Below are 141006 nucleotides of genomic sequence, written 5' to 3' on the forward strand. Positions count from 1 at the left end.
CAGGCTAAAATAAGATGGAACGGAAGGATTATTCGGATATTAGTAACATATCATTTACATCTTCCCCAAAATTTTCATGTGTAATGCATATTCTATAACATGGGAGAAGATGGAATTATATGGGACAGTGTTGGCATGGAGGCATGGGGTCAGTCATATCTCCTAATATTGTCTTCTGAATCTGCATTCCACAATGAACCAGGATCAATGTAAAATCGCTCCTCTAAATCACATCTTGGTCAGGCAGTCCAGAAGGAAGCCATGACTAACTCTGAAAGCTCCCAAGATGAGAGTGAGCCAAGCCTCATTTTTGTAGCCTGTAATGAAACGCCATGGTATATAACAATAATAATAAAGATGGTCACTCTTAAGATGTTAATACAGATGGCTGGAGTTTTAAAATATATGGTCAATAAGAACTTTTTAAAAATATGTTTGAGTTGGCTAACTTGGCTAGCAAAAGATTTTTGAAGACGTAGAGTGTACATTTAGGATCATGAGTTACTGTGACAATACCAGTAAAGGTAAAGGTTCCCCTCACACATACGTGCTAGCCATTCCCAACTCTAGAGGGCGGTGCTCATCTCCATTTCAAAGCCGAAGAGCCAGCGCTGTCCGAAGATGTCTCTGTGGTCATGTGGCCGGCATGACTAAACGCCAAAGGGGCACAGAATGCTGTTACCTTCCCACCAAAGATGGTTCCTACTTTTCTACTTGCATTTTTACATGCTTTCTAACTGCTAGGTTGGCAGAAGCTAGGACAAGTAACAGGAGCTCAATCTGTTATGCAGCGCTAGGGATTTGAACCACTGAACTGCCAACCTTTCTGATCAACAAGCTCAGTGTCTTAGCCACTGAGCCACTGCTTCCCTCGACCATACCAGTACAACCTTCCAATTTCTTCTTGCTGTGATAATTTTTGCAGTTGTAAACAAACAGAGAAACACCACAAATGCTTAGCTTTCTTCCTGTTCTTGAGAATAAACCCTTGCATTTTTTTTTGTTCAAATAAAAGTGAAGGCAAGAGGCAATAAAGGCAAGAGAGACATACACAGAGAGAAGGAAATGTAGTTATTACTTAAAGTGGTTATACATTGCTGAAGTACCTCTTTGCTTAAAAATAGAACAACATAAACAGGTGGCAAATATTTATTCTTTAAGAAAGAGGCATAATGAAAATTATGGGTTTGTTGATGTGAACATCTGGGAAGGTGAGCGATCCAACCCTATCTGGCATATTGCATCAAGAGAGCAGAGAGGATGAGTTGTTTTTCTCTATTTCAGAAGTCAGACAATGAAATATTCATTAATTTAAATTACACCTCTCTATCGCAGACTTTTGGCTCTGAAATGATTTTCTGCAACTGGATGCCCTCCAATTTGAAGAATTAGAAGCCAGCAAGGCAATTTCTGTCTGAGAGGTGTGGGCTCTGAAATCCAATAGATTTGGAAGCCACAGATTGGAAAAGGTTGCTTTAGATGAGTGTTTCTCAAACTTGGCAACTTTCAGATGGGGTGACTTCAATTCCCAGAATTCCTCAGCCAGCTAAGAGTCTTGTGTTTTAGGAAACCTCCTCTGTCACATGTCTAGGGTCTAGTTTTGCTTTCTTTGCCTTCCACCACTCAAGGATTTTTCCTACACTTTGCTATCAATTTGTATATTTAAAATGGCTACTGCCACTAGCGCAGGTTAAGATTTAGGACCAAGCTGGGTTAATGCTTTGTCACCTCTCTTGATTCATGTGTGCTTCAAGGTCATTTAATAATAGTTTTGACCCTTAACCATTGCGGGTTTTAACTTTTAATGCTCTACCTGGCTTGGGTCCAAATGATCAATATTTGTACATTAAAAAGATCTTTCTTACAAGCTGTATTTTAGTTCTTGATCTGAATGTGGTAGAGTGAATGCCTACCTGTTACCATATTTATTGACTGTCTGGAATCAGCTAAACACTTTTTCAATGACTCCGATCTTTTAAGTAATACTACTGAAGTTTAGCGTTTTGGATTTCATTTGTGTTTTGCTGTAGTCTTGTTTTCATTGTCTTGTCCTACATTTCAAAGCTGCATTTGAGAATGGCACAATTCTGATAATAGGCCACCAGTATCAATAGGTGTGTAAAATAAGAAAACAGGTGCTGACAACTTGATCTTGATCTCCTTAAAGCTAACTTACCTGAATTGTGAAGATCCAGATGGCCACTGGATGGCAGCAAAGAAATATGGAAATTAATGGTTCACTGACAAAACCGCAAAGCCCTTTTCTGCCCCGACATAACCGCGGAGGGCAAATCCACGCCGTCCAAAGCGCTAAGGAAAACGGCGACCCTAGCGTGCCGACATAACTGCAGAGGGCAAACCCACGCCCTCCGAAGCGCTCAGCAAAATGCTTTTACTAGCATTCAAAACCTAACCCTAACCCTAACCCTAGCCCTAATCCTAACCCTAACCCTAACCTAACCCTAACCCTAACCCTAACCCTAACCCTAACCCTAACCCTAACCCTAACCCTAACCCTAACCCTTACCTTAAATCAGCTTTCTGTCGCCGCGCTGTTGTAAAGCGCCCTTCTGTTGCCGTGCTGTTGTTGCAGCGGTGATGATGTCGCGGTGATGATGTCACGGTTTTAGCGATGCGGTTTTGTTGGCGCGCTTTTGTCGGGTCCCGGAAATTAATACCCATTGCTATCTATCCAGAACTTTTGCAGGCTACTTATTTCTTTACTTTCTTTGTAGCATCACAGTTTCAACAGATTCCAAGCCCTTGATGACTTATAATCCTTACAGTAGAAGGCATAGTAAACAGTAGAACATCTGTCTTTCTATAAAGAGACCATATGGAAACCCTTATGCTACTGATCTAGAAGGAAGAACTTAATACAACATAGCTGAATATTGTGCAGCTAGAGCAAGGAATGCGTAGGACTGGGAACTACAATATAGAAAAACTCAGAGCATTTCTTTTGTTTGCTTTGAACTAAGAGGAACTTCGGATCACCATTACAAGTACTGGATCTGGATAAAATTAAGCATGTTAAAGGCAACTGGTTCATATTTATGACAATTGCAGTGTCCCAAATTCACATGATCACTTCCTAGCAAGTAAAATCAACGGGGAAGCCAAATTCACCTAAAAACCATCTTACTAACTTAACCGTTGCAGTGATTCACTTAACAACTGTGGCAAGAAAGGTCATGAAATGGGGCAAAAATCACAACAATTATTTCATTTAGCAACAGAAACGTTGGGGTCAGTTGTGGTCACACATCGAGGATCACCTGTGCTTTGGTTTTCTTTTTCTGCTGGGCAGAAATTCTACTTTTGTTTTTTGTTGATGATTGCTGTAATTGTTTTGTGTATTATGATGCATCTGTTTCTTTTGATTGTGATAATATGGATGCTTTAATGCAGTGTTTCTCAACCTTGGCTACTTGAAGATGTCTGGACTCCAACTCCCAGCATTCGCTGGCTGGGGAATTCTGGGAGTTGAAGTCCAGACATCTTTAAGTTGCCAAGGTTGAGAAACACTGCTTTAAAGCATCCATATGATCACAATCAAAATGCTTTAATGCATACTATGTGCATTTTATAAGCTACTGAATACCTCAACTGTGATGGGTAGAAATCGAATAAATGAATATACCAATTGGTTGTTTTATAATAGAACAAGATTGGGATTGGGGAAAGTTTACCTCCTCTTCTTCTTATCTCTCTACCCCGGGGGAAGATAAAAAAAAAAAAAAGACAGTGCTGAATTTCAAAATCCTAGCTAAAATAACCAAATGTCTTTAACTGCAAGGCTGGAGAGATCAGTACATGCAGAGATACAAGGAAACAGAATGGAGTGTGATGAGTTGCAATTTGTTTTGGTTTCCCCCCGCCCCTTCCCTGGTAGTTCTATCACACACTGTTGCGCAAGTACTGGAATAACAGTGACAAATGGCTTCTTTCAGGTACTTTCTCACAACAGATTGATCTCTGTGGGGAGCTTTAAATGACTCACAGGCCACCATCAGACAGATCCAAGAAATCTCATTAACCTTACCGCAGCTGATATTAAATGCATATTTGTCTACCTATAAGCCCAGTTGGCAGGCTGCGCTTCTGTCTTCCCATCTGTGAATGAATTCAGGGAATACAACTTTCTTTTCTTTTTTTAACATGAAGGAAATTGGATCTGGGCGATTGCTGCTACCAATTCAAGGCTTTGATGTGAGTTAGCTTTGGCGTTTTCCCCTCATGTTTGTAGCAAGTAAGCACAGGGTGAGGCAAAGGGCAGATCCTGCCAATTATCTGACCGCAGTGAAACATAATTTTATGTTGCTTTTGTGCTAATCTCCTATTTTTGACACCAGTGCATGAAAAACTGACATACAACATTAGGAAAAACAGATTATGTAGGAAGCAGAATGTGGCATTTTTCCCCCTGTCACTCCTGGGTCAATTGCAGAAGTAATATCTATAATGTGCTGATAAGCTTAGTATTCTCTCTGCTTTGGGTGTAAGAAACAGACTGTTAGGCCTGCAGCCATATTCCTTTTGGATCTTTGGCCTGCCACACTTTCTATTATTCTATTATGCCTTTTCTATTGTGGGAAAATGGGAGGGGGGATGGTGTGGAGTTAGATGCTATGTAGCCCAAACAAAATTACTTTCTAGAAAGCCAAGGTCATCCTTTGTCTCTGCACTTCTGCACCTGACCGGAATTGTAGGGGTGAAACTGCCAGCATGGCAGTAGAAGATTGGTGGGTGTGGGGGCAAGATCTTGAACTTTCAACTGGTGGGGAAAACCAGGAAGCTTTCAGATTTGGGTTTTCTCAGATGTGCCAACATGGCTCTCTTAATAAATTGGATTGAGCAACACTTTGCCTTGGACTCAGATTTAATGTGAGATGCTATTTGGAACCCCAACATAGACCCTAGTGGGGTAAGGTATCTTTATTTCATGGAGGACTCTTAATGGACAAAGTATGTTCTGACTGGTGGTAGGCTGAAGTTTTCTTTCTATTCTGTCGATTTCTAGTCTATTTCTCTTTCTGTCTACGATAGATGCGATTCACTAGTGCCAAATGTTTATATCTGGAAAGTAAGCTAATGTTAAGAGATGGATGGTAATTCAGGTTTTTAATTAAGGTTATTTGCATTTCTGCAAACTTTTTTTTAAAATTAACCTAACCGTCAGGATAACCATTGGTGTAGGGCAGGGGTCGACAACCTTTTGGACCTCAGGGACCACTACATTCATAATTTTAAATCCCACGGACCACCAATTTGAATTTTTAAAAAAGATAAATAGTATTTGGTGCAATATAAAAAAATGCAAATAATTTTTCTGTGGACCACCAAAATTTTCTCGCGGACCACCAGTGGTTCACAGGCCACCAGTTGGTGACCGCTGGTATAGGGTATAGAAAATTCCTGTACTTCTGCTAACTGAGGTCTATAATAGTGAGTTGCCTCATCGTGCTGGAGAGGAAGCAGACTCTCGTTCTCCTTTTTGGCAGCTCCATCTATCTTGAAGGGATTCGTCATAAGAGGTGATCCACCCTTGTGATCAGTTTTGCAGATGCTGTACATCATTCACTTAATGCCTGCTGAGCATTAGAGAAGAATCATATCTACATGATTCCAGATGTTGACTTGATTGTTGCCTTCACTTAGGAAGACCTGGAAAGGTTTTGAAACTGTGATGCCACAGCCTTAAATCAAAAGGGGAAACAGAAATGTGTATAAGCCAGTAAATGCTTGCAGTTTGAAAACCAAATTTATTAAGTTCAGCATTTCCTGATATAGGATTGTTTCAAGAGATGCAGACTTCAATTCTTGGAATTCTGGAAAATTCCAGAGAATTTTGGAAGCTGGAATCTGAAACCTGGATTATGGGGCTAGGTGTTCCAATACATGAATGGAATTAATTTAACAGAATCTGCTAAATTAAATACTGTGGGACAGATTCTGTTTTAAATTAAATTTAATGGCCTGGGATTTAGCTGACTAGAGTAGGTTATCCCATTTTGGTGCTCCAACAATGAACTAGGTGCTCCCCCTTTTACTGACCCTGAAATCAAACCTTTTAAAAAGTATAGAAAAGACCTGGTGGATATTAAATAGATGGTGATGTTTTTGGATCACTTCTACGTTTTTATGGGCAGCTGTGCAGTAAGAGATTTGTGTGGTGGAAGAAAAGAAACAAGAAAGAGGCTGTGCAATGTGTTGACTTTTCTAACACATACAGTAGATGGGAAAGTATCAGCTTGGAGACGGTGCAGTCCATGTAGCTGCTTCGTCTACCCACAACATCCCCGTTTTGCAGCTAGGCTTTTGAAATCTTCTATTGGTCTGAAGGGGTTTTTTTTTCTTCCAAAAAGCCTACTTGTAGCACATGGTTTGCAGGTGAAGTTTGGAGCCATTGTTATAGTTTTCCAGCCAGGTTTGTCTCAGCATAAGTCAAAATGAACTGCATGAAATTTGTTGTATGAATGGTGTTTTGAAAGCACCCTGCTCTTTTTCCTAAACATTCAAGGGCAGTGAGCCAGGATTGCAGATGTGCATATACAGTAGCCTGATTATCTGCAGGACAGAGACCTTGTCTGTTGGTTTTTACAGACCATCCCAAACTGTCAACCCTTTGAGGTAGGGCAAACAAGAAACCATGAATACTACCTTTATTGTAAGGTTAAGTAAAAGAATCTTGCAAGTCTGAAAGCATTTCTCTCTCTCCCCACCCCAGCCTCCTGTCTTAACTTTCCAAGGAACTAAAGAGAGTCCCTTCTAAGATGCTTTCCATGATCCAATTCCTTCCGTGGGCTGGGATGCCTCTCACTTAACTGTTGCAACTGTTGTTCTTCCTCCTCCTGTGTCACAAGAATGTTCCCAGAGCCAGACCTCACAAATTTGGAGATGTTCTTTTATGAAATGTTGCACTTTTATTTGTGTTTTTAAAGTGGAGATCTGTAAAACGTATTTCCCTCCAATCATTTACAAGGGGTAGTTAGCAAATTGCTGGAAATCAAGATCAAGGGGTCATCTTATGCCTATCATTCAAAAACTGATGTTTGGCTTCAGATTGGTTTAGCAGTTTTCTGAGGCTTGTCTCCCCATCAGTTCTTTTCAGCTAGTGTTTCTTACACTTGGCAACTTCAATGTGGCTGGCTGGGCAATTCTGGGAGTTGAAGTCCACACTTGTTAAAGTTGCCAAGTTTGAGAAATACTGAGCTAGAGCAATCTGTTTCATTTGGAAACAGTTGGGAGACAGTTCTCTTCCCTCCCCCCCCCAAACATTTTCTAAATTCTGTTGGCAGCAGTGGGAACACACATTAAATCCTTTTACTACCGCAGATGACAGCACCTATTTAACCATACCTGATCTTAAATATGGGAACGTGGGCGTTTTAAGGGATGGAATAAGTGCCCAGAATCCTGACAACTCCTGCACATTCTAATGAAAATGCAGAATTAAAGAAAACACCCAATTCCATCCTTTTAGGCTTCCCTTGTTTGGGCTTGAGACCACAAAGAGCTGTTGGTTAGTTGTGTGTGGCCTCCAGGCTACAGTCTTCACACCCTTATTAATGGATATTGTTCCATCTTTAAGTCTTTAGTTCCCCGGCTCATATTATGGAATTATCTCCTTCAAGAATTTCATTCCCACCCACCTTTAATAGAAGGGAATTGAGACTTGCTGGTTTGTGTAGCATGAACGGTGTTCCTTGCTCCATCTTGTTCTTTTTAAAAGGAGCTTTTAAGATAAATGCATGGCCCAAAAGCTTTCTTGAAATAGCATTCTATCCTCTCATATGTCCCTTGTCCATTTTGCAAGCTTATTAGTTCTACCTCTCACTTCTGGAAAAGGCATTGCCTCAACACTGTTATGTTGAAGGTCATCCCAGGTGGCTCCTGAGAGATAGGAGGAGGCTGTTCTCCCACAAGAGATAGAATGGACACCGGGATGCAGGAAAAACCACCCCTTTGCTTAATTTTATGAATGTGACTAATGCCAAGGATGTCGACGCTTTGTGCAAAATGAATAAATGTCACAGGACTCCACTGTGATTGTTTTGCATAATTTATTCTTCCCTTTTGCTTGTCATGGTAACAGTTCAACCTGCTGGATAGTGTCGGTGCACAAACACAGTGACTGCAAAAATGATTCAAGGGCATCTTCTTCAGCCACATGCATTACAAATTCATTGTAAGCACTTTGCAAAAGTTCTAATAATTTTGTTTCTTTTGAATCTGCCATACCAACTAGCAGCTGTTGGCATCAAATGCCAATGTTTAATTCCAATGAGCTGAATCTGTAACATTTCTCCTGGAATTCTAGTCATAATTTTAGGTTCTACACCGACTGCAAATATGCATCCTGATGTTAGAAGCCCATGTCTTCTGTACTCCCCCTCCTCCTGCTCTCCAAGTCATTCGCTTGGGTGAACTGAGGCCTGTGGGCAAACATTTCATGTTTGCTCCATCCAATCATTTTTTTTTTATAAAGATGAAGGATTTTGTGAAATATGTTGATGTGTTGCTAAGTTATATTCCAAAACTGTGGATTTTCTCTATGAAGGAACTTGAACTTACTATGTTGGTTGGACTATTACCAACAAGATCATTATGTGTTCCTAGAGAGACACCTGTGTCCCAGATAGCTGAGCCTTTGAAATGGCTACTGATCAATGCAAAGGAGAGATAGGATAACGATTCCATAGGGTCGGAGATTAATTCACTGCATAAAACAAGTATTTTTTTTAATCTAAAGCAATCAATGTCATGGTAGTTGTAAAATTGAGTTTTATTGTTTGTTCTCTCTATAGCTTTTTTATTTATCTTTTTCTATTTTCTGCTTTATTTCTGTTTAAGGTACAAGGTTTGCTGTATAAGGCAGCCCAATCTGGACTGAGAAAGACTTAATTCTTTTACAACAGTCTCTGAGCTTCTATTGGAGGCAGCAACCTTGGAATGCTTTTTTAGCAGCCGATTAACTAGGGATTTGTGACATTTTCTAGACAAGAAAAAAGGAAGGAAGGAAAAATAGCACCCTTTGAACACCATAATACTGCAACGTGCTCTACATGGGGCTGCCCTTGAAGAGCATCCGGCGACTTCAGCTAGTCCAGAATGCGGCCGCGCGAGCGATTGTGGGTGCACCTCGGTTCACCCACATAACACCTATCCTCCGCGAGCTGCGCTGGCTACCTGTCGATCTCCGGGTGCGCTTCAAGGTGCTACTAGTCACCCATAAAGCCCTTCATGGTAGTGGATCTGGGTACTTGAGAGACCGCCTCCTGCTAATCACCTCCTCGCGACCAATTAGATCACATAGATTAGGCCTCCTCCGAATTCCATCTGCCAGTCAGTGTCGACTGGCAACTACACGGAGGAGAGCCTTCTCGGTAGTAGCTCCGACCCTTTGGAACGATCTCCCCGTGGAGATCCGTACCCTCACCACCCTCCAGACCTTCCGCACAGCCCTTAAAATCTGGCTATCCCGTCAGGCCTGGGGTTAAGATTGTAATCCGTCCCCACCCGAATGATGAATGTTGTGTTCTATTTTAATTATGTATTGTTCTTGTGCCATTGTTTGTATTCCCTTCCCCATGAATTGTAAGCCGCCCTGAGTCCCCTCAGGGAAAAGGGCGGCCTATAAATAAACTTTCCAATTCCAATTCCAATAACATTGACAAAATCACCATCAATCAATTGCAAAAGTCAGCTTTCCTTGGAACAGCGTACATTCTGTGATACCTTTAACACTGTCAAAGAATGTCTGCCTATCTCAAGTCCCCTAAATGCCAAATCCAACTGTGCAACTAACAACAATGATAATAAGTAATAATAATATAAGCCTCTGCACAGAAATACAGTAGTTTATTATCCAGAAAGGTTTATCATTTTTTTTGTGTGCACCAGAATTTTTGTTAAAGTGTAGCACTTGGGTGTCAAACTCGCGGTGTCACATTGCCATCACATGACATATCACGTTTTCCCCCTTTGTGGAGGTGGGATGAGTGTGGCCTGCATGTGACACATGTGGCCTGCGGGCTACCAGTTTGACACCCCCGGTGTAGCAGAAACTGATACTGGTGGTCCTTGCTTATCAACATCATTTGGACCAGAAACTCCATCGCTAAGCAATGTCAGGTGATCACACCAACAGCAATTGTAGCAGTCCCAGGTGAATCCTGCACTGTCATAAAGTCCCACAGTCATATGATTGCTATTTGCGACCTCCTGTCAGCTTTCCCATTGACTTTGCTTGTCAGAAGCGGCAGTGAAGGTCACAAGTGGCGATCATATGACTGCAGGATGCTGCAAAATCATAAAGGTGAGCTAATTGCCCAATACCTGAACTGCAATCATGTGAGCTCAGGAACACTGCGATGGCCACAAGTATGAGGACCCATCGTATGTCCTTCTAGTTCAACACCATTATAACTTCAAACTGGAGGAAGGGGATTAAGTACCTGTTCAATCCCACGGAAATGCCATACACTAATCCATACACATTCCCTCTTTTACACAGACAAGCTTACACATATAGAAAATTGGGATGGCATATACAGAGCCATGCCATCCATACCACACATGCTTTCTTTAACATCCAAGATGAGCTTTTTGCTTCCCCTTTGGCAGGGATAAACTGACAGCTGTGGAAATGTGTGAAGACTGTAATGTCCAGCATGAATGCAAATGAGATATCTAAAATGCTGCTTTGCGCTCTTGCAAGGAAATGGCTATAAAACTTCCCCCAGCAAAATGTAGCCAGAAAATTTCTGATGGATGTTTGTCCAATGCTGGTATCTGCAACAATTATCTCACAATAATTCATTTCAGCAGACATCACATCCTTTGCAAGCCTGGCTTGTATTTCTTTCTTAGAACAGATGAATGCCTTGCAGCTGCTTGACAGTACTGTTCTAGTACGGTATTACTTGTCAAAGCTCTCTAAAATCATATTAGTCTTTGAAAAAATTCCCTGCATGGTTTCAGTATGAAAATATAGCAGTAGTTCATTTAACAGCCACTGAATTATCAAAGTCACTATCCTAAAGCACCATTTCATTGTTACTCCCTTGCGGCTTTTACTGAGAATTCTCACTTTCTACCATCAAGGACTTTGTTCAAACTGAATATACTGATGTGGAAATTCTTTTTTTTTTTTAAGAATTTTTTAAATTTTTGAATAAACACAAATAGACAAAACGCACACACACACACAAACCACAAAACCATCTTCCATTACAAATTGTAGAAAGTGTGTCGATTGGTTACAAAAACTTCCGTGCATCCCTTCCAGTGTCACCACCTACAATTCATATCAAATCATATATTTTAAATCAAGTGTATTTATACATATTACTATCATCACACCTCAACCTTCATTTGACTATAATTGTTTTTACATCCTTTTATATAAAATATTCCAAATTTAAAGCAAGACCACATAATGGCATTCTATTAGCTCTCCCCAATATCATCCAGTAACATTACATCTTTATAACATGTTCTATATAAAAATTGGTTATATTTAACAAGTGTCTAAACCTCCTTTTGTAGTCACCATTTGCAATTTATATCAAATTTCCACTTATCAAACATATATACATATACATATACATATACATATACATATACATATATATATATATATATATATACACACACACACATATATATACATACATATATACATACATACATACAATCATTATCAATATATACTTTAACTGTATCCATTATCACTTCATTTTATACATGATGCTCTAAATTTAACTAAATTGATTTATTTTTTTAATATAAGCTTTCATTACATCAACCTGTGTCCAGGAATAGTGCAGTCTTATGTCTCTTGCCATTTGTGGCATCAGTATTCTGGTTATTTCCCTAGTAAGTTTTGTATGGACTTCTCTTCGCAACTTATTGCTGATTGCATATCTTGTATAAGCTCAAAACCCTCCATCTGCTTCTTCAATCAGCTTATCTTTGGTTATCACTAGTGTTTGACAAAATTTCTCTCCCTAGTTCCATCAATTCTTCTCTCTTTTCTTCTTCTACACTTTGAGATCTGGGGTAGAGCTCCAGTCCATCTATCTCCCCTTTCCATATTCCACTCTTTCCATTTCCAACCATGTTCTATCAATATCAACAATTTTCTTGTCTCTTTGTTTATTTTTTCCTTCAGCTTTTAGAACTCTGACCTCCACTTTCTTTATTTGATGAACATCCTCAATTTTTCCATCAAAATTTACTGTTCTAAGATCTATGTTCTCCAATCTCTTCTCAATTCTCTCTGTTACTTCTAATAATTTTTGAATTTCAAACATAATCTTTTGCAATGTTAAAGTTTCTTTTTCATGTTGCGTCATTCTTCCATCTTGTAAATACTGCCACTTTGGCATTCAAAACTTTTTATTAAATTTAAAGCAAGTTCACTTATAATCTTTCAAGACAAGGCTTTATTTTCACTCCACTCCAGCTGCCAATGAAGCTCCCGAGGAGCACCTGTATAAACAACCTGTGCTCTTCTCACTATCACTCTCTTTAAACAAGCTGAGGAATCTTGAAATGCAAAATCAAATGATCAAAGAGAAAAAAGAATAGACAATATTTCCAAGCCTCCAGCCTCCAAGTTGCAGTGTTACTTTCTTTCCCTCTGTTATACAGCCCTCTTTGTATTCCTTTTATATCTTCTTTATATTCCAGGCTTAAAGAAAACAAAATTCTTAAATGGAGCAAAAGAAAAAAACCATCCAATCCAGCATTATAAAAATAAGGAAAAAGATTTTAATCCATAGGTATAAAAATATATATATATAAAAAGTAGAAGAAAAACTAATCCGTTCAATTTAAATAATAGGAAACATTTGCAAAAGTTCCATCTGTAAAAGAAATTTTTTAAAAAAAGGATAACACACTATCTAATGTAGCTTAATTTCGCCACTTGTTCTCTTCTGTTTTCAAATTTAATTTAGCTTTAATTTTTTGGGAGGTAGTCTCTTTTATAATAAGATTTCCTCACCAGATGAACACACTTTCTCTTTGTTTTTCTCCCGTTCCGGAGCTGTCCCAACTTCAGCAGCTTCAATGGCTGCGCTTCTGTCTCCAGCAAAAAGAGATTCTCCTGGATCAATTAGGGACTTTGCAGTGTCCCTGAGATCAGCAGAACGTACTCTTCCCTATCACCGTCTCTTCGGGACGGTTTAGGTCCAAAAGGACCGTCCAGTGGCAAAAGTATCGACTGCGATCTTGGAGCTCCAAGATCACACGGTGTCATTGTGACGTCAACTCCTCCTCCCGATGTGGAAATTGCGTGGTTAATTTTCCCGCTGAGTTGTTCTTATGGTCCATTTATTCAACCATGACTTCTGATGCCCACAACTACATTTGCTTGACCATTTTAAAGAAATCTTTTTGGAACACATTGTCTCAAATTTAATTACTTTTTAAATATTTTGGCATGGTAGTCTCAAAGCAGATTAGAAAACTGTAGAGTGAAGAATTTTGGAAATCTGATTCTGGGGCATAGTATAAAATAGATAATACAACATTTCTTTGCAATCTTCTTTCAAGTTAGCGTCAATATTGTGAGGTGGTGGTGGTAATAGTCTCCTTGAAGAACAAATAGGACTCCAGCCTTTTCACACTTAAAAAAAAACCCCATAGATGTGTTTGAAAAGGAAAATCTTCTGTTGGAAATTAGTTCATTCTGCACTAGGCAAATACAAAGCATGAGACACAAAATGGAAGTGTGAAACATGTCCTTTTATGTTCCATTTGATAGGCACCCTGATGGAAAATATTAATGGAAAACATACTGAATAGAAAAAAAACCATTCAGCATTGTCCGTCCCTTAAAAAAAACACAATCCTGTATATTTTCTTTACCTACGAATGTTATTCTGGTTCTGTCAGCCTCTCAAGTAGAAAACACAAGATGAACTACTTTAAGGGTACATTCACAGAATCTTGCATGTCGGAAAGTACATGCTGTCTTATTTTACCAACTGGTAAATTAGGACAGCTCCTTTCTAAAGGTTTTTTCTCTGCTCATTACTGTTGTAGGCTCCTTCCCCTTTATCTGATTCTTCCCTAGGCAGTTTCTCTTCTCCCATCCCCAGGTCATTCTCACATTCTACTACTACAGGCTCGGTCTACACCTGATCAATTTACCCCATCATATGGTCCCTGTTCACTATCATTCATGACCCACCCCGCCAATCTGGACTACTGCAATTGCTCTACATGGGCTTCACTTGAAAAGAATTTGGAAGCGAAATGCAGCAGCATAGGCAGGAAATAATGTCGGTTACTAATGCCACTACCTGAGCTGCACTGGTCACCAGTGTGCTTCTGGGAGCAATTCAAAGTGCCAGTTGTCTCCTTTTAAAGCCCTTCATTGCTTGGAGCCTGGCTATCTGAGGGATTGTTTCGCCTGTTTCTACTCATCCAATCTGGTCAGGCAGGCTGGGCATGTTCCAGGTACTGTTGATCAGGGAATGCTGGCTCATGCCTAAAGAGTCATGATTTTTCTGTATTAGCACTCACTCTATAGAATAGGGGTGTCAAACTCGCAGCCCGTAGGCTGAATGTGTCATGTGTTGGCTCTGCCCCCAGCCAGATTAGCAAGGGGGGGGGGGAAGTCCCGATATATCACATGACACCGCCATGACGACACCCCTGCTCTAGAACATTCTCCCTTCATAGAATACCAAATAACCTGTTAGCCTTTCATAAGGCACTGAAGGGCTGGGGCACTGAGGGTGTTATAGGTCTTGTCTCTTTGTCAACAACCATTAGTTCTGGTATTTTTTTGTATTTAAATGTTTGTATCTCCAAAAAGCATGTTTTTAAGATCATAAACATCATTTGCAATCTATGCTTACTTGCTGAGAAGGGCAGCCATACAAGTCAAAGAAATAAATATTAAATGGCAGAGTTGTAGGGAAACTATTTTCATGGATAAACAAGTATAGTACAAAACTTTTCTGATCCTGTAGATGTGTTCGCTGTCATTAATTTAAAAAACCTCCAAGAACCTTAATACCAGCACCGCAATTCTGCTATTGTCTTATTTTGTTGCCCGGTTTGGGCAGGGAAAAAACCTTAATCATCCTGACACGTTTTTCTTCTGTTTTTTTTTTTTTTAAACAGAAAAAGTTAGCTGCATTCAATAGAATGATGTGATCACTTACTTGTTGGGAACTTGTGAAATACTAGAGGTTGTGAACTTGAGCTTCTAACAGCTTCAGTCAGCGTGGCCAGTGGTGAACTCTGCTGAAATGATGATTTAGCAACGCTTAGGTTAGTCACTATCCTTCCCTTTAAAATATTCTTATCCCCTACTTTTAAAACATCATTTATCACTTATTATGCATATTGATTTGTAGCTTAGTACTTATATTAAAAATGCACATATGTATTATCTAGTGCTGTGCACTCATGCATTGATAGAAATGAGGAAGGAGTGAATGAGACCTGCTCAAAGCAAGATGATTTTCTTATGGAAAATTTCAGCTTGTGGAGCAAGTGGAAAAATACCAGGATAAAAATTTCTAAGATACAAGAAGTGACTCTCAAAACACAAAGCGCTTCTCAGAATAAGATGATTCCTGTATGATATGGTTTGAGATAGCATGCAAATTTAAAAACACCTGGAAGTGTGAGAGAGGTACCAAACTGTAACTAGCCACGCCTAGCTATGAATAAAAATGGACAGGAAATATACTGTTTTTAGAATTTTCCTACAGAACAAGTTTCTTCTGGAACTCTAACTTGGCTCAACAGACTTTGAGTTAGGTACATTATGCATGTGTGCATGAAATGCGAGTAATAAATCTTTTGGCTGAAAAAAAAAGTTACAAGTGCTGCATTTTTCAAGTATCCCTACAGAAATAAAACAAGCAATAGTACAAGAAGTGTCATAAAGATTCTCTTTATGCCAATATGGCAGAGTTACAACTACCCTTCCCTCATTTCCTTGTTGACAAACTGATCGGGCAGGCTCTGAATATAGATGAGGAGGAATCCAACCTACTTACATCTTTGCCTCATTTGATCCTCTCCAGCTATCCTTAGCCTGCAAGTTCCATGACAACTTAGTCGAGCAATTCTGAAAAAGTGACCCATGGTACTTACGCGCAACATACACTTGCAACCCACATCTATTACCATGCTCTTACTCTTCAACTGGGATAATCCCAAACATATTTTGCTTCCACAACCCCCCCTCCCCCCAAAAACCAACCCCAACCTATTGAGGACATGTACTTAGGGATGAAACTCAGAGCCCAATTAAGATAAATTAATTCAACTGTAGTGAAAGCTGGAATTAACTGAACTTTTATTAAAGATGGCACCTGATCATCTACCTAAGCCCGTAAGTTTAGAACAGCATGCTTATATAAATTTCATTTCCAGCTGGTGTAAATTATCTTTGTAGCATAAGCAGACACAAGTTAAGAACAATTTTTATATGTGAGCCAGATTGCAGTAAAAGTTTAATTTTGGCTATTTTCTGCCCTTTTCACTATTAAATATATTTTCCCTTGCATACAAACTTGACTTGTGGACAGAAGAATAATGATACATCAATTATACAAGAAATACAATTATTAACTCCTTGATATAAATATGTAAAAAAACAAGAGCATTCATAGTGTTTTTTGAATACAAAGTGAAATTCGTGAGAAAGCTAATACTATTTCCCAAGCCACTCTATTACCACACCCATCGTTCTGTAGTAGGCCTGATGCTATTTGATGGTATTTGAGAAACTTGTACATAGTTACTTTCAGATAAATGCACATGCAGTGATCAGGATACTTTCATAGTTCATACAACCAGTTTATGCCACTTGCTCTATTTTCTATCCATACTCAACATGAAGCAATGAAAGAATCCTTTCTCTCCAAAACAAATTTGGAGATATGATATTTGGGAAAGTACACACACAGAATATGTGTAGACAAGTTGTGAAGAGTTCATCGTTTAGATAGATGCATTCTGCCTACTGAATGGCAGCACTGCACACAAGTCTAATGTGAAACAACATATACCTGCCATACACTCTACTTTTGATACCAAAGATGTGCACTACCAAAAGTTGTTCTTTCATAAGCTTCCAATACCATAAGTTCAGGTAAAACCGATTCATGCCTCAATTATATCTATACCAAATAAACATTTTAAAATGCACAATGCTTCAGATGGTGTGCCAAGTTAAAATCTGCATTTTTATATAAAGCATTTATTAAAAATAAGTTTGTAAAAAATAAGAATCAAGATATCTGTACAGTAGTTGAGCACAAAAGAAACATGTTTTGTAAAATAAACAAACAAAAATAATAAACATATTAAAAAGCCTATTTACAAGACTGTAATTGGAATACTATCATGAATCTGTCGCTAATGGCTGCCATTGCACTAATTCCACTGACTGACTGGGTTTCTGATAAAATGCCTGGAATAACATTTGGTAAAGTACTTCTTAAACATTTTATATACTTGTACTGTGTTCTTTGAATTTCTGTATTATAAAATTTAAAACCTTGAATGAGAACGATAGTCTGACTTCTTATCAGGATTAAATGATACAAATCAGAACAGAACAGAACAAAACAAAACAGAAAAGAAGTAATGATCAATATAGATAAAATGTCTGACCATGTATTTGAAACTAATGCATCGGCAAACACAACATTTTCTTCTATGGGATTATGAAAAGGGGTTCCTCAGATACAATCAGACAGATGCTCTGCATCTGGGTGGGTTCTGTATCTATGCTGAAAGACTGGGGCTGCAATTTATTTACACCTTTAGATATTTCCATATGACTAACACTTTTTATCTAATCCCCCTGCCAAAATTTGGTAGCAATTGCTATAAAATATACATGGAAACAATATCCTATTGTATTTAGCAACTGTGTTATGATTCCCAACAGGTTAAGAAAAACCTTCCTAATACATTAATATTATGGTAATGTGAAAATATTTCCCTTCGAAATTGTGCATTTGGAAAGCAGAGTGAAGCTTGTGATGCTTCAGATTCACAAAAAAAGTTGTAGGAACATCTCTCCATTTTAATTGTTTTAATAGCTGGAAGGACTAGCATATTTAGTCAATTTGTGCAGTGATTTGCAATATGGCAAAATTTCAAATATCTGATTTTTTCCAATGTGCTCGGTGCACATTCTAATACTGAAGTACTTGAATCAGCCATATCAATGTCCTTATTTCAGACCTTATTTGTTGTAGCATATGGATCCTGAAGTATCATATATTAATTGTCTGATTAGAGAGAAAAACGTCTATAGTTCAGCCTTCAGTCCCACAGTTTAATGAGGCCATCCCATCCACAAGTGATCACTTTGGATGTTTCATGTGGGTGCCATACTGCCCCAATGCAGACTTTGTCATGGGCTTTTAATCTACTGTAGAGTTTTGTTGTCTTCCAGTCCCAGATATTTAACTTTCCATCTGCATCACCTGAGGTCACATAGCTATTTCAAAAAAAAAGAAAGAAAGAAAAAATTATGCATGGACGTAATTTACAAAATAATTTTTAAACATAATCAATTCAGAACAATAGCATACATTTTAATGGAGAACAGATAGACCTTTCCTATAGTTTTATAGTCTGTAGATTTTCTACTACTCTTAGCTGCTTTGATGTCCCAATGTATATTGTTAAAATGGAAAAACACGACAATGCAGCTGCTTCAAAAATGTAGGACACTTAATCAGTCTTCTCAAATAAACAGAAAGGCAGGATAGTCACCTAATCCGTAACATCAGATGATCTATTTTGGCAAAAATGTACACAACAAAGCAATCTATTCAGCTCTGTATGGAGGGTTTAAATTATACTGAAAACCAGGTGTAGTTCTGACTGTGGAATGCAAAATCATACATAATGATTTTGCGATGCCCAATTTTATTTCTAAGCCATAATAAAAATGGGAGGCGTGTATTTTTAACTTTCTGATACCACCTCCGAGTAAATGCATACTGGTGGGATTTTGTCTGATATGGATTTTCAACTACTGCTTGAAAGGCCTTCTTGGAGTGGAATAACACAACAGCTCTGTGCCTCAAGGCTTGACTCTCTTCTGACTCCTATAAAGCCACTGAATGAGGTCATTTGTCATTATGGGTCTATGTAGATCATATGCTGATGATACGCCATTATACATCTCCGCCCCAACTATTCCAAGTGATACCATTTAAAGTCTTTCCTAAGGACTGTATAGGGAAAATCAGGCTTCGACTCAACCTAAATAAGGCTGAGTAGATATGGTTTTAGAGTAGCCTATCCTGAATTTCCATCTTTAATGGGATGGGATAGTATTATGCCCCTAGAAAGAGCTGATACATTCAAGGAACAGTTTGTTGCCATGGTCAGAAGGCCTCTACAGAAATCCATCCTGTGTGCCAAATGTGCCCATTCCTGGATCAAGAGTCTCTGCCCCTCAGTCACTCATGTCATGGTTACTTCCCACTTGGATTACTGCAATGAGGCCTACGTGGGGCTGCCCTTGGAAAGCATCTAGAAATTACAGCTACAATTCTGAATGCTGCAATGCACGCACCGTTGGACACACCGTAGTATACTGACAGGCTGAGTATGCTCCAGATTCTGTCTATCAAGCAATGCCAACTTGTTCAGGCTGGGGGGGGTGGGGGTGTCACACCTTCCCTGTTCTATGGAACAGCTCCATCCTGAGATTTGGATGCCCAATCTTGCTGGCTTTCTGGAGGGCTATGGCTTTTTCCCTCAGTGGCTGTGGCCAGAAAGTTTTACTAGCTGCCTAAAGTTATTTGTTAAGGTGGATGGCTGTATAAATTTAATAAATAAATACCCCCTTCTTTCCCTCTGTATTTCTCATAGTAAATTCAGATGGATATTTTGGTCATCACAGGAATGTCTGAAATTAGCCCATGGGCCAAAAAAGGCTGTCCAAATTCTGCAGGATATCCATATAGTACACAGTTTGATAAGCTGCTGTAGCCCAAAGACCAATTGGAATTGGAATTGGAATTGATTTTATTTGTAGGCCGCCCTTTTCCCTGAGGGGACTCAGGGCGGCTCACAGAAACCAGGGAGAGGGGAATACAATACAATACAGTACTAAGACGACAACACATAATAAAATAATACGCAACATGCATACAACATTCGGGCGGGGTAATGGTCCTTATCCCCAGGCCTGACGGGCGAGCCAGTTCTTCAAGGCTGTGCGGAAGGCCTGGACGGTGGTGAGGGTACGGATCTCTACGGGGAGTTCGTTCCAAAGGGTCGGGGCCGCTACTGAGAAGGCCCTCCTCCTTGTGGTTGCCAGCCGACATTGGCTGGCCGATGGGATGCGGAGGAGGCCCAACCTATGAGATCTTATAGGCCGTAGGGAGGTAATTGGCAGAAGGCGGTCTCTCAAGTATCCAGATCCACTGCCATGTAGGGCTTTATGGGTGGTCAATAGCACCTTGAAGCGCATCCGGAGATCGACAGGTAGCCAGCGCAGCTCGCGGAGGATAGGTGTAATGCGGGTGAATCGGGGTGCACCCGCGATCACTCGCGCGGCTGCGTTCTGTACTAGCTGAAGTCGCCGGATGTTCCTCAAGGGCAGCCCCATGTAGAGCACATTGCAGTATTCCAGCCTAGAGATCACGAGGGCCCGAGTGACTGTTGTGAGAGCCTCCCGGTTCAGGTAGGGTCGCAACTGGCGCACCAGGCGTACCTGGGCGAATGCCCCCCTGGTCACAGCTGCTATATGATGGTCGAATGACAGCTGTGGATCCAGGAGGACTCCCAAGTTGCGAACCCTCTCTGAGGGGTGTAGAATTTGACCCCCCAGCCTGAGTGTTGGATTAATGGCCGAATTTTTGGGAGGAAAACACAACAGCCACTCGGTCTTTTCTGGGTTGAGCACAAGCTTGTTAATCCTCATCCAGTCCATGACGGCTTCGAGTCCCCGGTCCATTACGTCAACCGCTTCATTGATTTGGCACGGGGCGGACAGATACAATTGAGTATCGTCCGCATATTGATGGTATCTAATCCCGTGCCTACGGATGATCTCTCCCAGCGGTTTCATGTAAATGTTAAATAGTAGGGGGGATAAGACCGAACCCTGCGGCACCCCATATTTTAGGGGCCTTGGGGACGATCTCTGCCCTCCCACTAACACCGACTGCGACCTGTCCGAGAGGTAGGAGGAGAACCACCGTAACACGGTGCCTCCCACTCCCACCTCCCGCAGTCTTCGCAGAAGGATACCATGGTCGATGGTATCGAAAGCCGCTGAGAGGTCAAGGAGGACCAGGATGGAGGGATGTCCTTCATCTCTGGCTCTCCAGAGATCATCCATCAATGCGACCAAGGCGGTTTCAGTGCTGTAACCGGGTCTGAAGCCTGACTGGAAGGGGTCTAGATAGTCTGCTTCCTCCAAGGACCGTTGGAGCTGGAAGGCCACCACCTTCTCAACAACCTTCCCCAGAAAGGGGAGGTTGGAGACCGGGCGGTAGTTATTAAGGACAGCTGGATCAAGGGATGACTTCTTCAGGAGGGGTCTCACCACCGCCGCCTTCAGTGCGGCGGGGAAGTTCCCCTCCCGAAGGGAGGCGGTTACTACCGCCTGGATCCAGCCTCGTGTCACCTCACTGCAGTTAGAAACCAGCCATGAGGGACACGGATCCAAAGCACAGGTGGAGGAACTCACAGCTCTCATGGCCTTGTCCACATCCCCGGGGGTAACCTCCTGAAACTCAACCCAGAGCTGTTGAACTTGGTCCCTCTGAGTCTCGGCTGGAACTGCAGGTGTGGAGTCCAAGTCCGTCCGAAACCGAGCAATTTTGTCCGCTAAGAATTGGGCATATTCTTCAGCTCTGCCCTGCAAGGGTTCCCCCGCCTCCCTTTTGTTCAACAGGGAGCGGGTTATCCTAAACAGGGCGGCTGGACGGGACTCAGCGGACGCAACCAGGGAGGCTATATGTGATCTTTTAGCTGCCCTAAGTGCCCTAGTATATTCCCTGGTGCAGGTGGTTACCATTGCTCGGTTCGATGCGGACTTATCGGACCTCCAACGGTGCTCTAGGCATCTCCTCCGGCGCTTCATCTCCCGGAGCTCCTCGGTGAACCAAGGTGGTCTCCGGGATCCGCTGCCTCGGAGGGGCCGCAGTGGCGCAATCCGGTCGAGGGCCTCTGACGCTGCCGAGTGCCACGCAGCAGCCAGAGTCTCCACCGGACTGTGGGTGAGAGTATCAGGAATAACCCCAAGCTCTGTCTGGAACCTTACTGGCTCCATAAGACGCCTGGGGCGGAACCACCTGGTCGGTTCCTCCTCCCTACAGTGGGGGTTTGGCCTCCGGAAGTCGAGCCTCAGTAGGCAATGGTCTGACCACGACAGGGGTACGATGTCACTCCCCCTCAGACCAAGATCACACATCCACTGCTCCGAGAGAAATACAAGGTCAAGCATGTGTCCCGCCGAATGGGTTGGGCCTCGAATTACTTGAGTCAAGCCCATGGCTGTCATGGAAGCCATGAACTCCTGCGCCCCATCAGAGTTTTCACCGAGCGTCGGCAGATTAAAGTCCCCCAGGACCATCAGCCTAGGGAACTCAACTGCCAGCTCGGCTACTGACTCGAGGAGCGAGGGGAGGGCTGCTGCAACGCTGTTGGGAGGCAGGTACGTTAGCAGCAAACCCACTTGACCCTTGAGGTCCAACTTTAACAGCAAAGACTCACACCCGACAATCTCCGGAGCAGGGACCCTACGAGGAACTAACGACTCCCGGATAACAGCGGCCACACCCCCACCCCTTCCCTGGGCTCTCGGCTGATGCAGCACCTGAAATCCTTCTGGGCACAGTTCTACAAGGGGGACTCCTCCCTCTGGGCCCAGCCAGGTCTCAGTAATACATGCCAGGTCTGCCCTCTCGTCTAAAATTAAGTCCCGGACGAGAGGTGCTTTATGTACAACAGACCTGGCATTTAGCGACAACAGCCTGAGACCAGGGTCCTGATTACTTACACCATCTGGTCTTGGAGTGGGACTCCTAGGGCCGGAAGGAGGGATCTCTGTGATGTAGCGAACCCTCCTTCCCCGGTAATGGCCTGCCCTAGAGTCCCCGCCGTATCTGCCCCTCCCTGTCACGACCGCAATACCCCGACCCTCTCCCGTGTCTTTAACCCCCTCAGCCACCCCCATAGCCCCCGCAACTCCCGGCAGGTCCTCCGAATCAAGCACACTCATTTATACACTCAAGCAGTCCCCACGTGATAATTAAAACACATAAAATACAAGAGTCATAGGGTAATAAAAAGTGGGATCATCCAATTCACACATTCAATCCCATGCACTCAGCATACCATTTAAAAGTTTGCGCAGCGTCCGTAGATCTTATAAAAGAGTATATATAGAAGGGGGAGTAGCCTTCGTCCCCTCTTATGTATTTGGGAAGGTCCCAAAAAGTCCAGGCGATTAGAAGAAATTGTTAAAGCTGTTAAAGTCCGATTTATCAATAGTGTCAATAAAGGCAAAGTCTGGGCAGTTAAGATGGTTTCCCTTGGACGATAAAAGATAATATTAACCAGCTGGATGCAGTTAGTTCGTATGTGCAGAGGCCCGGCAGATGTAATTATGGCTATAATTGTAAGTGGAGTGTGTAGGTGGTAATTAAGAAGGCGGTAGAGGTGGAAAAAATGATGAAACCAGCCTAGAACTAGAGGAAGCGCCAGTAATGGCCACTGGAGGGAGCCAGAGGACCACATATGCTGCCTTTCCGGGGTAATGGTGTCCAATACAAGATGGTCTGGTAGACGGTTTTGCCTGACGTGGCACTCCTGAGGCAGCAACAGCAGCAGCTGGTACCCAACACAATAAAAAGTTTGTTGTTGCAGTCCTGGGATCACAATCCAGGAAGGTAGATGGTAAATAAAACGTTGCAAGGCCCAGTGAAAGCAGCAGTAGAACCCAAAGGAGATGTCGTACCAAGGGGAGAAAGAGCAGTCAACAGGGCCGCAATACAAAACAGTAGAATTGTGGTGGGGATAAAGACCAAGTCCTCCAGACCGAGCAGGCACTTCCATGCAGCTCCTTACCCTTTGATCAGGGCACGGATCAAGCTCCCCAGGGTAGCGGGGCAGCCTCTTGGGACAGCGGGGCCAAAGCCACCGCCGCTCATGCAACGCCGCCACCACCGCCACCCAGCTGTTCAAGAGGGAGCCGTCAATAGGGCCGTAATGCCAGGCACCAGGATTACGGTGAGGGTAGAAAAATAAACCTCCAAACCAAACAGGCACTTCAAAGTCCGGATCCAGCCTCCCAAGGCAGCGGGGCAGCCTCCTGAGGCAGCGGGGCCGAAGCCGCCGCCGCTCGCGCAACGCCGCCACCGCCGCCGCCCAGCTGATCGGAAGAAAAGTCACCGAGGGAGGTAACGCCGTCCCGGGGCCACCCGAAGGTAGCCCCCTCCTCAGAAAGTTACCTTCCCTGGAAGCCTGACAGCTGATCGTTTGCGAGGACCCCTCTGTTGTCATATTCGGGGTCCTCGTCGCCTGGAATTTTCCGCTGTTTCTTTTCGGTAGCCGGAGCGTTAGAGCTCGGCGGCCATTCCCGTTCTCGCGCATGCGCAAATATCTTGACCAAATCTCAAGTTCACTAATTAGGGTATATGTAAAGATAAAGATTCCCCTCACACATATGTGCTAGTCGTTCTCAACTCTAGGGGGCGGTGCTCATCTCCATTTCAAAGACGAAGAGCCAGCATTGTCTGAAGACATCTCCGTGATGTGGCCAGCATGATTCAACACCAAAGGCACACAAAACGCTATTACCTTCCCACCAAAGGTGGTTCCTATTTTTCTACTTGCATTTTTTACGTGCTTTTGAACTGCTAAGCTGGGAGAAGTAATGGGAGCTCACTCCGTTATGTGGGGCTAGGGTTTCGAACTGCCAAACTGTCGACCTTTCTGATCGACAAGCTCAGCGTCTTAGCCACTGAGCTGCCGCATCCCTAGGGTATATGTAGTAGCCCAATAATATGTATTATATTCTGATCAACAATTATCTTAAGGACTTCTACATACAGAAAACATTTGACAATTATATGGCAGGTTTATATGAATATATCTCTCTACCTGTGGAGCCAAACTTGAAAATAAAAACAAAATATGTAATCCATATTATGTATATAGAAACAGTAGAATATATACCTCATATCAGGTGAAAAATCTACTTGGCAAGCGTAACCTGCCACCATATGACCTTTGAAGATTTTCTTTTTGTTTAGCCTGAATCTGTTTTGAGCTCCAAAAATCAAAATCTGATTGTCCATTGATTGACAGGCAAGCCATTTTCCTGTTGAGATAAAATATTAACGCACACATGAATCTCCTACTTCTCATGGATTTTAAGAATCAAACGTTCTTATAACATATAAAAATGTAAGCTACAGATACCTAAGAAATTGTTTGCTGAGGGCAAACCCCTGCAATTTTACCAGCTTGATCCCAACATTAGATTTACTAGGATTTCTGACATTGCTGGTTTAACATACAGTGTAATTGTCAAGAATTCAACTTGCAAATTGACATCCAAAGAAGATACGGACCATATAGCAAAGGTGAATAACTTGAAATACAAGGAAAAAGTCAACACTGATACAAGAAAAATAGCTGTCAGAGCAAAAATCAAACAAGGGAAATATGGAAATAAGTCTGATAATGAGTGCAGGATTACCAGCATTTAAAGTAACGAACCAAGAAAGCTAGCTTCTATTTGCCTCGAAATGTATTTTTTTGCTTTTGTCAGATGTTATAGAAGTGTTCAAATACTTGAAGGGCTGTCACAGAGAGGAGGGGGGGCTACCTATTTTCCAAAGCACCTGAAGGCCAGACAAGGATTAATGGATGGAAACTGATCCAAGGAGAGATTCACCCTTGAAATAAGGAGAAATTTTCTGATAGTGAGAACAATCAACCAATGAAACAGCTTGCTTTCAGAAGTTGTGGGAGCTTCATCACTGGAAGCTTTCAAGAAGAGACTGAACTGCCATCTGTCAGAAATGGTGTAGGGTCTCCTCTTTGGGCAGGGGGGTGGATTAGATGACATACAAGGTCCCTTCCAACTCTGTTATTCTGTTGTTATCCCCTGCAACATTTACAGCTCCAAAACCCAGATAATCTATTTCTGAAATCTTGGATGTTAAATAAAAAATGCTAAACATCATTACACCTTTTAAAATTAAAAAAATCCTACATAAGATAGAAATTTAAGCTTACCATTTGGAGATAAAGTCACTGCTGGCATTGAGTGCATACTTGGTTCTGCTATGTACTTAAAATCTACCGGAATGTCCCTACAAAAGTAAAATATATGGATGAAGGCTCCTGCAAATAAAATGTCTTTATATGAAAGGAGAAGTGTAGGTTACAGCATTCTGATATGAACCTATAATTCTGAAGTACACTTTTACTTACACCTGACATCACTATTAGCATTACTGCCTTCTATGCCTGGGTTATAATCTACAAATATTTTTATGTCTAATGTCACAGTTCAATTATTTAGTGCCTATCAGATACAAAATGAACAGGGATCACCTTAAAATAAAACTAAATAAAAGCTGAATGATTTCCCATGAATGTTAAGTGGCTTGTATGAATTAAAATAATGAAATAATACTTGATACTCAGCATTTTCTAGGACTGATGGGATGTAGAAGAGGCTGAGCTCTAAAGGGTTATCTCTCCTCCCTTCCCTCTCCCCCTTCCCTCTCAGTAAATTTGGAACATTTATACAGTTACACAAAATGATTTGGAGAGAAGAAAATATAGTTCCCCTTAACTCTGGATCTGATATTAGTCATGAAAGATGACATTAAGCCCTAAAGCTGTATTTCTACACTGGGTATATGGAGCTCAGGAATTCTTACTATCCTTTTTTTTACCATGATAATGTAAAGATAATGTTTGAATCAGTACGAGTTTCAAAAATGAAGAGTATCTAGATGAGGGGTGTCAAACACACGTCGTCATGGCGGCGTCATGTGATGTATCGGGACCCCCCACCCACTTCGCTAAACCGAGCGTGGGCATCTGGCCTATGAGCCGGGAGTTTGTCAGCTGTGATCTAAATATTTGTTACTTTGGATACAGGTTAAACACCAACAGTTAGGAAGAATTTCCCTTCTCTAATCTTTATATGCTGACTCTATAAACCACCTAGAGAGTGCTATATATAAATCTAAGTGCTATTGCTATTAAGAGGTTACATTCTACATATGGAGATAAGAGCATCTATTAAGAGCATTTAACAGATTCTAGCCAATTAAACAACACACGCACACACAGTGTACAAATGCACACATATAAACCTGTTTAGATACACACACATATACAAACACACTCCGAAACACATTTGTCTGAGCTACCTATGTTCTACATTATCTTGTGGTTATTTTAACAGTCTTAAATGTGGATTAACTTCCCTACAAAGGATGGCTTATAACACTTCTGCCATCAATGTGTATATTAAAGGAATAAGATATTTCTTATTAGACTTTAGTAAATTTCATTTTTTGAATCTTCTTGTAGCATCTAAGGCTGTTTTATTTTCATTAACTAAATATCCTCTGGAAGCTCTTTGGAGAATCTGCTATAGCCAACAGAGATCTCACAATGAAAACTAGCAAATGCAGAAAATATTAAATGCACAGCCATATTAACCTTCATAATATTTTCGTGCAGCACATTAATGATGAATTATTTGGCATGTACATGATCTCAGAAAGATTAATTGCAGTAATTTTGCCACAGAACCATATAAAATAAAAACAAATGCTTTGACCTACAGTACAACCAGAAAAGCACTTGCACTTTTAAAAAGGCAAATAGGATGATATGTAACAGAAAAATCTTTTCCTTTAATTATGCCCAAAAAATAAAATAAAAAAGTTTGATTTGACGGTAGGCTTTTATATACCGCACACCTTTAAACCAATCCAAACCATGTTGGAAACAGCAGATATTATTTTCTTTTACCACCCATATCAGTTGAACCCAGATTATCTGCATTCACTAGACACTTTGTTGAGCACCAAGTATTTTGCTATTCTTTGCTATTCTTTCATTTATATCTGGCCTGTTATTCAGGAGCTTCAGACTATCTAATAAAAACTTACCTGCCACTACAACACATTCATTCTTTATACATTTTGTGTATTACTGAAACAGCTTAACAGGGCTGGGGGGGTGCCTCATTAGTATCATTAAGTGGTACTGAAGAACCAGCAGGTGGTGCTCTTTCATTAAAGTCAATAGCTAATTAAGGACCAAATTTTAAAAAAACCTCCCTCTCTCCCAAAGAAAATCCAGTCACCAAATATTTGCCTTGATTCACATTTTCATTTGAAGTTAAAACTCTTTGCTGACTGAATCACCATTTTAAAATCTCAGATTTAAATGTTACACTAGAAAATACCTTATTTGCAGTCACTTTCCACTACTTTCTTTTGCATTTCTTTTGTATTTGCATTTTTTTTCACTTTTAGTGAACAGCAATCTCACTAGTTTTATTTTAGCACCAATATAGGCATAGCAGATTAAAAAAAAATCAAGAATCAGACTTTGAGACCTGATATGGACTTCATTAATGTCTCTCTCTTCAACTATCTGTCAGAGAAGAAAGACAATCCAAACTTGGAAGCTCACTGGATCACAGCTTGCTTTCTGGAGTTGTGGGGGTGCTCCATCATTGGAGGTTTTCATAGAAAAGACAGGACAACCCCTTGTCCAGGACGGCATAAGGATTCCTGCTTTGGACAGGGGGTTGGACTAGAAGATGCTCAAGGTCCCTTCCAGCCTTACGATTCTATGGTTTTTCTCAGGAAATAAATGAACAACTATGATGCTTTTGACTCATTTGTTTTACTTGAGTACTCTTTCTCTAGTTTCAGGACTTACACGGAGAACAGATACACTATATTGCCAAAAGTATTCGCTCACAACTAAATCTGATTATTTGGATGGGTGAGCGAATACTTTTGGCAATATAGTGTATGTCATGTTTATGAAGAAATATTGACCATTCAAAATGGTTCCCAAACTTTTGAGCAGCAGTGTAAATATAAGAACCTGGGATTGTGAATAGACTAATGGAAACGTATAGCAAAAACAATGCATTTTACTGCTGCAATTATTTTTTGGTGTTGTGCTGTTACTGTCAAATGCAATCATTTCAACTTACCATTCCCAGACTCTTAAACTCTTGTCATCTGACGTACTCACAAATCTTCGGTTCTCATCCACAAAAACAATGGTGTTGACAGCCCCCAAATGTCTATCATATTCCTGAACAATTTCTCCACTTCGACTATCCCACTGCAGGGGAAAACAAGCGTGAATTCTTTTTTTTTTTTCAAAAATTTGAAGGGAATGATAATTTTATGGAAATATTCTAAAATATATAGAAAACATAACTCAACTTTAAAAAAGAACTTTAAAGGGAAATAGTGTATTTGCAACTGCGAGCAAGCCATTCAAATGAAGATGTGCAAGCTGAGTTGAAACTATACTGTTCTAAATAAATTATGAAGATTTTTGGCTTACCTGTACAATTTTCTTATCCGACATTCCTGCTACAAAAAGATTCTGTTTATCTTCATCGGGATTGAATTTGACACAGTAAGGAACTTTCCTGTTGGTGAATCTTGAAATACACTGTCCTAGAGTGAAAACAGGAATCGATGTTCACAACTTTAGCTTTTAAAGTTTGGTTTTAAGACAGCTGACTGGAGGGACCTGCTGGTCTAAGACTTCCTGAAAACCAGGAGAGGGAAAGGGGTTTTTATCAAAGTAAAAAGAGTCAATTTGTGGGGGCAATTACAGTGTTTAGAGAAGAAGGCAAGGCTTCGGGGCACTGTAACTATATATAGAGTAGTAATTTATAAATCATTTGGCAATGTTGGACTAACTTATTCTAAGAACTGACAGAAGTCGACAGATAAATATTCTTGCCCTGAATAGCAAAAGCACTTAGACTTATATGCCACTTCATAGTGCTTTTACAGCCCTCTCTAAGCAGTTTACAGGATCAGCATATTGGCCTCAATAAAAATCTGGGCCTTATTTTACCAACCTTGGAAGGATGGAAGGTGGAGTCAACCTTGAGTCGGTGAGATTTAAACTGCCGAACTGCTGGCAGCAGTCAGTCAGCAGAATAGCCTGCAGTGCTGCATTCTGATCACTGCGCCACCACGGCTTATGTGTTATTAATGAAGGTGAATATTTGAAACTCAGGGTTGAAATGAGGGGTCTTTGGTGCTGTGTGAACCTGGTTGTATTCTTGCAGATGTTTCATTATCCAAACTAGATAACCTCACCAATGCACTCATGCTTATATGTGTTAATAAAAAATTAAGGCAGAGGACAAAAATAAGCCAACCAATCAATAGGAATATAGAGGAAGCAAGCTTATATATTTAGACAAACCATTAGTCAGTCTAGCCTGCAACAATTAACAATGGACTCAGCAGAGTTTGTGACGGAATCTTTCCTAGCCTTTCTTGAACATACTAAACAAGGACCTCACAAAATGGAGTATAAGGACCTCACAAAATGGAGCTCTTTTACTGAGCTGTAAGTTTGCTCTTTCCATCTCAGCACATGCATATATGACTGACATGTTTTTATATTATGGAGCCATCCTTTAATGTATCCTAAAAGTACATTGGGCAATGATATATACTGCTTGAAGTTTATCCTTTGAAAAATGCACATTACATTAGCAATCTTTCCACGCATACAAATACCTGTTTCAGTGTCCCACAGTTTGAGATAGCGGTCATATGCAGCACTGAGGAATTGGGTCCCAGCATTGTTAAAGCATATATCCCTAACAGCTTTACTGTGTCCTACAAGATGGAAATCATGACATTAGAATTGGAAGAGAACCAGAATTTAAACCTCTAAACAGAACATCAGCATGCAACACAGCCTCCAATGAAGTGGCAGAACATGGAGGCTGGATTCAGGCTACGGCTTTATTTATTCCTTCTTTCTCTTATTTGTAGATTAGAGACCTCTGGCTAGCATAGTGTAGAGACTAGCACTACAAAGAACTACAAACTGGTAACTACATATGCCAGTTTGCATAAATACAGTTCTCAGATTAACAGTAAATATGAAGGCAAGCATCCACTTTTCCATGGCCCTCAATAACTTAGGGGATCTATTAGACTTCTTGTCATGAATCTAACTTTTCAAAATATAATTGCAAAGAAATGAAGCAGGAGGTCTATCTCAATTAGCAGTTAACCTGTTCTGTAGGGTCTCTGTGTCCAGACACAGATGGCAGAGGATGAAGTGAGAGGATATATACGGCCTATAGAGTTAACATGGTTTTCATTTCCTTTTGAAGCATTTCCATTTGGAGAACATAGCAAGGAGAACAAAGTAGTTCCCATATTTAAAAATATCTCACAATACTCTCTAAAATTATGTGTAGAAAAATATGAGTGTTCTTTTTAAATAAGTGTTTCCTGAAGAAATCTTTTCATAACTCTTGTTAAGATGAGGACTAGTTATTTGGTGATTAGCTCTAGCCCTAACAATATTCACTGATGTATTTTTTATTCTGTTGCTATTAGCAGGAGTGGTTGATAATAAATAATTTAAACCACTTTTAAAATAACAATATCAGCTTTACAAAACTGAAATACGTATCTTATCTGAATCATCCAAATATCAAGGCTTTCATTGACACCTGTCTTATATTTATTGTTCCTTGGTCAACATGATAAGTTGAAGCAGCAGATGCCAGGTTCAGAAAGAGTAAATTTGTGTTTTTGCGCTCAAATCTTGTTTGACTTTTATTTAAGCTCATGAATATCTCCAACTTCCAAAATTTGGGAAACTTTGGCTTACATAAAGCATACACATCTCAGTCTTGCACATATACAGTAATTTAAAATAGAATAAAAAAGAATAAATAATATTACCAATGAATGTTCTCAAACATCTTCGTTCACCATACACTTCCCAGAGCTTTAGGGTGGAGGAAAATACAAATTTAAATAGAATCACACATAACTGTTATACATGTAAAGACTTCATTTTTAAAACCAACCCATCTTCAAACATAAACTATTATACAGTTTGCCTATTCAAACGTAGGAAAATTAAAAGCATCAAATCCCCTTAGTGAAATCTTTGCAGCTCAGATAAAGAAAAGGAGAAACTGGGCATTATACATAATACATGCTTTGTTAAACACAGAAGGTTTTCTCCCCACTAGTAGTACAGTGTATACTGCATACCACAGATGTATACTTTGTATGTAAAGTAAAGGTAAAGGTTGTCCTCACTCATATGTGCTAGTTGTTCCCGACTCTAGGGGACGGTGCTCATCTCCATTTCAAGGCCGAACAGCCAGTGCTGTCCAAAAAAGTCTCTGTGGTCATGTGGCCAGCATGAAGGCGCATGGAACGCTATTACCTTCCCACCAAAAGTGGTTCCTATTTTTCTAATTGCATTTTTACATGCTTTCGAACTGCTAGGCTGACAGAAGCTGGGATAAGCAATAGGAACTCACACCGTTATGGGCGCTAGGGTTTCAAACTGCCGAATTGCCAACCTTTCTGATTGACAAGCTCAGTGTCTTAGCCACTGAGCCACCGTGTCCATATTTATGTACATACATATAAATACAAAAGTATAGGGGAAGTGATCAAGGCACATCCTAACTTGATTGTGAGGGAGGAGTTTGAGTTAGTCAATCTGAGAATCTTTACTACTATGAGTTCTGCCACCTATGGCCTGCATCCATGTGCTTCCAGATTAGTTAAAGAGTTCCTGGGAGGTGGCATGTGGTGATCCAAGTAGTGACTAATGTCTCTTTGTGGGAAGGAATGATTCCACCAGCCTTGACAGAGGTGGTGCCTCACCCCCCTGAGAGACCATTCTTGGACTCTAGGAATTTGGGCATCTTCTGTCTAGTCTCCTGGGGTGTCGATGAAAGCATTATTGCATAGATTGCTTATGCTGAACAATTAAAAAAATTAGTGAAGAATGTAAGACTGATGACCCACACATTTTTTTTATAAAATTGTAAGCAGAATCAGGGGAAATGGACACAGAAGAAAACGAAGGGAATTAAAGTGAAAATAGAATGAATGCAGGAAAAGTATGTGTCTCACAACAAAATGAATAAAAATGGGCATAAGAAAAGATTATAGGTAGAAGCTGTTAAGAATGGGGTGAAATTATGTTACAAAGAACCATAAAATTGTGCCAAGTTACTGGGAAGCACGAAAAAGAATACTTGGCAGAATGAAGTGAGAGGGGTTCCACAAAAAGTGATGAGAGAAAAATATTATATAATGGGCATAGAGAGAAAAAGATAGCTGCAAAAATATTCAAAAGGAAGTAATGGTTAGTATTTTAAAAATCCAAAATATTTTTCAGAAATACGGGCATTGTGGATTAGTACAGAGGATCAATACAATCGTTTTTATACCGCAAGATCCTGTTATGCCTAATCAACATTCTCATCTTTTAACATTGGCTGTAATGGTTTTGCTTTACCAGTTACAAGATCTGTTCAAAACATTTAATTAGCTATTGAGATGTGGAGAAACCCTGACTCTCCACATATTGAATTTTCAAGAATCCTAAATTAGCATGGCCAACTATGAAGGATATTGGGAATTGCAATTCAGCAAGTCTCCACAACTATGGGTATGTTAACTGTTTTAAATGAATGTGTTTCTTGCTAAATAAGCACTTAACAGCCCTTAAAAGTTATAATCCTGGATGGTCCTGGCAAAAACATGACAATTGCTACTGAGTTTACATTAATGAAAGCATTAAAGAGCAAATGTAGTCACAACAAAATTAAAGCAGAGATAGTATATGCTTTGAATCCATTTACCTTAATTTTACAGTCCATGGAACAAGATAAGAGCAGATGGCCAGAAAGAGGAAACAGCCTGACGGCACTGACTCCCTTAAACAAGAACATAACTATGAATATGTATGCATTTTCCTTTCCAAAATATATATTTCAGTACAATACATCATTTGCTTCTACAGTAGTACTATTAGGTTTTTGTGCCTAAAGCACAGCAACAGTTCTACATCTCCCAAGATGCACCAATGACTAGGCTTTGAGTTGGCTTTATCTTCTAATTTTCAAGGCCAATATATTATGACTGCGGTATATTCTAAAGTTTGGCCAGTTTTGGATAAGCCCCTTTTCTAACATGTGGGGAAACTGTAGTTACTCAAGGTTAACAAAGTAATAGCTCCTATTAAAACACAAAATGTACATGAATTCAAATCACAACAATAGTTTTAATTCTACAAAAAGAAGAGTTAATGCCAGATATGTATATGGGCATATTTCATGGAAAAAGCTTGATGGTCTACTTAGACAATTTAATATCCACAATCTGACTATAGTAGTTTACCACACCACTAACAAACTAATATTAATATGCAGTGAAAGATGCTAATATTTAAGATGAGCATTGAGATACTGTAATTCAAAAGCAGCTATGTCTCCATGAACAGATGTCTTCCCTTCAGCTAGGGAAAGAGGTTTGCTGGTCTATCAAATGGCTGGCCTACCATACTACTACTACTACTTGACCTAGTTATTACATTATTTTGAGACTTCCATACTTCCTATAAACATGGCCATGTAAAAAACGAAGCCGCCCGCCGAGCCTGTAATACGCCAAGACTGCGATAGGAGCCTGCCACCCCTGCGCCCCCAGGAATCGGGCAAGCCCCTTATCCGGCCCAGGGTAGGCCAGGCTCTCCCTACCCTGATGAGACTGAGGACAGTCTCTTTGGCCAGCAATCTGAGTCTTTCTTTTTTTGTATAATAAATTTAGAATATCCAATCAACCGAATTAATAATTATAATCTCAATAAGTACCTCACTGGAGCCACAGCTAGTGCTTGGACCAAAGACTGAGGGAAACTGGGAGCCTAGAGGGAAAGGAGGATACTTACGAAAAATCCCTCAGTCTCTGGACCAATCAGGCTGTGACTAAAACCAGTTGTAGCCCCTCCCGCCGAAACTACAGGAAAAACTGTAATTCAAAAGCAGCTATGTCTCCATGAACAGATGTCTTCCCTTCAGCTAGGGAAAGAGGTTTGCTGGTCTATCAAATGGCTGGCCTACCATACTACTACTACTACCTGACCTAGTTATTACATTATTTTGAGACTTCCATACTTCCTATAAACATGGCCATGTAAAAATGGAAGATTCTTCAAGCAAAAATGGAAGATTTTTGAGCCACAGAAAATACTGGGATAAGTTAGGTTTGGAATGTATATCTTCAAACTTGCTGTGAAATCATCAAAATCCTTCCATAAGCACAGAAAAGACTTTATAGCGCCTGGCATTTTCCCCCAAGTCTTCATCTTATTAACAGGTACCACTGGTTTCCATGAATGAGCTGAAGACTAGATCTCTAAAGCCAATGGTTTTAAAATATAGATGTGAAAAATACTTTGATTCTGAAGTGGTTTGTTTTTGAGTCTCAAACAGCTGCTTTGAGTTAAAAATAGCTTGTTTTGATTATTCTGGAAGTGTTTTGAGATTAAAACATCTGTTTCCAATTCGAAACATAACTGTTTCAAGCTCAAATTACTTCCAGAATGGTTGAAACAACTTATTTTAAATGTAAAATAATATCTGTATTTTAAAAGCAACTTATATGGAAAAGTAGTGATAACTAGCAGAGATAGGCTAAAAATTGGGAATAAAATTGATATACAGTAATAAAACTTGTCTAATAATAAATATCCTGTGCAATTTTTTTCTCAACATTTTGGAATTCTGGTAAATTTGGAATGGGCTTAATTTAATTATAATCATGAAAGGACTGCAAAGACACAAAAGAGGAAAATATAATTTTTTAGGTGTTCCTTACCTTTGTATGACCTGACCATACATGGATTTGTTTCTTAGGAAGGTAACATTTTTCAGGGGGTACTGTTGAACGTAGGTTAACACCAACATCCTGAGGAACATGAAGGTAAGACCTCCCTTGATAGTCATACATTTCTTTGACTGAAAGAAAGAGAAATATGAATGAATGAATAGAAAATTCACACTGTCAGAGAAATAATAGACTAATTCAATGTTGGAGTGGCTGTGATTAAAATGAAGTGCATTGGCCAGGCTGCAGGAACAGGCAGAAAATGGGGCATGCGGAGAGGGTGATAGGAAGCAGCGCCAATGGGCGGTGGCAATCCTTGCAGCCTGGAGCAGCTACTAGGCAGCAGACTACATCAAAAGAAGTTTGCAAATTAAAAACCAAAGAGCTGATATTTGAGAGGAGTATCCAAGCAAATGACTTTACCACAATATTCCCAATAGTTCAATCTGCCCTTGTCTTAAGTTTAACTGCAGGTTCATTTTTTTTACTTTGTTACCACAAACAAAAAACAAAATTAATCTTTCTTATTAATTACACATACACACATAAAAACAAACAACTACCCTGTGCTGACTTCTAGTTATGATGTAATAATTCAATGAAATACAGATATGGGATTATGTTTAATAGCGATAGAGTGGAAAGTTATGACAGAAATGCAGATGAATTGCTAACAGTACCACTTACCATGCAAAACTGTCTTTTCTTCTCCAGGTTTATCATCTTCATGTTTGCCTTTCTTCTGCCTTTTTGCAGTTATTTCATCCAGTTCCCTCTGTTCTTCCTAAATTGCCAAATATTAAGAATTACAATCCTTACTTCTACATCAAAGTATAGAATTATTTATCTTCAATGAGTTCTAATAAAACAAAAAATGATATCTGAAGTAAAGGGCTTTAAGTACAATTCAGGAAATTACATTGTGAACAAGTGGATTTTACATATATACCACACGCACACACACACAGACTGTCTTTATATTTGTGCACGTGTATGTGCACATACTTCAGTACTAGCCATCGATAGGGTCACTTCATACATGGTCCAGATAGAAAATGGACTGATTTTATAAGAGTATTTAATAAAATACACATTCCCCTCCCCTCTGTAATCAGATTCGGATTCCTTGGAAATTCTCTCCCCCATTGGAAGATTTAGCTTAGCCCGCATACCATTTTTGACAAGATCTGTTCTTGATGTCTTACTGATTAATATCTAGACCTCAGAGACTTTAGATATGCTACCTTCTGCTTATTACTTTGAGCCCATTTTCCTTGGTAAATATGCTTGTTTTTACCCCCTTGTATGATGCACAGGAACCATAAAGAAAATGTGGTCAGTTATGCTCACAGGTATGCTCCTTCCCTCCTCACTTTGTGTCTTTGATAGCAGTTGCACAACAGAGCAACTGCTCATAATAAATCTATGTGGAAATTGGAAAGGGTGTTTGTCAAAAATATCAACCTTAAAACATTCTGAAGAACAGCATCAGATACCTTTGTGTGGCTGACTATGTAAGTTGTCTTTCATGTAATGTTACAGCAAGCAACATTTCTGTGTTGCATTTTCAGCAAAAAATTGGAAGATTTAGAAATTTATTTGATTATATATTTTCTATGTTTTGCTACTTGTGTCCTAGCTATATAGCTCAAGATTTCAATTACAATACAGATGCACTATATTGCCAAAAGTATTCGCTCACAACTGAGTCTGATTATGTGGAAGGGTGAGCGAATACTTTTGGCAATATAGTGTATATAGAGACTTTGTATATCAATGTCAAACTAGCAACTATGGTTTAAAGTAATGTTAGTAGTCTGAGTGGAGCTGTCTGCTTTTGTAAGTGACATTTTGATGCTCTGTAATTTAAGAAATTGCTTTTCAAAACCCATCTGCATGATTTATACCATATAAGCTGTTTTTTTTCCTGATTCCAGGATTCCAGAGTAGCATATTTGTAATGAATAAACACTTTTTAAAAATCAGTGATTAGGAAACATAGTACTATTCAAATATTTTAGACTTTAACTTCCATCTGCTGGCCAATGGCAAGCAAATGAACTGCGGGACATGTAATTCAAAACAGTTGCACAGCACCAAGGTGCTATACAGAATTATAGCTACTCTCCCATTCAAAACATAAGAATAGGAGTACAACAGCATATATAAACAAGTGTCATAAACAGAATGTGGGACTTGCTCATCCTATTCTTTATACTTGAAAATAATAAAAAAATGAAGGGTACTCACTTCAGAAGGTTTTGCAACCTCCTTTTCGTCAACATATTTTGCCCAAGGTCCCAAGAAGCCATCTATATTAGATGCATCATTCTCTTTGAATTTTTTCCTTTTCTCTGTTTTCTTTTGTCCTGTTTCAAACACTGTTAAACCTATGGCACAATAGCAAAAGATTATTTCTGGATTTGAACGCAACTCTTACTTTAAGGATGACAGAACTGTCTTCTGCCTCCTGAAATAACAATTGATGCTTTCACACAAAATCAAGCTTGATTTGTGGACAACACGTTCACGATAATCCCTATTTCATTCTCCTACATAGCCAATAAAATTCCAAATAGTTTTGCCAAGGTTTGTGACAATGAAGTTTATAGCATACACTACTGCCAAGCTCTGTTATGATTAGGTTCCATATTAGTTTTCTCCTTGTAGCACATTTGTAACATTAAGAGATAACTGAATAAAGATTCTTAGAAAATAAAAATGGTGATAACTACCTGTAACCCAATATTTACATTAGAAATGTTATCATTTAGAATAGAATAGAATAGTTTTATCTTTGTTTTCTTGCCCAGAAAATAAAGATAAGCTACAGCAATAGGAAGAAGTGCTAGAGGTGACAGTTAATCCCCATCCCAAAATACTTTTTGAGGCCACTCATGATGTTCTTCAAAATTTTTAAACATATCTGAAACACTCAAATAGCAACTCCCTGTCGTCAACATGTTTTCTCATCCATCAAACAGTGATGGTTCATACAATGCTTAATTGTTAGTTTGTGAATGCAAGAGTACAGAACAAAAGATAATAATGAAATCAAGAATGAAAATCATATTTGGTGTTCCTTTACCTTGATTTTTTTCTGCTTCTTCTACAGATCCAATATATTTAGTAGACACTTCATAATTGTCTATGGAAGGATCTAGTGCATATCCTGCAGGATCAAATCATTTTAAAGTTATTCTTTGTAAAGTATTTTTATTGTCACAATTTTAATTTATATTATCAAGCTCACAAAAAATGTTTGTCTTTGGCTCACGTCCGACACACATTTTTAACAAAAATCATTATAAATTATCAACAGATCTTAAGAATTTTCAAAGCTTTTGTTGCTATAATGCTTTAAACAAGGACAATTATAATGACTTTCCATATGGGATGCATAAATGCAGAACCGTATATAACTGTCTTTATTTATATATGAGTAATCTATATATTCAGCCTTTTACATCATATGGCCATTGCAACAGAAAGCTTCAAATCAACCTAGATAATTAAAAAAATCCATAAAACCACTGATTGTATTTGAAAAAAACACCATTTCATCATTTATTGACAATGTATATTTAATTATATACACTTCAATATATGTAATTCTTTTTTTTATTTTTAGTGATTTAACCGCAACTGTAAGCTTTATTTCAAGATTAAATTAGGGTTTGTAACTAACAAAAGCAGACAGAATAACTATGCTTAAAAATGCTATTTATGATAAGTTTTGTAATCTTTTACTGTTAAGACTCTATAATATTCTAGAGACCTTTTTATTTAAGATGATAGATGACAGATAGGTCCCTAGGATTCTGTGATATTTTTTGCACTTCAAATGTTCCAAAAATAAGGATATTTCCATGGTGATTGATTGAAAGAAAAAAATAGAATCAATATCACTGGTATTGCATGATTGTCTTAAAAATGCTTACAAATAACAAAAAAAATTATGGCAGGATTCCAATCACACTCATCTATTCACACTGCAGAGTGTGAATTGTAACATTAATCAAAAGGGATCATGCCACCAGATTGATGTACCTTCCCCCTCCTGTCAGCACACATTTAAACAGAAATACCATTTTCAGTGATTAGGTATTGCTTCAGAGTATGAATCACGGTGAACATGAAATCAAGACTGAATCTTTTGGCATTCCACTTCATACCCCTTATACAGTTGGATGAGCACTCTTTGAATGATTTTCAAGCTAACTATCCATTTAACTGTCATTATATCCATTCTACATTAATTGACTTACTAATCATGAGATACTTGCACGTGGGATAATTGAAAAAAAGATGATTGAAAACTACTTCAATTCGCATCTCCTCAAATGGTCTCCAGTGAAATATGGGCATGTTGGTAAGTTGATTTCAAGATTTTAAGGATAGAAATTAGAATGGTTTGCTTCTTAGTTGTTTCTCATTCTTATATCCTCCTTAATTCACCCACAATTAACAATGGGATAAAATGCAGCCTTGCTTCTTCCTCTGACATCCTTACCTCATTAGTGACTTCAGTAATAAACCTCCTATCAATCAGGCCAAAACTGAAACCTCTGATTCTGGAAAAAATAAAATGGCCTGTTCTTGCTCTATCATCATCTGTCAGCCAAAATCTTATAAACTGAATTTCCTCAACAAATATTACCTTCCTATCTTTGGAATAGCAAATACAAGCTATTTTATTTGCTATCCTGTATCTTCTTTCAGGGGCTTAAAATAATTTCTGTCTGAATACATAATTGTCAAAGCATGCTCTGATGCTCTCTGAGATAAATCAACTTACTCACAAAAAAGCAAAGTGCAAAAAAAGAGGGGGAGACTGAAGCTCAGATCTCTTTTCCTTCTCTGTCTACAATCTACAATATTTATTTTACAATCAATAGTGCTCCACAAAGATAGGCTGGGAAGACAGCCCAGGATTTGGGTGAATCAAATGTATTAGTTCCTGCTGTTTCTTGCGGCCAACATTCTAGTTTATTTTATTAGCTTGATGTAACTGAACAATGATGCCTTTGTCCAATTCTTGCAACATTTAGGTAGGAGCACATTCCTGTGTAGAGAAGCTTGGATTCTTGGAGACAGAGGAGATGCCTTCTCTAACTCCTAGCATTTGGCAAATTCTTTTATTGTCAGTGTACATGGAGACATTCTTTGCTACTGCTGAAAACTGTGAAAACAAATTGCTAGACTATTGCTTAGTTTGTTTCCAGAGTAATATTCAACTGTTTACCTCCAGAAAATATAAATGTTAATGTAAGTAGTATGTAAATATATGAGAAACATTAAAAAATATATAGATAGAATACACACATTCTACACAACCTGCTGTTCTTTTTCTTTCATTTACAAACATCACATTAAAAGGAATACTAAAATATTTCAAGCTTCACAGATAATCAACTTGTGTTGATTTATTTACTTTATTATATAGGATAGTAAAACTAACCCGAAGGAGGAAAAGGAAATTCTCCAAAATGAATTAGGCATCTTTATTTTCCAAAAATATTTGAGCTTCCAATATATTTTCTCAATTGATCTCATAGGTTTCAGAGAATGGGCCTTTCTCCCTACTTCCAGGCAATGCTATGGATTGACCCTGAACCTAGAAGGCGGGCCATGAATTCTACAAGATATTTTCCAAAATAAAGAGGGATTCTTTTCATTTGTGATACAGAATTTTTCATTCCTTATGACACTTTTAAAAAATTGTATTTATTAACTATTTCATAAAAATGATCAGACAGAGACATTAGTCTCATGGAATGGCTATAAATATTGCCGCGCTCCTCCCCAAAAAATAAGGACAATGACTTTTCAGAGCATTATGGAAACATCCGATTTGCAGAGTTTTGTTTTTTAAAAAAAAAACTCCCTCAAAATGCATGGGAGTCAAACTTTCTCTATACCTGATCTGTATTGTACTCCCTGTTGAACTGAGGAAATTAGTCTTCTGAAAGACTGGATTTTCAATAGTATATTTAAACAAAGTTTAAATGCAGATGGTATAAATTATTATGTTGTTTATTGTTATTTTAATATGACAATTATGTATTCAGACAGAAATTATTCTAAGCCACTGCAAGAAGATATTGGGATAGCAAATAAAATTGCTTGTATTTGCTATTTCAAAGACAGGAAGCTGATATTTGTTGAGGAAATTCAGTTAGTAAGATTTCTGTTGACAGACGATAGAACAAGAGCACTCCATCCCCACCCCCCCGAATCAGAGGTTTCGGACTGATTGATAGGAGGTTCATTATTGAAGTCATTATTAAGATAGGGATGTACTAACTATATACATCCCTACTACGGTACTAACTATGATCCTGGTTACTTTCAAGTTATGCTGAAAGTTGGATGGAAACGATGCACTGTAATACAGTTGTTTGTTCAATAAGTGGTACAAAAAATGAACAATTACATCCAACCAGAAATGTTATGTTTATTTCATCATAATATTTTCTACACAATGAAGATTATTACAGATATGTTGCAGAGCTGTATATATTGCCAGCAGTATTTCAATATCGATCAACTACTTTACTCTTTCAGGAATTGTATAACTGATATTAATATAATAAAAACTTTAATAAAAAAGTTGAATAGGAAATTCAATTAACTAAACAATTCAAACCTAGATGTTTTCTGAACATTTTCCAATTAAAAACAAAGTCTTCAGTCACTTACTGCCATACTTGCCAGAAAGACCAATGGCATACAGACACAATTTATTTTGAAAGCTTTGGAGGTTCTGAGAAGTTTGGAGGTATATTAGAGCAAGGCATCACTAAGCATAACAATTTTTAATCGGTTCGAGTACAAAGAAACATACACATATATTACCATAAGTTGCAAATGTTCTTCTCTGTTGTTCAAACATGAAATCATTAATATGTGCTGGTTCCGTATATCCAGAAAGCATGTTCCTGGGAGCGGCCATCTGTTGAGTCCTAAATGGATTGACTGGCCCAAACTGCGTTAAAAATAGTACAATAAAATGTTTAGTAAGATTTGCTCCCTATATGGCATTTTATTTACAAAGATATCCATGTTGAAATATTTATTACATCTTATCTTTCACTCAAAAAACTCAGCTCAGCATAGATGATACAGCTATCATGTATGTACAACATACAACTATCCTCACAACAATTCAATATAGTTAGGTCAGAAGAAAGAATGATTGCCTAAGATCATTACCAAACCTTCACAAATGGGCATTTGAACCTCAGATTGAACAACTGAAATGGAACATACCACCACAATCTGAAATTAGTTTTGTAGACAATGGGTGAGCAGTTTCCAGGCATTACTGAACTCAAATAATTTCTGCCTCCGCACAACCCATTTTTGGCCTCCGTGCGTTGCATTTTCAGCTGGTTCCAGGCGGTGGGGATCACCGTTACCGCCTGGAACCGGCCAAAAATGCAACACACGGAGGCCAAAAATGAGGCGCACGGAGGCAGTGATCGGCAGTGATGTGCTGTGATGATCCCCACAGCCTGGAACGGGTCTAAAACCGGGCATAAGGAGGCCAAAAACATGAAACGTGAAGGCTAAAAACGTGTCATGTGGAGGCGGCGATAGGCTGTGGTGATCACCGCAGCCTGGAACAGCTGATTGGTGGTATTCCGACTGATCGAACCGCCGATCAGCTGCTCATGCTGAATTAGGCTGCGATAACATGCTGACACTGACCAGGTTGTTTGCTGTTTGCTGCAAGGACGCTAGCAAGATGAATACTAATGGATGCTGGTAGGCAGGGGCTGAATCTTTTTTTCTTGTTTTCCTCCCCCAAAACTAAGAGCGTCTTATACTCTGAAAAATAGGGTATTTATATTCATGTGATTGGTATGTTTTATGCAGTAATGATGACTGCTAAATAATCAACTATGAAAATGGAAATGGAGTCAATAATCTCACTTCCAGAATTCTTACAGTACAATATGCAAATTATAGATGACAAAATTATATTAAAAGCCATAGTTCAATAATAAGATTTTCCCCATATTTTGAGGGTTTTTATCCAAAATAGCAGCATCAAGAAAATTAAACTGCAGATAGATGCAAAGTATTCAATTCGCTCAAATAAAGTTACAAGGATTGAAAGCATATAAGACCAGACATTCCCCCTCCAATTTATTTTTAACCACTCTGTAGCATTAGAGTTGTTAAATATTATTCCTAGTACATCCCATATTCTCTAACTATGTTTCAACATCTACAAATTGGAGTACTTTATAGCTGAATATAATTGCTAGAGCCAGGGAGGAATTTGTTGTATGTTTGCTGGGCTATCTCAGAGTTTTATTCTCTATGGGTTTCTTATTTTTGCCTCAATAGGATGGTCTGAATCAAGATGGCTGTGCTGCCTTCTGTACTGTACAATGACTTTTTTTTCCACACTAGCCAAGTTAAAAATTCTCCTGAAAGCTTCAACTGATTTTTTCCCTGTGAACCATGCTGAGACATAACACATTTTACAATGCCTCCAACCCTGTTGGTGATAGATCACTGCAAGAGAGAAGCAGAATCTGCAGAAGTCACCACATTCCCTTCATCTGTGAGTGAGAGAAATTAAGATTTCCACTCTTCACCATTCTAAATCCAATCCCATCAGACTTCAATATGTAATTAATTGCATTGTAATGTTTAGATTGCAAATCATCTTCATGTCAGAGCTAAGATACTATATTCAATGTTACTTCCTGTTTATGCAATAGCAGTCTTCTTCATACTATCCTACCCCTATTGTGTGCATCAATTCTGAAAAGCCCTTTATCCACCAGAGACAGGCATATATGTCTGCAGATAAGAATCTGGTTATAATATATTCCATTGTACTAAAGCTGTGCACTGTTTCGAGGGAGGAATTCGGGGAGAAAAGCCGGCAATAATAGAGTGCAAAAGCACTGATCAGATGAAAGGTATATATTCCTCATAAATTAACTATAGCTGTTATATAAGGCTGTTATTCTACCCGCAGAGATGCCCACTACATGAATCTTAAGCCATCTGACAAAAAAGTCAAAACTGCAATACTTAATGAGATTCATGTATTATTTCCTCATCCTCTGGATCAGGCATGTTTTGCATCTTGAATCATTCCCCAGTTCCCTCATATTTAAATCTAAAATCAAAATAATCAAATAACAGATATTCTTAACCCACAAAAATCATAGCAAATTTGTGTACATTTTACAATTAATATACATTTTTCACACTACTGTTTACTCTTGGGAATACAGATCACCAATATCACAAAAAATGCATTAAGTGTACAAAAAATGACATTTTGAGTTTTGACATATTTTCACAACAATAGCTGTTTACATTGAGACAAATGAAATAGTAAACAGACAGTCTTGACTTACAGCCATAAGGTGACCAGAATTAAGGTTGTGCTGGTGATTAAGTGAATCATCCTATGACTATGTCCAATTTTATGATCTTTTATGTGGCGGTCATTAAGTAAATTCAGTGGTTGTTAAGCAAACCCATTGTCCATAAGTAAGCAATGGTTTCTGGCATAAAATGTCACAAATCACATTCATTTGACTGCAGAACACTGTAAATGGCCATAAAATGCACTCATGCAACTGCACCCCTACCCCAGGTGTCAGCATTTCGAATCCTGTTCATAAGTACGTTTTTAGGGTCCACCATAACTTCAAACTATCACTAAGACACTGGTTATAAATCAAGGATTATCTATACTAAAAGGATTATAGTAGCTGCCTCTTCCTGGAGGAGATATTTTTCTGAAGAATATTCAATTTTATGATTTAAAAAAAAATAATCTGGGTATTTGAGAGCTTTTATAAAGTAGAAATTTGTATTCAAATTTTCTTCCAATACTTTTAATTTAACTAAAAAATTGCCTGTTTTATTTTTTTTCGGATGTAAGAAAAAGAATTGCAAATATAAGGAATACTGCTGCTTTTTGTCAGTAAATATTATTTTTTATTTTTGCCAGAATATTATTATTACAAAAATACGGCATTTATGAAACTCACAAATATACATTAAATATGGACATGTATTACACATATCTTCAATGCATCAGTTCAATTTAATTCCTAATTGATCACACCAAAACTCCTTGAGAATTAACGCTGCTTTCTCATCTTTTGATAAAATTAGCATTCTTCAAGAGTACAGATCTAGCATTTAATCGATAAAAAGATAAAGATAAAAAAGAGAGTCCCCAATACTCCGCTTACTATGTAATTTCATAAATGCAAAAGAAAGAAGTAAAAGTAACATCTGGCTATGAGATTACAAAGCTATGAATAAGATCATTCTTTCCCCCACATCTTGCCTACTATTTCCAAGTGAAAAGTCAAATAAGTAGAGTATTATAAACAGACCAGATGTATTTTATATACACGAACTCCATTATTTAGCGTTATTATTTCCAGTTTTAAGGAACTGTATTGTACAAAACAAGAAACAAATAAAATCTGCAGAAGGACGGTGTCGGGGGAGATATGGTAGCAATCTTTAGATATTCAAAAGTCTGCTATACATAGAAGGAATACACTTGCTCTCTGTTGCCCCAAAATGGCACTACCAATACCAATGGACTGAAACTGCAGAGAAGTACATTGAAGCTAAATATTGGGAGAAATTTCCTGATAGTAAGGCTGTCTAACAGTATAATAGGTTGCCTGAATATGTGGCATGTTCTCTTTCACTGGAGATTTTCAAACAGAGGCTGGATTGCTGTCCAAAGTGCTTAAGAATCTTACACCAAGCAGGGATTTGGACTGGATAATTTCTCAGGTACCTTTCAACTACCTATATACTTTTATGAAATGTTTTTCTATTCTAATTATCTGAAAACTGAATTTTTAGTTAGAAAAAAATATTTTAAGAGAAAGTTTGTCCAGTTTCATAGTTAAACTCTTTATTAAAAGTAATTATTTTTATTATTGATTTTGGTGTAGTTTTTAGTGTACAGAACAGTTATAAAACCAAGCCCTAATTTCCACTCTCAATTTTAAAATTGTAGATACTTTCTTCAACCACCTTCTAGTTGAAGAAGGTATCATCATACTTAAATACAATAAATGATGTTGCAAAACTGTATATACATTATTTAATAATTAACAGTAGTTTTTCACATCTTATTGAACAATATCAGCTAATAATATTAAGCTTAAGAAGTCATAGTTCATCTCTATACTGTGTTGCTGAGATTGCAGCTAAAATATTGTGTCTAATTCTGCCCACTGCATTTTTTTAAAAAAAGACACAAACTGTAGCATGCCCAAAGGATAGGTGATAAGGAGGCTGGGAAGAAAACTTGTAAGAACAGTTGGCGCTATGGGTATGGAGAAGAGAAGAATGGGGGCGGGGTGATAATGTCTTTAATTATTTGAACAACTGTCATGTAGCAGATGGGGCAGAATTGTTCAGAGTAGCTTCAGAAGCCAGGAAAGGATCAATGGGTTTACACAGAAGTGGATTTTGGTTAGACATACACACATGCACACACACAAAATGCCAATAGTCAGAGCCTTTAAATAATGAAAATGAATAATAGGATGCAACAGCAAATTCCTTCACTGGGCAGGATTGGACTAGATCAGGGGTGTCAAACTTGTGTGCAACTTTTCCCCCCTTCACTAAACCGGGCTTGTGTGTAGCTAGCATGTGACGCATCCGGCCTATGGACCACGAGTTTGACTAGATGATCTCCAGACCATCTTCTAACCTTTACATCTATGATTTTGTGATAAATTGAAAGCAATTCAGATTAAAAAGCTAATTTACTTACCTCTGGTGCAAACATGGTGTCATATTTTGGGTTATATTGAACTTCTTTGGTGGTTGGATCAAGATGAACCCCTGTTTCCACATCTTCCTGGAAAATTAAACATAGTTGTAATGGACATACTTCCCAAACAGTAAATCTTCTATATTAGCTTGATTAGAAAATTCTATTTCAAGTTCCCGAAGATCTTACGTTACTTTGGCATATGACATCATCAGAGCAACTTTTATATAAACTTCCTATAAAACTGGCATCTGAAAAATCTTTTTTTCCCCAGTAGGACTTTCCTAGGTTAGGATGTATTCACCATAGTCTACCTGCCAATAGAATATATTTGTTCAAGATTGAATTGTGGAGTCTTTAGTGCTGCTCTCTGAACTTACCATACTTAACTGAACCATAACATAACTTTATCATACTTAACTATAACTAACTTAACCATAGTTTTAATTGGGAAACTGTAAGCATCCGAGAGCAAATTTAATCCAAATTTCCTGGAACCTTAGGGCCCCATCAACAGGTACGTAGTGAAATAATATTTAACTCCATTCAAAAGAAGACATTTCGCTTCTCATCTGAAGCTTATTGGATGGGAAGCGAAACATCTTAAAAGAAAAACCAGAAGGTCCAGTTGCCTCTTGAAAAAGCACCTTTGGGACAACCATGACCTGGATGACTGATAATCTCTACAGACATCTATTCAAAAGAGACAATAAAAAGCTAAAAATAATCAGAAAGACCAGAACATCTCCTCACCAGCAATTAATACCCAGATAAGGAGAGATTAATACCCAGATTAACACCAAACAAATAATCAAGCAGTAAACTTCCTGATCAAAGAATTATCAAGGAGAAAACAATGCTCCCACCAACAGGGACAGGGCAAACTACTGTATAAAAACAGAAAGCAAAAATCATTCCTTTCTAATATTGAAGATATAATCTAGTTGAATAATGAAACATCTTCAACCAAACAACCAAGCTCAGAGAACCAGCAATTCCACAGTGTGGTTGGCAAACATAATTCTCTTAAGTCCTACAGGAGGCTGTCCCCTATATAAACCAATTAAACCAATACAGAAGGCCCAAGCAGGGAACTTCAACGTTTTAGAATTAAAGCAAATATCAGTATCAAAGACCAAAGAAATATTAGTTAAGGCCACATAGCATTGCCAACTCTATGAAGAAGCACTTGTGAGAAAATAACAGAAAAATTATGAACAACTTACTCCAACTAGTACACACTGACTTTCCCTATTTATAAATTGGAAGGCATAAATCTAAGAAGGCCCCACTGGCATTTACACATCTGCTTAAAAACAACTTTAACATCTATTTCCAGTGGAAAGCCAAATGGGTTACTGAACGCCCAGACACAGAAAGACATGTAGATGATCCCATGCAAAAGATGCGAAGTTTTGAACTACCTCACCAGCATGACTGCCTCTGAACAGGATTTATACCTCACATGGTGTCTGCCGGGATTTACTGTATAAATGGAATATAGAATCCTCCCCTCAGGGCGACCATGAGGTTCCACATCAAAATTGTAGATCACATCATGACTGGTTCTAAGCTGAGAGCATATACTGGTCCAGTATTTGACTTTTTTCAGATAAACGATGCTGCGTCTCAATGGTTAATAGCCTAGACATTGGTATCTGAATACAGATCCTTTTAACATTCATATTTTACTGTTTTTTATTTTTATTTTAGGTGACATGTTAATAAATTCATGTATGTTTTGCCTTATCTTAAAAAAGAAAGACTTGGATCTTATTATCAAAAACATTTACCATTTGCCTTAAACATCATTTAATTTCTTCAAAAACTAATAGAATCCTTGACAAACAGCTCCTATTCTTGTGATGAAAATTTAACCTTAGTTAAAAAAAGGCCAGTTCCAACTAGGGCTGCATTTATCTAATACTAAACCAGAGATTCAGTACCAAGGAAAGCAGAATTATGCAATCAACTTATATTTTAAGGCAAACTCTTGATTTAAGGAATTTAATTAAAATGTGTTTTAAAGCAAAATTGCCCTTTAATTATGAATCAGTTTTTATGTATGCACAGAAACTTACAGAGTATGGACAAAATTTCTCAGCTGCATCCAAAGTTTACTAACCAAGGTCTAACGGAAGTTTATTTTTTTCCAATTTAAACACCACAAGGACAGCTCACAAGACAAAAATAAAATAACGCATCTATAATCAAAATGTAACATAAAGCAATAAATGGATTTAATTAGTCACAAATAACATTTATTGTATCAACACTGTCTAGTTAGTAGTTAAGGCACCAGGTTAGAAACTGGGACGTCTGCATTCTAAACCCACTTTAGCCATGAATGCTGGCTGGGTGACCTTGGGTCCATCACTCTCTGTCTACCCAATTGATCTCATAGGGTTATTGTTGTAGGGAAAATAGGAGGAGGAAGGACTATGTTTGATGCGTGACCCGACAAAAGCGTGACGTCATCAATGCGCCGACAACAGTGCAGCAACAACAGCGCGGAGACAGAAGGGTGCTTTACAACATCACGTCGACAGAAAGCCGATTTAACTTAAGGTAAGGGTTAGGTTTAGCGTTACGTTTAGGGTTAGGGTTACGTTTAGGGTTAGGTTTAGTTTTACAGAGCGCTTCTGTCGCCGTGCTGTTGTCGGCGCGCTTTAGAACACGCGGTTTTGTCACCGCGGTTTAGTCGGGCGTGGTTTTGTCATTCGCCCTTTTGTCGGTGAACTTGTTTGATGTCTTGAGTAGTTTATAAAAAATAATAAAGGTGGCATATAAAATAGATAAATAATATTATATGTTATATTATTTCAGTTTATACAACTATAAAGAAACCAAGCATTAACACCCATCACTAAGAAATCCACAGAGTTCCTTTTTGGTCTTAATAGCATCCCTCCCATGCTACAAGTTCATAACCTGTGGGGTTTTAAAAAACAGTAATATAGAAAGTTGATATTGTTTAGATATGGCCCTAGTAAATAAATGTTAAATTCTACATCTTTCTTTACTTTGGACAAGCAGCAAAATCTCAGACTGTTTACTAAGTGTTTTCTGCATCTAGATGTACTATTTTGAAAATAACTGAACCAGTGATAATTTAATATATCAGAATGGAATGGCTTTATGAACTCATTAGTTCATAAATAATTTTATAAAGGTTATTCAGCTCACCAGGTTATTCTACAATGAAGTCCATTTGTACATCAATAAAACTAGAAACAGAATATAATATTATGAAACAATTCATTCCATTCAACATAAACGAATTTAGGAAGCAGAGTAAGGATAAAAATCATATCTCAGATTCAATTCGATATTCAATTAACAAAAGAAAGCTATAAGTTATATACCTTTCCCAGAAGGGGAATATCTACTTAGATAATTATTTTTCATAAACATTCTATCTCCCCTACTTGGCTTCATAGTGGACAAGAAAATTGAGTGGATGATTGGAAGAGACACACAATGAAAAATTTGTGAAAAGATGGGAAAATGGATAGAAAAACATTTAAGAGGTGGAAATGCTAGCAAAAACAGCAGTAGGGTAGTGTGGGGCTCTATTGTGAAGAAAGAATATCAAAAGAATAAAAGTGGAGGTACAGGTGATCCTCACTTAACAACCCTAACTAGGACTAGAATTTTCACCACTAAGTGAAGCAGTCATTAGATGAAACATCACATGACCACACAATTTAGAGACAGCAGTTTTGGTAGACCACATTGCAGTTATTAAGCAAGGAATGTGCTGTTTTTTTGAGGAGCATCTCATGTTTCCTTAGTCCTGCCATGCTCACCTTCACTTCACCTTCTCCCATTCTCTTATCTCCCCCCCCCCATCTTTGTCCTTTTGGCTGCTGTTACCTCCCCCTGCCGATCTTTGTTGTCTTCTTTCTCCACTGTGATGAGGTCCTACCTGATTACGTCTAGACTTTTGTTAGGCATCCATGATGCTGTGTGAGACCCTTGCAAGGCCTTCATTTAGCATAGGGAGGCCTTGGAAAAGATCAGCGGTTGCCTCAGCTGGATGTGTGTTGTCAGCAACGAAAGGAAGAAGACAGAAAGGTCAGCTGTCAGTCAGTTGGGGATAGTAGAGTGCAGGGTGGCCAAAATGATCTATCTGAGCAGTCTACTTTTACCCTTCTCTCGCCACCCCCAAACTGAGTATTTACTTTCAAGATAATGATACAATAAAAATAATTTATCTACATGCCTGTTTCTTGTACCTGAATAATTCTGTAATTTGGCTCAAATTATTAATATTATAGACAAAACAATCTGTTTACATCAATGTTTAATGAAAATATTTTCCCTAAAAACACATCAGAGAAAATAAATTCCACAACCACCTGAGACAGCTTATTTAGCTACTGCATGTATTTCTTGAGGATCAACATTACACAATCTTGTGGTTTTAAACCATTGGATGCCAAAGTGCATCATAAATGTTTCCATTAATGAATGGAAATTCTTTAGCTTCTTTCCTTGAGTGATAACTTCCTACACCCTCTGAACCAAAAATGCATTATGGCCAAGGGGCTGCCATTGAAAAGAAATGCTACCTTCTGCAATTAGATAGAAAACCTACCCTCTTCTTTATTAAATGTCTTTACAAATTGTCAGCCTAAAGCAGCTATTGGAGCAAGTACTTATTGCTGGTGGGATGGTCAATAACAATAGAATATCTATCCTCCACCTCTGCACATCTCCAGATCACTGTAATATTGCAGAAAGCTAAAGATAAGAAAGCAAAGTGAAGTCCTATTGTATTAGTGCAATCCACTTGCATAACACTGGTTGGCACTCCCTGGTTTGGGGAACATAATATAGCTAGGATGTGAGATTAAATTGGCACAAGAGCTTAAATCACTCAAATAGGATTTTGACTTTTGTAAGCAGCCAACTCCTTTAATTTTATCCCGAACTACCTTGGAAAAACCAGCAGCTTGTCATGTGCCTGTGAAATAAAAGCAGAAGCTAAAGACGCCTTTAGACAGTCTTTAAGCTGCATTTCCATTTTTATCCCTACCAGCACCTTCTTCCTCATAATCCACAGAAATGCACGACTACTTCCACGTGCAGTACTATGAAGCAACAAGTTTTCTGCATATTGCATGACAAACAGGTTCTGAAATTTGAAACATTTTTAAAAAGGGCTTAGAAAGAAAGATATACAAAGTTTTGAACTGATGTCCACATAAAAGCTCTTAAAGCACCCCCTAGAATACAGCTTGCAAATTAACTATGTTGTTTCTGAAGAATTTAATCAGTAATTGATGTTACTGTCACCATGAACATAATAGGAAATTATAATCAGAAGCAATGTTTTAATTCTGGTTACAGTGCCAAATGTGCAAAGAGATAATTAATTCTGCTCCAAATAGTCATAATGTTCAGATATGTCTGTTTTATTATCCTTATATTAGAAGGCTGCAGAAAAAAAGCTTTAATGATACATTGTATAGATCCATCATCAAGCTGTAGTAAACAAACTTGCAATTGGTTAGTAAGTCATGCTAAATCATAATGGCTGCGTCCTTCATTTGTTGAATGTGGTTTACGGATTAAAGACCCATTTTTCCTACTCTTGGAATAAACCAGAGAAAGAAACCCAAGACAACCAAGTTTTAACCAGACGTGTTCCACTCAGAATAAACCAGAGTTGAAATTTGTCCAATATTCTATAATAGTTACACTGCACTAGTTGCATCTGCTTATAAAACTCAGCACTGTCCATTAAGACAAGTGCTCTGGATATTTAGGATGTAGGTATTTTTGTGCAGAATTCTGTTACTATAGAGAAAAACATTACTTTTTAAGGATTATAGAGTGCATTATTTCTTTAAAATTAAATTTGAAACAGGAAGCATTCAAAATTATGTCTGGTTAAAAAAAATGACATTAAAGTCCTGACAAATACTTTTTTCCAATAAAAACCTTGTCTGGTGTTTAAAACAACAACAGTAGAAAAGCATTTGTATGTAAAAACAATTTATGCAGGGGATGATTGATGATAATGAAAATTATATTCCTTAATTTACTCTATATGCATTAAAGGAAAAAGTTGGGAGTTCAAATGAGTGTCCTCTTTTGATTCTTTAATAAAAGGATTATAAAGGACAGAAGTTATCAGCAATTCAGTAAGCTTCTTTCCATAAAACATCAACTAATCTGGGATTAGCAAATGAACATAATGAGCATGTCTCACTAATATAGCATGTTAAGGATGATATATACAGAATATGTATATTATATATAAACATTTACACAATTAGGAACAAAAGCTGACACCTTTACATGATATATAGTAAAGCAAGATTTTCTTTTGAAAATTAGAATGTATATTATTTTTGTGCAGTTATTTACAGATTCAAATTTAAAAAGTAGCGAATATGACATATTCAGAAGTTTGAATATTTTTTCAGTTAGTACTCTGTAACCTTTCCTTTTGCAGAAATAACTTGCAGACATTTCCCATAGCTAGCTAAGAATCTTTCTATTCTTGATTTTAGATTGTTCTTTTTTGTAGAACTCTTCTAGCTCAAAAAATATTGTTAGGACTCCATGCATGGATGCATCTTTGAGATGTCTCTCCAGTTTTATAATATTAATATCTGAAGATTATGAAGTCCATTTCAAAGTCATTTCTCTTTCTTTTCTGAAAGTATTTCACGGATGATTTTGAGCTATGTTTTAGATTGCTGACTGACATCAACTTATTTTCAGCTTCCATTTTTCTAATAATTACACTAACATTGTAGAGCATTCGTTTCTAGAATATGATGACATTTAGTTGAATCCATTCAATTATAAAGACTTTTTTTCAGAGTCAGTGAGCAGCTATACAACCTAACTATGTTAAATGGAAAATCAGCAGAACATAATTTCAATTACTAAAATCCATATATGGAACTAACCTAGAAGGCAACTCAAAAGTTGCAGCTAATAAAAATGTGAAATATGCATTTGTTTTACAGGAACAACTGTACTGGTTGCTGTACTATCTTCCAATAAGCTTCCATATTAAACAATATTTTACTTTATTTGAATGAACTACTGAATTAGCTACAGTTGGCTGCCTTACATAACAGACTAAACTATACATCATAATTAATAAACACCACTGGATTCATACATACATCAACCTTTAGTTTAATTTATCTTAAGATGACTCAAGACACACACCAAATTCAAAAAAGAGCAAGTTACAGTACTAATGCAAGCCATATGTTAATTTCTAACAGTACATCTGAACTTCTAGAAACGTTAAAAAAAAATCTATTAGTGAAGCCATGTTTGTTTTTTACTTATTTATAGGACACCCTAAACAGAATCAATGCTGGACAGCAAGAACCATTCATGGCTATTTATAACCTTTACAAATGGGGTTTCAAGCAACATTACTACATAAATAACGATTTCCTACAGTAGATTTCAGAAATTCACCTTCGCTGTTTAGCATATAATACAGCGTTATTAATGATGCAAACTAATGCCAGGAGATGCCAACTAATACGTATTAGCATCAGATACTAACTGGTATATTTCAACTTCCCCAAGAACTAAATCTATCTAAGTAAGATGTGTTGTAGTCATACTTCCAAATTTATGAAAAAAGAAAATTCTGAAATTGGTCCATGAATATTCTGATAAAGACCTGGAAATTCAATTGCAAATAGGATATTCACTGATATTTACATATTAAGACTGTAAATTAAACATTTAAACATGCAGATGGCTGAACTAAGAAAAAACGCCCAATAAATTATTTAAGTAAAAACCATGAGTCAGGGGTATTGATATTTCAATTAACCTACACCTGTGGCATAAAAATAGTTCTACCCATCTTCCAAAGCAAAGCAGGTAAACAGAAAATGCATGGATAAAAATGAGGATAGAAGATGATAATCTTAAATTCATGAACAGCAGGCAACCTGTGACATGTTGGATCATTTCAGAGATATTTCCTTACCTAAGCTGAGAAACAGAATCGCCAAGGTTAGGCAAAGAAGCGGTGGGAGTGACTTCTAACTTCTTTCCAATTTCCCCATAGATTTACCTTATAGGAAACTGTCTGGGAGGGTTAGAAATGATGATCAGGGGACTAAAGCTGAGTACAATAACAGGGGAGCAATGAAGCGGCCACAACTTTTCAAATTCCAATCTCACAGGAGCCATGGGTTGTGGAATTTGGGTGCATTCTTAAGTTAGCCCTATTTGATGTACATTGGTTCAAAAATTGTTACTCTATTATGCTTCATTTTGCCCAATTGAATGTTACAAAAAAAATCAAACAGACACAAGCGTTTTACTGGTATATAGATTGTGTGGAAAGCTTCATGCCAGTAATACAATTGACACAAAGAATTACTGATCTGTTTAATACTTAGCATGCACGGTCTTTTGTCAATGTCTTCACAACTGGTCTTTACAAAGAAAGTTATTGTGACTCTATACAGGTAAGTTTTTCCAATAGCCCTCAGTCCTAGTTATCAACAAAATAACATCACATGATAGGAGAGAAAATGCCACTTTGGAGAATACAGAAGAAGAAACAGATCTTGTTCCATAACTCAAAAGAACTCTTTGATTTCATTTGCAATGCTATGCCCTAGACACAAAGACATGAAAGAAACAGATTGTGAAGATCAGAGCTGGTCTGTAAAGTTAAATTTACCCTCTCTCCCTTCCCAGTGATTGCTGAAGCTAAAATTGCAGGTAGTTCTTAAGTTACAAAGACAATTGAACCCAAAATTTTATGTTGCTAAATGAGAAATTTGTTAAGTGAGTTTTGCCCCATTTTATGACTTTTCTTGCCACATTTGTTAAGTGAATCCCTGCAGTTGTTAAATTAGCAATACAATTGTTAAGTGAATCTGGTTTCCCTATTGGTTTTACTTGTCAGAAGGTTGCAGAAGGTGATCACATGATCCTGGAACGCTGCAACCGTCATAAATGTGAGTCAGTCATCAAGCATCCAAATGTAAATCATGTAATGGTGGGGATGCTGCAACAGTCGTAAGAGTGAAAAATGATCACAAGTCACTTTTTTTCAGTGCTGTTTTAACTCCGAACTGTCACCAAGTGGACTGTTGTAAGTTGAGGACTACTACCTGTGTAATGTTTTTAAACATCGACATATTTCTGAGCGTGCATGGCTGGCGCCACCCCTTTCCCACGACCAACCAAGTCTCAAAAAAGTGATGATAAGCTTTCCCTACGGACTCTCTATAACACACTCGCGCTTTCTGGAGGAAGCTTGCACACGAAAACACCCACGGCGTCCCCCCCCCCCCGGCTCACAACAACAACAACAAAATCGGTAGTCGCTGGGAATGCCAAGTCTCCCATCAAAGTCTGGAAAAGGTTGGCCTTTCCTACTGGAGTCGGCGGGGCTCGTAGCCGAACGGCTCCGACCTTTTAGGTGGGGATTTCGGCCGTCGCCGGCCAGCTCTTACCTTGACCGACACGGCTGGGGCCGAGTCCACTACCGGCAGCAGCACCTGTTGCGCAGAGGGCGGCGGGGCCGCCAAGTGAAGCACAGCGTCAGCCCCGGCGACCTGAGCGGAAAGGCCGGGCGTTCCTTCAGCATCCGAGCCCGAGTCGGAATCGGAATCCGAGCCCCCGTATGACGCGAGGGCAGCGATGGCGGCCGACATCTTACCCGAACGGAAGTAGCCCTCCTCGGGCAGGGAGGCGGGGCGCGGGAAAAGCCTGAAGGGTCCTGGCAGCTGCGTAAAACAATTCTCTTTTTCTCCGGACTCTCCTCAGTTTGGGCTGAACTGAACATATCTAGGGACGCAATATATATACACATATATTTAGCCTTCTGTCCAACTACAATTGTGACGGGAGTCGTGAAGCGTTACGCTGTTTAAGGTTCAGGGCATTAGGACTTTCAACTAGTACACAAATCCCAGCATACCTTCGATTGCTGCGGAGGGAGGAGTGTAGCGCAATTTGAGACTTGCTTCTAAAATAGTTATCGATGGGGAACGGTAATTTAAATGCACATTATTTTGCATCAATCTTCTCGGGATTACTCCAGATACACGTAATAAGAGAGACTATGCACCATAGTTGCATTGGATGAAGAAAAAAAAAAGATTTGTGACATCCTTAGAACTAACCAAATCTCGATCTTCTTTTTATCCCAAAATAATAATGGACCCCTTCTCTTTTATTCCAAAATAAGAGGGCAAGAACGTATCGATATTCCCCACTTGCAAACAAAGTGCGTCTTTTTATTAAGTGTTCTCAGTTCTGAAATGCAGCAATGTAAATAGGCGTCAATGTCCTCCCGCCTTCAATTCCCATGTGTCTAAACACCAAATAATTCTTGCAATGTTAATTGCAAGTTACCTACTGATAATGTCGGTTCCGTTTTGGCAACAGACCTAACGTAACTGCATTAGGGTGCAGTTTGAAATGTGGTAGAAAGAATAGCACCCAATGACTGCAGGAATTCATTGGTTCATTCTTGTGATCATTCAGAAAGCACGAATGAGTTCCAAAAGCTTCATATTTTCGTTGAAAATAAACTGACATGTAAAAATTCCGAGGATAAATCTTAAGCATTGTAAGGCTCAGTTGGTTCCAGAATTATAATGAAATATATAATTATTAATTACAGGATAATTCATTAGAGGTCTGTAAGGGGCGTGCATAAGTGCACCAAAGTGCCTACCGTCCCTGTCCTAATGTCCCCATTTATTCATATCCATTTCATGTATTCATAATCATGTTTATACTTATGTCTGTTATTTTATACATGCTTCAGAAGTCATAATTTTTTAAAAATAAGTGAGACATATAAGTATCAAGAGTACTTATAAATGCAGTTGGTTTTCGGTCCGATACCATTTATTTCAGTAAGTATAGGCAAGTGTTGGTATTATTTGTAGCCTTGCTAGAAATTCAATACTACTAAATTATTAAAAGTGGTGGCTGAATGCTCAGCAACCCACGTTGTCCGACTACATTAGAAAGTGAATTGAGGCTAGGGTAATCCTGCAGACTTCCTTCCGCAATTAGTGGAGTCCTGTGAAGTTTCACAGTACAATCTTGCCAATTACTGAGATGCAAATCCTACCGAGTTCAGCGCGGTTTGTCCGGCAATTGGACACTGTATTGTATATTCCTAGCACAATTGTATAATGGCAGAATGAATGCAGCATTCAAACTACAGCGTTTCAATGCTTTCCTTTTCTAACCAAACATTTGCTCCATCGGGAAAATGGAGCAAGGCTCCCAAGAAATAGGTAAGCCTCACGAACGCTTAACCTGCGCCGACCTGTATTTTAAGGTAGCTCTCCCGGACCGCCGTTCTCCCTCTTCTCGGTCCGACTGCCTTTGGATCTAACGGCAACTCCTCCTCTTCTTTCTTCTAATTGGCTGCGAGAAGCCGGTTTAGGGAAAGCCGCAATAAAACCCTGCCGCCGCCGCCGCCCCTCGCTCTCAACCCCTTCAAGAGAATAAAGCTAGCCTGTACCACCCGACCGAGGGTGCGGGGGTGCGCGCGCGACTGGCATCAGAAAAAAAACTCCAAACGTCCGCCTCCTTTCCTCCCGAGGCCGAAGAGCCGCGCGGTGAGGGGCTTGACGGTTCAGGTGGCTGCGCAAACAACACCTTCGCCGGCCTCTCCCCTTCAGTGGTCGCGCCACCCCTCTGTTCCGGGAGAGAGTGCGGGAGCCGGCCAAGAAGGCCCCGCCTTCAGCACACTCGCGCCGACACACAGGCACACACACACATACACAGACACACGCGCGCGCGCCGTTCTCTCGCGCCGTGTCTATTGTGAAGCTTTGTGCCGAGGAAGGTCCGCGCTTTCTCCTTCTCTTCTTTCGCCCCCCTCCACTTCTCCTTCACCTTCCGTCTCAGCGCACCCTACCCCCACCCCCAGGACTTTCGCAGACAATCGTCGGCCAAGGGTGGGGGCTCCATCGCGGCGCGCGCGATCGAACTTCCAAGCCCAAAGGACCCGGTGGGCGCGAGCTCCCCCCCCCCGACTCAGAAAGGGAAAGGAACCGACGTGTGGGGGTGGGGGGAGGCGGCTGTGGGAAGATGTAAAACAAACGGGGTGGAGGTGGGAGAACGTCGGTGCTGGTGGTTAACGCCGAGACGCGGTCCAAGAGCCGGGATTCCCTCAGCAAGAAGACGCGGTGAGTTTCTGCCTGCTGCGGTCCTGTATTCTCTGCAGTGCTCCCTCTTCTCCCTCCCGCCGCCGCCCCCTTTTTCTTCCACTTGCCCGCTGCTTCCCCGCTCGCCGAGGTGAGATATTCCCACTCGGTCATTCCACGCGGAGAGGGGTCACGCCTCCCACCTTGCCTGCTGCTGGCCGGCCAGCCAGCCAGCCAGCCAGCCAGCCATCTCCAGTGCTGGGTTAAAGAGAACGGGAAGGCGAGGGAAGGGGGAGGTCAGTGTTAGTAGCTGCACCCCCCCTCCCCCCTCAGTCCTGCGGCCTCAGATTGGGGCACGCGGGCGCTTCCGGTTGGCGATTTTTCTCCGCTGCCCCCCTCCCGCCCCCAAGATGAGAAAAAAAAGGCGAGGCTGCGGTGAAGGGTCTCTTCCTCAGATGTACCTGAAATGCGTCTTTGGGGGGTTGTGGGGGGTTGCTCGCTCCTTCTCTGCTTGAGTCTTCCGCCAATACGAGGCAATCTTTATTTAAAGCTGGGTATGTAGTCTTATTTCGTGGTTGATCGAGCCGGTTAATCCGGGATTCGTTTCTGATCGCATGCTCAGATGGCTCGGTGCGAACTTAAACTCTCGCCTCTTTCCCACATCGGATGGATGGGGTGGGTGGTTGGGTGGTTTGAAAAGCATAAGGAGCCTTTTCTTTCCCGGTCCCCTTTGATCGAGGCGGACTTCGGAATGGCGTGGAAAAACATAAATCCGATGAATGTACTTTAAATGATACGAAACGAGGTTGGAATATTCGTTTCAGGGTAATTGGAGCAGAATTAGCGTACTTGTGTGTGTTTTCCACTTAACGCATTAGTGGAAATATGAAGGGACATTTGTTGAGTGTTTGAGTGTGTGATGCGCTGGGTATGGGCCAGAATACCACTGAATGCAATAAAGATATGGAGGACTTTATATATCCTTGTTTTGTATAAAGCTATGTAAAGCAGTGTGTGGAACAGGTTCAGGGTTATAGAGCTCTTGACTCAAACATAGAGGTAAGGAGGGACACAACTGGCTATTTATCTTTAAGCATAAATGATTGTGTTTCAATAGGCTATGAAATATCATAACTCTTTTTGAATTAAGCCAATTTCTCTTTAAAGCCTGAAACGTATCTTTAGATGGGGTAGTCACATGGCAGTGAATGAGTTATCCAGCCCTGTATGTTATACAGAAATTGTAAGATCCAAACCTTCTCCCCTGGAATCTTACTTGTGGCTGAAATAATTGTGTCATAACAGTCTTAACTGCTTTCAACTTACTACAGCTCTTCCAGATTGTACTTTATGATATTTGACATAATTTTATAGACACTAGGTGTGAAGATTTAACATTGGTTTTGAGTGCTTTTAAATAATGTTAAGATTGCTTTTTACATTAAAATTCCTTTTTTAAAAAACATGAAAAAACCTGATAACAATGTAATAAAATAAAATATTTTATATGTATTTACATATCACATAATATATATTTGAATATATATTTATGCTTGGGTTTATAGAATCTTGGATTTATGCTTGGGTTTATAGAATCTGAGATGGTATACATATACTTTTGTTTTGACTCAATGATCTCTGAATATTAGATCTTGAATTGTTTATTTGAATTACAATACTTCTGGTAAAGCATATTCTAACTTTTGAAATTTTACTCGGAAGACAATGTTGCATGCTATAGAGAAAAAGAAAATATTTTTAAAACATGTCTGTCATTTTGGCTGGGTTGTTTTTCAATTCCATTCTAAAAGTAAATAGAAAAGTAAAAGCTTAAATCAAAATCAAAGGTAATACCTTTCACAATAAAAACAATATGATAATCTGATCTTGGACACTGTCAATTTGCTGAAATATTGTATCTTAGTATATAGTAATTTATATGGCAATATCATAACACAAGTTTTTGAACACAGTAGTATAAATCGTGTACAGTACATAGACAGCTTATAGCTTTATTGTTTTCATTTTCATGAAGCTGTTTAGTCTTAATTGTTATTGCTTTAATGAACTTGCAGCAGGATTGAGATATTTTGTCTATGTGGTTTGTGAGAACTCAGTATGCAATAACAGTGACTAGAAAGAGTTTCTTGAATAAATTGTTACTTTTATTATCAGTATGTGTGTATCTTTTCGGTGATAGTGCAATATTTCTATGAAACTGAAATAGGTTAACACTGGTGTATTTATGTCTAATAGGAACAAGAAATTTAAATAAGCACATTATCCATTAACCAGATATAAAAGCTACTCTTGTTCCCATTCATACGCATGTATTTTTTCAGAAAAAGAAATATTTGGAAATTTAAATGATGCTAATAATTTGAAATATGTTAATCTTAAATATTTCAGAAGTTCCAATAAGTCAACTGTTCTAAAAAATAAAGAATATATAATAGTATATACATTGGGTTTGTCAGCATATTTCCTTGTTTTTTGTTGTAAATGATGTGTTTAGTGGATTTTATGTGACTCATTTTTATTTAATCAATAAGGTATCAATATACAAATGTTTTATTTTTCTTCTATTCAGCCATGATCAATTCTTAGAAACTGCCTGGACAAGTCTTTGCAGTTTTCTTGGCAAGGTTTTTCAGATGTGAAATATCATTGCCTGCTTTGTTATTATCAAAATAGGTGATACTCATGCTTCCTTTCTTATACAGTAGGGGCAGCATTTTTATAATTACAAGACACACTTTCTTTGTGTGGAATGGGCATTGCCTTATGGTTTGTTCTCAGCAGGTGGCAGCATCTAGTAGTACTTGGTTGATCTTGGAAGCTAGCAGAAATGGTTCTGGTTGATATTAGGATGTAGCACTATGTAGAAACTACTGAGTGCTCTGAAAATTTCTTGGGGGAGATCTTGGAAGAACGCAGATTTGAATTTAATTTGTGCACATCCTTTTCATATTGGTATGCACTTACCATTAACAGCATCTAGAAGAATGGACAACTTAATGAAAAATTAGTAGAATGCAATGGGAGAATGTATGCATAGATATTCCACTAGTTTTGTTTTTGTTTGCAACAAATATGAAATGGGAATAATGAATAATGTATGTCATTCTCCTGAATCATCTTTTATTAACATTGTATATAACATGTATTCTGCTGACTTTTATTTATTAATGTAACTTAGATTTCATATAAAAGATAACTTAAACAATTGATAGAATATACTACATGATTTTTCTAGGTATATTGATCTTAAAACACATGACCCCGCTGACTTCAGAGTGCTTTGGTTTCCTTAGTTATCATTACACAAGGAAATGGAAACTATGCTACTTTGTTCTAAAGTAATATTTTACTATATAAATATTATATTACATGCTAATAACTGATAGAATAGCTTCTGATTATATCTTCTGTTTCTCCCATTATTTTATGCTATTGTGAATGAACTTTCAGTTTTCTTAATTTTATTTTCTCAACAGTTGCTAAGGAGTTTTATATTAAACCATTCAGAATCTAATGGACTGTGCACAAAGTATTTTAAAAGTTTATTTAAAAGTTCGGCTTGACTATTGGGCCTCATTTATTTATTCTACACCAGTCATTGAGTTACAGTAAATGAATCAATAGCTATAGGTTTGGCTATACAATGGCAATACAAGAGGCAGTGTGGTAGTAGCAAAAGTACTGGCTATAAATCAGGAAATTACAAGTTCTAGACTTGATGTGATTAGGTTTAGGTTTATTGGACTTATATGCCGCCCTTCTCCCAAAGGACTCAGGGTGGCATACAACATAAAAACACATATTACAAAAGTTAAAAGAAAGATTAGATAGAATATCCCAAAAACCCAATAGACATTTACAGTAAGATTTAGAAATTAAATTAAAATTAACAATTAAAGTTAATAATTTATTTTATTCAGGCCAGGCCGGCTTGCTGGAAAAGCCAACTTTTTAGGGCGTGCTGGAAGGACCGGAGGTCGGGAATTATGCGAAGCATATTGAGGAATACATCCAATAGTGAGAAAATGGTTAAAGACACAATAGAATGGTGGAAACACTATCAAAGCCATCTATATTTGAGCCATACCGGTAGCTGTGATATGGTATACTGCTGAAATTGTTTACTAGACACAAACTAAACTGGACAATTCGGATTGAAAAAGAAAAGTAAAGTTTGGGTTGCAAAAAGGCAACAAAAGAAGGAGCAGGGGCACAAAAGATCACTCCTAATTGATAAAATGATATTAGAAAATTGTAAGAACAGAAAAACGAACTTGAATATGGTCTGGATTGATTACAAAAAGGCATTCGACTCATTGCCACATAGTTGGATCATAAAATGCTTCGAAACAACTGGCATTAGCAAAAATATTACATCCTTTACTGAAAAGACGATGAAACAATGGAGAACTGAGTTGGCAGTAAGGAATGAGAACTACGGAATGGTTAATATCAAGCGAGGAATTTTCCAGGGTGATTCACTTTCACCTCTTCTCTTCATCATCGCGATGATCCCACTATCAGTAATCTTAAAAAAAAATGAAATTAGGCTACCAAACAGCCAAAGAAGCTGAAAAAATTTCGCATTTATTACATATGGATGATTTGAAACTCTATGGAAAGTCAGAAATAGAAATCCAATCACTGACAAACAGAGTCTGAGTATTCAGCACCGATATTTCAATGCAGTTTGGCATAGAAAAATGCGCCACTGTATCCATAAAAAGGGGCAAAATCACTACATGTGAGGGAATTGAAATGCCCAATGGCCAACTAATTAAATGCAATGAAAATGGCGCCTACAAATACTTAGGCATTCTACAGTTGGATAACATCAAGCATGGAGTAGTAAAAAACAATTGTCAAGGGAGAGTACACCAACAGAGTCAGGAAAATTTTGAAATCTAAATTGAATGGTGGAAATACAATCAAGACCATAAATACCTGGGCAATACCAGTTATAAGATACACAGCTGGTATAGTTAACTGGACACAAGCTGATTTGGACCTTTTGGACCGAAAAACCAGGAAACTAATGACAATGCACTACAGTTTACATCCACATGGTGATACTGATAGACTATACCTGCCCCGAAAATCAGGTGGCAGAGGATTATTACAAGTGAAGCAAACAGTTGAAGAAGAAAAACATGCACTGGCTGATTATTTAAAAGAAAGTCAAGAACATCTATTAATTGAAGTAAAGAACAAAAATCTACTGAAGGCCCAACAGATGAAACAAGAATACAGAAAAGATGTAATAAAATCAAGAATGGAGAGTTGGCAGAACAAAGCACTGCATGGCCAATTTCTGGAAAAAATAAAAGATAAAGTGGACAGTAAACAAACTTGGTTATGGTTAACAACAGGTACATTAAAGAAAGAAACACAGTCACTAATCCTGGCTGCGCAAGAACAAGCTATCCGCACAAATGCCATTAAGGCCAAAATCGAAAAATCCTCTGATGATGCCAAATGCAGACTTTGCAAAGAAGCTGATGAAACTGTTGATCACATACTCAGCTGCTGTAAAAAAATCGCGCAGACTGATTATAAATTGCGGCACAATTCAGTAGCACAAATGATCCATTGGAATTTGTGCAAAAATTATAATATTAAAACAGCAACAAATTGGTGGGAACATCAGCCTGAAAAAGTCACTGAAAATCAGATGGTCAAGATCTTGTGGGATTTCCGTATACAAACCGACAAAATACTGGCGCATAATACACCAGACATCACACTGGTTGAGAAAATAAGGTCACAATCATAGACATCGCAATACCAGGTGATAGCAGGGTCGCCGAGAAGGAACATGAAAAAAATCGCAAGATACCAGGACTTAAAAATCAAAATTCAACGACTATGGCACAAACCAGCAGTGATAATTCCAGTGGTAATTGGCACACTGGGTGCTATTCCAAAAGCACTGGAATTACATTTAAAACAGTTAAAAATTGACAAAATCACCATCAGTCAAATACAAAAAGCCGCACTGCTTGGATCTGCACGCATATTACGAAAATACGTTACGACGTCCTAGGCCCCTGGGTGGGGCCCGACTAGTAACCAATGCCAAATCCGGCGAAACAACTGGCCGCTGTGATACAATTGTATAATAATAATAGTGAAAGCATTAGCAAAGGATGATGGTTACAAGTACCTAGGCATACTGGACGCAGATATCTTGAATGGAAAAGTCAAAGAGTCAACGCAAAATAAATACATCAGGAGGGTCCGCAAAATATTAAAATCAAAGCTGAATGCCGGAAACATAATTAAAACCATTAATACATAGGCAGTTCCAGTGATACACTACTCAGCTGGAATCATCAACTGTACTTTGGCTGAACTGGAAAACTTGGACTGGAAAACACGCAAACTTTTGAATATGTACCAAGCTTTACATCCATGAAGTGACATCGACAGATTGTACCTACCAAGAAAAATAGGGGGCAGGGGGCTATTGCAAATCCATCAAACTGTAGAAGAAGAAAAACGAAGTTTGAATGGTTACGTGAACCAAAGTACAGAAAAATTGCTGCAGGCTGTGAAAACAGAGAACAGCATAAAAACAACAGAATCAAAGGCAGAATATAAAAAAAAACAGCTGGATGACAGATTAAATAGATGGAAAACCAAAGCTTTGCATGGACAGCACTTGAAAAACATTGAAAGAAAAAGTGATGACATCTTGACATGGACATGGCTATAGATGAGAACTATCAAGAAAGAAACGGAAGGTTTAATACTGGCTGCTCAAGAACAAGCACTACAAACTATTGCCATGAAAGCAAAGATACAAAAATCCACTGACAACCCAAACTGCCGACTTTGCAATAACAAAGTTGGAACTGTTTCACATTTAATATTTGAATGCAGCAAAATCGTACAAACTGATTACAAAGCTAGACATGACCAAGTTGCTAAATTAATCCACTGGTCATTATGTAAAAAATATGATTTACCTGTATCCAGAAAGCCACAGGAACATAAAGTGGAAAAAGTTAACAAGAATGAGAAGGTGAAGACTTTCAAATACAAACAGATCGTCATTTGGAGCACAACATGCCAGATATCACGGTTGTAGAGGGCCAAAGTGTATAGTTTATTGATAACGCTATTCCAGGAGATGCCAGCATCGAAGAAAAATAACTAGAAAAAATAATGAAATACCGTGATCTAGATCAAAACTACACGGCAATGGATGAAGCATGTAACAGTGATACTCATTGTCATCGGGGCACTTGGCATCATGTCCAAAAATTTTATAAGATACATCAACAAATTGCAGCTTCCTGCAATAACACCAGTGGAACTGCAAAAAACTGTGCTACTCGGAACATCTTATATTTTAAGAAGGTACTTGGTTGATACCTAGGACGCTGACAGCAAACCATATCAGCCATTAGCACCAGTCACTGGTATTTGTAATGCATTTTTAAATGTTCAGTTGACTGAGTTTCATGTTTAATGAATAAAGTATGTAATAATAGTAGTAATAGTAGTAATAATAGTAATAATAGTAATAATAGTCCTTGGAAAGCACTCAATGTGTGGATAAAAATGACAGATCCAGCCTAAACGTCTGACTGACTGCCATCAACCATAAAAATACATTTTTTTAAAATAAAAACTTTGGGACTAGCACTGCTGGAATCCAAAGGTACACTAGTTGGGGCCTTGTATAAAAGAAGTAAATTTTTGCATCTCTACTTCTAGATTGTCTCTAGAGTCTTTCAGTGTTTGAGGATATTTTGGAGACTTCAGGGAGATAGAAAGTTACAATTCTTGGATTCATTTGCAGAAATAGTTCTGTCAGCAGGAGAATTTGACCACCCAGAATGTTTTTGTTTAATACACAAGACTTTATTAATAGACAAGCCATAAATAAAATATATTTAGAAATAGCAGTACTCTTATGCACTTTCACTTAAGTGCTTTGGTGAATCAGATCAAAATGTATTTATTTTGTAAAAAATATCTACAGCTTCAGTGGAAATTGGTTAGGTGGCCTTTGCTTTCTGTTTAAGTAGTTTTCTATGTTACTGGGAAACTATGAAACTATTTGCCTCTTTATCTAGTGGTATGGGGGACTAGTCACTTTATAATTTTGGTAAATATGGTAAAAGCAATAGCTATAGGTACAAATGGCATAAATTTGGAATGAATGAGATAAAATAATAGAGAATACATGTGTCAGTCACCCAGGTCATGGTTGTCCTAAAGGTGCTTTTTCAAGAAGCAACTGGATTTTCTGGATTTTCTTTGAAGATATTTCGCTTCTCATCCAAGAAAGTTTCTTCAGCTCAAGTTGCTTCTTGGATGAAAAGCGAAACGTCTTCACAGAAAAGCCAGAAAGTCCAGTTGCCTCTTGAAAAAGCACCTTTGGGACTAGAGCATATATTTCCATGCCTCCCCTTTGTCTCTCAGGTCCTAGAGTTCCATGAAGGCGGTTGTGATAAATTTGCAAGATATTTAAAGATTAGTCAATGTTGCATATGTCTACTTAGAACTTAAAACTACTTCTGGTAATTTCATTGAAATTTCAAAGTTGGATCAATTCATATTTTTTCCTGTTATTGCAGCTTCGTTATGTAAAGATTCTTGGAAAGGGTCAGCTGATTATGCACGTAAGTTACTATGGCTTTTAATAATCAGTTGTATGAGAGAAAGGTTTGAGTTCAGACAGCAGGTAAGGCTTTCTTGAGGGAGAATAAGATGTTAATAGGTTTAAGAGTGACTGTGGTGTATCTTCTCCTTTAAAAAGTTAAAAACTGTTGACTTTTTCTCTGCCTTTAAAAAAGTATTGGCTGGACAGCTCCAGAAATTCTGTCAAAAAGTTTTTAAATGTATTTCAATGTTGCCTTGCTGCCTTGTTATTGTAATAGTACTGGCATGGGTGGGGAAGGTGGTATTACACTTTCATTTTGTTCTCAGTCTCAGTTGATGCATTCTCTGGTCAAAAATAGTTTTTGTTGATTCTCTGTGGTCTCTTAAGAACTTTTGACATTACTAGTCATGGCATTGAAGTTGATTTAACACTGTCATTTTCTTTGACCTCTTAAGTACGTTTGACATTACTAGTCATGGCATTGTATCTGATTCAACACTACCTAGGGAAGAAAAGTGTGACCTATTTAGATTTCTTTTTATAGTACATTATAATAAAGAAGTATTTGTAGTGGTGCTCAATAGAAGTTCCATTCTTCAATTACATCAAAAGACTTTACAATTATGTTGTGATTGACTAGATAGCAAATCCCTAAAATATGACTGCATTAGATTTCCATGTCATTGTATCTCAGGGTATATATTGTAGCTGTTATTTGGAGATGGTTGCATACCTGTTGCCTTAATATTTCTGCTAATGTTAATGTTCTGGCTAGGGAGTTATCAGACAACAAAGCATCAAGACAAAGTCATATCACTAATCAACGTGCAGGACATGCATCTCTGCATAACATGTAGTTGAAATTTGGTGAGGTGTGCATGTTGGTCTGTAACCATTTGCAACCTTCACCTAACTCATCAACCCCTTTGCATCGTAGGTATGTGTTGGTGCCTACATGCAGTTGTGGACAAGTCTGAATCAAGATTTAGGCTGATTCACATATCACATGAAGTAGGAAATGCACAATTTATATTGGTTTCAGATCAGGTTTACATGGTATATGGAAGACCCTACTCTAAAAATAGGCAAATAAGATCCATTTTAGGTTGGTTCTGAGATTCCGCAATAATTAACTTATATATTTTGTCCCTTCATTCTCCCCAAACTTGAAAAGTGGGTCAAAAGGGACTAAAATGTTGATCCTTCCTATTCTTAGAGCCATAAACTGGATGCTGAAGGCTACAAATGACCTCTACTTTTTCATGCTTCAAGATACATTTTGTTTAAGTATGGTTATGGTATAGCAAACTAAATAATCCATTTTTACAACCCAAACAATTGATTCACACGTCACGCTATGCTATAATGTGATTTCTTTAGTATGTTGAATGAATCCAATAGTTTTCTAACATTAATGAGTATTTGGGTCTTATTTTTCTTATCTCAGGATTGTCTGTTTCTACAAAAATCTGGATATGGAAGCAGCTATAAATTAGAAGTTTTTTTCATTTTGAAACATGTCCAGAATGGTCAAAATATTCCATTTCAAATCCAGACAGTCCATTACAGATGTGAAATGTTTTAAACATTTTTACTGTAGATCTTAGCTGCCACATTGTTGTTTCTATTGAATAATGAGAGAAGATTACTTTCCTAGTTTTCTCCAACCACAAAACACAAATCAAGTAAATGTAATTATTTACAGATAATATATTATAATCTCATTGTGCTGCAGCTGCTGGGACAGTGATGTTAAGACTTCACATCAATGTTTCTATACCTGAAATATTTTTAGAAATGACAACTGAGAAAATATATAATTATTCCCCCCTGTCTGGTCATGACCAAATCTAAGAAGTAGCGCACATCTCAGTTTCCTAGCCAATGGAGCCAACTTTATGCAAAATTCTTCCTTGCTCATGTGGCCGGCATGACTATATGTTGAGGTGTATATTGTTATCTCCCTTTCTAAGTGGTACCTCCTTATCTACTTGATTTTTTTGTTTTCAAATTGCTAAAACAGGAGCTCACCTCTCACAATCCTCTGGAAATCACTACTTTTTTGTGTATAAGAATGTTTCTTCCAATTTATAGATAGACCCTTCAAGATACATTGAACTTCCTACTTACCAACTCAGTTGTACAATGAGGAAGTAGCTATTTGTCCCATTTTGCTTTAGTCTTAGAGACAGTGATCAAAGAAAGGGGCATGGTAAGTCTGTTTCTAAGGATTGCACACAGGTAAATGGGAACAATGAAAGTAGAAATAGACCTCACTTATCCATTCATTCAGCAACTGTACAAAGTGATAATGGTTCTGGAAAAAAAAACCTTTATGGCTTATTTAAGACATTTCCATGAACTCTCAAAATATTTCAGTGGCTAATAATCATCTGGATCATCTTTAATATCCTTTATATCAGATTCAGCAATCTTTAAACGCTTTTTATGGAGTTAATACATGGAACTAAATATATAAATTCTCAAATTAAAAAGTTTAGTTGCTTTATCATAAAACACTTTGAATGTTAAATTTAGAGAATTAGGTATTTATGGTTGCTACTTTCAAAATACATGAGAAAAATGGCTAATCTATCTAAAGCCACATTAAGTAATTAAAAATTTAATTAGGACCACTTTAAAGTAGTTTTAGAATATATAAATGCAAATAATTTTTTCATAAGTAAAACGCATTAGCCGCTGATCTGGATTTTGTTTAATTTAATTTACTCCTGGAAATACCGTAAGTTCTTTTCTATTCTTTTAATTACTTTTCTTTGATAAAGAAATACTGATTATTATGTTAGTTAAAGCTTTATGTTTGAAAAGAAGTTAGTGCATTCTAAATAAATTATATTTCTTACAGTTTCAATATTTAATTAGTTGTCTTCAACCTGAAATGTATTAATATTTATGTTTCACTATTGTCTCTTGGGACATTGAGTGTCTATAGCTTCATGAATGTCATCATATTTGTCTTAGCTGTCCAGACAAGAAGGTATAAGAGTAGATTTCCAAGGACAGTAAAGTTCTTTTAAATATATTTACTATAAAAAATTAATGAAATCATGAAACAATTCCAGAGATTGCTGGATATAAAATGCTAACTACATTTATAGGCCAATCATGGTTCAAACCTACTCTATTTGAACGTGAGTGTGATTTCCACCTGCCTTTTATTTTGAAAGAATGATTTGGAATCTTCTTTTTTGGACCTGTAGCAGTTCTTTATTTAAGTGGAAGAGCAGCTAATTTTGAAACCTGTACTTTCAATCCTAAATTGGTTTCCAAATTTTCTTTTGACATCTGCTTCTAACATTATTCTTTTTATATTTTTCATTATACAATACATGCTTCCTAGATTCATGATTCTCATGAGAAAAAAGCATCAGCCTTCAAAAATAAATGGATTATGGATGGATAAATTAAAATAAAAACATAAAAAAGGAAATCATAGAAAAATCAGCAGTTCTTGTTACTAGCTTCTTAATTTATTGGTATTTATTTCTTCCTAGCTTTAGTCTGCTTATCTTTATAAAGAACTCACAAAAAACTTTATAAAAATAACTTTATAAACAGAAAAAGATCTTTATAAAAATGTAAAAGAAAAATATAAAAGGGGAAAATTATAAAAAAAATGTATAAATAACTTATAAAAAAGACTTGACATCTGACAGGAGGGGGCAAATATTCACAAAGGATTAAACACACACACACATGCACACTACCCATCCTGGATTCTCTAATCAGCAGAAGAAACAAGTCTATCAAAAAACAATCCACACGAATTAAGTGCTCCATTACCAAAGTAACAAACCAATCTCCCAAAAGAGGATTCAGTAAGAATATTATTCAGATGAGTACAAACACCCTATAGCACCCTACAGGAAATAGATCATCCTAATAAAGGAACTACCGGGGATATAGAACCACACTTCGCTAACACTAGCAGAACAAGCTATATATAAACAGGAAGAAAACACCACACTTAGTACACTAACAAAGTTGCGTAGTTGGGTAATGAAATGTCTGCAAGCAACCAAGATCTGAGAACACCAATGACTCCCTATCCTTATAGTTATCATCTAGATTTTTAATGCAAATTCTTGGAGCATGCGATGGATTCTCACTGATTTCTTTTCAAAGCTAGTAAAAATGGTTGAATTTTAATCTTAATTTCTTTTGCTTCAAGCTAGGCACGGCAACTTTAGCCAGTTGTTGATGAAAATAACCGAAAATAACATTTGTAGTCCATCTAGGGTGAAAGTACCTTGCTACAGTAGTCCAGACTCCTATGATTATGCATATGTACTTAGTCCTTGACATAAAACCACAGTGTAGCCCAGAATTTTGGTCATAAGTCATTGGAATTATAAATTGAGGCACCACGTGACTGAACTCAACTTTATAAATGCTTTTTTGATGGTCATAAATTAACTCACTGCAGTTATGAAGTGAATCACATGGTTGTTAAGTGAATCATGGGATTGTTAATCTATCCACATGGTCATTAAACATACCCAATGGACTTTTTTTTGCCATTTTCTGCTTGAAAGCAGCAAACAACATTGAAAATTGTGGTCACATGAATATGGGACGCTGCAACTGATTGTAAATTGAGCTGGTTGCCAAGTGCCCAAAATGCAATCAAATGCCCACAGGTGTGCGTGCATGTGTGCGCTGTGATTGTAACTTTGAGAATGGGTTGAAGTAGCTTTGCAGGATCAAATCTGGATTAGTCACCGAGACCAGAGGCTTAATTCCCAAGCTTTCGGAAACCTGAAAACTGGAGGATGGAGCCCATTCTCAGGAAACTTCTTTCTACCAGACAGAAGTTCTCAGAATGGGCTCCAGCACAAGTCTGAAAGCCCTTAAGACTAAACCTCTGGTCCCAATGACCAACCCAGATTGGATCCTGCAACATTATCCTGGGACATACGTATATATTTGCTTTCATTCACAAAGTAGCTTTTTAAAAGTCTGTCATAACTTCGTATGGTCATTAAGTGGCCAGTCATAAGTCAAGGGCTCTCTGTCCTATAATATGCTCTACTTGGAGCTGCCTCTAAAAATCATGAGCCAGAAGCTGCAAATGGTCCAGAACACAGTGGCCAGTGTGCTTATTTACTCCCTAGCATTGGAAGCACATTGTATTAATGCTGGAGACCTACAGTAGCTAAGAAGAAGCTTCCAGGTATATTTTAAAGTGGATGTTTTTCACTATAAAATCTTCCATAGTTTGGCACCAGGTTACCTTCAGGAGACCAATTGGCGGATTCTCCCATTTGCAGGGAATGCTCTGGGAGGGAAACACATAGAGTCAGCCCCTAGAATGTCCTTCATTAAAGCAGTAAGGACAGTACCAATCAGAAGTTCCACTATTAGGAATATAGTTTGGTGATCAAGATATCATTCTTTATGATGGTAAAAATTCTGTCAAATCAGTGACTGGAGGTGTAATATTTGTATGTGAGTTTATGTGCGTGTGCATGCATGCATGTGTGTTTTAATGTGATCGTGAGGAGCAGTACTCAGAATGTTGAGTGAATTGAGCCATTGTGGCTCATACCATAGAATAGAGATCAAATTGTGTGCAAACCTGGTCAACTACATTTTCTGGAGGAATTTGCAGGATTAGCCAGGATTGGGTATTGTGACATCCAATCGGCCTCGAGACAGAGTTAAACTGAAGCCATGCATCTGTGCTCCTTGCTTCTGGTTCCCAGTTTCAACTCTGTCTGGCCGAAGAAGGACGAGTTGCTTTTGGTTCCTGAAAATCCCAAACACAATCCAGTGCCATCCTGCATTTTCCTCCTCCCTGTCTTCTCCCCTTTGCCTCCATCTGCTTCCTGGAAGCCCCCTCTTGGTGTGGCTTGCTCCCGGCTGCCGGTAAGGGTTTTGAACTTTGTTTTTGGGGCTTTTAGGGGCCGGATACCATTCTGGTGGCCATTTTGGGCCTCATGTTCCAGCGGGACACTTGGGCTGAGGCAGAGGCTGCTACGAGGCCTCGATCTTATCTCTGCCATCCTGGGGGGTATATGTTAGGGAATATGCAGGGGACATTTCCCCTCCCCCCCATGGTGGAAGAGGGCCCCTATCTGAGGGATCCCTTTCAATGCAGGGGGGCCAGGGAGGAGGATAGTCCCATTAGGCCATCCTTGGCTCCACAGACTGATAACTGTGCACAGGTGGAGGAGGAGGATTCTTTCCTTAGGGACATGGAGCAGCTTCCTGCAAGCATTTAGAGGTTTATTTCCTCTGCAATTTCACATGGAATTGCTATTGGGTTACAGAAAGGGATTGCAAGACCTGCAACTGTGGCAAAGGCCACTGGGGGTGGGGGAGGAAACACTGCACAGGCCAGGCCTAGATCTTCCCTCTCAGGAGTGCGCCAGCCGGTTTCACTTTCTATGGCTAGCGAACGTTCCATGTCGGGGGATCACGTTCAGAGAGAAGTAAATATGTCCAATGATGAGGATCCCTCAAAACCTGAAACACCAGCATTCTCAGGCTTGTTTCCCCCGGATTTGTTCAAATCTCTACTCCGTAAGGCTAGGGCCACAGCGCAACTGGGGGAGACAGAGGGCGCCAAGGAAGGTGGCCCGGGGAAAAAACCAGAAGGCCCGGTTTTCTTAGAGCCTCCCGCAGCGAAGGAGGAAATCCTTCCCCTAAACTATTCTTGGAAGTAGTTAAGAAGCAGTGGGGAAAGCCAACGACATTTCCTAACCCTAGTAGCAGTAATAGGAGATTCTTTAACATAGAGCCTAGTTTCTCTGAGGCTTTGTAGGTGCCCACAGTTGACCCTCCAGTGGTGGCCTTGGCTTCCACGTCTACGGTGATGTCTGGCGATGTGGCTGATTACTTGAAAACCGATGACAAAAAGGCGGAGCTAACTCTTCGTAAGATGTTCCAGTCTTCCATGTGTGCCATCAAGGCAGTTGCCTCAGCATCGTTCTTCAACTATCCTTTGGCTCCAACAGATGCAGGAACGGATCCTGCCTGAGGCGGTGGGTACTCATCAGGATCTCAACAAGCTGGTTGCTGTCACACAATTCTCTGCAGACGCCACCCTGCATGCCATGAAGTATGCTTCCCGGGCGATGGCATCCTCGGTGACTCCTGACGTCTTCTGTGGCTGCGGGGGTGGCAAGCTGAGACCAAGGTGAAATGGCACCTGGCCTCATCACCTTATGCTGGGGGATCCCTTTTCGGTGTCCCGTTGGACCGATTCTCATTGAGGACAAGAATTAGAAGAAGGTCATGCCCACTCCCGCCAAGAAGTCAGAGCAAAAGTCTGCACCTTATTTTCGGAAACAGCCCTATCGTCAGTCAGATCAGAAAGCTCAACATAGCAGGTATTTTTCAAGATCAGATAGGCAGTCTGATAGGCACTACCCGAGGGATAGGCCTAGGTTCCAACCTCAAGGGAAGAGTTCCCTTCGGGGGGGGGATGTGGCCGTCCCTACCGCCAGGGCATATAGATCAATAGTGACCCTACCCATAGGTGGTAGACTTATCCAGTTTGCCGACGCCTGGGCTGAGCTTACCACAGATGCCTGGGTTCTGAACACCATCAGATTTGGCCTGCGCCTGGAGTTATTCTCCATTCCTCCAAACCACTTTAGGACATTTTCAGTTGCCAAGAGTAGGGATAAACACAAGCTCATGAGACAGGCGATCCGACACCTCTTAGATATTAGGGCGGTGGAACTGGTTCCACCAGACCAAGTTGGGTTGGGATTCTATTCTAATCTCTTTGTCGTTCTGAAAAGTTTGGGGGGATGGAGGGTGATACTGGATCCGAAACTTCTAAATTTTCACTTGGTCTACAGGAGATTCAAGATGGCATCACTTAAATCCATTTTGGCGGGGATCAGATGTAATGACTTCATGGTCTCCATCGACCTGACGGAGGCTTATCTCCATATCCCCATATTCTCTGGGCCATCGTAAATACCTCAGGTTCTCCTATTTAGGTAGGCATTATCAGTATAGGGCCTTACTTCTTTGGGCTGGCGTCCGTGCCTCGGACCTTCACTAAGGTTCTGGCTGCTGTGGTGGCTTCCCTCCGGGACCGCTCCATCAGGATCCAATGTTATCTTGATGACATCTTGGTCCAGACGGCGGCGTTCAAGCGTGCGAGGGAGGACATTTTATTAGTTGTGTCTACGCTCCAACAGTTAGGTTTTTCAGTGAATTTGGATAAGAGTTCTCTGGTTCCCAGCACTAGGATTCTTCATCTGGGGAGATGAAGATTCCAGGTTGGGGAAGATGTTCCTGTCCCATGACGTAAGTTAGTTGTTGGCCTTGGCTAGACAAGTTAGACGTCAGCATTTTGTTCCTGTAGTAGTGCTTTCCAGCCTGCTAGGGAAATTCATTTCTTGCATAGACATGGTGCCTTGGGCTTGTCTGCATGCGAGGCCACTTCAGTGGCATCTCCTGCCACATTGAAGGTCCAACTCCAGCAACTCCGAAGCAAAGGTTCCAGTTACACCGCAGGTGCAGCTGTCATTGAGGTGGTGGCTCTCCCCGATGCTACACAAGGGCTGCAAGTTCAGGGAGCTGGAGCGCCTCATCCTGACAACAGATGCCAGCTTGTATCGGTGGGGAGCTCTCTTGGAGTCCCAGATGGCGCAGAGCCAATGGACTTGGACAGACCTCCAGCACACTATCAGTTGGATGGAGATATGAGCGATTCACTTGGCGCTGTGGCACTTCAAGGACCAGGTTCAAGACTGGGATGTTTTGGTGCTGACCGACAACATCATGGTGAAGGCCCACATCAACCGGCAAGGTGGCACATACTCCAGGGCTCTTTGGACCGAGGCGATGGCAATTGGCGCCTGGGCGGAGAGGCATCTTCGATCACTCAGGGTGGAGCACATCATGGGAGTGAACAACCATCAGACCAATTGGCTCAGTTGGTCCACGGTCAAACATGGAGAGCGGAGTCTTCTTCTGGAACTGTTCCAGACCATCTGCTCCAGGTTCGGCTGTCCAGAGATGGACCTGTTTGCTACACCGCAGAACGCTCAGGTGGAGTGTTTCTTTCAGTTCCCGACTCGGGGGATGGAGGGGGTCAACGCTCTTCGGACTCCATGGCCAGAGGGCCTGCTCTACGCTTTCCCTCCCTTTCCCCTTCTCCCTGGGGTAGTTCGGAAGGTGGTCTCAGAGAGGGCGGAGCTCATCTTAGGAGCGCCTTACTGGCCGTGTGGAGCATGGTTTGTGGACCTCATGTGCCTGTCAGTGTCACAACCGTGGAGAATCCTGGGGAGGGATATAGACCTCAGGCAGAGGAACCTAATGCACCCTGAGCCACAGTGGCTGCAACTAGCCATGTGGAGGTTGAGCAGGAGCGCCTGGGGGATGCCGCGCTTTCCCAGAGGGTAAATTCCACCATTGAGGTCTCACGCAGGGGTTCCACCACTAGGATCTATGATTCCACCTGGTGGGTTTTTGCAGAGTGGTGCCGGGCCTCGGGAGCGAATCCCTGCGAGGCTTCAGTATCACAGGTCTTGGAATTTCTCCAAGAGGGGTTGGATAAGGGGCTCTCACATGGCACCCTTAGGAGACAGGTAGCAGCCCTATCCACGGTCATTTAGGAAGAAGGGCTCATTCCACTTTCCCAGCTTCCATTAGTTAAGAGGTTCCTGAGGGGCATAGGCAACTTCTGCCCCCACCAGTAGTCCACAGATTTCCAACATGGAGCCTCACTATGGTTCTCCAAGCCATGACAGGGGTGCCATTCGAACCACTGAGGACAGTAGGCCTGAAGTCCTTTAAGGTAGTGTTTCTTGTGGCGGTCACCTTGGCCCACTGCATTTCCGAACTGGGGGCGTTGTCCTCCAGGTCAAATCTTTGTACATTCAACGATACTCGGGTCATCCTGTGACTGGATCTGACTTTTCTTCCCAAGGTAAATTCCCTTTTTCACAGATCACGGATTTTTGCCCAGACCTGTCATGAGATAGGGAACGCCTTTGGCACAGGCTGGATGTCAGGCGTGCCTTATGCATCTAATCTGAGGCATTTTTCATATCCTTTTACCCATCTTCCTTGGGGAAGAGGGTGTCCTCCTCTGCTATAGGGAGGTGGATAAAATTGGCCATCGCACTGGCCTATGAGGTTCAGCACCTACCGGTTCCCCAGGGCATCACAGCACATTCCACCAGGAGCGCGGCTACGGTGGCGGCCTGGGCTACACAGGCACCTATTTACGGAGATTTGTAGGGCTGCTACGTGGGCGTCCCTATCTCCCTTTATCAGGCACTACAGGTTAGATGCTTATGCATTGGCTGATGCGGCGTTTGGTCATAGGGTGTTACAGCAGGTGGTAGCATGAGGAGCCCAGGACCAATAGTGCCCCCCCTGAGGGACGTTAACTTGGGTATGTCCCAATCCTGGCTAATCCTGCAAATTCCTCCAGAAAATGACAGTTGGTCTTATTTAACTGTTATTTTGGGAAGTTTGCAAGATTAGCCAGGTTCTCGCCCTAGCATTGGTCCATGGGGTTGGGGATTTCAGGGGATAGGGTGTGTTTCCTTATGACTTGTTTTCAGGTGTTTTTCAGTGGACTTGACTCGTTGAAACTGGGAATCAGAAGCAAGGAGCACAGAGGGGTGACTTCAGTTTAACTCTGTCTCGAGGCCAATTGGACATCACAATACCCAATCCTGGCTAATCCTGCAAACCTCCCAAAATAACAGTTCAGATAAGACCAACTGTCATTTTATTTGCTTTTATTTAGTTTAAATATTAAATTATGTCTGAAGTCAGCCTATGTAGAATATATCTATTGGTATAATAGAACCTAAGACTGAATTAAGCCTCATTGATTCCAGTCGATTCACTCTTTAAATACAACTAAGTCCTGAACTAGCCTTGAAAGATCATAATCAAATAGACTCAACCTGCTTCTAGAGTGAAGCTTCCATATCTTATATTATCAAAAGAGCAAGATATATTTTTCCACTACTCTTAATATTGACTTACCATTGACTTGTTTCCTGGGTATTAAATGGGTATCAATTCTCTTTCCCCCCAGTATCTTTATTTCACTGAGGTTAGTATATAAGCTATTGAGAATTACGATTTTAGAGACTTTGAAAAATTGCTTAATAAAATGTATCTTATTTTCCTTGCACTGAACCCTTAATTTACTACTGATTACACAATTTCTTTTCAGGGTAAGCAGTGCTATATTAAGCATAGAAAGGGAATGAGAAATATTGGCCACAGAGATTAAGTGTGAGATAAAAAGAAAAATAGTATTTATACTAATTCTGTTTACCACAATCACATTACTGTTTTACAAACCACCCTTGCATTGCTTTGTATATTCCCTTCGTTTATAGAAAGTTTATTTTAATCTCCTATTCCAAAGCTAAAAGCATAAAATTGTTGAACATAAACATAATTTACACTATTATTATTAGAACTGAAGTTACAAATACTTTAAAAAAAATGGATTATGCATTTAATTCCAAACAGAAGGACCTTATTGCTTTTAATTACAGACTTGCATTTTGTGATAGTTTTGTTTTTCCTCATTCCTGGTGATTCCATCCAGGTTTAATCACATTGTGATTAAACTATGCCCTGTGAACTACACTGCTAGTACTCCATTAAAAATGTATGTCTCTCTTTATACTCCCATCTCTTTCCTCTCTCTTTCATGTATCTCTACTTGTAAACATCTTATTGAAGTCCCTATTGGATGCATTTAGGTTAAAAGACAAAATCCTCTTTTGAGATGATGCCCATTTTTCCCTGCAGTCCATAGTGACATTCCATTCCTGTTATCATCTCTGCAGGTTTCTTTCAGTATCTTTGTTTCTTTCTCCTACATATTTGATTTTTCAACCTGTTCTGCCCCCATTTCTGATAGAATGTACTTAGTCTAGAAATAATAATAGGCTAAATTTTAGACTGTCCCAGCAGTTAACACAGGCATGTCATCTATCAAGGCTAATGATACCAGCTGGAAAAAATAGGTATCAAATCTACTGTGAATTCAGGGAGATAAGGATCAATGCACAAGCAAGCATTCTGTTATCCTATTCTATTTCTGATGCTTCAGCAGATCATAGTTATTTCCACAAAGAAACTTAACTGTAAAGGTCATATGACTGTCCTGGCATCATTGAATGGCTAAGGGAATCTGGTTAAAAAATAATATGGTATATTATTCATATTGTCTAGAGCTGACTACTAAAGATATTTTAGTTCAGAATACAAAGACTCACTATTTCTCTGTGCCTTCATTCTGATAACTGTTAAAAGTTATCTTGATTTTTAAGCTGTTCATTTTTGGAATTTTTGAAAATGGATGTCTGCTATCGTGAGATCCATTTTGATATAATCTGAATTTAATATAGATGTAAACTTCTTTCAATAAAAATAAAAAACTGGACAATTATGAAATGTCATGTACTTGATTAAGAAATAAATATATGAATACTTTTTGGCTTTTATGTTGTGAAAGGTAGAATAAATGTGTTTATTTTAAGATTCAGTTTTTAAAATAAGTCTAAATGAACTCACAGGAATTTATTTCGGATTGCCTACTAAAGGCTTCAACATGTTTCTTAACAAGATCAAATTGCAGGTTTAGGCTTAGGAGTCAATTCAAAACCTACTTCTATATTTTTCTAAAAGAGATTCTAGAACACATCTAGTGTGATTTAAATGTTCTTCCCAAGCTAGTCATGTTCATCTTGATCTTATACTTCAATTATTGAGCTGGAAAACAATCAAATATGCATCTGTGGTGCATGATGGAGAGTTGTTGATAGATTGATTGGGAAGTTATTTTTGAAAGCAAAAATCTTCTCCTCTGGATTTCCATATACTGTAGCCAATATAAAGCCTTTATTACTGCTCCAACAGCAGCTGTTCTGCAATTGTATTTTCTGCAAAAGAGGACAGACAGGAAACACAATAATTCATTTAACTATGGAATATATCAAGATACATTTGATTTATTGCTTAGCAGTCAAAGCAAATTATGCAAATTGAAAATAAAATAGATTGAACATTATGATAGCAAAGTGATTTCACTTAATCTTGTATTTTCATGTTAAATAATGGCTTAACAGAATCCATTTATGTTCTTTTTTAATACTGTTGCAAAATAAAAGGTGTGGAAATGCTTATACGTGTTTCAAAATATTCACATTTGAAAATATTTTATTATAATACTATACATCTTATGAAACCTGAACACATGATTGTATTAAAATTCAGAGTATAATAATTTAGGAATACCTTCTTGCTCCCTTGCACTAATAATCTCTGTCACTGGAAAATCTTTACCTAATTTAATATTCAGAAGAATTATGAGCAAGTGTAAATGCATTATTATACTATAAAAAGACGGATGCTTGATTTGTGCGCTTGTAGGGAGATGCTTTACTTGAGAAAGAAATTTCTATAAAAGGAGAAGTGTGAAGTGTGATGATGATTTTGATGAAGATAGGCCAGATCTGTTGGAAAGCATATCTTAAGTCCAAACGAGTACCATATGTAGCAACGGCTCAGACATACACTTCCTGAATTCACATGGGTATAAGAAGGGGAAGAGGTACCGGTACTTCACAATTAGACTTGTGAGTTTCATTATTATGGCATTGCAAGTACTCCTAGCCTTTCTTTTGAGTTGATTCCCAATCTGGAAATCTACCTGTTGGGAGGAGGGCTGACAATGGCTTCAAAGAAAAGATTTTAGGAGTACAGGTGAAACTCAAAAAATTAGAATATCGTGCAAAAGTTCATTTATTTCAATAATGCAAAGGTGAAACTAATATATGAGATAGACTCATTACATGCAAAGCAAGATAGTTCAAGCCATGATTTGTCATAATTGTGATGATTATGGCATACAGCTCATGAAAACCCCAAATCCACAATCTTAGAAAATTAGAATATTACATTCAATCAATAAAACAAGGATTGTACATAGAACAATATCAGACCTCTGAAAAGTATAAGCATGCATATGTACTCAGTACTTGGTTTGGGCCCCTTTTGCAGCAATTACTGCCTCAATGTGGCGTGGCATGGAAGCTATCAGCCTGTGGCACTGCTGAGTGGTTATGGAAGACCAGGATGCTTCAATAGCGTCCTTCAGCTATTCTGCATTGTTCGGTCTCATGTCTCTCGTCTTTCTCTTGGCAATGCCCCATAGATTCTCTATGGGGTTCAGGTCAGGCGAGGTTGCTGGCCAATCAAGCACAGTAATCCCACGGTCATTGAACGAGCTTTTGGTGCTTTTGGCAGTGTGGGCAGGTGCCAAGTCCTGCTGAAAAATGAAGCCAACATCCCCATAAAGCTCATCTGTGGAAGGAAGCATTAATTATGACAAATTATGACAAATCATGGCTTGAACGCTCTTGCTTTGCATGTAATGAGTCTATATCATATATTAGTTTCACCTTTTAAGTTGCATTACTGAAATAAATGAACTTTTGCACAATATTCTAATTTTTTGAGTTTCACCTGTAGCAATAGACTTTTCTCTACATGTCTGTTGTAATGCTAATTTTATTTGGGTCTTTTAGTTGTTATTAATGCTATTAATTAAAAAGCACTGTATATTAAATGATGATATACTTTTTAACATGCTATTTTTAGACTTGAGAATCATATGTTTGATAGTAGGTACATCATTTGTGTCTGTGCATTTACCTCTCTATCTGTATGGACTATATAATCTAAGGACATACTGTAATTGTGACAGCTCCGTACATCAAGCTGTCACATTAGCTGTTTACGTACTTAGCTCACAGGTATGCCACACACAAAATCCTATTGTTGGCCCATAATTATGACATCTTCATATTTACAGATTGAGTTGTCATCTGTGTAATGTACTGATGACAAAATATTCCATATGCATTAGGAGAAGAACTTAAGAATTCACTTATCAGTCAGGGAAACAGTAGTTGACAACCATGATGGTTGAGCTTAATACAGTAGTTAAATTGTGTCGTTTAAAAAAAAAAATAGATGCCATTTGGTTATTAACATCTCCATTTATTGCCCTAAGTGTCAGATACAAGTATATAAAGCAAAAATTGTATGAATATTTTTTAAATATACATGTTTTCTATATATCCTTTTAACCACAAAATTTCCCATTGTTCCAGCTATATAGCGTAATACAGGGGTGTCAAACTCGATTGAATTGAGGACTGCATCAGGGTTGTGTTTGACCTCGGGGGCAGGGGAGGTTTGTGTGTGTGGCCAGGGTGGGCATGGCCAGCTCGATATCACTCATGTCAGAGTGACCTGTGGTGACATGAGCACTCTGCTAGCAAAAACGGTCTCCCGAGCTCCATTTTCAGTTGTAATGGCTTCCTGCAACCCTCTGCCAGTGAAAACGGAGCTCGGAAGTGCTGCATGTGACCCTCCCAAGCTCCATTTTCTCTGGCAGAGGCACTGCAGGCTTGTTCATTGCTGTTTCCAGGGTGACCCAGTGGGCCAGATCTAAGCACCCTGCGGGCCAGATCTAGCCCCCAAGCCTTCAGTTTGACACCACTGGTGTAATGAAAATTTTTAACTCATTTTATCATGCATTGTTTTATATATTCTTGTTTCAAATTTCAATAAAGTTTATATATTTTAGCACTCATATGTCCATCATTTGTATACAATTCTGTTTCAAAGTCAATCTTACAATATTTAGCATCATAAATGCTTTTACAGGTGCCGACTGTATCCGTTCCAGGACTTTGGTCGGCATCCAATTTGATTGTGACCAGAAGCAAGACAAACTGCACACACAGAAAGTGGCACGGAAGGGGAAATTGCCACGGCTGTGTTTATTCGGCACCTGAGGATGTATTTCGTGACATGAGTGAAACATTTAACAGATTTTTCAGTCGGCACCCGAATTGTTCGTCCTCTGAGCTGTTCGGGACCCGAGGTCCCACTGTATCTACTTTAAATCTTTCTTAAACCTGTAAATAGGAAAACCATTAACAACTATGTCCCTCTGCCGTCAATTGTTCTCTTGATGTTGGTTTATATTTCCTTTGACAGAAATCTAGTTTTTCATGATGTTAGTATTTGTCTATTATTTCTCATCATTATTTCTGTACCTATTCCATATTCTCAATTGGCATGTCTAACATAATCTACATTTAAAACTTGCATTAACCTTGACTTTATTGTGCAACAATTATCCATGTCATCGGAATCTTGGGTCATATCCTTCCAACTCCAAATGTCTTCTATTTCCCAACCCACTCTTTCTTCCAAAATAAACAGCAAGCTGCAAATACAATTTCAAGTTGGGAAAAGCCATTTCTTCTCTTTTCTTTGCATCTTGCAACACCGTATATTTTAACACATGGTGTTTCCCTTCCCTACAAACATAGATAAATCCTGCTGCCATTTTTTAAAGGGTGCATCAGTTGTAAAACTGGTATAGTCTGAAAAAATCATTCTGTGTCTCAAACTAATTATTTGGAAATAATGCCCAATTCACATTTGTCATCTTTATAACCATATACTTGACTCCCCCCCCCTCAGTTTTAAACCCCATTTTTATCAATTCTGTTTGATCCTCTATTTTCATATTTACTCTTGACATCGTATTCTGTTTGTTAATCTTAAAATCTGCTAAGGTACCAAATTCTTTTAATTTTTCCCATTAATGTTTCAAGTCCCTGTAAAGGATCCTCCAAAACCAACAAGTCATCAGCTAATGATAGTGCTTTAATAATGTCTTTATGTCAAATAATATCCTTCATGTCGTCCTTATCTATCACTTTTAGATAATCCTTATCTAACACTTTTAGTATTATCTAATACTTTTGGTTTTGCTTCAGACTTCTTTAACTTATTTGCTTGTTTGTCTGTGTTACAGTACATAATACTTTAATTTTCAAATACATTTTCTTTCAATAAACTGTATATGGAGGCACAGAGCACACATACAAAGTTTTAGCAGTGTTTAATGCATTTTTCATGTATACTCTCGATGCAAGAGTGTGCAGTTGTGGTTCTTAGGATTTAAGCTTGATGCTATATTGCTTGTGAATTATTCTGTTTTATCTGGAACTTCTCTCTTCTATGCATCAAATTATATACATAATTTTCAAATCATTTTCACGGGGAAAATGCATTTTATACAGACCTGTGACACAGCACTTATTTCTGGAGCTTTATCAATTAATCTACAATTAATTATTTACTATAGAGTCTATGGTGATATGAATTTTTATCACATTTCTGTGAAAAATAAATTTATGAATATAGCTAATATATTGCAAGAAATGCACTTGACAACTGTGTAATTAATTTCAGCTGCTTTTCACATACAAACTTGTAATTATGACATCCATTAATATTAGAAAAAAGCTACAAATTCTTTATAAAAAATATTTAAAAGCTTATCTACAAATTAGAAAATGTGAAATTGGCCATTCTTCATGGTATCGACGGAGAGTCCAGGATGGCTTATTCTAGCCTGCTAGCTCTTTGACTGAATTAAAAGTCTGAAGACACGCCTCCCTGGTAACGGTTCTCAGTTTCAATTCAGTTTCAGCTTGCAGGACGTAGATTCAAGCTCAGGGTTCTGAGTTATCGACGTTTTGATGATTAAATTTAGGTTTTCCCCTGGATTAGTTTGGATAAGTGTGGAGATTTAGAGTAGGTACACATCAGTGGACCTGACGGAGGCTTACCTCCATAACCCTATACATCTCGATCACAGAGATTTCTGAGATTCCGTTACAACAGCCGACATTTTCAATACGCAGCCCTTCCATTCGGCCTTGCGTCAGCCCCAAGGACATTCACCAAAATTCTGGCAGCCCTGGCTGCATATCTCCGAATCTTGCCAATCTGAATCCAGTGTTACATAGACGACCTGTTAATTCAGACATCATCCCGTCAGCAGGCGGAAAGGGATATTCTTATCACAATTCAGGTTCTAAGAGACCATAGGTTTTCTATAAATCTGGACAAATGTCATCTCGTCCCCATTATACGACTGCTGCACTTGGGGCACTCATAGACACTCTTTTAGGACAAGTCTTTCTCTCCCAGGAGTGACAGGATTGCATCGGGACGTTGACAGCCCAGATGCAGGCAGACAAGGTGGTCGGTTGGCACTGCTGCCCCAGCTTTTGGGGAAACTAATCTCCTGCATCTCCCTCATATCCTGGGCACAATTCCACACCATGCCACTCCAGTGGTTTATGCTGCCATACCAGAAGGCTGGCCCATTTCAGGGACCAAGTAGCCCAGGGGCGGTGGACAACTCAGGAGCTACGCAACAATATCAGCTGGCTGGAGCTATGGGCGGCTCGCCTAGCCCTCAGGGCTTTCCAGCAGCAGGTTTCTGGGCACCATGTCCTCCTCCTGATGGACAATGTGGCAATGAAGGTCCACATCAATTACTAGGGGGGACTCGGTTGAAGTCCCTTATGACAGAATCAGAGACATTATGCAGAAACTCACCTGCTTTTGATCAGGGCAGAACACATTGCGGGAGTATCCAACGTGCATGCAGACTGATTGAGCAGGGCCACTGTTGACCACTCAGAGTGGCGTCTGCATCCCAGTCTGTTTGTGGCCACCCGATTCTGGATCTCTTTGCCTCTCCAGTGAACTCTTACCTTCCCAATTTCTTCTCTAAGTTCCCAGCTCCGGGAGCAGAAGGAGTGGACATGCTACGATGCCTGTGGCTCAGGGGTCTACTGTATGCCTTCCTCCTGCTGCCTCTGATCCTGGCTGTAGTCAGGAAGGTGTTGATTGAGAGAGCGAGGGTCTTGTTGGTAGCTCCTCACTGGCCCAGGTGACCGTGGTTTGCCAATCTGGTTGGCCTGTCAGTTGCCCAACCTTGGACAATTCCCGCAGAGAAGGTCTCCCTCATCATCCAGAGTCATCCAGAGCCCCAGTGGTTACATTTGGTGGTTGAGTGGAAGCTGCTGAAATGGGAGAAACTTTCTAATAAGTTCATAAGGACGATTCAGGCAACCAGATGGCCTTCTACCATCTGCATTTACAATGCGACTTGGAAGATATTTTGTGACTGGTGTGAGAAGGGACATTTAGACTCCACCTTGGCCGCAGTGGTGGATGTACTGGAATTCCTGCAGGGAGATCTAGAGAGAGGACTCTTCCCTGAACACCCTGCGGTGCCAGGTCGCGGCCTTAGCCTCAGTTCTGAAAGTGTGTGGTTTTAGTTCCCTAGCTTACCATCCTTTTGAGCCTTTCTCAGTGGCACATCTAATTTATGGCCCCCAGCGATACACTGCTGCATGCCCCTGGGATTTGCCCAAGGTGTTGCAGGCCCTGACCACAGCTACCTTTGAGGCCAGCTTATGTCTACTCTCGTGTAAGGTGGCATTCCTAGTGGCTATCACGTCTGCTAGATGGTTATCAGAGTTGGCGGCATTATCGGTGAGAAAGGATCTCTGTGTTTTTCATGTGAACAAGATGGTCCTGTGGGTGGACCAGGCCTTTATGCCGAAGGTTAACTCCTTGTTTCACCAAGCACAGGAGTTAATACTGCCAGATTTTTTTTATTAAAGTTTTTATTTTTAAACAAACACAAAACAAACAAACATAAACCCACACAAAGTATAAAAACCTTTCTCCAATTACTTACAGTGTGTCGATTGGTTACAAAACTTTTGTGCTTCCTCACAATAGTCTTCACTTGCAATTTACGTAAAGTCTCATATCATCAATCTAATATATATGTATACAATTATGATTATTAAACATTCATTTGACTATAACCGATTATTACATCCTTTTTATGTAAAGTATTCTAAATTTAAAATACATTTATATTATGGCATTTCATTACATCATCCTGAAATATATCTGATAGTATTACATATTTATATTCTATTCTATAGAGAGTTATTTATTTTTTATAACAAAGCTTTTCAGAATCCTCTCCATATTCCTCACAATTTGTGTAAAAATTCATATTATCAATCTAGTGTGTGTGTGTGTGTGTGTGTGTGTATATATATATATATATATATATATATATATATATATATATATATATATATATATATATATATATATGCATTATTATCATTATTAACCATTTATTTGACTATAACTATTATTACCTTTTTTATACATAATACTCAAAATTTAACTAAGTTTAACTTAATTTTTATTATAACATTTCATTTCATCATCCTGTGTCCTTCCAGTAGTAGTGCAATCCTATATCACCGATGCTTCTGCCAGAATTTCTCTCATTGTTTCTGCCATTATACTGCCAGACCTTTGTCCTCGGCCTCAGCATCCCTTGGAAAGGCAATAGCATAAATTGGATGTAAGAAGGACCCTCCTTATTTACATCTCCAGGACCTCTTCCTTCAGGAAGACTGAGGCCCTGTTCATATCCTTTCAGCCATCAGCTCTGGGCCACAGGGTGACACCTTCCACAGTAGGTCGTTGGTTGCGGGCTTGTATTGCCAGAGCCTATGAGATTCAGGCTCTCCCAGTGCCCCGGAGGATCACGGCCCATTCTACGAGAAGTGTGGCCACTATGGCGGCCTGGGCTATATAGGCTTCTGTGGAGGAGATATGTCGGGCGGCAACCTGGACATCACAGGTGTTCATCCGCCATTACAGACTTGATGCATACTCCTCAGCAGAGCTGGCATTCGGTAGGTATGTGCTTCAGAGAGTGCATGAGGAGGATGGCATTTTAGGCCAGGACAGATCTCACCCATAGGACTGCCAAGGCTTTGGTGTGTCCCATCCCAGACTCTTTCGTCAATACATGGAGAAGGGGTGTTGGTTTTACCTGAGATGCCCTTTCTCATGACAATCGACGGGAGAGTCCAGATCCACCCGGTTGATTGGTTGGCCAGTTGCCAGGAAGGGGAGAAGTTTGGACTGGACAGAGTACAAGATTCCACTCGCTTCGTCTTCATTGTTCGACTAAGAAGCGTTACCAGGGAGGCATGTCTTCAGACTTTCAATTCAGTCAGCGAGCTAGCAGACTAGAATAGCCCATCTTGGACTCTTCCTTCGTCATGAGAAAGGGCGTCTCAGGTAAGACCAATGCCCCTTTTGAAGTAAATCCTAATGTTTCTTATTTGCTGTTTTTAAAAAATTACTTGGATCTACAGTTGATTGACTCCAAATATATATATATGGCATATATGTGTTAAATCACAGTTTTCCAAAGAATCTAAAAACCTGGATTGGAGTGACTGCTGAATCTTGTCTTCTCTGCTTCTTAGTAGAGAGATCTCTGTCATTAATTAATGCAGAATGGTTTCACTGCAAAACATTTTGAATATAATTCAAGGGCTGGTGTTCATGACAGAATAAAATATTATTGAGTTATATTGAGTTATGTTACATTGAGCCAAGTTCTACCCTTGATTCCAGGTAAATTCCATCCCTGAGTAAATTCCAGGGGGAAAAAAGAACTCTGGTGATTGGAACTTGGCAGCCTATTTTCACATTGCAAGTCCTATATTAACTGAAGTTTTTGGGTACCAAGCAAAGATTTATGCTTGTTAGCTTACATGATCCAAAGGCAGATGAAAGCACTGTCCATAATAAGAGTATATGCATGTGCCCAGGGCAAGGAGGTGAGTCCAGACTGAACCTGGAACAAAAGTCACTGGGTCGTTCCAATATTCATACCAGTAACAGCCCCCAGAGCTTTGGCTCCAACACAGGATTCTCCTTGGTGGCCCCAGACTATCCATTTATTTTAGTATAACATGTTTGAAAAAGCAGGGGGAAGGTACTGTCTGATGGCTTGCTATTATTGAGGAACGTTTTAATATGCTTAAGAGGAATGTGACATGAGAAGTTAGGTGCATCTATATTATGTTTTTTTTAAAAAATCATGTCTGTATAGAGTATGTAAAGGGCAGTTTCAGGTAAGAAAAAAAAAACTAAAAGTGGCAAACATTCTTTCTTCATTTCCTAGCCAGTTCCCTGTTCTACTCTAAACATTTAAAGATAAAAGCTAGCCGAGAAACCTGAGCACTTTAATAGTACATAGGAGATTTCAAGATAGTATAGAAGAGAAAAAAGGTATTGCTTTCTTCTTTCATTCCAATTCTTTTGCAAGCCTCAAACAATACTACAAGATTCTTGTTTCTAAATGGCTAAAGTCCTGAACAAGAAAAATTCTGTTAGAATGTGGGGTATCACTGCATCCATTATTATGGATCTTGTATTTTCATAAATTGCATTGTGGAATTTTACACACACGCGCGCACACACACACACAGTTTACAGTATTTAGAAATGACAATTGAACGATTATGAAAGGGATATAACCATAAGAGCTAATGCCATCTAATGCTTTAATTGTAAAAAATCTAAATGTGACAACATGTTTGACAACAGCTTCTTGATTTCTTAGCTGCAATATTACTGCGGGAAAATTTAATTTTTAATTAATTACAGTAGTTTAAGTATACTGTTATACTTTAACACTTGTCACATTCTAAAAAATAATAATCACAGATGTTATACAACTAGTCAGGTGTATCATGAACACACACATGAAAACAAGAAGCAACATCTCATAGCAGATATCTATCCTGGAACTCAACTCCACTGCATTATGAATTTCCTGCAATGGATTTTGAGTTTAGATAGAAGATTTAAACTTGCTGTTTTTGCTTGTTTGATATTTGTTAGTTGCAAATGCAACACCATCTTTCAGCACGAGCTTACAATTTCATGGCCCAGATTTATTTTACACACACATGAAAAAAAAGTTTAAATCTTTTGATCTATGTCACAAATCTCTGCTGTTGTTTTAGTTTAATTTGGCATATAGCTGTAATCCAGTTTTTACACAAGAGAACAGATTTATTATGTAATCTGTATTTAGCACAGGGCATTCTTGCTATATATTGTGCAATTTTAGAACATTTGTAGAATTTCTCACAATTTATTGATTTTTTTAAAAAAGCTCTCTTGTTTGTTCTTTGTTTATTTCTTTATTTAATCAAAATCTGTTTCTTTCTCATAAATTAACAGTAATTTAAATATGTCAAATTACCTAACTCCAGTGTCTCCTAATCCTAGAAAATGGAATGGTTTGGAAGTAAAATGAGATTACCGTATTTTTCAGAGTATAAGACGAACCTTTTTTCCTCAAAAAAGAGGCTGAAAATCTGGGGGCGCCTTATACACCGAATACAGCATTTTTTAACTCCTGAAGCCCCGGCCCGTTCACCAAAATGGCTGTGCATACCCTTAGGGAGGCTTTCAGAGAACTCCTGGGGGCTGGGGAGGGCAGAAATGAGCAAAAAACAGGCTGTTTTTTGCCCTCCAGCCCCAAGCAGCAGTCTACAAGCCTCCATAAGGTTATGCATGCAATTTTTTGACAGAAAAGGGGTCATTTTTTGCTCGTTTTTGGCCCCTCCAGGAGCACTCTGCAAGGCCCTGCCCAAGGCTATTCATGCCTGTTTTTGAAAAAAAACAACGGGCCTGTTTTCGCCAAAAACAGAATGTTTTGGGGAGGTTTGCAGAATGCTAAAACTTTTTTTTCCCCCTTTTGGAAAGCTCTTTAACTGATTTATGAGAATTACATTGATCAAGTGCTGTGCCAGCAGAAACGCCTACCTATATACTATATTTCTATCTCTATTTCTCTCTATCCCACTACCTACCTACCTACACACACACACCCTCTCTCTCTCCCTCCCTCCCTACTGTATTTCTCTATCTCTCTCTATTTCTCTCTATCCCTTTCTCTACCTACCTACCTACCCACTCTCTCTCTTTCCCTACCTATCTACTGTATTTCTCTCTCTCTATATCTATCTATCTATCTATCTATCTATCTATCTATCTATCTATCTATCTATCTATCTTATCTATCTATCTATATCCCTTTATCTACCTACCTAACTACTCCCTCTCTCTCCCTACCTATCTACTGTATTTCTCTTTATATTTCTCTCTCTTTATCCCTCTGCCTACCTTCTCTCTCTCTCTCTCTCTCTCTCTCTCTCTCTCTCTCTCTCTCTCTCTCTCTCTCCCTACCTCCCTCTCTATCCCTCTATCTACCTACCTACTTTTTTTTAAAAAAAAGTCTCTTCAAAATCTTGATGCGTCTTATACTACGCTGCATCTTATACTCTGAAAAATACCGTAATTAAACTTGAAAAATAAAATCTATTTAAAGTTGGAAGCCTTTCATAAATACTTTGTTGAAAAGTAGTAGCAGTTGCTACATGTCTGTGAAAAAACTATTCCCCTTTTGCAAAGTATAGATGTGCTTTTGATGTCTCTGATTCTCTAAGAAGTAGATGTAGTTTTGGAGTGATGTGTGCAGTTCTAGAATTTGTTTGGAAAGCACGTTATCCTTTATTGTTAAATGTTTCTTCCTGTTAATATAAAATTTAGATTTTTTTTAAAAAGCTTTATTTCAACTTTGCATCCAAATAACACATTTGGGGATTGGCTTTTGATGAATAGCTAAAGATAGAATTGAGGTATTAGTGCATTTAATTGTTTGATAAATACATATTGCTGCATTTTAATTGCTATGTAATTGCTGTTTTGAACTTTAAGTATTAATGATCTATTAATTAAATACTTTATTAATTAAAAATGTAAGTCTATCCTCAATATAGATTCTGAAAAGAAACTGTAAGATTTTCTGGTAAAGCTGTAGTGGCTTTAGAATATTCTGCTTAGATCATTGAGGCAGTTGTGTTGAACATATTCTCATAGAGACCCAACTTTGCTTTACTTTTGTTATTTTTCACCACTAGCTACTGATAAATAAATAAGCACTAGCTTAGTTGGAAAGTACATATATGACTTAGCCATTGCTGTGGTTTTGTTTGTTCTTTTTCTTCTTGATGTAAGTGACTCCCAGTAGTTTATATCATAATAAAGTTAATATATACTGTAAAAGCATAAGTGAAACATCCGCAGAATAGCTCAATATTGATCCCTGAAGTCCATAGAACCCAACTACTAGTACGTATGACAAAACTGGCTGCTTGTATTCCAAGAAATCCAAATACTTATTATTTCAACAAATAGGCAATAGCATTTGACTCTCCAAATGCAATTTGCTATGTGGAAGTGCTAAAACAGTTATCACTGAAGATATGCTATTGACTGTATAGCTGTTGAGTTGCAATCATGTTATACAGTCAATACTGTAAGCTTGAAGTAGTTTTAAAATTGTGGTGAAGGTTTCCCAGGATTTTAAAATCATCCCACCCACCCCCAAAAAACCCACAGTGCATAAATAGTAGCATCTTTATATTCTCAAATTGTGAAGGATTTTTTTTCCTTCTGTCCCATCCCTTACTGAGTTCTATAGGGGGCATGAAGTCTTTAATTTCATTTCGGCTTATAAATGTATTCAAAGTCCCAAATAGAAGTTTAAATCAACTTTCCATTCAATCCATCTTAAAGGAACCACTATGGGAAAAAAGTCAGGCATACATTTTGAAAATAATAATAGAAAAGTATAGGGTTATTGTAGCTTTGTTTCAAAAGTACACAAAAGAATAGACTGATTTAAATCAAGACATTTAATTCAGTGAAAACTGTTTATATTTTTAATTTATATAATAGGTTTGCTTATTTATTAATAAATATTGCCATTATAACATGTTGAAATGAAATTAGTTTCATTTTACATATTAGATACATTTAAAATATTTTTCTTTGCAAATGCATGCCCCTCTATGCTGAGTTGAATAGTTCTCATTTCAATTTCAATGTGTATGCGATTAAAGCTGAGACCTTAAGTGTTTTAACATACTTTGGATTATTTTGAAAAAAATTGCCTTGATGCTGTTTCTTATCTATGATTATGATAATGGTGTTAATATTATAAACAAAAGTTACACACCAAAACAAATGAGCAGTTCTTTAAAAACAATCTGTCTCTCCTTAACATTCTTTGCTTACTTAAGAATATCCGGTTCTTACCAAGATGGGTATATGGGTGGATTCATCCCACATACTCCCAACTTGCTGAGGAATAATACGATATCCATGCTTTATTCAGTTACTGATATAACAAGCTTTTACAGTTTGTCCATGAAATAAAATAACAGATGACAACGTTGTAAAAAACAGCAGCAATTCTGTCACTCTTGATTTTATTTAAATTAAAAATGTCAACTCCATCACTATTCTTTGTTTATTTGGGTGCATAAAATCATCTTCAGATGTTTTTTCTTGGAAAATATGCAGGCACATATTTGCTTGTGATGGTAAGCAAAATAGCTATCAAATTATTGTACATACTAGCTACCTTTACTACAATACTACAACTAAAACAAGAAAATCTAAACATTTTCTGATTTTTTTTGTGGTAATAACAGATGCTATATAGAGTCATTTAATGCTTTTTAAAGCCATATAAGCTATCATTGGAAAATAATCACAAGATGATGGTACACATAACTATATCAATATTTTATAATTCACATTCATTACATAAAAATGTGCTAGTTGTCAGATTTAAAAATATTTGGCTTATTAAATTAACTATTGGGGAAGCAGGAATAAAGAAATATAATTCTAATTTCAGAGCAGCTGCTTTCTTGTGATATAATGAGAGATTAACCACTTCTGGCTTTGTATAAATAAGAAAGGGGAAAATTGGCTGAAAATCTTTAATATAGTAAATTATACAATTTTATATTGATTTATTAAATAAGTCTGAAGTAGCATTAATTATGAATCATTCTTGGAATAATCGAAAAGTGTATAATACCTTCATGATATCACTCATTCTATTTTAAGTATTTGATGCAACTTATTATTTCATTAGCGTCTAGTTTTTCCATTTAAATGCCACAATAGGCTAATGCCATGAGCTGTGCAGTCTTATTTTCCCTCATTTAGTTATTTATTTTGAACATAGACATTCATTCTGCATTTATGGTAGCATGAATTTTGGAATTGGAAACCAGTTGTGGTGTAGTGGATAAAGACACCGGGCTTAGAAACCAGAGATTGTGAGTTCCAGTCCATCTTTAGACATAAAGCCAGTTAGATGACTTTCAGCCAGTCATTCGCTCTTAGTCCTAGGAAACAGGCAAGGACAAACTACTTCCGAAAAAGTTGCCAATAAAACTACAGGGCCTTATCCAAACAGTAGTCGGGGTATACAACACATATATACACAAACAGATTTATGAGTCACCAAAGAAATCATTATTCTGTAGATTTCTTTCAAGTTTTAAAAGAAGTTCTAGTCATCACTAGTTTCCTCACTGCAGCCTTTAGAAAAGTAGCATTCTTGTTAAAAAAAGGAATTATTTTGAATTCTACTTTATTTGTACAATGGCCAGCATATTTTATAGCATCATGGGGATTAGTGATGCTTGTAAAGTTTAATAAACAGTCAGCTCTGTGATTAATGAATTGTAATATATTTTGCTGTGTTTTTATAGTTGCTTAAAGAAAATATAAATTTTAGAATACATTTGAAATAAACATTGTAAATATAATTTAAGATTGCAGTATGAAATAGTTTTGAAATTAAAAAGCAAGGTGTTTTGAAACAGGAGGTTGTAGACTTTTTAAAATTACATTTATATTCTGAGAATGTATGTATATATGTATGTTACTGCAGACATATTCCTTATCAAATATACCTGTTCTGGTAAATTACAGACATAAAACTTTCACATCCTCTTAGATCAATCTTGTGTGCTGTATTGGCTTTGCAAGTCATGCACCTACAATTTGCATTAGTTTTTCAAGTCAATATTGGAGTGCAAAAAAGAGGGTTCCCGGCAAATAGTAAATAGTTTCCCCTATCGAATGTTGAAGATATTGAATAATTTATGAAATTCAACTCTTTGATGGTCATATAGTCCTCCCTGAAAAAATTTGCTCTCTGCTCAGAAACCAGTGACTCATAGCCCAGTTTGGAGAAGATATTGAAAATTGTGATGGTAGTACAGCTTTTCTAGACCTATTTCCATATAGGTAGAGATCTGCTTTTCAGCCTAAAACAATACCGTCAATCTCTTTATTCAGGCCTTTGCTGTGACATTACTTGGGAGAAGAATAATGGAAATGCAGTTCTACTACATTTTCTTGACCTCTCAGCTGTTTTTGATATCATTGACCATTGACCAGATCATATCACAGATTGCCTCTGAGAATTAAAGTTTAGGTCACTTTTCTATAGTACTTCCAGTAGTACTGGCAGGGACAATTGATAATTAATATTAGTGAATGAATTTTTAGAAAGAACTTATTTCATCCTCAGTGCTATTTAATGTCTACAGGAACAATAGGTGCAATTATCAGGTGATGCAAAGTATTATGCAATTTTTATTAGGAGAGGCTGAGGTTCTAGGATATCTGGATGTTGTGATGGGCTGGATGAGGCCAAAATAATGATAGCATGATGTCCAATGAGTTGCTATATTCACAGTCCCGAGAATAGAAATGTTACTTATAGATAGGACTATATTTTTCCTTCTACATATTTAATTATTAAACATTATCTGTACTTAAATTAGATGTCAAACATTCAGTTTCCAAGTATTTAAATCTCTCCAAAAAATTGCCGTTAAACTGCTTATTTCTCAGTTCTCTAGTATAGAAGTGTCACATACACACATACAGACAAACGTGTGTGTGTGTGGTATAATGCCACAAACTTTTATTAAAAGACCAGCAAATCAACTGCAGCCTTGATTTCAAATTCTTAATTTGTTAGTAGAGATGAGAACTTAATCTCATGTTATCATTCAGGAACTTTTCATGCAAGCATTAGAGTTAGTGTTAGTGTATTTGCAAATAAGCATGATGACTTGCTGTCTACATTTAACATTGTGTGTTATCTGATAATTTTCAGTGGAGAAGTTAAGCAATAAATCTAAAATGTTTGTTTTTACAGCAGGTTTTCTGCCACTGATTTATCATTTCCCCCCATATATTCTTTGCTATCTCTGAGCAACCATACGATGGAAAAATTATTTTCTGTATTTTTCATGTTTTTATTTATTGCTATATATTGCTAGTTTATTTAGAACCTTACATGTAAAACATGTCGTTTAAGCTATTAAGTCCAAAGCACTGCTCTGTGCAGAAATCCAAATTAAAGCATTTCTAGCTTCCATTTGTTTCAATGAAAAGAAGCCTACCCTTTCTCTAGATACCAGTAGGTAGTTTTATTGCCAATTTCTTTCATGTTGAAAAGGTTTTCTTTTTTCCAGCTGGAATTTGTCTCCATGATAGCTAAATCCACTATTTCATGTTTTACAAAGTGGAATAATGAAAAACAGCTCTTAACCTTCAGCATGATATATTTTCAATTATTTGAAGGATGTTATTTCATTCTCCCTCAATTTTTCTCCTCTGAATGCTAAACATTCAGTCTCTCTTCATAGCATTTAGTTTCTTGTACCCTGTCCATCCTCACTTGCCTTGACTGAATCCTCTTCAGTGGTGGGTTCCGGATCCCAGTGCAACTGGTACGGTGCAACCAGTACAGTGCAACGGGGGCCGGCGTCCACCACATGAACGCATGCAGTGCGCGCGTGTGTACACACACAGTGCATGTATGCGTACTTAGTGTCTATGATGCTCCATGATGCCTCCCTGATGCTCCAGCTGCTCGGTGGAGTGTCTCCTAGACGCCGTATGCTCCATGCACGGAAGCCCCAAAGAGCTCAAATACAGGTAAGGACAGTGGGCGGGCAAGTGGCCCTCCGGACCACCGTACCAAACGGTACCTGGTGCTCCCGGCAGGCACCGGTATGCCTGTACCGGGGCGTACTGGTCATAACCCACCACTGATCCTCTTAAACTATAGTGCTCCATAATAGACTTACCAAAACAGAATAAAATGGGAAGGATTTGAAAATTATATTTCTGTTGATACCACCTAAAATTGTACCTGCCTTTTTATGCTAGTCCATATTCAGTTTGCAGTTAATTACTATTCCATGATCTCCCTTTTTTATCCCCAAAATAATACTTGATGAGATATGCTGGTCTGAGAGATTAATTGGCTGAAAGTTTCCATTTCCATGGTTGAGGATAAACTTGAATCTTGTTTCCCAGGTAGTATTTCATCATTTTAACCTTTACATTGCACTGGCTCTCTTTACTAAGGAAGTTACATAAACAAAAATGTTAATCTAGCAAAACTTGCTCTTTTCAAATCTATGGTGACTTTTGGTAAATACTGCATGTTTATAAGAGTGTTTTTTAAAAAGTGTATAAGATACCAGGGTAGTTCAAGACCATCACAACCATCTGCAAAATCTAAATTATTTGCCAACCTATATTGAAAAATAATAGTTATACAGTATTAAAATCCCATTAAACAATTGTGACAAGCAGTAGCAATGTGTAAATTTTAAATTTTAATATGATAAATGTTGATAAATATAACCAATGCAAACAAATGTTCTTTTGGGGCGTGACCCGTCAAAAGCGCGGACGGCAAAAGCGCGATCGACAAAATCGCGCCTTTGACGTCATCACAGCGCGACGAAAAAGATCGAAAAATTCAAATAAAAATTAATAAAAATTAAATTAAAGCAAGCCGATTCACATAAAGGTAAGGGTTAGGGTTAGGGTTAGGGTTAGGTTAAGGGTTAGGGTTAGCTTTAGAGCGTTAGCGTTAGCGTTACGGTTAGGATAAGGGTTAGCGTTACGTTTTTCGTTACTTTAACGGTTAGGTTTAGGGTTAGGTTTAGGGTTAGGTTAAGAGTTAGGGTTAGGGTTAGGGTTAGGGTTAGGTTTGGGGGGGTTAGGGGAAGGTTTTAGCTTTATTTTTACTTTTTTTCGATCTTTTTCGTCGCGCTGTGATGATGTCACAGCGCGCTTTTGTCGAGCGCGATTTTGTCCTACGCGCTTTTGTGGTGGAACCCTTTTGGGGTCCTCTGGAATTTTTAAAAGAGGAAAGTGGTCCTGGGAGAAAAAAGTTTTTAAAAACAATGTTTATAAGGTCAATCTTTTTAGGATTTGCTCTAGAATTTGCTCAGATGTGGTGTCAGATTGATTAAGTTTTTGTTTCCCAGAATGAAGGAAAACATTCCTCCTCAGATTATCTGCTACTTTACCTCTTTTCATAATTTTAAAAATAAATTCATAATAGTTCTGTTAGACTACGATTGATTTCCTTTATTATCCTATGATGGAATTTGATGAACTGGAGATTTAAACTCATTCAAAATAAACAGATATTAATTATGAAACTTAAGTTTCACTCCTGCCCTTTCACAACTGGCTGATGTACCTTGTGTACCTTGATATACCATTTTGGCTTGGGGAGGGGGGTGTAAAATAAATGATGACATTGTTATAATATGTTATGTGTTGTTCATGTGAGATTGTATCTGATAAGAACCAGATGTTTTTTACTATATCCTGACAAGTAGAACTCAAAAGTTCTGAAAAACTTTATTTTTCAGATGACTGTGTATTTGCTACATCCTCTTTTATATTCCCTTAAAATCAAGTACTCACTTTCCCCATCATTTTTAACACATTTGTAGAATACTTTTACATTTCTCAGCTTAGATCATTCCAGAAGTTTTGGACTACATCTTCTGTCATACCACATGATTAGTTAAGATACCATAGTGCAGGCAGTTAGAGAAATCCAAATTTGGAAAAAATGATTTATGCCATCTGGCACAATTAGTAGAACTATAAAATATAAGCACTCCCAGCTTCACAAACAATGAATGAATAGTAAAGAGGCTCAGTGCAAAACAATACAAGATTTCTATAGTTTCTATAATTCTATAAGGAAACTATCATATAAGCACCAACCAAAATTTCCAAATAAGTATGAAAATGCAAGACTTCTGTCCTATTTTGCATCTGTCAACCTGCTTTTCACAGGTGCCTTAATTGTATATTCAAATGTTTGTCATCCTTTGTATATCTTATTTGGAAATAAGCAACAGTGAGTTATATTTTAATTTGCTCTTCTGTTTCTTCACAGGACTGGTAGCTGCTTGATATTTCAGAATGCCTCTGGTAAAAAGAAACATAGACCCTAGGTATCTTTGCCACACAGCTCTGCCACGAGGGATCAAGAATGAACTGGAATGTGTTACTAATATTTCCTTGGCAAATATAATAAGACAATTAAGCAGTCTCAGTAAGTATTTCATTTATTAAGAATTAATTTATTTTAAAGGTAAATTTCATATGGCCAAATCTGCGTGGCTTTACCCTGAATCCTATTTCATCATGTTCATTTTTAATTTTTAAAAAAATATTCTCTCATATGTATACATATACATGTGTGTGTGTGAGAGAGAGATGCGTGTTTGTGTATGTGTGTGTGTGTGTGTGAACATATAAAACATAATTAATACATCCATAATTACTGAATTCTCCTAGAATATTTCCTCCATCATATTCCACCCATCAGAAAATCAAAGTAGTTTTAATTTCATATCTAGATGAAAGAGACTGTAATAAATGTAGTAAATTAAGCTCACTAAATGTTAATTCAAAACGGAAATAATGCATGCTTAAACAACTTCCCAGGAAGAGATTCTTAGCAACTGACTAATAATTACAATTATAATTTTTTCAGATGTGGTTGAATCTATTTTAAAACAGTTAGGAAACACTCAAGAGTCCAGGGGAAAAAACATGTTTGTATTGCCTTATACCCCCCTTCTGGCACACAAATACTTTATATATATATATATGTATATGTATATGTATATGTATATATATATATGTATATATATGTATATGTATATGTATATATGTGTGTGTGTGTGCACACACACACACACACACACACACACACATACCTACCTACTTTTTAAAAATTTGCCTCTTCAAAATCTCGGTGCGTCTTACACTCCGAAAAATATGGTATGTTCTTCCTGAACTTCATCATTGCTATCTAAATTTGGGTGTTTATTAGATAGAGGTTGCAAACTGCCTATCCTGATCTTTCCCTTCATATAGCAAAAATTGGCAGTTTCTCCAAGAATAGAATTGCATGACAGAAATGGCAGATTTTGGCCATGGCATCGACATTAGCAGAAATATTACATTGTACAAGGCAAACATTTGCCTCACTCTTTCTCTGTTGAACAAAGATAGCCCATTTTTTGCTCATTTCTGCCCTCCCCAGCCCCCAGGAGCTCTCTGAAAGCCTCCATAAGGGTATGCACAGCCATTTTGGTGAAGGGACGGGGCTTCGGGAAGTCAAAAATGCTGTATTCTGTGTATAAGACGCCCCCAGATTTTCAGCCTGTTTTTTGAGGGGGAAAAAGGTGCGTCTTATACTCCGAAAAAAATTCAACTACATCTTCCAAATAATATCTTTTGGTGCCAAAGAAGTTTCTTTGTATTGTTAAGGGAATATCACTCAAAGGATGACCCATTGGATCATGGGTTGTCTAGTTGTACTATATAAAAAAACCTTCATCAGATGGTCTCCTGAATTCAGAACATTGGTTATGATATGTAAAGCTCTTCAAAAGTAAAGCCTCCTCCCTCTATTACATCGTTATTAGATACCTTTCTAAGGCTTTCTTACTGTGTAAGATATGATTGAAGTTTACTAAATAAAGGGCTTTCAAAATTTTCCCTTTTTGCTGTGTAATTTTGAAAGAATTTTTTCCTGGTACTTACTTGCCTTAATGACATTTTGGGATTAAATGCATTTTTTAAATAAATTCTCCATCTTTTAGTTAGCTTGTATTTTCTCTGTTGATTTATTTGCCTTGCATGCCCTTTAAATAGCAATAGCAATAGCAGTTAGACTTATATACCGCTTCATAGGGCTTTCAGCCCTCTCTAAGCGGTTTACAGAGTCAGCATATTGCCCCCAACAACAATCCGGGTCCTCATTTTACCCACCTCGGAAGGATGGACGGCTGAGTCAACCCTGAGCCAGTGAGATTTGAACAGCCGAACTGCAGAACTGCAGTCAGCTGAAGTAGCCTGCAGTGCTGCATTTAACCACTGCGCCACCTCGGCTCACATTACAAGTTATTTAAGATTGATCATATTATTGATGGCTTCATGCACTGCAGCAGCTATTTCCCAAATTAGAGAAAATTGTATAGCCTCTCTCGCCCAGAAAAAAAATCAGGCTCTTCTAGCTTCTCTCTCTGTGTCCCTCTCCCTCTCTCTTTCCTACTTTGTTAACTGATCTTCCTAATACTGTTCCGACAGGCCTGGGGCTGATGAGTTCCCATCCCCGCTCGAATTGTGTGGCTGTTGATTGTTTTTAAATTGTTGTGTTGTTTGTCTGTTGTCTTTTTTTCCTGTTTGTATCCCCCCCCCCTTACTTGGTTTGTGAGCCGCCCTGAGTCCCTCTGGGAATAGGGCGGCATAGAAATACAATCAAATCAAATCAAATAATAACCTGATCCTGAGCCATGATTTTGTTCGTCAAGTCAATGGTAAAATAATTTGTAAATGAAGGAGAAAAGAGGAAATTAAAAGGATCCCATAGTTGTCCTTAAACAAAGTTAATGCTCTGTGGATATTACATTTATTATCAGCTTGGGTAAGCTTTCTATTTCATTTGTTGTCCTTTGGATTTCCAGTTTTGTGCCAGGGAATCTATTGAGGTTTAGGCAGAAAATGTATTTTATTCTGAGCCCAAAATATCTGAAATTGATATTCTGAGCTTAGAACACTTTACACATGCATAATATCTACAGGGCGGGGCATAACCTTTTCCTAGGGGGTCACAGCAACACTTGTAATAACAACACAAATAATTCATACACCATTCGAAAGCCCATCAAAAACTGAGTTTATTGACACGATTTAATAGTCAGTATGACCACCATTAGCCCTTCGAACAGCATTCAAACGAGGTGGATAAGAACACAACAAATCTTCAAACAGTTCCGTTCGATTTTCCAGATTTTTCAACACAGTTTCCAAATTCATTCTCAAAGTTTCAACCGAATATCGATTTTGACCTTGCTCCTGAATCATCAGAGCTTCCACTTCATCCTTAATTATGGCCCCAATGTTCTCTGCCGGATTGAGATCTGGCGAATTTCCCGGCCAGACGTCATTGCCCCAAAATTCGACATTGTTTTCCTTTAACAATTGCTGAGTCGCATTTGCACGCATGCAAGGAGCTTTGTCATGAAGAAAGACAGCCTCACCAACCACCAAGACATTGTCTGGATCACTGAGAAATGGAATGACATTCTCCAATAAAATTTTCTCACGGAAATAACTGCCATCCCAGGATTCCCCTTTATCCTTCAAAACCCAATGCAGTTTCTTGGCTGTGAAAATGACGAAAATCCCGATGCAAGTTGGATTGCGAACGATTTGTCGATATCGTTCATGTTTGGCGATGTCGTCGACGTCTTTAGCCCAAATTCGATCGTTCTGGAAATTCGGTTTTCGAATGGCATAAACGAAGAATTCGTCAGATGGCGCCAAATGAAGAAAATCTTCCTCGGTCCATTCAGACAACCAATCGCACAACCAAAGCCGATCTTGAACGTGTGTTTGAGTTTTCAATGGTTTGCAAATGACGTGGAATGGCTTCAAACCTTCTCGTTCTCGATATCGGCCGATTGTCCTTTGATCAACTCGTTTTCCACGAATTTGAAGGATTTCTTGGGCCACTTTTCGGTTTCCTTTTCGTTGTTTGCGACTGCCAGTTGCAATGATGGCTTTGCTTTCTTGGGACAGTTGCAGAGGACGCCCTTCTCCAAATTTTGTGAAACATTCTTGGGCTGTTTTGTTCCAATTATCAGTAACCCAATCCGGATGACGTTTCAATTTGTTTGCAATCCATTTTCGATTGATAAACGTCGCTCCAGCATCGCGAGCCTCTCGAAAGGCAATGCATTTTATTCTGTCAATGATCCTTTGTTCTTCCGAATCGAATTTTCCAGCCATTCTTAAAGCAAATTTAACATTTAATAGCTCATTCAATTCAGTTTTTTAGGGGCTTTAAAATGAGGTGTCGCGGAAGTTGTAAACTGCTGTCGATCTTGCTGTGACCCCCTAGGAAAAGGTTATGCCCCGCCCTGTAAACGGTTAGAAAAATCTATGCTTACATAGATTTGATGATGGATTCTGCAGCCAAAATCTTATAGTCTGATAGTATTTTGGAAAATACTGCTGGATGGCTAGCGAAGAAACCTACACTAATTTAAGCACATAGTTAGAGTATTTTTGTTGCTGCTGCTGTTAAGACCAATGGGCATGGTCTTACGCAAAGCTTGAATAGAACATTCTTCACTTTTGCTGTTGAATTAATATTTTTGAACATTTTCTGCCAATTTGTGTAGGCTTCTAAATGTCACTAAGTATGATTCTAAGCAGCATTTAGATTTAATTTTAAGTCTTTCTCTGCAGAAACTAAAACAAGGACCAGCATGTGTGAAACAAATATATCACCACATGAATTATTCATTGAATTTTCAACATAATCATCTTGAATCTCATGACTACATTATTTGTTGAAGTTTCAAGTATCCTGAGAAGATATCAAATTCCGGATTCAACTGCCCTTAAGTGAATTGTTCCATATATGGTCCAGAAACTATAGTTGCCTCCTGAGTTACTCTATCTATTATTTATCCTATCTGTAGATCATTTTGCATTGTAAAAGACAAGGTAGTAGTTGTAATAATGAGCACTACCTCTCTGGGCACTCTTCAAGTGAAAAGGGTGAATATTTCTTGAAACAGTATTATGAGGAGTGATAAGTACCAAATATGTATTTATTATAAATTATTGAGTATTGAGAATTTGAGATAGACTAGAATTATAGAGATAGTGGCTTTAAAAATACCTGTGTGTGTGCGAATAAGTTTATGTTAAATTTGCAATAGCTAAAAGGTTTTTTCAGGTAAATAAATAAAAATGCCTCTTAAAATTAAGATTTTAAAATATTCTCTTGCATCTTTTTTTTCTTTCCAACTACATCATTAAATTATTTTTTATCAACAAAATGATTCTACTAGGAAGAGGTTGAACACAACCAAATATAAGGGCCAATAAGTAAATAATAATAATAATAATATTTTTGCATTCCAAATAGAAGAAACTTGGTTTCCAAATATTCAACAATTTTGTTTGGATCTTCGGTAAAATACTTAACTAAAATACTTAAAGTCAAAATAATTTTATTTAAAGCTGCTAGATGTTCAGTATTTGTTTGTGTGGGAGTGTTACATATATGTATGAAATTATGAATAAGTAATCACTATACGTCAATGCCATTTTATTACTGTGGTAATATTCTTACACTCCAAATTGCATTAATCTTACCGTGAACATTCCATTCCTTCTCTTGATTAAAATAGTTATGGAATTCATTTTATTTCATTTATAACATTTCTACAGACTTTCATTTATAATGCATAGCAGTTATGCAGGTTTCAGATTCTAAACACCTAGAGCTCTGAGCAGTGGGGAAAAGAAACAGCAGATGCTTAACTGTTACACTTAAAAACACCTGGGATAATTATTGAGAAAAATGGAATATTTATTGGATCATGAAACAAAGCATACAAGCTCTTAAGAACTGAAGCAAGCTGCTGTTAATGGGCATTTCATGTGTGACTATATACAGGATTCCAATAAAAAGACTTATTGAAGTTTCTCCTGGGTACAAAACTGTTGCTTTCAGTGCAATAGACCAATATAGATATCATCAATATCTTTATTTTTTAAGCTTTCATTTTATTATATGATGTATATTTAAAATGGAAGTATGATACAACAATCCAAGTCCTTTGAAGCTTGTTCATATTCTTAGCCCTATTTTTAAAAACTTCCTTTTGCAGGTAAATATGCAGAAGATATCTTTGGAGAACTTTTCAACGAGGCACATAGTTTTTCTTTCCGAGTGAATTCCTTACAAGAACGTGTGGATCGTTTATCTGTCAGTGTTACACAACTTGATCCAAAGGAAGAAGAGCGTGAGTTTTTGCAAAAATAGTAAATTCATTACTTTATGGCTTGTACCAGATGTGGTTATCATTTGTAAATATTGGTACCAGAGACATTTTTATCTATTATTTGCAGTTAACAGATGTTGCACTATGAATCTGAAGCAAACCAGTATAAACAGCCTTTAAAATATGCCATTGAGAACATAAAATACATGATTGAGAACACATAAAAGCCATTTTCAATATCCCGCAGAATAATCTCTGTTCTGAGAGATCAAATTTCACTTAGGTCTGTTTGAGAGCAGATTTCAGGAGAAATTTGTTATAAAGTAGTTGCCATGCTGATACATGCCATGGCTGGGAGTCCTGCACAAGGCTAACAAATACTGATATAACTGATTTGTAAAAACTCCTCAGGTTGTTAATTTATTAGAGATGAAGATGAGGAAAATGAAATTTGTTCCACAAATATAAGTGGTGGTTCTCTGTTTCTTGATCGCAAAACTAGATGAATATGAATATATTTCTTCCATAAAATTCTTTTCATGACTTGGATATAATCCTTGAACTGGTAGTGGTATTTAGGAAGTCCTGTGATCAGCTTTGACTTGATAGCCACTGTGTGCCTTTTCGGGGAAAAGACAGTTCTATTGTGCAACCCCCGCCCCCCCCAATGCATGCGCACATGACCCCTGTCCTCCCCACGCTTTGTACTTGCGATGGACCCGGTTTTTGCCCTCCCCATGGTCCAGAGACTTTCTAGGAGCCTGTGGAGGGCGAAAACGGCCTCCCCTGTCCCCTCCCCCGAGGCCTTCAGGAGGCTTTCCTGAAGCCTCTGAAGGGCGAAAAATGGCCCTACAGCAAGCCGGAAGTCTGTTCCCGAACTTCTGGTTTGTGTATTAGGTTGTTTTTTCGCCCTCAAGAGGGCAAAAAACGGCCCAACACGCAAACCGGATGTTCGGGAATGGACTTCCAGGTTTGCCTGTAGGGTCGTTTTTCACCCTCCGAAAGCTTCATGGTAGTTTCTGCAAATATGTTTTCAAAAATATTTATTTGGTCTAACTGAAATCTGATCTGGATATCACTGTGATCTGGTTACTCAAAAGTATACCAGTGAAATTTCAGCTATTCCATTTAAAAAAGAAAGAATTTAAGAATGTTTTCACCTGAGTTTTAAAAATTTTTATCCATCCCGAAGATGGAAAGAAGGTTGAAAAAAAAATGAATCAAATTGGCATGATTACTCTCATTTTAATTACAATTGCAATAATTTTAATTACAAAAACATTTACAGTATTTTACAGTATTAATGTGCCAAGATTTCCAATACCAAACTTACATAACTTTATTCAAAACCAGGACTATTTTAATTAATCTTCTCTCTTAGAAATATATGGGCTTTCTCAGTTAAGAGATCAATAAATTCAGAGATGGAAAGCATTAGAAGTATTTAATCCTACCAGTTTTCATAGCATTTCCATTATGATATTCTTTGGAGGTGTTGAACTATATCCTGTGTCATGCTTAGGGGGACACCAGTTTGAAGAACCCCACTTTACTAGTTGCTGTTAGATAAATCCAAGTGCCCAGCACAAAATTTCCTTCACAGAAATTAATTGGTTTAATTCAGTTTCATGAAACATACAGTTATAGATTAATGCACACATTACTAATTAAATTCAATTACATAAATTATAGGCAGCAGAAATGCATGTTCAGTTTTGTTAACTACTTGAAATTAGATGTAAGCCACATCCAAGAAACAAGAGCATGATTGATAAATTATCTTGTAACGCATTTTTCCATTATATTATTCTTTTGTTGCTTGCAGTTAATTATTCATTTGGAAGATTTCTTCCACTAGCAAAATGCGCGCCATTATAAAGAATCAATTCTGATCAGCTTTGAGGAAACAATTTAGGAAAAATCATTGATGCCAGTAGTCTAACTTATATGTTAAACTTTAACAACATGTTGCATAAAAATAATAAAGGAGTGACAGCTACTCAACCAATTCAGAACCACATTCAAAGAAACTGTAGCAGCTTAATCTATCATTGTTAAGATGTTAATTTCCAATTTCAATTGCTCACATTTTCTTGTCATAGTAATTTTATTCTAATTTCAGAATGATTGTTGCTTCATTTCCACTAGATGTATTGAGAACATAATCCTCCACTTTTTTTTCTTTTGTTCAATCATGTCTCATTCCCAGAGAGAGCCTGGACAAGTTTTTACAGTTTCCTTGGCAAGGTTTTTCAGAAGTGGTTTGCCGCTGCCTCCTAAGACAGTGGCTGGCCCAAGGTCACCCAAGTAGCTTTGTGCTGATTTCTAACATAATGCCTTAGTCACTATATCAAATTAGCTCTTTTCTTCCAATTTACAGAATCATAATTGTCATTGTAGTTGACTATGTAGAAGCATTCAAAGCATTGCTCTGAAAAGTATGTTAATATGAGTTTAACATTCTTCTCCTTGAAGCATTAAAGAAGACAGATCTTCCAAAAGCCTTGGCATAACAGCTTTGAAGGCTTTCCCAGATATTTGTTTTGTGCACATGCACACGAGGCTTTTGTTAAGGTTGCAGTGTAATGAAGCAATTGGAAATGGAGGAACATATAATAGCAATTAGGTAAAGCCTTTGGCATATGTATAGTGATCTTTCAAAGTATGTGGCCGCTTTAATATTTTTAGGTGGGGTGTTTTCATACAACCTTCATTTTTAATGAGCAGATCCTAACAATTCTTATTCCTGTTTTCTTATGAAGTGCAAACTTCAGTATAACCATCTTTGAATACTAGAGATTAATAACACATTAACTATGTATATAATTATCTTCTCTTCAGTTTCACTGCAAGATATAACAATGAGAAAAGCTTTCCGAAGTTCCACAACTCAAGATCAACAGCTCTTTGACCGCAGGAGTCTTCCAATCCCTTTGCAGGAGACTTATGATACATGTGAACAGCCACCACCACTCAACATCCTGACCCCTTACAGGTTATCATTTCAAAAATCTATACCCTATGTTTATATTATGCACTTATTATTTACTCGGATAACAATTTTCAAAAATCTGTAACTGAATTGAAGGATTTCATTTGAAATCCCAATCCTTTTTCATCAAAAGTCACACAACTGATTGTATGCAACTTAAATTTCACAAATTATTAAAACAACTGGTCATTTTAACATTACATAATTGACTACTTAGATTACCTGCCTTGTATTTGGTTAATTGTTCATCATGATTATATTCTTTGGTAATACATAAGCAAATGATTTATATCTATTCGTGGCCTAGCTAATCCTGTATTGCCAATGTCTAGGGAACAATACTCCCCCCCCAGTTTTTCGTGTCTTGAAACGCTAAGAATTTAATTTGGTACTTTCTACAAGGAAAGCATATACAGCAAGCTGTAATGTACAACAACTTGTCATACTTAAACATGTACTAGAGGTTTTATCAAAGCATTTGATTGATTTATTGAGTGAGTGAGTGATTTTTATCCTGATAATATTTTATATTTTATAAATATTTTATCCTGATATTATTTACTTGATAAATAACTCAAGGTAAGCGTACCTAATACTCTGTCCTCCTATTTTACTCACAACAACAATTCTGTGAGGTGGGCTGGACAGAGAAAGGGACTGGCCCAAAGTCACCTAGCCAAATGTCTGAGGCAAGACTAGAACTCACCATTTCCTGGTTTCTAGGAAAGTACTTAACCTGTAGGCCAAACTGTCTTGTTATATACACATAATGTTCTTTTCAGTAGCTAAAGAGTCATAGTCAGGTCTAGTCCATACTATTGTTAAAGTGATTTCTTCGTGATGTGCCGAAGAAGAGGAACCTGTTTCTGGCATTAGAGGGCATAAAATATTTGATTAATTTGCCCCTGAGCATCTGCTGAGTGAATTTTCCTCATTATGAAGCATGTGGTTCCATTCTCAAGTGCTAACTTTTTTCAACCCATATTATTAGAACTTTGCAACCCAAATGACTTTTCAAACAAATTATTTAGATCATTAATTTCTATTGTTCAACTTTTCCTTATATTTTTCATATATGATTTTATATATTACCGAATTGTTAAGTCAGTGCATAAAATTCTGCAATGAGCTTAGCACTCAAGCTCCTTTTCAAAATCTACAAAACAAATAATAGAATTTAAATAGGAATTACATAATGAATTTTACAGGGCCTTTAAATATTTAGACATATGATGAAACATTTGCCATGATTTGTGTATTTAATAAATTAAAATTTAGGTCCACTTGTTATTGCCCCCAGATATGGTTATTTATTGAATTAACATCATCTAATGCTAATTTCTGATATTTCTTCAATGTGTGCTTTATAGAATTATAGCACAGTGTCAGTTATTTTTCTTGGAAATTAAAATGTACCTTTTCCCCTGTGTGTGTATGTAGGTAAATTCTGCTTAAGATTTCATCCCGCTAGGAATGTATTCTTCATTTGGAGATGAGGGTGTTATAATCTCAGATGTTATCATTCGATCTGTATTTAATAACATTTTACTCTGTTGTTTTGTCTTTAGAGATGATGGAAAAGAGGGTTTAAAATTTTACACGAATCCTTCATATTTCTTTGATCTATGGAAAGAAAAGATGTTACAAGATACAGAAGATAAAAGAAAGGAAAAGAGAAAACAGAAGGTAAAAGATACTGCTTTTGACCAACGACACAATGAAACAAAAGTAGCCCCATTAAGGCAGCCATTAAAATCATGTAATTTCCTAAACATAATAAAACTTATTTGAATAATAAGTTAAGAACTGGCAAAAGTAGTAGAAATGCCTTCAGAAAAAATAAAGTTTTGTATTTTTTAAAAAAGGGAAGATATGCACAATAGATAAAAAAGAATCTTCATTCGATCAGTTCAGGCCTATGATATATTTTCTTCCCTCTTGACTCTCAGGTAGAAGTTTTGTTCCCTGTATGATAAATTCTATAATGGGAAATAGAATGGATTAAACTTCTTATGTCCCTGCTGATTTTGGCTTGGATTTTCCCTGTTGATTAAAACATATTTTTATAATCGTGAGAAAAATCTTTCTGCAAAGCAGTAAAAATAAATATTGATAGCCTATGAATGTTTGTATATAGAGATACTGACCCTTTTGGAAGAGTATAAATTATCTTCCTTAGCTTTAGGTTATTTCTTGCTATTTACTCTCAAGTGGCATATCCAAGGCTTGATTGCTTATAAGGCCACTTATAATGGAAATAGATGGTAAAAAGCAAAAGATATTGTAACATTTGCAACATGTTTTATGCAGTTAGAAATTAATAAACACAAAAGGGTTTTCACTTAAATGTCTATCCCTGTCTTTCACCAGGCTGTACTACAGGGAAAGCGTAGGAACATCTCCTTAATGGAATATTTGTGTCATTGTGATGATGGCCAAGTCAAAACTATTGAACACATTATCTTCTACTGTAATTATTACCGAGATATTTGTACTACATTTATGTACCCACTAGTTTTACGACTACCAGCCCTTTCAGATCAATTTTACATCCATTTATTGCTTCCAGAAAACAGCTGTTATTGCTTTCAAAGTATAAGTTCTATAGGGCAGCATATAAAATATGGCAGGACCCTTAGCCAGGAGATGTTAATTGATGAGAGTATTTAATATACATACAGTGCATTCAGAAAGTATTCAGTCCCTTCACTTTTGTCAGTTTTGTTATGCTGCAGCTTGATTCTTCAGTTGTTAAAATTCATTTTTTCCTCATCAATATACGCTCAATACCCCATAATGATGAAGTAAAAACAGAATTTTAGAAATGCCTGTAAATTTATTAAAAATAAAAAAATGGAAATATCACATTGGCGTAAGTATTCAGACCCTTTGCAAACAACACTTGAAATTTAGCTTAGGTGCCTCCATGAATGGAGCAAAGTACAAGGATATCCTCAATGAAAACCTGTTTCACAGAGCTCCGGACCTCAGACTGGGCCAAAGGTTCACTTTCCAACATAACAATGGTCCTAAGCTCACAGCCAAGACAACCCAGGAGTGGCTTAGGGATAACTCTGTGAATATCCTAGGGTGGCCCAGGCAGAGTCCTGACTTGAACCCTATTGAACATCTCTGAAGGGACCTGAAAATAACTGTCCACTGATGGTTACCATCCAACATGACAAAGCCTGAGAAGATTTTCAAGGAAAAATAGTAGAAAATCCCCCAATCCAGGTGTGCAAAGCTTGTAGCATCATACGCCAAAAGACTCGAGGCTGTAATTGCTGCCAAAGGTGCTTCAAAAAAAGTACTGAGTGGAAGATATGAATACTTATGTCAATGTGATATTTCAGTTTTTTCTTTTAAATAAATTTATAGACATTTCTAAAATTCTGTTTTCACTTTATCATGGATACTGAGTGTAGATTGATGTGGGGAAAAATGAATTTCAATAACTGTAGAATCAGGCTGCAGCATAATAAAATTGACAAATGTGCAGGAGGTCTGAATACTTTCTGAACACACTGTATTTTCATCTTAGTTGCTTGTTAATAAAGATTCAGTTTTTGTAGAAATGCATATTTTAATTGGATTACGTTTTTATCTCAGGGTATGTTAGGTCATGTAAGTTTATAAATTTGTAGTTTCTAGCTTTTTATATTTTACTCTTGTATGTATTTAATAAGGCATAAACATAGCATCTTCTAGATCTTAAACTCATTAGTTAACAATTTTAGTTATAGTCACTATATATGTATAGTCAGTTTAGCTTCATAGGTATTTTATAGTAAATATAATAGATATGAGAGATTGTCTCTTTGTATTATGTACAATAATTCAGTGATTACTGATTTATATTGTTTATTACTTAACTGCTGAATGAATGACAAAAATGTGAAGATATTATCCCTGACAGTCTAGCTAAAATGTTATATCCTTGTTTAATTAAAAGAAAATGGATGTTTCTGGCGGATTCTGTTATGTTCTAAGCAGAACTCTTTCAGTGTCAGGTTTTCTATGGTTTTTTAATAGCAGAAGAATCTCGATCGTCCTCATGAACCAGAAAAAGTGCCACGGGCTCCTCATGACAGGCGCAGAGAATGGCAGAAATTAGCCCAGGGACCAGAACTTGCAGACGATGATGCCAGCCTTTTACATAAGCATATTGAAATTGCTAATGGCCCTGCCTCCCATTTTGAGACCAGGTTTGGTTTTTTTAACTCAGAGTTTGATCCTAGCCCATTTATGTTGTTTGTATGAATTTCAAGCTAGCTGTCATCTGTTCTATAATTAGCGGTAATTTTCTAGAAGGGTCCATAATTTGACCTTGCTGTAATAGATCATTGCTGTCTGTCATGCCACCTTATATTCATGATTAGACTTGCTATTTTTCTTCCCATATTCTCCAGGGAGGGCTTTTGAATACCTTACTCTCCAGACAACCCCCTCCTGTTCTTATATGTGAATGTGTGTATAATAGCAGTGATGATCATGATTGCTATTTGCTTTGGAGCTCGCAAAAGTGAATTTGTAATTTCTGTTCCTGCATTCACTGCACATCTTCAATGTTCACAGTTTATGACAGTTACAAAACAAGATATTAGATGTGTATATTTTGTTATCATGTGTTAAGTTGGCCATTTATCACTAATTGTTGGATGCTGTCTTCTTCCATAAGTATTGAAATAGTGGGCTAATTTTCCTTTTGAGAGAAATGTTTTTTTTCTTACAATGGCAGTGAAATCAGAGACTAAAATGAATTTAACATATGTGCATGGGATTTATTTCTGTTCAGACCGCAAGCATATGTGGAACACATGGATGGACCCTATTCTCTTTCTGCATTACCATACAGCCAAATGAACGAACTTCTTAGCAGGGCAGAAGAGCGTGTTTTAGTAAGACCACATGAACCTCCCCCACCCCCACCAATGCATGGAGGAGGAGGAGATGTGAAACCCATTCCACCCTGCGTTAGGTAAGAACCACTTAAAATGAAAGATCAGAGAGGCTTGGCAATAGCCGACACCGACAGACTGTAAATTGTAGGCACAAAATAAATAAATAAGCAAATAAGAAATCTTTACAGGAACAAAAATTCATGAAATGCCTACTCTCTGTTTGATAAATCTGAGTACTTTGATGCTCTTTAATACGCTTTGTTCTCTGAGGTTTTCCTGTGCATTTATTCAATAAATAGATTTATTGCCATTATTTATGAGCCAGTTCAACACCTATAGCCATCAAAATGAAAGTAGTGAAATAATATAGAACTCTAGAAAGTGACATATTCAAATTAAATCTAAAAAGAGGCGGAAAAAACTAAAATGCACATGCATGTAGTCCTTGTTTATCTACAGTGTACTGCCTCATATAGGAACAGTAGTAATGAAGAAGTAACTTTGCAACCAGTCTTTGTGTTTATGTCCTTTGCAGGTCTGTAAGCAAAGGAAAGCTGAACAAGATTGTAAGCACAGTCACAATTTTATTTAGGGACCACTTCATATCACAGCCAAGTTGCCAGTTCCTATTGTCACTAAACAAGGACTACCTGCAAAGCATATAATAGTCATTGGAACAATTTGCTACCATTATGTAAATCCCTTTCATTAGATCATTAACCTGCCCAAGAAAAGGCATACCTACTAGAATTGTCCAGTGATCCAGATTCTAAAGGTAAAAGTGGTTTGGTCCACGTATAGGTAGCAGACTTCAATTGTCAGCATCTCCTTAAATTAGGCGCACTTTTCCTGGATTTGCTCAGTTGTTGGCAGCCTTTTTAAACTATTGCTGCGGAGTGACATATGCCCGTGTCCTTTTATTTTTCAAATCTAAATTGTTAGACAGCCCTGATGGCATTACCAACTGAAATATAGATTGTAACCGGTGTTAGGCATAGTCAAAGCATCAGACTAAGATAGAGACGATCTAGATTCAACACTATCCCCAGTCATGAAATTCACTGGCTGACTATGAGCCATCACTATCTTTCAGCTTTTGGGAAAATATAGAGGAAAGGCTATCATGTACATTTTCTTCAGTTCCTGGAGGAAAGATGTTATTCTATAAAGCTAGCAATAAACAAATGAAAAAGATCACTTGCTCTCCAGTGATAATGATGTCTCTAGGAACACTTCAAACCCTGTCCAATTCTTTAAAATGCTATGTTTTTGGCCCCATCTCTGGGAGGAAGCTATTGAGGCCTGCAAAAATAATGTTGGGCAGCCATTTTTTTACACATGCTGTATAAAATCTACAGAATTCCACTGCAAATTTTACTTCACTTTGAAGTGCAGAGAGTGACCATAAGGAGGAAGGACAGTGTTTCACACTTCTTTTGTGGAGTATGCTCAAAAGAGAATCTTACCTCCCTTGTAATAATTTATTCTTAATGCTGGGCGCTCATCATCCCGGTTCTTAAACATTTTAATACATTTCATCATCATGTTAAGCAATGCATTGTCAGTTATTTAATTATTGTAACAAAATGCTCTCTACTTTGTCAGATTTGTCTTTTTAGTGGTATTTCATAATAGTTATACTGATTGAAGTCGCCTTTCATTTTCATGTGTTTTTCTTTATTAAATTACATATTGCCAACCAAACTATAATTATGTGATAATTGAGGGGGAAATTACAAATAAATATATTATTTATTTTCAAATTAGCAATGTAACTATTTGAAATACAATTTCAGAAATAAAATGGTAAACAATATGTGTTAGATATGGAATCAGTGGGAACTGGCTCAAGTATGACTGATTGCACTTTCAAAATATTTCCATGTTCTGAAATTATTATTGATACTTTGAATGTGACTACAACTAATTTCCATTCTTTTAGTTGTACTCATTTTCAGTACTTTTTTTTATCCCAGCTCTACTGCAGCTTTGACAGAAAATCGCCCTCAGTCACCTGCTGCTGGAAGAACTCAAGTCTTTGTGAGTCCCACTCCTCCCCCGCCTCCTCCCCCTCTTCCGTCTGCTCTATCTACTTCTTCATTAAGATCTGCAATGACTTCCACACCTCCCCCTCCAGTGCCACCCCCACCCCCTCCTCCCACCACTGCTTTACAACCTCCAGCGGTCCCTCCACCCCCTGCACCACTACAGATTGCTCCCGGAGTTCTTCATCCAGCTCCACCACCCATAGCACCTCCCTTAGCGCAACCCTCTCCTCCCATCACAAGAATTGCCCAAGTCTGTGAACCCGTTCCAGTTCCGCCAAGTGAAATTCAAGGGCTCCCTCCGCCTCCTCCACCTCCTCCACTGCCTCCTCCTGGTGTTCGTCCCTCATCCCCAGTTTCGACTCTTTCGCACCCGCCCAGCTCCACTATCCCAGGCCCTCACCTTCCCATAATGCCTCCATCCCCACCATCCCAAGTCACTCCTGTTCCTGAACCCAAACGGCACCCATCAACACTACCCGTCATCAGTGATGCCAGAAGTGTCCTCCTTGAAGCAATACGAAAAGGTACTAGTTATCTGTGGATCCATTAGCAGGACTGCATACTTGATGAAGCAAATATTCTTTTTGCAGATTTAATGTATTTTTTTAAAAAATATACATACTTAGCATAGAGTAAGCATGTTATCTTAAGCAAATTGCTATATGGATTTAAAAAAAAAACAAAAACCCACCTTCACTTGATGCTAGATTGTCATTTATTCTTAGATGGAGTTTATGACAGCTGCACATAAATGTTAGCTAAAATGGTGTCCACATAGTACAATATTGAGAACATAATCTGTGAAAGTGTCCCACAAGCATATTTTATAGTATTCGGTTATAACAACAACAAAAACCAGTATATAATTGATGCATTTTCTAACATATCAAACAGCTGCTCTCCAATTTTTCTTTCTGTTGTTCACAAGTTTCAAATTTTTTTTATAAAGCCAGTTATATTACTGTGTTTTGCTACTTGGTTGAAATTATTAGCACAAGTAACATAATAGCTTAATTTTTATTAATTTAAATAATTGGGAGATAAAGAATGGACAACTAGATAAAAGTATATTCTGATTTCTGTTTTAGACTTTTTGAAATTCAGTAGCCTTGGTCAGGATTGGTTTATTCTGATAAACATGGTATATTCTTGGTTTTGAAAGAACCAGAAAGTTTGAGTCTATTCTAAGGCTATAATTTATATAGCATTTTTTCAGTAAATTTTACAGCAAAGAAGTGACTATTTATCAAAGAAGCTACTGAAATATGTTTTCTTATTAAATTTCTATAAAAATAATCTATATCCATTATCTTAATTTATCTAACCACTTCACTGTAATTTGCTTCCCATGCTACTGGGAATTCACTTTTAATGAATTCACTTTTAAATCAGCAGCAGCCAGACCTTGGAACCTTTTGTATATCAACAGTTTACATTAATAATCAATTGGTGTATTCTTAAAGTCTGAATATCCTACTCTAAAGTTTATGAAGAAAGGTTATTACTGAATAATATTATTTTTGTAATTGCGTTTTTATATTCATAGATTTGTGTCCTTAGTTAAAGAATAATGGAAGAATTTCCCTTCTTAATTTCCCCTCCCTTCTTTATTAAACTAGCTTGTATGTCCCAAACAAGATGCCTAATGATACAAGGTACACAACATAGCGCCTGAGGCTGCTTCCCTCTCCAGCTTGATGCTTCGCTCAGTTGGATCTGATTATTTTTATTCTTTCTATTTAAAATAAATAAATAGAATTTGGAAGCTAGCATGTTGCAAAGCACAGCACCAGCCTCAGGCATTTCTGCACTATGAACAGTACCTATGTTGTACCTTTGAGACTCAGAAAATAAAATATTGAGGGGCTGGAACTCAGTATTTTCTTTGGGAGTGTGCCCAGCAACTCAGAAAAACAGGAATAGTTGAAGTATTTAGAGAACACCCTAACAAGCTAAAAGGATAATAGAGAACAATCGTACCCCATTTTCTTCTAGCAGATGCTTTGTGGTCATTCATACCAACCCTGACAGGCATTTTTTTAAAGAGGAGTTACAATATGATGTCAAAATTACACCTACTGTAAGCCTGCTGACACAGGCTGAAAAGTTGGGGACCCCTTAGATAAGAGATGGTTTTGGTCACCCTCGAGAGACTGGATAATATGTAAAATTATTTGACAGCCGAAAAAAGAAATACCTGCTTTCAAGAATGCTTTTGAGGACTGTACTGTCCAGAGGCATTTGTAGAAAACGACTGTATGAATGGGCCAGTTGTTCGGAAGTTGTCATCTTTGTCTTTTGTTGTTGCTAAGAAAAAAGAGAAAAGTAAGGTGAAGTAATAGAGTGCATCTTGGTAAACTAGAGGAAATGACAGGATCAGTTTTTAAAAGTTTGCCTTCTGGTAAACATGTTTTTTATGACTGAGATTATCTCATTGGTAGCCATTTGTTGAAAGTGCCTATGATGCCTTTTCAGACCTCTGAGTTGTACTACCTGGACCGAAAAAAATTAGATACCCCTAAGTAAGCAATAAAAGTGCATGCTGTTAATTAAAGATTCTCATGGAACGCAATTTAGTCCATGTTGCTATGGGTAATATAGATGGCTTGCAAAATATATGTTAGTGATTTATAATTTTTTTGATGATATTCTAGGTATTCAGTTGCGTAAGGTTGAAGAACAACGTGAACAAGAAGCTAAACATGAGCGTGTTGAAAATGACGTTGCTACCATTTTGTCTCGCCGCATTGCTGTGGAATACAGTGATTCAGAAGATGATTCAGAATTTGATGAAGTTGACTGGTTGGAGTAAAATGATTATATGCTACAAAACTGAATGCTAGTGTCCATTGTGGTGCTTGTTCTTTGAAAATGTTTGGTCATTTCTAGTGTTTTTGTATTTTCTTTATATAATCTATGTTTTTCTACTTTTTATTTCAAAAAAAATGTTGGCACATCTTTGGAACTAAATGTTTTACAGTGAGACAGTTATTTTTTAAAAAAGCATCATTTTGCTCCAGTAGACCATTAAGTATTAAGCATGGGCAGCTGTTGATAGAGTAGCAGACTACATTTTCTGGCATTTAACTGTGCACTTTGTGAATTTTAAGTTATGAAGGCAATTAAGTCTGAAGTTTCAAGGGCAACTGCATGTACTAATAAGCTTTATTATATTACATTGCTAATGCTGAAAAAACTGGAAAAAAAGGGTGTTCATCCATCCGGCACTGCAATCCCAACATTTCAATGGACCTGAAATATGAGATAGCAATTAGACTTATATACCGCTTCATAGGGCTTTCAGCCCTCTCTAAGTGGTTTACAGAGTCAGCATATCGCCCCCACAGTCTGGGTCCTCATTTCACCCACCTCGGAAGGATGGAAGGCTAAGTCAACCTTGAGCCGGTGAGATTAGAACCACTGAACTGCAGATAACAGTCAGCTGAAGTGGTCTGCAGTACTGCACCCTAACCACTGCGCCACCTCGGCTTGGGATGAACTTGAAGGATTTACACCCTTGTAACCACTGCCTTGATTACATCTGTACAGGACTTGTAGTTTTAGCAGCACTGGAATACTGAAAGAAAAGGGAATACAGATCTCGGGGGAATTTTATTGGGTTTTTAAAAAATTAAATAATTATGGCCTTATTTGAATGCTCTGGCGATTTTCTTTCTTTTTACCTGTTGTGATATTTTCCCTGCTTAAAAATTTGATTTTTCTCCCCTCGTGAAACCATCGGACTTAGTCATTCTGTGTAATTTATGTAACTGTTAAAAATAACCGTTCAGTTTAAAATAAATGGTTTGTTTTAAATGTTCCTGGTTGTTGCTTTTTGGCATAGAATAACTCAGAACCTTCAAGACTTTATTGAATGTTAAATAATAATGTCTAAACTTTACAATGATTTTATATGCGTAGAAAGCATTTTAACTCTTTGAAGAATTCTAACAAGTCACATATTTTTCTTGGCTGTCTAGGATACATGGGAGCAGGAATGTTTTTGGCCTTAAAATACACATGCAGTTGGTGATAGTTGGGGGACCAACTAATAGGCAGACACTGTACTTCTTCTGCATAGAATACACTGGAGAAGCAAATTAAAATGGCTTCTTCTATTCTATAGGTAGCTGATTTTTCGCCCTTTTGCTATTTTCATAGGCAGCGAACCAGTTTGGTGTAATAGTCAATGTCACAGATTAGAAACCCGGATATCATGAGTTCTAGTCTTGCCTTAGATATAAAGCCCATTGGATAACATTAACTAGTCATTCTCTTTCCACCCTCAGTAGCAAACAAAAGGAACCCACTTGGCATGAAAAATCATGCCAAGAAACTGCAGGGACTTGTTCAGGCAGGTACAAGGAGTCTGTGCTGACACAACGGAACCAAAAAAGAGAAAAAGAACTATATATAGGGAGGAGACAAGTGAAAAAAACTTTAATTATTTTCAAAACTTAAAGCTCTGTGATATATCTGATGTTGCATACCTCATCCAGATACAAATGCAAAGACCCATTTTTATGTTACACTATCACAACGCATAATCCATCATTCTTTGTCACCATGATTTATAACAGACATCTAGGAAACGATCAAAATTATTAAGTGAAAAGGACCAAATTTCTTACTGCATTTCATTCTCCCCACCATCAACATCGGTAAAGATTATTTTGAGATTAATTTCCTTGCATTCCATCTTTAACACAACTGAATTCTTGACAGCCCACCAAATAGCTGCTTGCTGGACTGTGAAGAGTCTGATTAAAGTGTGGTGAAGGTTTCCTTGCACAGCCTATTCCCCAGCATAATTAAGGCAGTGACCATTAAAGGGACATGGGAAACAATGCTCAAAGCTTCAGAGAAGTCCTTCAGAGTCTCATGCAATCCACAAACCACAGGTTGCAAATTACTGTGAAACACCAGTGATTCTCAACCTCAGCAACAATAAGATGTGTGGACTTCCACTCCCAGAATTCCCCATGCTGACTATAGATTAAAGAGGGATGGGAAATCTGTGACCTTATATCTGGCGTTGGACTCCAAATACTGCTTACCATCTGTCCCAAACATCACAACCAATGAAAGGTACAGTATATAGCTATAGGATATGCAATATATCATATACCTCAGTAGAAGCCTACACTCTTCTTGCAGCAAATAATAGTAATGTTAATCTCTGCTTCAAGATTCCAGACATTTCACACTGAAAAAAAATTAGTTCATGTTTTAAATGCAACTATGTGTGTACATGTTTAGTTTAATATCAGTGTATACATAAATAATGCCCATGAAAATCCTACATGTATCTACTGTTATTTTTGCTTGCAGTGGAGCTGTAGTAGTTTTGAATACAGTGAAATCAATACTAGTAAGTTAACAAGTATGTACTATATATCTAGATATTTCTGTTACTGAAAAAACATTCAGGGAGATGTTTTTAATTGGTTTTGCTCTCATACAATTGACTGATTTCCGAAAGTTTCTTGGTCTTTTGATGTTTACACGTTATGATATCATCTTTGTCTCCATTTAAAAAAAAATCTGTGGCACATAAATTTAAATCAAGCATAGGAAACTTGCACTCCTAAGTTCAGAATGTGATTGTCAGGCTAATATCAAAGTTCCTGTTCAAAAGATCCTTTAGATCCATTGTAAGAACTATCTGATCCTTCCCTGCAGTCTGCAAGGGTTATTGGAAAAGATTCCCCAGAGATAGATTGTTTCTTAAGAGAGAAAACATATTTTAGTTTGGCACGGGGGCATCTTTTACTAGTCTTAACCTGAAACTACTAAGCTAGATGCTATTTAGATGCTGGTACCCTATAATTAGTTATCCACTGTTAGATTATTGAAATATGTTGCACTGCTTGTTTTTGAAAATGGCTCAGAAATACTCATTTTAATAGAAGGTTATTGCTGGATAGAACCAATCTATATACCTCTCTTATTGTCATGACTCACCTGAGCAAAACAGTGCATGACAGAGCAATAATTTTTGAACCAAGGTAACTCAAATCAACTAACTTATAGAAAGTGCTCAAAATCTGGGATCCATGACTCCTGAGAATCAACTTGGAAAAAGTTGTAGCTGTTTCAGTGCTACTGGTTGCTGCTGTAGTCGATAATCTTCAGGTTCAATATTTTATGACAGTTTCCCAGCCAGACTTGCAATCCTTTACTCCGGGGTCCTCAAACTATTTAAACAGGGGGCCGATTCACGGTCTCACAGACTGTTGGGGGCCCAGGTCGGCTGTGTGGGTGTGGTTATATGGCCATGTGACTGGGTGGCCATGGCTAGGTGGCCATGTGACTGGGTGGGTGTGGCCAATTTAGTAGTCCATTGTCCTTGCTGTCCTTGCCCCTTTCCTACTCACCCACCGGCCCTGGATCATATGGCTGTGAAAAACATCCTGAAAGGCTATTTTTAAAGCATTTTTATAGACTTTTAAAGCACTACTTTACAAGCTGGCAACTGCTTTCCAAGCCAGCAGCAGCCCCTCCCCTACTCACCCACCAGCCTTGGATCACATGACTGCACTTGTGAGATCATCGTTCAGTCAGCTGGCCCTCCCCCAAACCCTCCAGCCTTACCTTTGGCAGCAGCGGTGTGATCAGAAGTGCAGTTCAACTGGTGAAATTACTAAAAAGAAGTGCAGCTGGAGTGGATGCTCGCTGGAAGATTAGGTCAATGGTGAGGTGTAGGGTGAGGGGTGGGGCTGAATGGAGATTTTGCATTGGCGGGTCATATCCAACCTGCGGGCCATAGTGAGGATCTGTGCTTTACTCCCTTCCCCACTCAGCAACAGCTACTTACCTTGTCTGTGGAAAGAGACGGGAAGTCAACACATCCAGATAGTCTTCTCAACCCATATGGCGCATCCTATACACCCATGTGCCATTTCTCACTGCACCCACCCGCATTTCCTCTCCTACCCAGCACTGGGCTTGAACTTGTAGCTTCCTGTTGCAACTTCCCCACTGACGGGAGGGAGGGAGGGTTTCTGATGCTCTCTGCCAGCTTCCCATAAAGACTCCGTTGTTCCCGTTCCCACTACTCTTTTGCCTACCCAGGATCATTCTGTTACTCTGTTCAGATAAGGAAATATATCTGAACCAGTGACCCATTGAGAAATGAATTGTGTGGGGAATGGGTTGTCTAGTTCCTGTACATATTCATTTTCTCCACTAAATTTAATTGTTGATGTGCGTACATCAGAAACCACTTATGGTTAGACTCAAAATACCAACCCTTGATATTTACAGAAGAATAGTAATATTTCAGTAGATAAAACAGAATCAATACCACACAGTTATTAATATGTACTTGGAACTAGAATTAGTGGATTATATGTAATGAAAAGAGGGTTATCAGGTATTAGAAGGATATTTTTCTTATTCTTTTGATGCACATATGTAGGCATAAACAGGTAATCCCCAGGTTACGACTGTTCCCTTAGCAAACATTCGAAGTTACACGATCAGCGTCCCCTAGTGCTTCCGAACAGGGCCCAAAACTAAGAATCTTGCAGCACAATGGCTGTTGTTCACTCTTATGAACAACTGCAGAGACTCTGGAACATTCGTCCCGCACGTTGCCAGCCAAATCCATCCCTCAGAAGCCCTGTTTGGCTGTCCAGAGAGACCTCCATTACATTCATAACACGAGGACTACCTGTATGGGCAAGAGTTACAGCTGAGCCTCAGCATCCAGGAAGCTATACATACAGCCCCTGCCACTGTCAAACAAAACTATTTTAAGGAGCAAAGCTGAGAATGACTGGGGGTCTGGAAAGGCAACTAGTCAAAAGAATCACAAGGGATCAATTGACATTGCATAGAAAAGGTTCATTTAAGGGAAAACCATGACCTATTAGGGTATTAGTCTAAAATCCAAGATCCAGATGGGTTTACCCTCCTCAATCAGCAACTTTATAATTCCTAGAGATAATTATAATAGGTTGTTTTGGTCCCACATTGTACATTTATAATAGGAATTATATGTCTTCCTTAATCTTTCAAAAACAGGGCTTTAAAACTACTCAGATACATGAAAGTCAAGTTACTTACACAAGCCCTCTGCTTTGTGGAAGCAGATCATTCAGGGATGCTTTTGCTCCATCCAGGCGTGGCATCCCACCGGTTTAACAACTGGTTTGTCGAGAGAGCACTTTGTGCATGCGCCTGACGTGCCTGACATGCGCTGTGCGCACGTGCCCAATTTTCAGGAAAACAGCTGAGGTGTGGCAATTCACTCTTTCACGCCGATCAGCTGGGCTAAAAAACAAGGAAACATAGGTAAGTATAATCCAGGGACAGGCGGGTGGGCCCACCTGAAGGTTGGAGCGAACCGATTTGCACTCAGCAGATCTTCGGAGCTACTGGTATGCCTGAACTGGGCTGAACTGGTAGAATCCCACCCCTGGTGCCATCCATGCAGATACCTTTATGCCATTTGAGAAAAGGAGGGCATGTTTGTCTCTCGCTATAATATGAATGTTAACTTCCATCGTCTGCTATCCTAGGAAATGAATGTGAACTCAACTTTCAGCTAAAAATTACTGAACAGAGTTTTGGGTTTAAAAGCAAAATGGTTTCTTAATCCTTGTTCTCAAATAACTCAAGGATATGAACATATAGTGGCATTTATTTCTAATAGGATTGTTTACCAAGTATTGAAATGCATCCTATGTGGCTTTAGAAAGGAATTGGAGCCCTCTGGTGTTTATTTACTTCCAGCTTTTCAAAGAGAAAAAATGGTGTTTGGGAAAACATTATCTGGCTATGAGGATGTCAACCTTTGTGGGAAACCTATTAAATTAACCCACTGGATTAAGTCATCCCTATGCCTTAGCCATAGTTGGTTGAAGAAGCCACAATGTTTCCGTCCACAACAGAATAGGAAAAGCCATGCCATAACTTTGGGGAATATCTGATGTTGCCCATTCACTCTGCCCAGAGAAAAAAACTGCTTGTGTTCCCAGCATGCAAAGTCTCCTGAAGATTTCTGTTAATCCAGAAACAGAATCCTTTGTGTTGGAAGTGTTAAGGCAATGCAGCCCTTCTCTCTGAGCTGCCTCACTCAGCAGGGGGAAAAAAGACAGTTCTGCTTCTCATGCTGAAAGAGCTTCTGTCTCCCATGGTCCATTTTATTCAGCAGAATGAAAATGGCAGAATATAATGAGAATCCCAGGGACATACTTGTATTGTGAAAGCTTAAGGGAACAAATAAAATATTGAGTTTCAGTAGCTGTAGGGCAGTGATGGCGAACATTTTAGCTACTGAGTGCCTAAACTGCATGCACATGCATGCCCAAACTGAAAGGTGTGTGCATGCTTAAATGTGTGCATGCACAGACATGTGCGGGCATGTGCATGCGTGGACATGCATGGATATGCGCATGCATGGACATGCGTGAACGCATGTGCAGCAGAGACCTGAAGACCAGCTGGCGAACAATGGCAGCGCGGCAAGAGGTAAGATCTTTTTCTTTTGTGAGCTTCTGTTTCATTGTTTGCAGGGAAACAGAAGCTCACAAAAGAAACACCAAGGAAATCTGACCTGGGGCGACGGTGCGCATGCCAGCAGAGAGGTCTCTGCATGCCACCTCTGGCATGCGTGCCATAGGTTCGCCATCATGGCTGTAGTGGGCTAGAAATGAGTAAGAACATCTATTCATACGTGCAAGACAGTGGTGGGTTCCAGATCCCGTTCCAACTGGTATGGTTGGAACGGGCCTGGTGGTTTCCACATGGAAGCATGCAGTGTGCATATGCATCTTACCACCTCCGCGAGCTTCCATGACGCTCCAGCTGCTCAGCGGAGTGTTGCACAGGTGCTGTATGCGCAATGCACATGCGCTGAAGCGCAGAAGCCTTAAAAGACAGGTAAGGAGCTTGAGTGGGCGGGGGGCCCTCCGGAGCACCATACCGGAACGGTATCTGGTGCTCCGGGCAGGCTCCGGTATGCCCGTACTGGGGAGTACCGCCTGCAACCCACCACAGGTTCAACAGGAAAGTTTGCTTGGTTTGTTCACATGCCATGTTTCCTCGATGATGGTTCTAGAAGCATGTTAGCTTGGCATATTTTAGATGGAAGTTTAATTAAATCCTGGCCAGCCACAACCAATAATGTTCAATGGTTTGACTCAATACCAGACACCTTCCTACGCCCTTATTGCATGCTCAGATTCAGATTTCATAGCATAGCATTTGGCACTTTGTGAGCAGATTTAAGCATACAGTAGTAGGGTGACTCTACTATCATATTTAGGAAATGGAAAGTCAGGCAGTGAGTGTCAGTTTACCTGGGATGCATAAAACATAAGCACACAGGAGCATTTTCTTCCTCCTTTTGCATCATGTCTTTTCCAAACTGAAGCCGCTTCAACTGAAATTGCCTTCTACAGTGGCTGAATCTCCTTGCTGTAATATACAACTGAAGTTTAATAAATCTAATTGGCTGAGGAATTTAGTAGCTTGATAAAATCCAATAGAGCAGAATTTAGCGGTTTTGAAAGTCGAAAATGTCTACCAAGAGAGGGCAGCATTTCCACACTTTTCACATTGACCTGTTGAAGAATCCCAGAATATTGTAAGAACAACTCTTTTATAAGACCTCTGTAAGCATCTGCAGCTATAGTCAAGAATCATATGACACTACCTCTGTGAATGAAGCAGGATGATGGTGCACAAAAGCCTTACCTGAAAGTGTTCACGATGTATAAAGACATGCTTTTTTAAAAAAAAATCAGGGAGCCATAAACCTCCTTTGAAAGATAGTTTCAAAACAGAAATGTGTCTTCTCTTTTCTATTCATTTCTGAACCTCATCACCACCTTTGTAGGGAAAGCTCTCTCTCTTTAAATTTCTATGGGTGCACATATGCTCTAAACACTCAAAATGATAAGGGAGCTCTGTTTTTGCCTTCTCTGGTCATTCTTTGTGGTCTTCCAGCTGAATGTTAACTGCATACTGCTTTGTTTCCTAGTCCCAAGAAACTCAACTAGATGCTGATCTCTGCTAAGATAATCATTGAGGAAATGTCGCCCTTGCATTAGTTTGTGAAGATTCTGATTGTTCTGCCTCAATTGTTAGCTTTGGAACAATATGGCAACCATTGGTGGGTTCCGGATCCCATTGCAACTGGTTCATACACCACATGAACGTGCGCAGTGCATGCACACATGTGCGCAGTGTGCACATGCGTACTTTCCTCTTGCGACACCTCCGTGAGCCTCCATGATCCTCTGCGGAGCATCTCGCAGGCGTGCGTATGTGCGGAAGTGCCAAAGAGCTCAAATACAAGCAAGGAGTTTGGGGGGGGGCCTCCGGAGCACCGTACCAGAAGAGCCAAGGTGGCGCAGTGGTTAAATGCAGCACTGCAGGCTACTGCTAGATCAGCAGGTCAGCGGTTCAAATCTCACCGGCTCAGGGTTGACTCAGCCTTCCATCCTTCCGAGGTGGGTAAAATGAGGACCCAGATTTTGGGGGCAATATGCTGACTCTCTGTAAACCGCTTAGAGAGGCCTGAAAGGCCTATGAAGCGGTATATAAGTCTACTGCTATTGCTATTGCTCTAAGCAGGCACCGGTACGCCCGTACTGGGGCGTACCACCTTCAACCCACCACTGATGTCAATTCATCTGGAATATTCAGGTTTAGTGGTTAAAGCACTAGGCTAGAAACTGGGACATTCTGAGTTCTAGTTCTAATAGCAATAGCACTTAGATTTATATACTACTTTAAGTGCATTACAGTCCCCTCTAAGAGGTTTACAGAGTCAGCATATTGCGCAGAACAATCTGGGTCCCCATTTTACTGACCTTGGAAGGATGGAAGCCTAAGTCAACCTTGAGTCAATCCTGGTGAGATTCAAACTGCCAAATTGCAGGCAGGCAGCCACCAGCAGAAGTAGCCTGAAGTACTGCATTCTAACCACTGCGTCACCATGGCTCATGAAGCCATCTGGCTGACCTTGGAGCAGTTACTCTCTCAGCCCCAGGAAGGAGGCAATGGCAAACCACTTCTGAAATCCCCCCCCCAAAAAAAGCTGCAGGAACTAGTCAGGGGAGTTACCTGGAGTCAACACTGAGTCAAAGGTACACATACATACAAAAGTTACATAAATATGTCACCTACCTTGTCCCAGTTCACAGTGCTAGCAGATATGCAAATATAATTTTTAGTTATTTTAATCCTTGCAGAATCTCATTGTGGGCTCTGGTGGGCTTGTATTTCCCCTATCCTCCTTGCACCCTCATAGAAGTTCCTGCCATGGAAGTTTGTGTCAGCCTCTGCTTCGCTGCTGCTTTTCGACTGCCATTGAAACGGGGAGGGGGGGCATGGTATTTGGGAGGGGAATCATTATGTACTGGAGGATTGTTATTAAGAGCTGTCCTGACTATCCATCTGCGCATGTGGAAGAAGGGAGTTTCCCGCCAAGGCCAACTGTCCAGCATTCCACCCTGATGATGCTTTTTGAAGACATCTCCCACCTGACGGTTGGGTGAATTATTATTGGACTATGAAATGGGGTGCCAAGGGGAGGGGATTGAATTATACATGATATCTATTGCTTTCGCGCCAATTTACTCAGACTCAGCTTTGTTTTGCTACTCATCGTTTGTAATTAGTAAAAGTACCCTTAATTCTAAGCATGGAGTTGAGTGGTTTCTTTCTTGATTATTAAACGAAGGAGCGCCTGACATTTTGTTTATGTTTGTAAGCCCAGTAATTGTATCTTGCTTATGTTTCAGGGTTAGTTGGAGTAAGTACTACCACTTGTTGTGATCTTTTCTTTGAAGTCCCTCTCAAAAGCGACATTTTCCTGGAACTTTTGATAAAACCTCCTGTTCCCAGAGCAGCAGCAGTGGTGCAGCGGTTAAAGTGCAGTACTGCAGGCTACTTCTGCTGACTACCGGCTGCCTGCAAATCTCACCAGGCTCAAGGTTGACTCAGCCTCCCATCCTTCCGAGGTGGGTAAAACGAGAACCAAAATTGTTGGGGGCAATAGGCTGACTGTGTAAACTGCTTGGAGTGGGCTATAAAAGCACTGTAAAGTGATATATAAATCTAAGTGCTATTGATATTCCTATAATCAAACTGCAATATTTGCAACTGAAACTATCATATCTCCTGCCTATCTGTGTCACCAGTTCTTTCCCCTCCCCTTCTTTATCACCCTAAACTAGTCCAGTTGGAGAAGAGTTACCAATATTTGAACGGAGCCTGGAAACTGAAATGGATGCAAACTATCTTAGCCAAGTAGGCTGCTCGTTGGTGCAAGATGGAGGGATCAATTGAAAGATCCACACTGCCCTACATGGTATTGGACCTGGGTACTTGAGAGACCGCCTCCTGCCGATTACCTCCCAAAGACCCATTAGATCCCACAGACTAGGCCTCCTCCGAATTCCATCTGCCGGCCAATGCCGACTGTCAACCACCCGGAGGAGGGCTTTCTCTGTGGCTGCTCCGGCCCTCTGGAACGATCTCCCCGTGGAGATTCGGACCCTCACCACCCTTCAGGCTTTCCGTATAGCCGTTAAGACCTGGCTGTTCCAGCAGGCCTGGGGCTGCTGAGTTCCATCCCCTCTCGAACTGGTGTGCTTGTTGAGACCTTTTAAACCGTTTCTGTATTGTTGTTTGTCTTTGTTTTCTTTCCTTTTGTATTGTGTCCCTTCCTTCCAGGTTTGTTAGCCGCCCTGAGTCCCTCGGGAATAGGACGGCATTCAAGTTGAATAAAACCTCTAAACCTCTAAACCACACTGGCTGCTACTGGTCTAATGATCACAGTTGAACTTTAAAATCAGAAATGGTTTAGGTCCTGGCTCTCAGAGGAACCCACCTCCTCTCTTTGTTTATTAGATCAATTTCCCACTTTCATTCAGGAGATCAAAGTGAAATACACAGCATTTCTTCCTAACCCCCTCTCACTTTTCTCCCCAAACCATAGCTTTATGAGGTAGGTTGGCTTGAGTGAATGCCACAGATCCAGAGAGTTTCTGTGGCTGAGAATGGCAAGACCTGGGTCTCTGTCCCCACTGTATATCTTTACCCCTGCACCACAAGGAAACTAGTCAGTTGGTTCAACCAGCAGGAGACGTCCTTTTAAAGATGTCTCTAGTACAAGAAACTAGATGGTTCAGAGGACAAGGCCTTCTTGCTCCCAGCTATGGAAGAATCCAGAGGTGGGTTTCACATAATGTTACCACTGGTTCACTACACACCAAAACTGTGAGCATGTGTGCTCTCATGTTCGATTCATGAATTTCCAAACATGTGTGCAGCCTTCCATGCATGCACTTTGCTCACGCGTGCGGCTTGTGCATATGCGCGCAGCTTTAAAAAACTGGCTAAATAGAGCTACATAAAGCTGGGGTGGGTGGGCAAGCTCACCCACAGGTCACCACTACCAGTTCACCTGAACTGGTCCGAACTGGCTGAATACCACCACCAGAACAGTCTTTTGGGGAAAATGTGGACATCCTTCACTTCCTCAGGATTGAGGAAAACAGCAAAAAATACCCCTCTTTCCCCAAGCCTTTAACTGTAAATTGATTTTAATGATATTGATATTTATTCTTGCTTTTGTTGTACTAATCTTGCTGTCATTTTTGTACCTTGCCTTTCATTTTATTTTGGCCAGTTATCTTGAGTGCTTATGTAAACTAAAAAGGTGGAATATAATTTCAATAATTAAAAGAATCCCTTTGCTTTGCAAAATGCCCCTGAACCAAAGGACCAAACAGAATAAATGCTCCAAAGAAACTGAGCGGTTATTCTTGCTTATTTGGAGCCAGGAGCCCAATACCACAATAAAGAAATTTCACATAGCTACATAGAAATGATTAATGTATGAAATATCTCTTGAGGCTGTGACAGGAGGAGGTCAAAAGAACAGAAACATCAGAAGAGCCTTGCCTAATAAGTGATAAAAAAAACATGACAATGTGACAATAAGAAAAGAAAATTGAACTAGAAAGCACAAAAAGTTATTTTAAGCAATATGTCATGAAGTTAGTTTTCCATTCTTACTCTACCTATTTTGAAGGCTCTCTGTCTCTCTCTGTGTCTCGCTTTCTCTCTGTGGGTGTCTCTCTGTGTCTCAGTCTCTCTCCCCTCCCTCCCTCTCTTTATCTCTCTCTCTCTCTCTCTGTGTGCAAAATAGGTATGTGTACATAAGAAAGAGAAAGGGAAAGAGTTTATACATAATAATGGTCCCCCCCTTTAAAAATAATTTTATCAAGCCTTACAAATACAAAGATAAAAGGCAAATGAGAAAAAAATGAAAAGTAAAGAGGAAGAAAAAAAAAAGAACAAGAAATAGAAAAAAGAGCAGAAAGGAGAAAAGAAAAAGATGACATGTCAAGGATGAGTTCCCCCACTCACCAGACAAGTATAAACAATTTGGATTAACTTGACACCTCCTCTGGTACTTCAATTTTTAAAAAATCCTTCTTCCATATCTCATCCCTTATCAATAGTCAAACAAGTCAATTTAGTCAAATTAATAGTCAATAGTCTATTAATCTATTAATCTAGGTATCAATAGTCAAATTTCTGGCCCACCATATACTTCAAAATGTTTGCCTTTGCTAATAGTCTCCTTGGCTTGTCCTCATGGATTCTAGACTGAAGGAAACAGTGGCAATCATCTAGAACAGTGTTTTTCAACCTTTTTTGTGCAAAGGCACACTTTTTTCATGAAAAAAATCATGAGGCACACCACCATTAGAAAATGTTAAAAATTTTTAACTCTGTGCCTATATTGACTATATATAAAGTAATTCTCCCACGGCACACCTTACACTATGTCACGGCACACTAGTGTGCCGCGGCACAGTGGTTGAAAAACACTGATCTAGAATAACACCTACCCCCGTCCTCCCCCCAGCCCCGCAACTTACTATCCATTTCTATCATCACCTTAACTGAACAACTTGAGGCTCAAACTGCAGGTCACAAACATATACATTCAAACCAAAATCAGGCAGGCAATGGGTTTGCATATAATATAGTCTATGGGAGTGAATGTTGGACTTTGAAAAATCAGAATAGAAAGAGCATCGACACTTCTGGCTTTTGTTGTTGGAGATAACTTAGGAATGCCACAGATAGCCAAGATAACAAAAGTACATGGACCAAAGAACAGATCAATCCAGAGTTTTCATCTGGGGCACAAATGACCAGACACAAGTTGGCACATTATGTGAAAATCCACTTCCTTTAAGAAGTCCATAATGCTGGAAATTATGGAAGGAAAGAGGGGAAAGGTCAACCAGCAGCAAGGTGGATGAACTCACTTACAATAGTGATGAATTTACCATTGGGAGTCATGATGGGCCAGTTTGAGTACAGATCATCCTGGAAAGATATGTCTGTGGCATCTTCTCTCCCTCCCTCTCTCTCTCTGTCTCTGTCTCTCTCTCTCTCTCTCCCTCCCTCCCTCCCTCCCTCCCTCCCTCTGTCATCTCTATCTCTATATCTATCTATCTATCTATCTATCTATCTATCTATCTATCTATCTATCTATCTATCTATCTATCTATCTATCTATCTATCTATCTATCATCTATCTCTACCATCTACCATCATCTACCATCTACCATCATCTACCATCTACCATCATCTACCATCTACCATCATCTACCATCTACCATCATCTCCATTTACCATCTACCATCTACCATCTACCACCTACCATCTACCATCTACCATCATCTACCATCTATCATCTATCCTGTCTGTCTGTCTGTCTAATAATCTATCTATCTTTGTCCTACCATTGAGCAAAGAGTTTGGCTGAATGAATTATACGAACCCTGCATATTCAGTGAATCTATCCATTCCTTCACCAACCCAAAACAAAATGAAGTTGTTTTCAAGAAGCAAAGGCTCTCTTAAAGCGACTGGCTAAAATATCTGCTGTTTGTGCAGTGTGGGAACATGATTGGAGGTGACTCCAGGTCAAACAAGGTAAGGCAGTCAATACAGATCAGTAGCTGGCAGGGTGAGTGAGTTCAAAACTTTCAGTTAAAATAACAACACTACTGTGTAGATGAAATGTGAATAACTAAAGCTGTTTGCTCCACAGAACTCTCCATCCCATCCCATCCATTTTTCATTTTTTTTGCCACATTAAAGATGATTTAATTCTATGCTCAATTATTCTTTGGGCAGTTGTTTGTTAATGTGACTGGGATTGCATCATATTCTGGCATGATCAAGGCTTTTTTTCTTTCTTTTTTAATAAACACCAAAGGACTGAACCACATCTTGCTTCCTTAGGCACTTTCATTGGAACAGTAAATTGGGAGTACCACATCAATAATGTTATTGGTAGGCACATGATTCAAAATATCTTTATTGCTAAGTCATCTTCTGAGGAAAGTAAACAGAGCTAAGAGAAATAGCAACCATACAAATTGTCTTACTTGGCAAATGGTGGAGTAGAACATTATCTTCAATTGTCATGTGTGCTGATATGTGTAATGCTCCACAGCATCTCTCACACAACCAGGCATCTTCTTACATTACCAAACTGTCTCAGGCAAAGGAAAGAAAACAAGTGGAAACTCTAAAAAGAAATGGAGACTCCTTTGCTCAGCAGACAATTTGGAACGTAGCAAGTGCTGTGAAGTGTCCTTTTCAGATCTCCAGAGCAGTATTGCTTGCCATACTCGAAAAAAAGGTGCAATAAATAATAAACATACATGCATAATATCAATTTTATTTAAGACATTTTCTAAACCATTACATCCGTGTTCCACACTGTATCATTCCAAATTTATTTGTTGAATATAGCAAGCAATGTCCAAGGACCTAATTCAGCAAAGAAATCTGCTCCCTGCCCTCTATTAGCTCACTTATTTTCTCTTTCTCTTCTCTTTTTTTTTGCCACCTTACAATTCTTGTGCCAAATGACTACAGCAAGTAAGCAATTTAAACAGGTTGTAGACAAAATTGGATATCAAGGGCTTTGCTTTAAAAATTTGTGAGAGGGAACAATACAATCCATTATATCATTTCAAGGTAGGCAAGACATGTTTTATTTATTTAAGTAGACACTGTAGACAGTGTACATATAAAGTCAAAATACAAAATAACAAGTCTATAAAATCAGTAAAACTATAAACAGTAAAAAAAAAAACAACCAGCAACATTTAGTACAGATTGTACTCAAATGGTTTAATCTCTATACAATGAACTGGCATTACTGAATAAGCTTTAATAATATCTTCCAAGTGCTTTTCATTGTGATAAATGAATCTAGAAATTAGCAGATCACGTATAATTGTGGAAAAACTAAGTCCGACACTATCCTTGCTTGTACACTAACCATAGTTGATAAAAGCCACACAGAAGCACTCAGGGAATTAAGTGTTTGAGTTCTCTTCTATCACATAGGACCTTCATGAGTCAGAAGCCATTCTTGCAAATAAATACAATGCTAGAAACTTATGCTTCAGTTTATAACATGCCAGTTTCATATTTCCTATTTTAATTAGAATACTTGTTTTATTTTAATTAAATTCAGGGAAGTGATATATACCAATGGAAGTGGCTGGGAACTAATTGTGCCCACAGGCACCAGTCTGTTATCTACATTGGCATGCATTCTTATCTTCTATTAATCAATTTGCTATAGGAGTTGATAATATTATATGCTGCTTGTTGTTTTGTTAAGTTGGAATATTTTCACAAATACTGTAGATAAGAATAAATCTTTTCATCCCTTCTGAGGACTGAATTTATTGGTCCTTCTTGTTCCATTGCTACCTGTTCTAACACACGCTGGCGAAACATGAACACTAAACCTCACAAGCCAAACAAAAGATACAAGTGGTGCAAAGAGCCATGGAAATACACGCTCGGCATTGCAAGACAAGACAGAAACATGGATACCCATAGATACATGGATTAGAGAGCAAATGAAAGTATATGATATCATCAAAAGAGTAAAAAAATGGAAATGGAAATGGGCTGGTCACATAACAAGAAGAACTAATGCCAGGTCAACCAAGGCAGTCATAGAATGGATCTCACTTGATAAAAAGCGTCCAGAAAAAAGATGCAAAACAAGATGGACTGATGACATCAGCAAATGTTGCAGGCTCAATTGGCAAAACAAAGCTCAAGACCATATTGTTGAAAACATGCTGATGAGGCCTTCATCCTGCAGTGGATAGACAATGGCTAAAATGATGATGGTGATGGTGATGGTGATGGTGGTGATGCTGATGCTGATAATGACATGCACAGTCCAGTGGTGGGTTTCAAAAAATTTTAGAACCTATTCTGTAGGTGTGGCCTGCTTTGTGGGAGTGGCTTGCTGGCCATGTGACCAGATGGGAGTGGCTTGCTGGCCATGTGACCAGATGGGAGTGGCTTGCTGGCCATGTGACTGAGTGGGAGTGGCTTGGCAGTCCTCCCCGGATAAGAAGCCCAATCGGGCGTTTGAGCGCATGCGCTAAAATAAGCCTTCCCTCGAAAATAAGCCCTCCCCAAAAATATTGCAACACCGCAGCAGCCATGAGGTGATTATGCTGGCTGCCTCCTCCACCTCAAAAATAATAAGACCTCCCTGAAAATAAGGCCAAGTGCTTATTTTGGGGGTCAAAAGAAAAGAAGGCCCTGCCTCATTTTCAGGGAAACATGGTAAAGACCTATGCAGAATCCCACTCCAGTACTATTTTCAGAAACCAAACAAATTGGTTTCAGACCTGCCATGAAAACATATTCAGAAACAACCCTCCCCAATTGTGATGACTGCTACACTCATCCAGCACAGCTTGTTCACCAAGAAACCAGACCTCATAGAGGTCTTGAAGTATCAACAGGGCCGTGCTTCCTTTGTTTTACTGCCATTAAGGACAGAGTCTATCTCTGTGACTAAGATCATTTTAGAACAAAACCAAAGGCTGCATCTGAATTTAAATGGGCTTTGATAATCTCACTTGCTTAAAGATAAATTATGCACCCTTCAGACCTCTTTCTCCCCTCTCCCCTCAGGCAACTCCCTCAGGCAAAAATAAAAAACACAGGTGGGTTAACAACTTGCAAGCACTGCTAGTTATAGCAGTTGAACCTCATCTACACAGCCAGCTTCGATATATGCTTTTGACAGCTTTGTAGGAAATTTACCTACCATAATATTGTTTTCCAATGCATTTGATTCTAAAAAAAAACCCAATGTTATTACCATTATTAATATATTGGACTTAACTCCAATATTAGAAGAGGCATGGACAAATAAAATCTTATTCTGGTCACAGAAGTCTGTGGTCTCTTGGTACGAATGTTATATTTAACATGTACATTTTTAATGAGGATAATACAGAGGTAATTGAGATGGTAGCTTACTCAAAGTAAATTTTAATGAGCAAATACATCCCTGCAACCAGTCATGGTTTTGTTTGATAAACGGAGGCATATTTATGAATATGAAAATAGTCATGTTGCATGTAATCAAGGGCCTATATAGTCCAGGATCACGTGTCATATACTGGTAAACAAGGCATTGTTGGCACAATATCCTTGAGATTACCAAGAGATCTTCAGAACCGTATTGCTTGCCATACTAGAAAAAAAGATGCAGTAAATAATAAACACATGAATAATATCAATTTTATTTAAGACATTTTCTAAACCACTACATCTGTGTTCCACATTAGATCATTCCAAATTTATTTGTTTAAACAATTACTCGATGAACAAAAAGCTACATTCTTACTACTCTAGAATGCCTTTCAAAGGAAGATGTTCCATGCACATCTAATATTTACAGAAGTGGGATACTTCTATCCCACTTCTATCTCAACACTATCCCCAGGTAAAGGGTACTGACCCGTCTCTCTTACTTTAATTCTTCTTTCCTGGCCAACAGATTGCTGAACAGAGACAATTTAAGCTTCTGGTTGGAGATTTTGGAAATTAGGATAATGACTGAATTTAAACTATAGGTACATTGTCCATCCAAATGAAATCAATCAGTTTTGCTATAGTTTCTCCCTTCCTCCCTCCTTACCTGTCTCTCTCTCTCCTGTCTGTCTGTCTGTCTGTCTGTCTGTCTGTCTGTCTGTCTGTCTATCTATCTATATGTATCTATGTATCTATGTATCTATGTATCTATGTATCTATGTATCTATGTATCTCTCTCTCTCTCTCTCTCTCTCTCTCTCTCTCTCTCTCTCTCTCTCTCTCTCTCTCTCTCTCTCTCTCTCATCTACCTCCCTACCTCCCTACCTCCCTACCTCCCTACCTCCCTTCCTACCTACCTTCCTACCTACCTACCTACCTAAGAACTGGTTCAAGAACATGAACTTGGCATAGCTCTTACATTGCAGAATAAGAGTTGGGACCTTGGAAATCTTTTAGTCCAACCTCCTGCTCAATCAGGAGACCCTATCCCACTTCAGACATCCACAACTTCTGAAGGTAAGCTATTCCACTGATTAATCCTTCTCTTTGTCAGGAAATTTCTCCTTAATTCTGGGTTCTCTCCTTGATTAGTTTCTATCCATTGTTTCTTGTCCTCCTTTCAGGTGCTTTGGAGAATACAATGACCCCCAATTCTTTGTGGCAGCCCTTAGATATTGAAACACTGCTATCATGTTACCCTTAGTCCTTCTTCTCTTTAGACTAGACATATCCAATTCCAGCAATTGTTCTTCATATGGTTTAGCCTCCAGACTCTTAATCATCTATTTTGGTCTTCTCTGCACTTTTCTAAAGTCTCAACATCTTTTTGATATCGTGCAACCAAAACTGGATACAATATTCCAAGTTTAGTCTTACCAAGGGTATTAGCACGTCACAGAACCATAATTCTATCCCTCTGTTAATGCAATCAGAACTGTGTTAGCTTTTTTGGCAGCTGCCACACACCTGCTGGCTCAAATTTGTCCACTAGGACCCTTTCACAGTTACTAGTATTGAGCCAGGTACCATTTGTGCATTTGTTTTTAATTGCTTAAGTGTAAAGCCTTGCTTTTGTCACCACTGAAGTTCATTTTGTTAGCTAGGCCCCAGTGTTTAGATCTGTCAAGATCCTTCTTGTACACGGCATTTTGTCAATATTTCTGAACAGTTCTTGACATTTCTCTGTGTTCCTATCAATTGACCTTATTTTTGTTAGTCATATTGTCTGTTTGGTACTTTCAGCACTTTTCCAATCGTGCCGTGGCCCTCTCAAAACATTTCTACTCAACCCACATTTCTACACTAAAACAGCTTCTACAAATGTTGGTCTTGTGTTATGACTATGGTAGTTGGATTGCATTCACACGTGAGCATTATAATGCAAATAAACATAAGAAGTTGCCCCAAATTCACACTATTGTTTGTTCTATGATGAAAACCCAATGATTGATTCAAAAACTTAATGAATGTTGTGGTCTATGTCCAGTCTCTTCAATAGTATAGCGGGAAAGCCACATCCCTATAAACTCACATTGTCCGATAGGCACCCTGAATAAATAAGAGTTGTGTCATAATAATAGATGACCAGTCCAGCATAGGAAAAATTGAATCCAGACTCTCTCATCATCCCTTGATCTGTATCTTCTTCTAAGGCTTTTGGTAACACAAGAGAAATCTTAAAAGCCTGGTCAGTTATTGGGAACCTGCAAATAATAGCTGTAAAGAACCATGAAAAGACAACACTCAGACGGGAGCGGATGTGTTCAAAAGCAAATGCTTACAATCTCAGCAGGAAACCCCAGGGTACGGAAGATTCAACAAGGAAGTGGGCTGCAAAGAATGGATGTGTTACCCCATACAGGGGCATCATTATTGAGTCATTGGAGCTCCAACACTCTTCTATTATAGAAGGTTATTGTAGACTTGCAACTTTTATCATTGATGGTTTTTTTTAATGTAAACTGTTTAGATGAAAGAGTCCAAAGAGTTATGGTTTACTTCTACTCCATTTCCATGGCTTGAGATCTCAGACAAAAACTTTTTTTATCATGGCTGTGGCCAAAGTGGGCTCCCATGAATTTGGTAATTTCTCCCTAAAAATCTCAGGCTCCACTGGATAGAGAAACCCTGCAGGAATTCTTAACGAGTTGCTTTCTACTCATGTGTGTGATTTGTAGTTTGCAGTCCTGCCCAATATGTGTCTCTACAAAGCTATTAAGAAGAAGAAAGCCGAACAGAGATATATTACATGCAGACTGACTGTGCAGCCCCCTTGCCTGCAGATTAGATGTCAACTCATGGATAAATCTGAAAACCTTTCCACTGACAAACAGTTGGGTTTAAAGCAATTCGTTTTAGGCACTGGTACATAAGAATAATTGGTGACAAATATGGATTTTCAGTATAGTGTAATAGTGTTATAATCCTGGGATATTTATACATGCTACATGCTACTGATGCATTATCAAATTAAATCTGGACACAAGATGTCAATCTCACATGGCAGTGAGATTATAATCACTGTGGCTTTTTAAGAAGTGGTTGGACAACCACTCTTCCAGAATGGTATAGGGGGAAGGGGGTTGAACTTGAAGACCTCCAAGGTCCCTTCCAACTCTGTCATTCTGTATTCTGTATTATAGTCTTCCTTAAAATGGCATTTTGTTAAACTTTTTAATAGCATTTGACCACGTTCCACACCAAAGAAATGGCTACGCTGAGCAGTTATAAGAAAAGTGGCCATTTTTTTTTTTAAATTTGTTAATAATTTGTCCCAAAACAAAAAGAATAGACTTAGAAATGAAATCCTTCAGTTTATATATTCCTTTTGAATTTCTTCATAATTGATCTTTTTGGAAGTGGGAATATTTGTAGCGGTTATATGGGAGGTTTTATAAAACTGCTGTGATTAACTGAATCTGCCCCTGCAGTGATGTTCTCCATTCAGGCTGTTCTCCATTTGCTGCTGCACTGCCCCTTCCACAGTGATATCTGAAGAAGACCTATCGTCCTCCCTTGCTCTATGCACCAGAGGAACTTCACGTCAATAGCCCTTTTTTTGCCTGATATTAGATGTCACCCATAATGTAGCAAAGTTCTTTGAACATGTGCAAACAATAGACTAGCATACATGACTGAGATCCTCATACCTCATTCACTTATCTTCTGTTAAAATATTGACTCCCATTACTCTATTGGTTCATTTATTAATTACTTTAATACTTTGGACTATTAAAATACAGAGAACATTCATGCAAATATTCATCTTTTTAATTTGTGAGATTATGTGGACGATTTATTTCCCCCCCCTTTTTTATATTACACACACACATACAGAGAGTAGAACCTCTGGTCACAAAAGCTTCTGACCACAACCAAATCGGATTCTGACCAAAAAATTCACAATTGTTGTTTGTAAGTGTCAAATTTTCAAAATTAGGTTTGGGTCACGACCAAATCGGGTTGCAACCAAAGTTATGGAACGGATTATGGTTGGGCCAGAGGTTCTACTGTATATATCTTTGTCTCTGTCTGTCTGTCTGTCTTTGTGTATGTACACACACACACACACAAACACACAAACATCTATATAAATAAAAATGTAATGGTTGTTTGTTCAAAATCGCTAATCTCAGAAAGTTCTTCACTGATTACTTTGAAATTTTGACACAATGTTGCATTCGAATACGAAAATGTTTTTATATATTATATTATGTAGATGTCACACCTGTGACAGGTAAAAACATGATTTTTTGTAAAAACATGCTTTTTTG

At 38.5% G+C, this 141006-nt stretch overlaps 2 protein-coding genes across 7 annotated transcripts; one reads left to right on the forward strand and one right to left on the reverse strand.

Moving 5' to 3' along the window:
- Positions 1 to 16319: 16319 nt before the first annotated feature.
- CDC40 (cell division cycle 40) lies at positions 16320 to 57431 on the reverse strand. The gene is made up of 15 exons (XM_087718651.1): positions 57216 to 57431; positions 47746 to 47832; positions 42807 to 42936; positions 39037 to 39120; positions 38199 to 38338; positions 36636 to 36732; positions 35940 to 36079; positions 33923 to 33997; positions 31992 to 32037; positions 30804 to 30905; positions 29602 to 29717; positions 29240 to 29373; positions 26275 to 26351; positions 25207 to 25351; positions 16320 to 18496 (listed from the first exon to the last, which is right to left on the reverse strand). Exons 1-15 carry the CDS (start codon positions 57414 to 57416, stop codon positions 18319 to 18321), a joined length of 1752 nt encoding a protein of 583 aa, XP_087574777.1. The 5' UTR covers positions 57417 to 57431; the 3' UTR covers positions 16320 to 18318.
- Positions 57432 to 59099: 1668 nt separating this feature from the next.
- WASF1 (WASP family member 1) lies at positions 59100 to 120124 on the forward strand. 6 transcript variants are annotated; one of them, XM_014062571.2, is made up of 10 exons: positions 59103 to 59918; positions 68486 to 68530; positions 100445 to 100603; positions 106254 to 106388; positions 109209 to 109362; positions 110928 to 111045; positions 113392 to 113564; positions 114155 to 114337; positions 116237 to 116832; positions 118963 to 120124. In XM_014062571.2, the coding sequence occupies exons 3-10, from the start codon at positions 100471 to 100473 to the stop codon at positions 119118 to 119120; spliced, it is 1650 nt and encodes a 549-aa protein (XP_013918046.1). In that variant the 5' UTR covers positions 59103 to 59918; positions 68486 to 68530; positions 100445 to 100470; the 3' UTR covers positions 119121 to 120124. The 6 variants fall into 6 exon arrangements, with proteins under 6 accessions (XP_087574778.1, XP_087574779.1, XP_013918046.1 ...); XM_087718652.1 differs by lacking the exon at positions 68486 to 68530 and having other exon boundaries at positions 59100 to 59918; positions 113395 to 113564; XM_087718653.1 differs by lacking the exon at positions 68486 to 68530 and having other exon boundaries at positions 59101 to 59918; positions 114215 to 114337.
- Positions 120125 to 141006: the final 20882 nt, after the last annotated feature.

The sequence above is a fragment of the Thamnophis sirtalis genome, unplaced genomic scaffold (assembly GCF_051295495.1).
Source record: "Thamnophis sirtalis isolate CommonGarterSnake01/CBP01778 unplaced genomic scaffold, rThaSir2_p1.2 scaffold_6, whole genome shotgun sequence".
In the NCBI taxonomy this organism is placed as follows: domain Eukaryota; kingdom Metazoa; phylum Chordata; class Lepidosauria; order Squamata; family Natricidae; genus Thamnophis; species Thamnophis sirtalis.

What these genes read in the sequence shown, in the direction of transcription:
- CDC40 (XM_087718651.1), bottom strand. Translation starts at nt 57,416, where the DNA reads ATGTCGGCCGCCATCGCTGCCCTCGCGTCATACGGGGGCTCGGATTCC. An exon ending in AGAAAAGACAGTTTTGCATG is followed by an intron (nt 36,080 to 36,635) that starts GTAAGTGGTACT and finishes TCTTTCTTTCAG; the next exon opens with TCAAAGAAATGTATGACTAT. An exon ending in GATTTTTCACCTGATATGAG is followed by an intron (nt 18,497 to 25,206) that starts GTATATATTCTA and finishes TTTTTGAAATAG; the next exon opens with CTATGTGACCTCAGGTGATG.
- WASF1 (XM_014062571.2), top strand. Translation starts at nt 100,471, where the DNA reads ATGCCTCTGGTAAAAAGAAACATAGACCCTAGGTATCTTTGCCACACA. An exon ending in AGGAAAAGAGAAAACAGAAG is followed by an intron (nt 111,046 to 113,391) that starts GTAAAAGATACT and finishes GTTTTTTAATAG; the next exon opens with CAGAAGAATCTCGATCGTCC. An exon ending in CCCATTCCACCCTGCGTTAG is followed by an intron (nt 114,338 to 116,236) that starts GTAAGAACCACT and finishes TTTTTATCCCAG; the next exon opens with CTCTACTGCAGCTTTGACAG.